Source organism: Bos javanicus, chromosome 14, assembly GCF_032452875.1.
Source record: "Bos javanicus breed banteng chromosome 14, ARS-OSU_banteng_1.0, whole genome shotgun sequence".
Taxonomy (NCBI): domain Eukaryota; kingdom Metazoa; phylum Chordata; class Mammalia; order Artiodactyla; family Bovidae; genus Bos; species Bos javanicus.
The window spans coordinates 57,693,911-57,818,032 of record NC_083881.1 but is presented as its reverse complement, the minus strand read 5'-3'; the positions used below and the strand labels follow the sequence as shown (position 1 = coordinate 57,818,032).

At 38.8% G+C, this 124,122-nt stretch overlaps 1 long non-coding RNA gene across 1 annotated transcript; it reads left to right on the top strand.

The window, feature by feature from the left end:
• Window positions 1-5,172: 5,172 nt before the first annotated feature.
• On the top strand, window positions 5,173-66,045 carry LOC133260232 (uncharacterized). Its single transcript, XR_009740696.1, has 3 exons — window positions 5,173-5,245; window positions 61,372-61,427; window positions 65,872-66,045. It is a non-coding gene; the product is annotated as an uncharacterized LOC133260232 (long non-coding RNA).
• Window positions 66,046-124,122: the final 58,077 nt, after the last annotated feature.

Here is a 124,122-nt window from a genome sequence, read left to right as displayed (position 1 = left end):
TTCCTTGACAGGGAGGCATTTCTGTTAGTGCAGGCTGGCTTAAGTAGAGATTTGTGATGTGGGCTGGACCGCTGGGTCTGCCTCCATTTTGCAGGTCCTGTTATACAAGTTAACATTGTGAGTGAAAGTTGCTCAGTCATGTCCAACTCTTTGTGACCCCATGGACTATACAGTCCATGGAATTCTCCAGGTCAGAATACTAAAGTGGGTAGCCTTTCCCTTCTCCAGCGGATCTTCCCAACCTAGGGATCGAACCCAGGTCTCCTACATTGCAGGCTGATTCTCTACTAGCTGAGCCACAAGGGAAGTCCACGTTAACATTATCGATAGAAAATATAAGGTTGATTTTTGTTAACGCAGTTAGTCACCACCATGAAAAAATTGTACTCTTGGTTGGTTAGTGTCAAAATAGCTGAAGGTCCTACTTTCAGGATGTGAGGCATAATCACATAAATCCACTAAAAGAGAACAGTAGCTTAAAAGATAACCTAACATAATAAAACATGAGCATTGAGCAATGACGAATAAATTTATCAGAAACAAAGCGAAGCAAAACCCAGTTTTATTAGTCATTGGAAAAGCACAAATTAACTCCATAATGGTAACCCATTGCCAACAGAATGACTAAAATTTCAAAGATTAATGAGTGAATAACGAATAATGAATTAATTAATCAGTCATTAATTAATGACTGACAGTACCAATTATTATCGCTGATGATGTGGAGCAACTAGAACTCTCAATATCTATTACATCTGAATGTATTCATCATTAAATAAATAAACAAATATTTGGTCTTTGTCCCTAGCTCCTGGCACAAAACTTCTAAAGCCTTTAGAATTTCCAGAGTAATGAGTGTCTTTAGAATGTTAAAGAGGCATCCAGTGGCTGGGTCTCCTAGATAGCTTCAGAATGGGTGCTAGTCACCAGAAAGACCAAAGTATGATTAGAGGGTGGAAGCTTCATCCCCCATCCCCTGACCTCTATCTTTCCTTTAACCTATTATTCTTTTCCTCATCTATCTATGGACATTGATTGAGTTTTCATTTTTAACATGTACAGTTTCAATTATATATTTTTCATTCCTGTTAATTACAACCTCTTCAGTTCCATCTGCTTACTTCTCATTTGTTGTTTCAGTCGCTAAATAGTGTCTGACTCTTTTGCGACCCCATGGACTGTAGCCCATGAGGCTCTTCTGTCCATGGGATCCTCCAGGTAAGAATATTGGAATGGGTTGCCATTTCCTTCTCCAGGGGATCTTCTGACCCAGGGATCAAACTCATATCTCCTGCACTGGCAGGTGAATTCTTCACCGCTGCTCTATCGTGTGTGTTAGTCACTCGGTCATGTCCGATTCTTTGTGACCCTATGGACTGTAGCCCACCAGACTTCTCTGTCCATGGGGTTCTCCAGGAAAGAATACCGGAGTGGGTTGCCATTTCTTCTCCAGGGGATCTTTGCTACCCAGGGATTGAACCCAGGTCTCCCACGTTGCAGGCAGAATCTTTACCGACTGAGCCACCAGGGAAGGCTATCAGGGAAGCCCTTATTTCTCCTAAGTTTACTATATACATATCTTTGTAATTGTATTTTTCTTTTATAAATTTTATATGTTTCATTCATAGCTGTTTTCTATTATGTCAAAGCCATTCCAACACCTGCAGTTCTTTCTATTTAAACCTTTATTCCTTGTCTGCCGATTCTCACACACTGTGGCTGGTTTTTCTGTGTTTGGTGATCTTTATTTGTAAGTTCATCCTTGCTTTCAGTCTGTGCTATCCTCGTGGGTCTGTTTTAGGGCAACTTTCTCCAAAGAGTTTACTTTTACCTCTACTGTTGCCTGGGTAGGTGGGAGGGTGGGACATTCCTGATACTTGAGACCTCTAATCCCTGTTATGGGCTTCCCTTGTGGCTCAGATGGTAAAGAATCCACCTGCAATGTGGGAGACCTGGGTTCGATCCCTGGGTTGGGAAGATCCCCTGGAGGAGGGCATGGCAACCCGTTCCAGTATTCTTGCCTGGAGAATCCCCATGGACAGAGGAGCCTGGTGGGCTACAGTCTGTGGGGTTGCAAAGAGTCGGACACAACTGAGTGACTAGGCACATAATCCCTGTTATGGTTCAGAAGTGAAGTCTCAGACTCCACTTTCCCTCTTGGTGCCTTGGGGCTATGCCTCTTAGTGGTGCCTATTGATTAAGCCTCTTTCCCTCTGGCTACTCAGCTCTCTGCTTCTTTAGCCTAGACTCTCTTCCTGTGTGGCCTGGCTCTAGGATGTTTCATCAGATCCTTCAGGGTTTCTGCTTTGTCTTCTGCCTCACCTAGTCGCTGCCAGTGGAAGTCCTGTGGTCATATCTCCTTAGCTGACCTGTCTGTTTCCTTTCTGGGGGAGGGGAATGTGACTCCAGAAACCGTCTCCTACCTTTCATGATCCCATGGGTATCTCTAAGAATGTGCAGTATATGGTCTGGTTGAATGATTGCTCATACCTCTTAGATACTAGGGATCTTGGAAGTAAAATCAAGTCAATGGCTTCTTGGCACTTGGTAGTACAAGTGAGAATTCCAGAAGATAGCTATATGTTTGTATACAAAACAGTGAAAAAGCTATCTTTGGGGAGTTTTATTTTGAGAAGCAAATGCTGGCAATGACTGTGTCACTTGTATATGTGACCAGCTAACAAGAAGCAGCAGCCAGAACCTGGACAGCATTGCAAAGATTAAAAACACAAGCAAAAGATCCATTTTATCTCCCTGTACTTTCTTTTTTTTTTTTTTTTAATTTTTTAATTTCAGATATACACATGCTCCCCATCCTGAACCCTCCTCCCTCCCAACCTCCCCATACCATCCCCCTGGGCCTTCCCAGCACACCAGCCCCAAGCATCCAGCATCGTGCACTGAACCTGGACTGGCATCTCGTTTCATACATGACATTTCACATGTTTCAATGCCATTCTCCCAAATCTTCCCACCCTCTCCCACAGAGTCCATAAGACTGTTCTAAAAATTAAAAAAAAAAAAAAAAAGAAAGTACAGGGAGATAAAATGGATCTTTTGGAACACACACACATTGACTATGAACACGATTTCTTTAATCAAATGATAAAATATTAAATAAATCCTAAAAAAAGAGAAAAAAAAAATAAAATAAAGAAAAAAAAAGTTATATCCAAATAAATATATCAATCTGTAATATAAATATGTATCAAATTATATCAAATTTAAAAATGTTTTTGTAAAAAAATTATTTTTTAACTGAAGAATAATAAAAGTTCATAAACCTCTAACCCCGAGAATGGAAAACGTTGTCATAAAAAATGTCATTTCCAGTTTCCACTAGGAAATAAACAAGTATGCAAAGAATTCAAAGAAATTTTAATGCAATAAACATAAAATCAAATAAATGTTGTATTGCCCTGTGGAAATTGAATTTTTGATCACTATATCATAAACCTAAATATTAGATCATGAACAAATGAACCCAAATTCAAATGAGAGTCATGGGCATTATAGTTTATAATAACATGGTTTTCTCTTTACAGATACCATATAATTTTGTTTTTTTGGATAAAAAAATATTTAAAGCACTTTTTTAAAACAATTTTTGATTCAAAACTTTCTAACCTAGACTAATTAAATAAAGAAAGTTCATTTAAAATGGTTCAAAAAAAAATAAAAATAAAAACACAAGCAAACAAAAAACAGTCAAATCTATGTGTATTCTCTGTAGAAAGAGATGAGAGTTTCAATGCTGTTAAGGACATTCTAGTTATTTAAATATCAAATAGCTTTAAATATGGACTATTTTCTGTTCTTCCTAGGAAGCATCAAATTCTGGGTAATGTATGAATGATCTAGATGAGGAGAATTCATTTTCTATACAAGTCTGTATGTAGATGGATAACTTCAGGGGAGTTAATGTCACATTGTCCAACATATGTAGATACCATGAAAATCTTCTAAGAATTACAGAATTTTATAGAGAATCTGCCTGCAATGCAGGAGATACAGGAGCTGTGGGTTTGATTCCTGAAGATCCTCTGGAGGAGGAAATGGCAACCTACTCCAGTATTCTTGCTGGGAGAATCCCATGAACAGAGGAGTCTGGCGGGCTATAGTCCACAGGGTCACAGAGAGTCGGATATGACCGAGCGCATGGTACTTCATAATAATAAAGGACCATCTCCATTCAGCTCCTGTAGGAGACTAAGTTCAAATTAGGCAGAATGCTTTGTTTAAATATAAAGAACCAGCAAGTGACACAGACAGTTCAGGATAAGTTTTTGATTTCCAGACCAGTGCTCTTTTCATTGTAACCTGCTGCCAACCTAAGGATGGGTGAACAGGGCCTGTAGACAAGCTGAATAGACAGCGAGAGTCTTTGAATCAAAGCACATCTAAAATTGGAGTTGGCTTTATTTAGGCCTTTAACAAAAAACACTAATTTGTGAAGAGATGTTAGCAAAAACAAATCTTTCTTGAATTATCACTGATTGAAATGTCATGGTGTCTGCTGATTAAAACTGTGTGTGCAAGGGAAGGAAAACTTGTAGCTTCATTTCTTCCTAATGAGGTAGAATTTGGCATTCATCTAAAAAATTAAAAATATGTTTCCATTTTCATGGTGCTCATTTCTATCATTTTATGTCATTGAATATTTAATGAGGAAAAATATAGGGAACAATAACATTTTGAAAACATTAGAAGTTATTTTTTAAAAGAATAATAATTATAGCAGGCACTTTATTGTCCTCTGTGTGCCAAGCATGGCTCTAATTGGTTTAGGAATTTTAACCCATGTAACTCTCAGAACAGCCCCATGAGATAGGACTTATTATAATCTATATTTTAAAGATGAAGAAATGGAAGCACAAGGAGATGAACTTTCTCTGGGTCAAACAATTAAGCATAGGGACAGCATGTCTCAGTATTAAATTTTGAGATATTAATATTAAATATTAATATTAAATATTATTTAAAATGAAATATTTTACAAATCCTTATGTATTTAGAAATGAATAGCAGAACCAATTATAAATCTAAATGAAGTTTTTTTCGTATCAGATCATTCGATGGCTTCTGAAAACCACTTTTCCAAGTTTGAGTCTGAGATCTCAGAAGTACTCAAATCCGTTCCTTTTGTTAATTGTCCTTTCCCCATTTTTCTAGGCTGCTTTTGTTGATGCTCTTCCACAAGGCCCAACTTTACTCTGAAAATAATTGATGTTGGAAGACAAGCAAGGTGAGAAAATTCTATAGCGAGCAAGGCACTCTATAGAGAAGCGCCAATGGCCATATTATTATATAGTTTCTATATGAACACAAATAAAGGATATCTGTAATGAGTCACAATCATTGGATAGTTTTATGTCATTGTCACCTTAAGTGAGGTACCCAGCCAGTGATGTCAGTTATAGAAGGAAGAAGAAAGGTTTCAGAAAGTCAAAATGAAAAATAACTGTGGAATTGGAGGTGACAATGGAAAAAAAAAAAAAAGTTGATGGCAAGGGATGTAAAGATTGTTGGAATGACTAGGAGAATATGATCTTGAATTGAAAAGATCTGGATCTTGTTTGTTCAAGATTCTTTTGCAGATAAACCAGAATGTTTTCCCAAATTTTGGTCTAAGTACATTGTAGCACACACACCACAAAGTATCTAAAACAATGACCAATGTTTCCATCATTAACTTTGTTTTTGGTTCAGAGATGCCACATGGAATATTATATATAAAGAACTTGACATAGTCTAAATGGCTATATACATTTAGTGTAAATAAATAACTTGGAAGAACATCTTGAATTGGGTATTTCCTTAAGTCATAAGAATGAAATTCGAGTCTTAATGGAATACAGAGTGGGAAATTTCTTACATTTTTGCTGTTTGCTTATAGGGATATTGATAAGGACACTGTTAAGGATGCTATCTCACATTTTCTTTTTGATGTTGACCCACAAAGGAAATGCCTGGCAGATTTCCATGTTGTGAAAAGTTGTACTTCTCTTGAGTCACTGCTTTTTAAGGTTTTTGGATCATTATGTATCTGATAAGGGATTATACTTCTCTCTTTGCTTTGGACACCAGGAATCTCAAAAACTGAATTTGCGGAGCTTTTAAATAAGCACGTAAGCTCCTGTTGGATTCCATTTTATGTACCAAATCCATCTAATAGGCCTGCCTTTATTCTCCTTTGCACTCATTTTTCATTTTTTTGGTTCTGTTGCAGTATCTATATTTTTGTAAGCAACTCCTCCAAATCATTTTGAAAGCATGTAAGGTGTAACTACCTGAACAAATCCTCTCTTTTTTCCCTTATCAAAGCTTGTAAGTATGGTAAACAGTGATAAGAAATGAATGATCAACTATGCCAAAATGACGTATCAGACAACCGTATACCATTGTTTTGAGCATGGGACTCTATAGAGATTAGAAATAGAGAAATCTTAATGTTTTATATTTTCAATAATGGAAAGGGAGAAAGATAAGTATACAATTTAAATATTGACATGTGTATTGGAAAACCTTAAAAAAATTTTAAGAGGTAAGAACTTTGTAATGTGTTTTGCTTAATGTAAGCCAATTGTAATTTATCCTACTTGTTTTTCCATATGAATCAGTGAGAGTATTCAAGGGACCAAATTTAATTTGTTATACGTTCACTTTGGCTTATTCAAAGGTTAGATTGTTGAAACTGAATTTCAATAGCGTAAATAATAGTGATGGGATTGTGACTGGAGGCTAGGCGGTTTGCTGATCTCATCCCCTTAATCACTGTGTTACATTGTTTGTATCTGTAGGGGTAACAATGCTAATGTGTAGTAACAAAAGACCTCCCAAATGTAGGGGATTTAAACCATGAAAGTAGATTTCCCGTTCACATGTATGTGTTCACCATGGCTGGCTGGGGCTTTGCCATCTGTTGTCTTCAATCTTGAACTGAGGCTGATAGAGAAGTTCCTATCAGGGATGTTGCTGGGCTTATAACAGAGGGGGAAATAGAAATAGAAACATGATTCATGGGCTGGATCTGAAAGCTTCTGCTGAGAAGTGGTATGTGTCACCTTCTGTTCACATTTCATTGTGCGAAGAAAGTCACATTGTCTAAACCTATTGTCAACAGGATGGGGTTGTGTAATCCTCCCACAGAGGAGCAGTTGTGAATGGTAATACAATATATAACATTGCTGTGAACAAGAGTCTTATCTCTTGTATGTTTTGTTTAGCTAGACTGAGCTTGGTATGGTGTATGGAACCTAAATTGTATGGCTGTCAAGTACACACACTACCAGACTATCTGATCTTGACCCTGGCTCAACCAGATAGATAGCATTTCCTTCTTCCTGTATTGTCTAAGATGACTGTTCTTTGAGGTGGGGAAATGTGAAGCAATAGCCTCTTAATAAAGTCTCCTCTCTTACATTCTTTTCTGAAAGCCTTTACAATGGATAAATAGAAAGTATATATGTGACCTTGGCAAAGGTATGAGGTATGGCTTATATTTACCTCACAGAGTTGTTTTGAGGATCAAATGAGATGATTTGGGGATGATCTTTAGCAGGGTGTTTGGCATATGGAAAGCGTTCAATACATTTTATTAGTAGTAGAATTAATTCTAGTATAATATCATTTTCTCTTCTTATGGATCACCTAGGGTTCCGTCATAGCTCAGTTGGTAAAGAATCCGCCTGCAATGAAGGAGACCCCAGTTGGATTCCTGGGTTGGGAAGATCCACTGGAGAAGGGATAGGTGACCCACTCCAGTATTCTTGGGCTTTCCTTGTGGCTCAGTGGGTAAAGAATCCGCCTGCAATGCAGGAGACCTGGGTTCGATCCCTGGGTTAGGAAGACCCCCTGGAGAAGGGAAAGGCTACCCACCCCAGTATTCTGGCCTGGAGAATTCCGTGGATTGTATAGACCATGAGGTCACGGAGTCAAGACTGAGCAACTGAGTGACTTTCACTTCACTGGATCACCTAATACTTGCTGCTGCTACTGCTAAGTCACTTCAGTCGTGTCCGACTCTGTGCGACCCCATAGATGGCAACCCACCAGGCTCCCCCGTCCCTGGGATTCTCCAGGCAAGAACACTGGAGTGGGTTGCCATTTCCTTCTCCAGTGCATGAAAGTGAAAAGTGAAAGTGAAGTCTCTCAGTCGTGTCCGACCCTCAGGACTACCCAGGCTCCTCCATCCATGGGATTTTCCAGGCAAGAGTACTGGAGTAGGGTGCCATTGCCTTCTCCAAGAAAAGATCTATGTGAAAGACATTATTTATTTAGCCACTAAAAAAGCAAGATGGCTGTCTGAATTATTTGAAGACTCTGCAATAAACCTGTACCCTCTCATCTACTCTGATCCTTCAAAGTTTCATGATTAGCTTCTTGATACATGTAGACAACTGCTCCCACTCCTGCAACAAAACACTAATTCTAACATTGGCCTCTCATTCATTGCCAATCATCAAACTCAATATTATAGTGTAGGTTTAACTGACTTTACTGGTCAACATCAAGAAATTCACTTAAATCTTAATGATTTTAAAAGGAATCAAACACTTCTGAATTAAAATTTTCCATAAAATACACATGGTTTTAAAATTGGATGGCCAAAATACTCCATAAAATATGTTCTGGATTTAATGAACCCAAGGCTGTTGGCAATAATTTCATCCTCAATGAAATCAACATGTATGGCAAAGATTTGTCTACTCTGGTGACCAACATGGCATTTGCGCACCAATTTCAACTTTAAATCTTACAGGACTGTACCAAAAGCGAATGTGGTTGTTTACTTCAGCTCAGTTGTTTAAATCATTTTCTGAATAAAATGGAGAAAAATTTGCAAGAAAATAAATGAATGACATCATTCAATACCATACATACATTTGCATTGACTTTTCCCCAGAGAAATTATATATTATCATGTTAGTACCATGGCTTGCATTTTCTTTGTTTCTTTCTCTAGAGAAATATTTTCCTTATGGTGGAAATTCAATGATTCCTTTCCTTATAATTGAAATTCCCTGTTTGCATGAGGCCAAAGCAGAGTAAATAAAGATATAAGTGAAGGACGCTGATGAAGAAATGTTATATGGGTGCTCTTTCCTTGTGTGTAGGGGGCACAGACATAAATGCTCATGATGTAGTTTTACATCACTAGAAACAAGCCTTGAAGCCCTATATGAATAAATATTTTGGAAAGTGAGATAATTTATTCCCATTTTGTAACTCTAGAGATACTTGGTTTTTATTTCTAATTGATTTTAAACCATGTAACCCCTTCTCTCACTTTGAAAGTATCCTCTATATGTATATAGGAATTGGAAGGTAGAAAAATACTTACTATACAGCTTACAGAACCTTGGAATGAGTGAGTGTTTTTGTAAAATGAAATATACTGTTTTAATGGTGGTGATACCTTCAGGTGCTCTCTTTTGTAAGTCTTTTAATCCTGTGTCATATGCCATGGCTTTTGAATGTGAGTGTTCAATGAAGAATCTAATCTGAATGATGATCCAGTAATTTGTCTCCTTTGGAGGTGCGGACTAATTGCATGTTAAATTTCAAGGGAGGAAGGATGGATCCACACATCTCTGGGATTGGGAATGGGCTGGGTCTGAGGTATTTTGCCAAAATGACATGGTCCCTGGTGTTGGTGGGGCACAGGTATCCACAGAAGTCCCACCCATCTTGTGTCAGGGAGGGCTTTTACCTTTTCATGCCCTGGTTCCCATGGTAACTTGGTATATTATTTGCCTTTGGCATTAATCATGGCATATCGTGTTAAATTAGAGCCAGGGACTCAGTTACAAATGCTTTGGCTTCCTGATTTATGAGAGATAGCATGATTGGGAGAAAAGAATTTGTAAGTAGCAATTAGAAGAGCAGAGGTAAAGAATTGCCCTGAGATTTATTTTTCCGGTGAAGTGCAGTTAATGGAGCATGTAAATGGAAAGGACTTGCCATTCTTTGGCGGGTTGGTACATTCCCTGATTTAATCACATGAGACTGAAGTGTGCCTTTACTTTCTATACAGCCTGACAAAGGTAATTTAGGATGGAGCTTTCGGATGAGTGCTGGCTGCCGCCGCCAGGGCTTATGTCTTATGAAGGAACCCCAATTGCAGATGTCTTCTTCAGCTGATTGATAGGCAATAAGAAAGTGAAACAAGAGCTCCATCTTCAAGAAATGAGAAAAAAAGTTGTGTTTGTTAAATGGGGCAGAAAGATATCTACTCTCCTCTTGTGATTTTTGTGTCTCAGTTAGTCCTTATGCGGATCTGAACTCCAGCCTGTGAAACCAGATACACATTTCCAATGTAACATGCTTCATTTGAGTCATAACATTTTCACTGAACTGCATATCCCATAATGCTCCACAGTCTGCCTAAAAGTTTTTGGCTGATTAGAATTATCCACATTTGCAAATTATTGATGTTGGACATGGAGAGAAAAGTTCTTATTACAAAAGACTCTAGTTCTTATTGTAATTAGTAGAAGAATGTAGATTCAGATCCTTGTTTTCATCCTCAAATGATTTCCTTCTGTTCATATAAAATCTATCTACTAAAAAGTGAAAACAATTCTCTAAGTCCACTATATAGATGATTGTTTATTACCCCAGCACATTCCCACTGCCCTCTCTCTTTCCATTCTTACACACATTTTTCACATCTTTACATACCTAGCAAAGGCATGGCTATCTGCTGTGGAGATAGATATAAAGCTGAATAATTATGATACAGTGATACAATGTGTCTTGACAATAGTAGACTGTCTATACTAGACGATTAAGTCTGTGTAAGGGATTTGGAAAGATAGAGCCAGTAACTCTGTCAGAGGTTTCAGGGTGAGCTCAAGAATATGTCATGCCGGAGCCCAAGGAAGAAAGAAAATTCCAGCCAAGGGGAACAGGCAGTGCTACAGAGACATGAAAAAACAAGGTATTTTCATTCCTTAGTTCTGGTCAAGATTCCAAGGAAAGTCTAAGAACAAAAGGTAATGACAGGAACCTTCCCATGTGACTAAGCTGGATTACTGCACTTCCCTGGTGGCTCAGTGTTAAAGAATCCACCTGCCAATGCAGGAGAGGTGGGTTCGAACCTTGGGTCGGGAAGATCCCCTGGAGAAGGAAATGGCAACCCACTCTGGTATTCTTGCCTGGGACATCCCATGGACAAGGAGCCTGGCAAGTTACAGCCCATGGGGTTGCAAGAGAGTTGGGCACAACTAAGTGACTAAACAGGCTGGTTTACCACATTGACTTGATGTTGTAAAAGTGCACAGAGCTTTATGATAAAGCATGTAGTCAGCAGCAAAGTTTAAATGTTGATCTTCTCCTCGACAAAACTCTCAGGTGTGTTAAGTGACTGTAATATTCACCTAAACAAGGTCCACATTGGTAAAGAAGGTCCAGATATTTGGTGCAAGAAGCTCCCTGATATTGGAGAAAGTATTAATAAGAAAAAGTGATGATTGTCAAAGATTATTGTCAGATTTCTCTTTTGGATTACTAGGATGTCTGTGCAAGTATTGGACAGGTTAAGTTTGAAATACTAATGAGCCAAGACAGTTGGCTTGTAGCTGGAAATACAAATTAGATTCCAGGAAAGAAGCTGAGATTTCAGACATAAATTTGAGAGTGCCTATCATAGAGTTGGTAGTTAAAGTCATGAAGTAGATGAAAATACCCCAAATTGCTGTAGATGAAATTCTAGAAAGCCACAAAGTTTAATTGATGGTCTAGGGGGAAACTGATTGGCATTTGTCTATGGTCAACTGAGCAATAGTTCCCCCGCTTTTCCCTTCCTCACAGTACCCAGATTTTTGCTTGGGTATCCACACATCTTTCCATTATGCTGCTGATGTGTGTCCTCAAAAGCTGACTCAGACTCAGCCCTAGGGGTGAGCCCTGGTTTATACAGCTATTCAGAGTAATCCTATACCACTGCCACAATGATAGGTTCAAATAACCCAATCCTAAGACAATCAGAACATTTCTAGGGTGAGAATAATTAGTTTAGGAAAGGGGAAGAGACCCAGTTAAATTTAATTAGACATGATGCGATGTTTGCTGGAGGTTTTTTTTTTGGAAATGAAAAAGCTCCTAAAAGGCAAGCTCCTCCTTCTGATTAATAGGTATGGGCTATTAATGTGAAAATTGGAACTGTTATGACCTAGAATAAAACTGACATTGGAGAACCAGAATCCAAGGAAAGAAACCAAGTTCTTGGTGAGCTGCCTAATCAAATCAGCCCTGACACCTTCCATAACTGAAAATTCCAATAATAATACCTTGTACATTACTGTTTAGGCCAATTTTAGTTGAATTCTTTATTTGTAATGACTGTTATTCTAATAGATACAATCTCATTATCACAGTCAAGAAGACGTTGAGAAAAGTGTCAAATGTTGTAGATCACTGAGGTTTGGGAGTTCATTCCTGATCTTTGCTAGAGCAGCCTTGGACAGGGCAGGGACAGAGGGGATGCGAGGGGTTGATTTCAGTGGGTAGAAGAAAGAATGAAAAATGAAAACAAGTTCAGTAACAGCAAGCATTTTTGTCTTTTTAAAATGTATTATTGCATCCCCAACATCTAAAAATGCCCATGACACAGAATGCACCAAGCATGTATTGGAGAGTGAATGAGTGTGTAAAAATTCATTGCCTCCCTGCCTGTGCATGTAACTCAGTTGTGTCTGACTCTTTATGACCCCATGGACTCTAGTCTGCCAGGCTCCTCTGTTCATGAGATTTTCCAGGCAAGAATACTGGAGTGAGTTGCCATTTCCTTCTCCAGGGATCTTCCCAACCCAGAGATCAACCCCTGGTCAGTTGCATCTCCTTCATTGGGAGGCAGATTCTTTATCACTGAGCCACCTGGTCTCATTTAAAAAGTGTAGGAAGAAGAAAATAGAATGTGGTAACATGCTGAAAGAGGGTGGGGTTAAGTAAAACATAATTTTAAATGGAAACTTTTTTAGTTTAGCAAGGTCTTAAAAGAAATTCAGGAAAATGTATAAGACAATCGAAAAAGGCTGAAAATATGAAGAATAGACTTAGAAAATTTTTGACAATGTATTCCATGCCCTCCTCTAGGGGATCTTCCCAACCCAGGAATTGAACTCAGATCTCCCACATTGTGGGCAGATTCTTTACCATCCGAGCCACTAGGGAAGCCCAAGAATACTGGAGCAGGTAGCCTATCCTTTCTCCAGGGGATATTCCTGACTCAGGAATTGAACTGGGGTCTCCTGCATTGCAGGTGGATTCTTTACTAGCTGAGCTACCAGGGAAAGGCCTTGATAAGGTGGAAGATGCAAACAGAAAATCTTGCAGGTTACTAGATTGGAAAAAAACAGAGTTTTTACAAAGGAAGAAATATAATATTGGAATTCTAAGGCAAGATGGTGGACTAATTGCTATAGACTACTGGGAGGAAGTATTGGGTCACAAAGAGCCAGACACATTTGAGTGACTGAACTGAACTGGGAGGAAAGTTCTGCAAGCTGAGGCTGTTGATATAATTCATTTGCTAAGGTATAGGAAATATTTGTAGATCTGTGAGGATTCTGAGAAACTATCAGGTATACACTCTAAATGGGGCAGATACTGTAAAAAAGAAAGAAAGAAGAAAGAGAGAAAGAAAGAAACCTTAATGTAGGTGAAGAAAAGGAATGGCAAGCATGCATATATAAACAGATGTAAATATATGCAAATAGTATTAAACATGTGTGAGAGCAGATGTAAATTTATGCAAATCACATTAAGTACATGCAAATGGCTAATGATACTGTAACAAGAAATGTACAATTTAAGTGCTGAATATAAATTGTCAAAGCAAAAGGGACATATGGAAAGGGAGGCGGCAGGTTACTAAATGTTTACCTAAAAAAGGATTTAGGTGTTGAAGTTGGGGGAATAAAGAATAGTGAAGCATTCTACAGAACTCAGCACCAAGCAGTGGAGAAAGAAAAGCCTTTTAGTGGTCTCCTTGGGGAAGGGAAAGAAAACAATGGGAAATAGCTCATCTCAGTTGGGAGAAATAGTTGTTATTTTGGTTTCATACAAAAAGAGGTAAATAAGAGCTTGATTATGAGTGCTGGAAAAAAGAAGGTAAACACTGACAGAGTGGAAAAGTACCGAATTTCAAATTAAATACAGGGGGAAAAAGGGAATAACTAGCAAAACAGCCAAAGCAAGAAGAAAGAATGAGTAAGCAAAAACAAAGTAAAAATGAACAAACCAAGTGAGATGTAAGGAGTAAAATAAAGTATGTAAATTGTTGCATTCAGTATGACTTGGCAAATTCTCTTATTGAAAGATAGATGTTGAGAGACTGGATTCTTAAAAAAGGAAAGCAGATGCATTCAGTTTGATGAAACACACTTGAAATGATGAAAAGTGAAAGTGAAGTTGCTCAGTTGTGTCCAACTCTTTGCAACCCCATGGACTATAGCCTACCATGCTCCTCGGTCCATGGGATTTTCCAAGAGTGGGTTGCCATTTCCTTCTCCAGAGGATCTTCCCAACCCAGGGATCAAACCTGGGTCCCCTGCATTGTAGGCAGATGCTTTACCTTCTGAGCCACCAGGGAAGTCCCTTGAAATGATAGTTTGGAAATAGAAGGATGGATAAGAGAGACCAAAGGCCAAAAAGAATGAGGGAGTGGTGATAGTGGATGAGGTTGAACTTAGCATTAAAGTATCAAATATGTATGTATGACTAAAGAATGAGTAAATCTATGTCAACTTTCTTGGTGAGATTTACATGTGTAAGTGTGAAATGGTAGATGTAGAGACTAAGGTGAAAATCTGTTGTGTCAGATAGTCCCTCAAACCTAGGTACTTGTGTTTGTGAGTGTGTGTGTAATTTTATGATTATGGGGAAAGGTGTGGAAGGATGTATACTAGTGTTTAACATCAACTACCTAGAAAGGGTCAGGGCAGGTTGTACAGGATCAGATCAAGGTGAGGTTAAGTGTAAAGTGTAAGTCGCGTCACTCGTGTCTGACTCTGTGCGACCCCATAGATGGCAGCCCACCAGGCTCCGCCATCCCTGGGATTCTCCAGGCAAGAACACTGGAGTGGGTTGCCATTTCCTTCTCCAATGCATGAAAGTGAAAAGTGAAAGTGAAGACGCTCAGTCATGTCTGACTCTTCGCGACCCCATGAACTGCAGCCCACCAGGCTGCTCCGTCCATGGGATCCTCCAGGCAAGAAAGGAAAATAAGGAATAACATCTGACCTTGAGCAAATGTATTGCTAATGGCACTGGTAGTAAAAGAACCTGCCTGCCAATGTAGAAGACGTAAGAGGTGCGGGTTGGATCCCTGGGTCAGGAAGATCCCTGGAGGGCATGACAACCCACTCTAGTATTCTTGCCTGGAGAATTCCACAGACAGAGGAGCCTGGTGACTTAGCAGACGTGCATTGATAAACATCACCACCACCAGATCTCTTCTAAAATCTGCCGAGTACAGGGCTTGGATTGAGAGGAAGACCTTGGAAAATGGGATCAATAAGCACAGAGTGGGATCTTACAGAAAAGGTTCTAGAACTGACCCATAACTACTTGCTGAGCCATACTATGTATACTATGTGGACAATAAATTCATTTAAAAAAATATTTGGTGGACATATAAATTTACAAAGAAAGCTGCATAGAATTTGCATTTTAAAACAAGAAGCATAAAAATGATGTTTGATTGCAATAAAATTTGTTTGCTTTGTTGTGCCTGTGTCAGAGGCAAATGTACTTTACTGTGTTCCTGTATTATTGTCTTCGGTGAGTGCGTGTGAAGGAGTGCTACTAAGTCAATTTCCCATAGTCCTGTTATCACAGATCTTACATATGTCAGCAGAGTTAAGCATAAGGAAAACAGGGGGCCCTGAACATTTCAGATCTGTACCCCATCCTTTCATTGACATTGCCTATAGGCAGATTAGTTTTGAAGAGACACATACATACATACATACATACATACATATTTTCTTATTTCCCTAATTTCAGGTAATTGCTTTGAGTATCCTGCAGAGGTCCAGGGTCACTTTTTGGGGGGTGATTATAAGTAAAAGACAATTTATTATATAAAATCCTGATAATTCAGAATTTTCCTCTATGTTTGAAGGTCTAAGAAGTTTAACCATGACTTAAGTAAATATCAAAGAACAGAGAAGTTCTCCAAACAGGAGGTAACAGATTTATGTTATTTAAAAAAAAGCAAAGTAACTTTGTGATATATTTAGATGAATATGTAAGGAATGAGATTACTTTTCTTTCTACAGCTATAAAAGGAAGGTAGCCAAAATGCTCCCTGCTTAAAAGAAAATCCATATGATGCATTTCATGAACACAAGAAGGATGAGTTCATTTACAGGTGGCTGGATGGATTATAAGGTTGATGTTGGTGAACACATCCATAACTTAAGTGTATAAATTTATCTTCTGATGACAAACATTTTTTATTTAAGTGAATGAATATGATTTCCTGTAACAAATGTTGCATAAAGTTTGTGGTCACCGAAAGCTTTACTGTTAAGAGTTACATTCCTTTGTGATTAAACCAAAAGGTTAGTTAAGCAGCTGGATATTAAAGAGAAGAGCTTTAATCATGCTAATAAGAAACAGAGTTTGTGTAGATTTAAACTTAGCTAAGACAATTGCTCCTTCTGGCTAATTTCTGCATCATAGGCTACCCTTGTTCCGTCTCCCTTTTAGGGTTCTACCAGAAAGAGACAGAGGCAGGCTACCGGAGGAGGGGAGAGGAGGAGTTTGGGATAGTTATTCCCTTCTCTGCCTCCCTGTCCTGTTGCTACAGGTTGATGGTGTTTGTCTCTGAAAGTCAAGGCTGTGCAGCAGCCTCTTTATACACAACTCTTTGGATTCCAATATCCCTGTTTCCCATTGTCCCTTCTGATCCACATGTGATCCTGATTTCCTCTATTGCTCTAGGCTGCCGTCCTCAGCTCAAAGATTTGCATAGGATCCATTTCTGAATCCTCCTGTATAATTAGTATGACCGTGCAGTCTAACCTTCTCTTCTGCATCTTATTAACCAAGAACTAACCTCTTTTCACTTCTGTTATTCAGAAATGCAGTTCACAGCACAGGTTTTTTTTTGTTTTTGTTTTTTTTAATACTTATATCAACAAGTTCTCAAGATCGTAGTCCTCAAATACAAGTATACCTTACATTTTCTTCAAAGTCAGCCAAAGAATTTCAAATTTACTAATCCCAACATTCATAGTTAGATCCTGTTTTATAAGTTGCTAATCAAAGGCCAGCCAGTTATGTTGAGGATATTAAGATCCATGTGTTTCATTATTTTGATGTCCCAGGTTTACTTCTGTATTTCTTTGGACTGTGGGGATTGACATGTTGATATTTTCTGGCAAGGATGTGTCCTTAAGAGAATCCTGAGCAGGTATGAGTGGCAGTGATTTATCATTTTGTCATTGATTGTGAGACCCACAGTCTCAGTGGGGCCTGCCCAGGTCCATAAGAGGATGTGTGTATATCTGAATCTCTCCAGGAGAGGGATGTGTGCCATGGATGGCAGTGGAAAGTGACCCTGTCTGTCCCTTCACTCATTCAGAATTCTTTTTTTTGTGTGTGGGCATGAGCCAGGGTGCCCACTGAGCCGGCCCTGCCCAAGGTTATGGGCAGTGACCCGCCTGACTATGGCTTCCCTTGTTGTACCTGAGAACTAGACCCCTTTCACTTCTGTTTTTTGTTTATTTATTCAGTCATTCATTTATGGCTGCGCTGGGTCTCCATTGCTGCACATGGGCTTTCTCTAGATGAGGTGGGAGGGCTGTTCTCTAGCTGCAGTGGGCAGGCTTCTCATTGCAGTGGCTTCTCTCGTTGCAGAGCACAGGCTCTCAGGTGTGCAAGCTCAGTTGCTGCAGCACTTGAGCTTAGTTGCCCTGGGGGATGTGAGATCTTCCCGGACCGTGGATTGAACCCGTGTCCCTTGCATCGGCAGGTGGATTCTTAATCACTGGACCACCAGGGGAGTCCAATTAGGAATTCTTGAACATGTGGACATTTGAATCTCTAGAGATTTTTGTCCTGCTCCAGACCCGTCAGCCTAACTGATGACAAAGAAGTATTTCTCAACCTGAGAAAATCCTAGAGCTGGATGGAAAATGACCAAGTACTAAGGGTGAGCAACCTGACAGCCCAACATGCAAATTGTTGAAAAACTTTTGTGATTTGTAATCCTTAAGTTTGGCTTTCGTTTGGGGAGGAACTGCTGCCAATAAAATTACACTGACTAAACTGTGATTGGGGTGCAGTCTCCTCCTGACATGAAACAGATGTGAGAAGGATTCTGGATAGGGTCTTTTAAAAAAAAATTTTATTTTTGGCTGTGTCGGGTCTTCCTTGCGGTGTACAAGCTCAGTAGTTGCAATATGCGGGCTTAGGTGCCCCGAGGCATGTGGGAACTAAGTTCCCTGACCAGGGATCAAATCTACACCCCCAGCACTGGAAGGTGGATTCTCAACTGCTGGACCACCAGGGATGTCCATGGATAGGACTTTTGACACCTGGTAAGTGTATACTGCTCAGTGCCAGAATCTTTTTCCAGGAGCCCTGCCCGGAGATCTGAGAAGTAAGAAAGGAGACCCAGTTTTCTCAGCCCCAGGGCTGCCTCTATCCAGAGGCATCTTATGAAGATGATGGTGCCATGAACATGAGAAATTTGGAGCCCCAAGACAATTTCTTCTGGGTTTAAAAAAAAAAAAAAATAAGGGCCACTTTGGAAGACAGTTTGGTGGTTTCTTACAAAGCATACTCTTACCATGTGATCTAGCAATTGTATTCTTTTGTATTTATCCAAATGAGTTGAAAACTTATGTCACAGGGAAACCTGCACATAAATGTTTATAGTAGAATTCTACATAATTTCCGAAACTTGGAAGCAACCACGATTCCCTGAGTAAGTGAATGGATAAATAAACTGTGGTACATCCAGATAATGAAATGTTACTCCATATGAAAGAGATTTGCTATCAAGTCATGGAAAGATTTAGAAGAACCTCAAATGCATATTACCAAACAAGAGAAGCCAATCTGAAAAAAGCTTCCATATAGAATGGTTCCAACTATATGATGTGTTTCAAAAGGCAACACTGTGCAGACAGTAAAAAGATCAATGATCATCAGGGTTGAGGGTAGGGGTGGGTTTGAGGAGGGATGGCTAGATGGAACATAGAAGATTTTTAGGGAAGTGAAACCATTCTGTGTGCTGCTATAAATGGTAGATGTATATGATTATGCCTCTGTCAAAACCCGTAGATGAAACAATAGCAAGATTGAACTGTAATAAATCTATAGACCTCGGATTGTAATGATGTGTCAGTGCAGCTTTATTGCTTGTAACACACGTACCACTTTGTTGCTGAATGTAGACAGAGGGGCTAAGCATGTGCAAGGGCAAGAGGTATAGGAGAAATCCCCATACCTTCTGCTCAATTTTCCTATAAACCTAAAACTAGTTTTAAAATAGCCTGTCTTAAAGAAAGAAACAAGGTCCAGATTTAAACATGAGTTGAGTGAGGACATGTGTCTCACGGAGTCTCCAGCTCTGGGGTCACATGTAGAGAGTGTTCAAACGGCCTCTGTTTAAATGCCAGGACCCTTCCACATTGTGTGTCTTGCCAACAGAGCAGAGCATCGGAGCCGTAAAGCAGGGGAGGTCATCCAGTGGTCATGGGACATACCCCTGTCTTCAACTTATTCTTCAGAGGCGTTTTATGCCCGTGGGAATCTAATGAGAGGTTTAATAAACACCCTCAATCTATTAAAAAGTTTCTTTGCCATGGTGGCTTTGGCCTTTTTGTGTGTTTCTAAAAACACTTCCTAAATTACTGCTTGTGGCTTAGGAGTGTTTGGGGGTGTCCTATTTTTAAAGACAAAGGATTCACCCTGCATAGGATTTTTCTAAGAGGATAAGGGAGAGAATTTATATTCACACCAAAGACCAAATGAAATATTCTGTGCCATGATTGCACATTTTTGGAATACTGAGGCTTTGGAGCAGTGTTTTCTGATGCCCTTAGTCTTTCAGTAACTGCCAATTGGCCAAAAAAAGAAAACGGTAGGAGGGCACATTTCTGTCCACTACTATTCATAAAGGTTCTGGATATTTTCCCTAGAGAAACTGATGATCCTTTGGCAGGTAGTAGATTATGAATCCATCATCCTGTCTTTATAGAGAAGAATTTTCTGATTTACCAGATGAAGAAAATGTGATCACTCATGGAAGAGAGACTGACAGAGGTCAGGTGTTTCATGGTCAAGCTGAACAGCTTGGACTACGGTGCACTTATGGTGCTCTGGCGGCTGATGCAGTTTCCAAGAAAGATTGGCTTGTTTGTCTTGACATACTCATTTCAGAAGCAGATGAATAGACAGTTAGGGGCGGCATAAATTTGGGGCAGGAGTGTTCAGATGTTTCTCCTGCTGTGCATTCTTTCGTCTCTCCTGGAAATTCAGCGTATGCATTTATCCCATTAGTGGTAGGAGGAAAAAGTCCTGATCACCTTCCAATTCATATGATATCCGTCAGTGGGTTGGAGTGGTGCTGGGCGTGCATTCTTCTCTGCTTAGGCTGTTCCATGTATTTAAGGGTCCTTGAAATCTGAAAATGGCCACTCTAAAAGCAGCTGAGCCCCGTTTCTTAGTGACTGCTTAGATACAGACTTCTAATTTAAGCAAACAAATAATCCTAATCCAAGCTGCAGAACTCTGAAGGAGATCCTACAAAATTCTACCTTCAATTTCATTTCTTTGTGGTGGTTTGTCATGGTTTTACAAATGTAAGTTTAGGCTGAAAAAGAAAAGACACATATCTTTATCACGCCTAACATAGATATACAGGCGTAGTAGCAACAACATCCACAAACCTTAGTTAGAGCTTTAGAACCTTTTGTCCCAGTGTTTTGTGTGAACTCTGTTAGAATGGCATGAGTGTGGAGAAATGTTAGCAACCTACCAGGAGGGGAGCTCTGGGGTAATTTTTCATGTAGCACCCATTTCCCGACTGCAGAATGACATAGGGGATGAGTTGCAGAGATAATGTCCTTTGTCTCCTGTCTTGGTAGGTCTCTGCCAACTACGTTCGGAGTTGAGCTAAGCCCTATGCTGAATTGTTCAACTTTAATGCCCTGCCTAGGGATTGAATTTTGTGTCTTCTCCCACTGCCCAAAATATTTTGAAATCTAATTCCTCATAAGACTGCATTTGGAAGTAGAACCTTTGGAAGGTGGTTAGGTCAGGGGTCCTCAACCTCCCAGGCCTCAATCTCAGCAGGAGATTGAGCTCAGGGCTCCCACTGATTCTGCATTATGATAAGTTATTTCATTTTATATATATATATATATATATATATATATATATATATATATAATTATTTCATTATATATCACAGTGTAAACAATAACCCTGTGTACAAGACAGCAAAAGAGACACTGATGTATAGAACAGTCTTATGGACTCTGTGGGAGAGGGAGAGGGTGGGAAGATTTGGGAGAATGGCATTGAAACATGTATAATATCATGTATGAAATGAGTTGCCAGTCCAGGTTCAATGCACGATACTGGATGCTTGGGGCTGGTGCACTGGGATGACCCAGAGGGATGGTATGGGGAGGCAGGAGGGAGGAGGGTTCAGGATGGGGAACACATGTATACCTGTGGTGGTTTCATTTCGATATTTGGCAAAACTAATACAATATTGTAAAGTTTAAAAAAAAAAATAGAGATAAAGTGCACAGTAAATGTAATATTCTTGAATCATCCTGAAGCCACGCCCCCATCCCAGTCCATGGAAAAATTGTCTTCCATGAAACTGGTCCCTGGTGCCAAAAGGTTGGTCATGAAGGTGGAGCCCTCATGATGGGATTAGTGCTCCTATAAAAGAGACCTTAGAGAGCTCCCACGTCCTTCCCCTATATGAGGACACAGCAAGAAGACTGCTGTCTGTGAACCAGAGGGTGTGTTCTCACCAGACAGTGAATCTGCCATCACCTTGAAGTCTAGGCTTCCCAGACTCCAGAACTGTGGGAAATAAATTTGTGGTTTTTTAATAAGTCCCTCAGTTTATGGTACTCTGTTATAATAGCCTGAACCAAGACAAATCAGAAAAAGTAGATTGTATTTATGGCAACAGCAGCAAGAGGCAGGCACACTGAAAAGTAATATGGAATTTGGAGACCCAAGACTTGAATCCCAACTTAACCTTTAGTTGTTGCACAGTCTTGGGCAGGCTTCCATTTTTCCTGTATATAAAATGGTTTCAGTAAGCATAAATGCAGGTAAAACATGTATTTATTTAACAGTTCCTGGTCTTATTGAGCATACAATGTACAGTGCAATGACAATTATAATACTGAGAATAGATTAACTCTGTTTTTGAATCAGAATCCAGTAACCTTTTCTAGCGTCTTTTACAGAGTTACAGAATCTGAAGGGTTGACATGAGGGCCTAGACATCTGTATTCTAGACTGTAGAGATTGGACAGAAAATCGCCCTTTTGGGGTTGGGACTTTCTCTGGCCTCTCTCAGCTTGCTCTCTGATTACACAGCTCAGGTAGCTTTAGTCATTACTGTGTGCAACTAAATGTCTGGTCCTGGACTCAGCCTTTCCCTGTTACTATGCAATTCCCACTTAACGCCAGAATTGTTGTAGGAAAGGGGACCCCTTCCAGGGCCCGAACCTGGGCTCTTGTCTAACACTCGGAAATGAATTGTCTGAGGAGACACATCTGCTGACAAAGCAAGAGATTTTATTGGGAAAGGGCACCAGGTGGAGAACAGTAGGGTAAGGGAACCCAGGAGAACAGCTCTGACACATGGCTTGCAGTCTCGGGTTTTATGGTGATGGGATTAGTTTCCGGGTTGTCCTTAGCCAGTCATTCTGACTCAAGAGTCCTTCCTGGTGGTGCATGCCTTGTTCAGCCAAGATGGATGCCAGAGAGAGGGATTCTGGGAGGTGGTCGGACTTGTGGTGTCTCCTTTTGACCTTTCCTGAATTCTTCCAGTTGGTGGTGGCTTATTAGTTCCGTGTTCCATAGCAGGACCTCCAGTCATAAACAACTCATGCAAATGGTTACTATGGTGCCTGGTCAGGGTGGGCAGTTTCAATCAGTATGCTTCCCCTAACAGAACCATTTCTCTGCTCTCCCACCCGGCCCCAGGACACCACACTTAAGGGAGTAGTCAGAGGGCTCAGAGGAAGATGGGATAATAAAGAGAATGATAGTTATACCAAAGTAGGACAAGTTTTTTGTGGAGTAGTATAATCATTTAAAACATTACCTGGTTTTTTCATGCTTTGCAGACACTGTATTTTTGTTTTTTAACCAACTGAAAGTTTGTGGTAACTCTGCATTGTCAGATGAAGGTTAGCATTTTCTAACAATAAAGTATTTTTAATTAATGTATGTACATTTAATCACTGTATGCTTTTCTGAGTCATAATGCTACTGGATTAATAGGCCACAGTATAGTGCAAACATAACTTGTATTGCACCAAGAAGCCAGAAAACTCAAATAGAACGTCTTACTGTGGTATTTGTTTTATTGTGGTGGTCTGGAACTGAACTCGCCATATCTCTGAGATATGCTGATAATTCACGATAAAGTTGCATTGACAAAACTGAAAAACAACTTCTGATTCATCTGCATTTTACTGGAATAATTTTATCTAAACTCCCAGCTTATATCAGATGGTGCGCAAGACAGTAAAAATGAAAATTCAGCCTGGCATTTGCTGTGTTAATTGTTAGCTGTTTAGGCAATGGTGGGTATTTAAATATGCTGTTCACCTGTGAGGTCAAGGAGCAATGGACATTCCTGTTCACTTGTGGGCAGTTCCAGCATCATGGAGAGAGCAGGACTAGGATTGAGCACAGATGAGTGAAATACAACTTTCCACAGAGCATTCAAAAGAGAAGCAAACCTTCAGAGTCAGTGAATGTTGTGAAGACAATCTCAGAGATTGGGAGTGTGGCCAAGGAACTGGAATCCTCTATGAGATATTTTTCAGATGTGGAGCTTGAAAACAGAAGGCTGATTATATGAATCTGGGAAGATTTTGGGGATGTTTACTCAGGAACTGGGAATTAAATAGACACCAAAGAATAGTGAGGAAGCCCTGGTGGTTCAGTGGTAAAGAATCTGCCTGCCAGTGCAGGAGTTGCAGGAGTTGCAGGAGATGTGGGCTCAATCCTTGGGTCAGGAAGATCCCCTGGGGAAGGAAATGGCAAGCACTCCAGTATCCCTGCCTGGGAAATCCCATGGACAGAAGAGCCTGGCAGACTATAGACCATGGGATCAGAGTCAGACACAACTTAGTGAATAAATTACAACAAAGAATAGTGAACAGGAATCAGCCTGGGCTTGCCACTTCTTCAAATTAGAGAATAACTTAATGCTATCAGCCCCATATGAAAAGATTCCATGTTTCAGGGAATCTTCAGTCAAAGGATATTTATAGTTATAACTGTGAGGAAGGCAGGAAAAAAACGAGGCCAAAGGCAATGAAGAGAGGCCCTACCAGAGTGTTTCCAACTCTGAATTTCCCTAAATGCGATTTGCAAAGTATTATAGGTGAGAATCACCACGACCTAGGACTTTATTAAGCACTACTATGTGCCAGGATCTGTGCTAAATATTTTACAGGTATCATCTTTTTCTCTTCCTAGCAACCTTGTAGGTAGATTTCTTTTATGGTTGATAAAATTTTCAGAGAAATAATATGTTAAGTGGAAGGGTGAGAATTCAAATCTAGAGGTGTTAACTACTCTATACTTTCTGAACCTGGCTAAAATATGTTCATCTGTGCTAAATCAAAATAGTCCTTTTTGAAGGAGTTTTTTTTTAAATTTTATTTGGCTGCACAGACTCTCACCAATGGCATGTGGGAACCTCAGCTGCAGCATGCAGGATTTAGTTCCCTGACCGGGAACTGAACCCAGTCCCCTTGCACTGGGAGCACAGAGTCTTAGCCAATGGACCTCCAGAGAAGTCCCTCTGAAGTAGTTTTCTTTATTCTCTTCCACTGGTAACTCTAACTTACTCAGAGGGAAGAGGAGGAGGCATATAAAGACACAAGAATATATTCACACTCTCTTTCTCTGCCTTCCATCTCCCTATTATTTATAAATTTATGTCTTGTGTTGCTGCTGCTGTTCATTCGCTAAGTCTATATAGTGCTAATGCAGCATCAGTTGTTAAATATTATAAGTACTGAGCTCCTGTTCTGTCTTAAACATTTACTAAGACAGGTGTGAAAGATTCGAACATTTAGGAAACATTTTCCCTGGGCTCCAAGGAATCTATAATTCAGTTGGGGCCCATACGACAAATGCCATAATAATGTGACAAAGGTCAATTGCTATGCGGTCACATGCTATGCAGTCAGGCAAACACAATGATATAGAAGTCCAAAAGTGGGAAATTATCTCCTTTGATAATGGAGGAAGACTTCATGGGCAAGGGAGCTATTCAGATGGGCCTTCATAGAATCCTATAAAAATAAACTGACTCGAGGTTCAGGCTTTATCTCTATACCAGGAGTATCTAGCCCATTGGCTAAGACACAGTAGGAATCAATAAATGTTTTGTGTTAAGAGGATGAGCCAATGAATAATGTTTGTTGACCACTTAGCTCTTTTACTTTTGTGACAGATTTATGGCTACACATAAATCATTCCCTTTATACGATCGTTATGTATTATTTAGAAGATAATTTGATTTACTACCAGATGTGCAGATGACACCACCCTTATGGCAGAAGGTGAAGAGGAACTAAAAAGCCTCTTGATGAAAGTGAAAGAGAAGAGTGAAAAAGTTGGCTTAAAGCTCAACATTCAGAAAATGAAGATCATGGCATCTGGTCCCATCACTTCATGGGAAATAGATGGGGAAACAGTGTCAGACTTTGTTTTTTGGGGCTCCAAAATCACTGCAGATAGTGACTGCAGCCATGAAACTAAAAGACTCCTTGGAAGGAAAGTTATGACCAACCTAGACAGCATATTCAAAAGCAGAGATATTACTTTGCCAACAAAGGTCTGTCTAGTCAAGGCTATGGTTTTTCCAGTGGTCATGTATGGATGTGAGAGTTGGACTGTGAAGAAAGCTGAGTGCCGAAGAATTGATGCTTTTGAACTGTGGTGTTGGAGAAGACTCTTGAGAGTCCCTTGGACTGCAAGGAGATCCAACCAGTCCATTTTACAGGAGATCAGTCCTGGGTGTTCTTTGGAAGGAATGATGCTAAAGCTGAAACTCCAGTACTTTGGCCACTTCATGCAAAGAGTTGACTCATTGGAAAAGACTGATGCTGGGAGGGATTGGGGGCAGGAGGAGAAGGGGACAACAGAGGATGAGATGGCTGGATGGCATCACCGACTCAATGGACGTGAGTTTGAGTGAACTCTGGGAGTTGGTGATGGACAGGGAGGCCTGGCGTGCTGCGATTCATGGGATTGCAAAGAGTCGGACACGACTGAGCAACTGAACTGACTGACCAAGCTTTTAAATGCAATCATCTTCTTACATTTGTGGTTAATGTAAGAGCCTCTAAAAAAAAAAAGCTGGAAATGGAAAATAAAAAGCCACTTTGACCTGGAAAAGAAACTCAAAGTGTTTTGAATTAGACTCATTCAATTGTGCATATCTGTATTTTTCCACAAGCAGAAGCTTGTAAAATCTTGTACACAAGCAGTTCTTATCCAACTGAAAAAGACTCAAAATAAAAACATTCCTCATCATTGGGAGACTAGTGTATTTCTCTATTAATTACAAATAGCTTCAGTCTTCTAGTCTTTCCCTCCCAATGCAGTTGCAATACTTATCTATTTCTGTATAACAGAATACCCCAGAAATGTTGTTTAAAGAATACCAGCTTTAAACAACAGACATTTATTATCTGAGTTTCTGTGAGTCAGGAAATTTGAGAACAGCTCAGCGGGGTGGTTCTGTATTAGCATCTCTCATAACATTGCAGTCAAGATGGAGTCCTGGGCTGCAGTCATCTGAGAGCTAGTCTGAAGCTGGAGGATTTTATTGCAAGCTCTATCATGTGTTGATAGGAAGCTTCAGTTTATCACCAGTTGTTGGCTGGAGACCTTGGTTTCTTGCCACATGAACCTCTCTGTAGGGAAGCTCAAGACAAGGCAGCTGGCTTCCTTCAGAATGAGTAATACAGGAAAAAGAAAGAACAAGATAAAAGTCTGCCTTTTTATGACCCAGTCCCTGACATCACACACCATTTACAGATGATGCAGCAATTAAAAATATCTATTAGCTGGCAGGCAAATGCATGTGTGTGCTGACACACACGTGTGTGTAGCCCACCAGACTCCTCTGCCCATGGGATTCTCCAGGCAAAGAATGCTGGAGTAGGTTGCCATTTCCTCCTCTAGGGGGATCTTCCCAGCCCAGGATTGAATACAAGACTCCTGTGTCTCCTTCATTGACAGATGGATTCTTTACCATTGTGCCACCTGAGAAGCCCATAATTGGTAGGACTAGGGTTCAAACCCATGTCTGTCTGACTCCACAGTCTCCCTATAACCTAGAGCATGTGTAAATAAATGGCCAAGATGCCTGGTCCTTCAGTTGGACTCTCCCAATGAAGCTTTCTTCACAGTCACCACTGATCAATCCTGCTTCCAGGAAATAGTTGCATCTTTGGGTCATGGACTTGAACTAAAATCTTCCTTTTTGTGGTATGGGGAGTAGGCTTCCCAACTACTTTCTGTTTTGTGCATTCCTCTCCCTAACCAACCCCAATAATATACAGTAAAAGAATGATATAGCACTAGTGGAATACGGACTAAAATTTATATTTTGGGAAAGCGCGGACAGCTTTGTGGACTTAGAATACTGGATGAAATCTTTGAGGGCTCAGTTTGATCGTATAAAATTCCCCCCACATTTATGTGTTTGCACTTTGGGATTGAGATTAGTGTTTCACTTGATATTCAGTCCTACTGCCAAAATGAAATGATGACCTTCTTGTTTTAAAAACAAATCTGTAGAAATTACTGAGCCATGTAGAATTTCTACCTGTGTTAATAAATCAATAACCTAAAATCAGAGAAAGGACCATGGTGTATATTTCATTTGATCTGCTGGCTGGTGAAGGCAGAGAATTAAGTTTATGAGATTCAAATTCACAATTTGCTTTCAATCAACATTTTTTTTTTTTTGAGTCTAGAGAAAATGTTTTCTCCCTCTCAAATTTTCCACATGAGTAGATTTTAGAGGGAAGGCTTGACAGATATCAGCTCTTCTTGTACTCTTCAGTCCCTACAGACATAAAAAAGAATGCTATAAAATAAAAACTATTTGTGTAACAGCTTCAAATATACAGTTACATTCCTAGTTCTAAAGTAATAGTAGAGTACCACCTAAATGAGCAAATGAAGCTGGAGCTACAATCAACTAATGCTCATCCTGCTGCTGCTGCTAAGTCGCTTCCATGGTGTCCGACTCTGTGCGACCCCATAGATGGCAGCCCATCAGGCTCCCCGGCCCCTGGGATTCTCCAGGCAAGAACACTGGAGTGGGTTGCCATTTCCTTCTCCAATGTATGAAAGCAAAAAGTGAAAGTGAAGTCGCTCAGTCATGTCCGACTCTTAGAGACCTCATGGACTGCAGCCTACCAGGCTCCTCCATCCATGGGATTTTCCAGGCAAGAGTACTGGAGTGGGTTGCCATTGCCTTCTCCAAATGCTCATCCAGTGATCTTGAATAAATTGAGTTTTTCCTGGGCTAAATCAATAGATGAACATTACAGATGACATGCAGTTCAGAGAGCTGATAAGAAATTAGCCTCAGGGATTGAAGTAGTATAATTATTAGACTTTCTCTAAAATAAAATAATCACTCCATTTAAGAAAATTGGAGATACCAAGGGAACATTTCGTGAAAAGATATGCATAATAAAGGACAATCAATCCTGAATATTCGTTGGAAGGACTGCTGCTGATAGCTCCAATGCTTTGGCTGCCTGATGCAAAGGACTCACTGGGAAAGATCCTGATGCTGGGAAAGATTGAGGGCAAGAGGAGAAGAGGGCTACAAAGGATGAGATGGTTGGATGGCATCACTGACTCAATGGACATGAGTTTGAGCAAACTCAGGGAGACAGTGAAGGACAGGGAAGCCTGGTATGCTGCAGTTCATGAGGTTACAAAGAGTTGGACATGACTTAGTGACTGAACAACAATAACTCTATTCTCAGATCTATGAAGGTATCAAAGAAATTGTCTTCTCAGGAAATGACTAGAAAACTCTAAAATTTTCTTTGGGAAGATTTAGAAAAGGCATTGATTAAGTATTGTTTTTCCTACAAATTTTCTGGCTCTAGTCCTCTGTTTAAATTTGTAATTTCTGAAGAAATGGACTAAAAGAGATTTTATCTGATATAACCGAATAATTGAAGCCAAACGAGGATCCTTAATTAAATTATTTAAATAGTTCTTTAAATTTCTCGTCACTGAAACTAACATTGAAATAAAAAAACAAAACACTTGACTATACATTGGGAATAGCATAGAGTCTCTGGGATACAAAAAAATACAGTGTCAAAGATTTTGGACATTCAATCATTCATTCATTCATTTATTCATTCAATAATTTTCGGACTATCCACTGTATACCAGGCAGCATTCTAGGTACTGGGGATTCAGCACAGAAAAGAAAGCAAAAACAAAAACAAAGTGAACACAACAAAGACAAAAGGCTCTGTTTTTTTGAACCTGAATGTCTGGGATGCCAAAGGGAATAGGGGACATCTTGGTGAGCCCTTATATTATAACTTCAGTTTGTGTAGAGACATATGTGACCAGGATTTGTATTTTGGGTGTCCGTGAGGCAGAAAATTCCCTGAGCTTTTAATCCCAGTGGGAGCAACCATGAATGAGGAATTGCTGTTGCCATTTATTAGAACCAATAGATCATTGTCAATGGCCAGGAGTGTGTAAAATTGTGCAGAGAGGACTGATTACTGTCTTAGTCATCCTCCAATATTAAGACAGTTGCTCAGGTTGGTCAGTTATGCTGACCTTTGGCGCCATCTTTTCTTTTTTTCCTATAAAAAAGTATTTCTTTTCAGTTGCACTGAGTTCATTGCTGAGTGTGGGCTTTCTCTGGGTGAGGCAAGCGGGGCTACTCTCTAGTTGCAGTGCCGGCTTCTCCTGGCAGTGGCTTCTCGTGTCGTGGAGCACAGTCTCCAGGGTGCATGGACTTCTGTAGTGGCAGCCTGTGGGCTCAGTATTTGCAGCTCCCCAGCGCTAGATTACAGGCTCAATAGTTGTGGTGCATGGTCTTAGTTGTCCCGAGGCATGTGGGATCTTCCCAGACCAGGGATCATACTGGCAGATGGATTCGTAACTACTGGACCACCAGGGAGGTCCCATATTTACTTCTTGAGTTACTAGTTTTGTGTATTTCATTTTTATGTAACAGCAACTCCTCCCTCTTCCCTTAGGGACTTGGTATCTTCTTTCCAAAATGGAAATATTCAAATAAAGCCTAACACTTATCAGCACTAGATTTTTAAAATCCTATGGGATTTCTCCTGCCCCTTAGACAGCCCCACTGCATTCTGTATAGTTGACCACAACACAGCTTCATGTTGACTTGCAGAACACAGCATGTTCTGTAAACATAAGGCCAGGAAACTGATCTATCTATAGGATCCTTGATCAAGGATGTCCAAGTTAGAGGACAGATAGTAGTGGCTCTCTGGGGAGCTCCATCACCCATGCCATCTGTAAGGTGGATGAACTCACCTTCTGTATCTCTCTCAGTTGATTCCTGTGGACTTCCTAAGTGGTTAGTGGCTCTGAAGAAGAGTGACCGCCTCTGGTGCCATTGCATCTGAAAATGGAATGAGGATGGGAGAGCCACTTCCTCTCATAGGTGGAATGTAGCAGAGGGTCCAGGTTTGGCTTTATCTGTAAATACGGTTTCCATTTTAATAAGGAAGCCTCTGTGGGCATACAGAGTCTTCGGCCTTCTACCCCCATGACCCAAGGCATAACAGTCAGTTGGGTGGGGGGAGTCACAGGCTCAGGACTTGTGAGAACCTCCATCTCTAGAAGGGTTCAGTATGTGGACAGGATTTGCTGCTTTAATGGAGTGTAGCATGGGACTGAGGAGGGCCATTTCTTGCACCGGAAGCCCATGGGCAACCGTGGCCATCCTGGATAATAGAGCAACTGTAGGCAGCAAGAGAGGAGTTGGCTGAAGCATCAGTGATGACAGAGTCTCTGGGAGCACCAATAAGAGCACCTGTAGAATAGCAATTTGAATAGATTCTAGAGTCAAATTTTGTTGGAAGACACAATTCAGAGTGAGCCAATTCATAAGTAACAACATGAACAAGCCTATCAGTTACAGATTATGCTAGAATTGAGATTCAATTCTGATTCAATCTGTGTCTAGGCTAAGACATGTAAGCCAGGTCCACCTGAAGGCGAGCCCTGTTCCCATACCATTGCCCCTAAAGTCAGTTTTTGTCACTTAGTAGGTAATGTGTCGGAGAAGGCAATGGCATCCCACTCCAGCACTCTTGCCTGGAAAGTCCCATGGATGGAGGAGCCTGGTGGGCTGCAGTCCATGGGGTCGCACAGAGTTAGATATGACTGAGCTACTTCACTTTCACTTTTCTCTTTCATGCATTGGAGAAGGAAATGGCAACCCATTCCAGTGTTCTTGCCTGGAGAATCCCAGGGACGGGGGAGCCTGGTGGGCTCCCGTCTATGGGTTCACACAGAGTCGGACATGACTGAAGCTACTTAGCAGCAGCAGCAGCAGGTAATATGTATAACAGAGGCTTGGTGAAGTGAAGTGAAGAAGTGAAGTTTGGTAGGACTCTGCAAATGCAGCAGAGTGTAGGACAGCTCAAAATGCATGCTTGCCAGAGGGCAGCAACACAACTCAAAGTTCAGACTCATTGACACATAGCAGCTCAGAGCACGTGCTTGCCAGGGGCAGATGATCTGGTAAGCAAACCAAATGCAAGAGAACGAAGATTCCCCACATGCAGTGGTAATTGCTAGATGGTCCAGTTTACAGCACCGTTTGTATTGTGGTGGCCCTGTGGCAGGTGGGTCAACCCCTCACTCAGATTTGGTTCAGATGTTGAGAAGGATGATGTCACATGTGCACCAAGAGGATAGCGTAGGCTTTATTACTCAGAGTGTGGGATCGTCCAGAATGGCTTAAACCAAAGGGGGCGAGTGGCTTTGGTTTTTACTGTGGTTGAGGGTTGGGGCTGGGATGAAGGGTTTGTGTGGTTTGAACTTCCCCTCTTGTGCCAGAGGATTTTGTATGGGCTTATTCAGGTGTGGGGCCAGAGGGAGAGGAGGAAGGATGGGACTTGAAAGCAGTCAGGGGGTCTACCAGTGAAAATGAAGTCAGACTCTTTATTATGGTAGGTTCCACATAATTCTGTTTCTGTTGAAAGAATTAGAACTAACCTCAATACTCAAGGAGAGCACTGAGTAATAATTCTGTAGATCCATGCATTGGACTATCGTGAGGCTGGAAATATTGTTAGGTGAGGAAATTAAGTTATGCTGTATGATTCTATTTTAGTGTATATCCAAACATATATCTAAACATACATACACACATATGCATGCTGGGCTGTGCTTAGTCTTTCAACCCCACGGACTGTAGCCCAACAGGCTCCTCTGTCCATGGGGATTCTCCAGGCAAGAATACTGGAGTGGGTTGCCATGTGTTCCTCCAGGGGATCTTCCCAACCCAGGGGTTGAACCTTCTCCAGTGTATTTCCTGACCCAGGAATTGAACTGGGGTCTCTTGCATTGCAGGCAGATTCTTTACCAGCTACCAGGGAAGCCCATGCACATAAATACACACGTGCATTTAGAGGGAAATACACCAAAATGTTCATAGTGTTAACTTATATAAGATTACAATGGTTTTTATTCTGATTTTGTTTCTTTGGATTTTCCTTTAATGTATACTACATATTTTTTTAAATAAGATTTTGTGTGTGGAAGCAGTTCTTTGTTGAAAACTGGTTTAATGTCATTTCTAGCCACGGAGCCACAGATAGAGTTGAGGGGAGAGTGGCTGCATGCGAGTTTGATCCTCTTGCCTGTGTGTTTCCTCATTTTGTTTGTCTAGTTTAAAAATGATCCAGATGGCCCCAAATGCTATGTTGTGTAAATAGCTTTGCTACATGGTCTGCTTAATTCTGATTTACCATGGTTCAGAACATCTTGAATTAGTTTTGTATTTATTTTGTAGCTTTGTAACCCCCCCCCCAAGTTCAGAGGTAGATAAGATTATTCAGAATTACTATGGTAAATTACCTTCTCCTCCACTTTTTCAGTGCCTTGGCTAGAAATGATAAGATCTTCATAATAAAATTATTGAATTCTGATGATAGAGGGAGAATTTGGTCCATGATAATGATTACTTAATTGGTAAGGAGCATAATCTGTAGAGGACATGAATACTTCATAACACAAATCAAGGATAATAAATAAGGATAATTAAAAACTATCCTAAAGACTATGTAGACTTTGCATGTTTGAAAATAGCATTGCTGGGACTTCCCTGGCGCTCCAGTGGTTAAGACTTCATGTTCCCCATGCAGGGGGCACGGGTATGATCCTTGATCAGGAAACTAAGATCCCATATGCCATAGGGTGTGACCTAAATTTTTTTTAATTAAAAAAAACTAAAAAGGAAAATAGCATTATTTTCTATTGAAAATGAGTTATTATGTTCAAATATAAAAATGTCAATAAACATTTGTTAATGCTTCCTCATAATTACTGAAAAAAGTATATGTTTAAAGTTGTTTTAGTAGGTCATGTAAAATTATGAAGTCTTTATTGTTTGGCATTTAGTTTCATTATCAGAATATTAATTAAAGATATAACAGACAATGTCCAGTGGGTAATACTGTAGAACCTCACTTATTATCAGAGAAATGCAAATCAAAACCACTATGAGGTACCATTTCACGCCAGTCAGAATGGCTGCGATCCAAAAGTCTACAAGCAATAAAAATGCTGGAGAGGGTGTGGAAAAAAGGTAACCCTCTTCCACTGTTGGTGGGAATGCAAACTAGTACAGCCACTATGGAGAACAGTGTGGAGATTCCTTAAAAAACTGGAAATAGAACTGCCTTATGATCCAGCAATCCCACTGCTGGGCATACACACTGAGGAAACCAGAATTGAGAGACACATGTACCCCAATGTTCATCGCAGCACTGTTTATAATAGCCAGGACGTGGAAGCAACCTAGATGTCCATCAGCAGATGAATGGATAAGAAAGCAGTGGTACATATACACAATGGAGTATTACTCAGCCATTAAAAAGAATACATTTGAATCAGTTCTAATGAGGTGGATGAAACTGGCCTATTATACAGAGTGAAGTAAGCCAGAAAGAAAAACACCAATACAGTATACTAATGCATATATGTGGAATTTAGAAAGATGGTAACAATAACCCTGTATACAAGATAGCAAAAGAGACATTGATGTATAGAACAGTCTTTTGGACTCTGTGGGAGAGGGCGAGGGTGGGATGATTTGGGAGAATGGCATTGAAATATGTATAATATCATATGTGAAACGAGTTGCCAGTCCAGGTTCAATGCACGATACTGGCTGCTTGGGGCTGGTGCACTGGGATGACCCAGAGGGATGGTATGAGGAGGGAGGAGGGCTCAGGATGGGGAACACATGTATACCTGTGGCGGATTCATTTCGATATATGGCAAAACCAATACAATATTGTAAAGTTAAAAAATAAAATAAAAAAAAATAAATCTAAAAAGACGATGGTTCATTGAATTCAAAAAAAGAATTTTGGCGATAACTGCATGTATTACATTCTAATTATTTTCAAATTGATAACTTACATAATGCATATATACCATTTAAGTACTCTAATCCAGAAATCAGAAAACTTCTTCTCCAATTGCCAAATATAAAGAGTTTGTATAATATAGTTTCCAGAGAGGTGAATGTTGTGAGACTGGAAGAAAGTACATTCAATACTTGGCTATTGCTTCACTGTGCCACACAGCCAGAGTCTGTTACCCATAATGTTCATTTATTCCTTGATTTTAAGAATTCATCACAATAACAACTCATATTGAGCACCTCTTTTGTGCCAGCCTTGAATTAGAGTCAAGTTCTCTTCCCTGAGGAAATGTATACCTGTTTATATAATTTCAGCCTTATTACAAGTTTTCAGAAGAAGTTTCTGTAGTTGACTCAAGGGCAGAGGCCACCCTGCACCTCATTTTCTCAGTCTCACAACTGAGATGTGGGTAACTTGGCCCTTTGAATGGGAAGAGTATGTCCTGATGAAGTAAAGACCATGAGAAAAAATCTATGCTTGTGACTGATGGAAGCAGTGGGGATAGAAGCAGAAGTCTATTTTCCAGAGGGAGCATGGCATCCCCGAGGCAAACCAAAACTTCTGCTGGTGGTGGCGGCTGTGGAGGTCAGCTTCTGGTCTTCCCTGAGATCCTGTGGAAGTGAAAGGTGAATGTGTTAGTTGCTAAGCCATGTCCGACTCTTTGCGGCCCTGTGGACTGTAGCTTGCTAGGCACCTCTGTCCATGGAATTCCCCAGGCAAGAATACTGGAATGAGTTGCCATTCCCTTCTCTAGGGGATCTTCCCAACCCAGGGATTGAACCCGGGTCTTCTACATTGCAGGCAGTTTCTTTACCATCTGAGCCACCAGGGAAGCCATGAGATCCTATGCACCACCTTTTATGACAGCCTATTGGTAAGTCTTGTGGTTTTTGTTTTTGGCTAAAATCAGCTAGATGCAAGTGTCTGTTGCTTGCATCTAAGAATCTAAGTCACTTGATATTAATCTTTACCAAGGAGAAAACAAATCAGAAAAATTTAACTGATATCTACTTGTTGAAAGCCCATTTTTTTTTTTTTTTTTTTTATATGTCCTGCTGCAGAGATGTCTTCTCTTGCCAGCAAAGCTGCTTCTGGGTCCAATTTTCCAACCTGTTGGAAAATCACTCAAGGCTTATTGTAGCCTATGTGCCCTTCTGCAGTGGCGCCTCTAATGAGGGCGGGAATAGACTTTATCATGTTAACTTGGGTTTTGTCTATGGTGCTGAAACATAGACTTCAGTTCATTCAGTGTAGTGGGAAAAACAGTCCAAAAAAAAATGGCTGGACAAAAAAAGCACATCATCATGGAAGAGGCTAAGTTGACTTATTGCATACTTTAGTTTTCAAGTCATTGTTTAGCTATTAAGTATAAAATAACAGTTTTTTTTTTAAAGCAAAACCTGGTCATCTTCTGTTAGAGAGGGCAAGGCAGCTTGAAGTGGGCTGGGGTAACACGGCTCATTCCACACACTCTTGCTGTTATGTAGAACATGCTCTTAAGATTTATGTTTGTCTTGAAGTTAATTAGCCCAATGTAAACCTTATGTGCTTTTGATTAATGGGTTTCACACTGGCAGGACCTGATAAACACACATGATCTAATGCTGACAAAGACATGGGACGACCTGGGCTGGCGGAGCTGGGGAGGGCGGATGGGTCTGAAGAAGGAGTAGATGGGAGGTCTTGCCGTAAGATGGCACTCCATTCTCTTTGTTTTCAGTTGTATCCAAACAAAAACCTGAGTACATATTACAGTCTCAGAGGAAAAATTTGTGTTTCACAATCCAAGTTGTGATTTGATGATATATCATGTTTCACATCTGAACTCATTTCCGATAGTTACAATATACTTTTTTTTTTTTTTTTAAAGCTTCTCAGGGTGTGTTTTGTGAAACTCCAATGGTTGTTATGTCTTGTTTTGTGTACCAGTGCCCTTCTTGAGTAAAAGCTCAGTTTTTTCAGATTCCATTCTTAACCCTTCTCCTTCCCAAATTAACTACTTGGCCCTTGGGCTGGTCTGAGATGGTGGGGGTGGTAGTGAAGACTTCAGATTGCTATCCAAGTCCCAGAGTTCTTTTCTGGGTCCTTGTTGAGCTCAGCTTCATGGTGACCGTTGTCTATAAGGGCAATGCTTAGCTGCTGGCTCTACTGCTAAAGGCTGTGCTGGTTTTTCTCTCACCCCTGAGCTTTCTCTCCTTTCTCTGCTCAGCCCTCTCTTTCCCTGTCTTTCCCTCCTAAGTCCTGCTGCCCAGAAAGAACCAGTCAAGGCCTGTCTTCCCCGCACAGTGCACAGAAAAACCTTTGCATACCCTCTGCATCATAGGGCAACTGGCCGAAGCTTAAGAACGCTGAGCGCAGGCTCTGCTGCTCCTCCATTGAGCCATTACATGGTGTCTACTGTTGGGTGGCTGCTCCACATGGGTCTCCTGCCTCGGGGCAAGATGGGAAACCACGCAAACCGCACCCCTCCCACACACACACACTTTCAGTTTTCTCCTCAACCCATCAGCTATGCCTCCAGCCTCAAGCTAAGATTTCAACTTCAAGTGGGGAGGAAGTTATGCCCTAGAATTTTGGCTCCTCACCCCTGAATCTTTTCCTCTGTCCATAAGCTTCTAGGCTTGGAAGAGACTCCTTTCTCTTCCTCAGTGACACCTGTCCTGTCACCTTCTAAGGGCCATCATAGTTGGTCAAACTGCAACAATAGAAGTTGGCTTATTTTAACAACAGTTCCAGAAATTGTACAGAGCTTAAAAGTCCATGTGTATGTGTACATTTAATTCTGTTGTAATCATATATATATATATATATGCGCACAATAGTGTCCTCCACCTTGTGGTTATAACTTAATAACATATCATGCATACTCTTCTTTAGGGGAAGTATGTATATTTACACACTTTAAAGAAGGTGTTTTAAAAGGAGACTACTAAAGCCACAGTTCCTTGCCTTTCTCTTTCCTATCCCAGTCCCGTTCCCCAGAGGGAATTGCTGTTTACCTTTTTCTAACCATTATCTCTGTATCGCTAGACAGTATATCGCTGTGAGGAGGGAAGCTGCCAGCCTACAGGGCACTCCTCCAGTCCACCTGAAGGTGAGTCCAGAAGTTACTGGCTGAGGCATCACTTGCATTTGCTACACACTGTCTCTATGTGGAGTTAGAACCATATACTTCTTTTTGAGAATCCATTACATGCTAAATGCATGGATATGATTAAATTTACTGCAACATTTGAATTAAGCATGCCCAATTATTTGCAGATGTCTTAAAATGTCCAGACCACAATATTTATAATATAGATGACATATCTGTAATCGGTATGTGTTACTGATAAATTGAATGCATCTCTCTTGGGGTGGGATCAAAGCTTTGTCTCCTGAAGCCGCTTTTGACTTTATTCAGTAGAGGGAAGACTTTCCTCAGTTATGCAATAGAGCTATTGAAGACTGTCCTGGAGTCAATTTATGTCACAAAACAGTCACAATTGAAAAAATAAAAAGCATCTTATCCAAGTTATTAACACTTCAGTCTATTCAAAGACATGTCTTCTCACCTTCTCTCAGCTAAGACCCAGTGGGTATAATGATCACCTACAATCTTTCTTCCTTATTTTGTCCTCCATGGGATGTTTTCTACCCTATTAGTGATAAGGCATGAGAAGAGAGGAAGCAGGATACAGATGTTGGCTGGGTGGCTTTGTGCTCTATGAACTTGGCATGGTCAAAGCCTACTTTTTCTCTTGTGGTTCCTTTTTGAGAATCTCAAATGGGGAACCTCTTACTTGCTGTTCTCTTTAACCCAGAAGACTGATTATCTTTCTACCCTGACTAGTGACTTGAGCCTCCTTCTCCAGCCTCTTGGAACTTGCTTCCATCTCTAGCTTCTTGCATCTTCTAGTTTTCTCTCTGAATAGAACATTCTCCAGCTCACTAACAAACATTCCTCTCTCTTCTGTCCCCACCAGCACCTTGGTTAACTATGCTTCCAACCTCAGGGGTCACAGATTAAGTTCTCTGTGGAGCCTGATTAGAGTCCCTCCCCATCAGAGCTTGAGGTAAGAGGTCAGGTTCCACAGTCTCCCAGTGCTTTGGGGCACTCTCCAAAACCCCTCTTCACACAATGGTCTCCTTGTATCATATTTTGTTTCCACTCTGGCCTCCTTGATGTTCCTCATCTGGCCAAGGTATTCAAAGAATCACGGGCAAGGTTTTGACTCTTGTAAGTTCTGTATTTTTGTCTGGCATTTCCTTTTGTAAATTTTTGAAATCTTTGTCATCTGTTTAAAGATGTAAAGATAACACTTTGTCATACTTTTTCCATTCGTGCTATCAATCCTTTCTTAAACAGTGGGTTAATTATAGTTCACTCACTTGTAGTTTTAGACTCATGTCTCCATTCATCTCTTGTCCTATTTTCCTTTATCTGTATTATTTAGGACTCTTTGTTTTCTAACTAAGAGAAACCACCTAAAGTTGGCTTATGCAGCTGTTCATGATGGCAACGCTTTCAAGGAAGTGAAAGGCATGAATACTGTCTGGCCTTAGGGTGGGCTTAGGAAAAAGGTGATAGGGAGCCTATGGAATAGTCTCTTTCCATTTTATTTACATACACACACATCAATTTTTTCTCTTTCTGTAGACAGGCTGGCTAGCTCTGTAATCAGCAACTGTGGTGGGAAGAAATGATGTGCTCAAGTTCCTATGCTATCATGCTAGTTACAAAGAGACACTGCTGCTGCTACTGCTAAGTCAGTTCAGTCATGTCCGACTCTGTGCGACCCCATAGACAGCAGCCCACCAGGCTCCCCCATCCCTGGGATTCTCCAGGCAAGAACACTGGAGTGGGTTGCCATTTCCTTCTCCAACACATGAAAGTGAAAGGTGAAAGTGAAGACGCTCAGTCATGTCCGACTCTTAGCGACCCCATGGACTGCAGCCTACCAGGCTCCTCCGTCCATGGGATTTTCCAGGCAAGAGTACTGGAGTGGGGTGCCATTGCCTTCTCCGTGTCCCTTATTTCTAGGAAAATGATCCTGATTGGCCCATCATGGGTCAAGTGTTCATTTCTTGTTCCCATAAAGACAGATGGTAGTAAAATAATAGAAACATTGTAACCACTGGATGCCTAACACTCTGGATTGGGTTTGTTGGCCCCTATAACACCTATAGTTTACAAGACCTTCCAGTTCAGTTCAGTCACTCAGTCATATTCGAGTCTTTGTGACCCAATGAACCGCAGCAGGCCAGGCCTCCCTGTCCATCACCAACACCCAAACCCATGTCCATTGATTAGGTGATGCCATCCAACCATCTCATCCTCTGTCGTCCCCTTCTCCTCCTGCCCTCAATCTTCCCAGCATCAGGGTCTTTTAAAGTGAGTCAGTTCTTTGCATCAGGTGGCCAAAGTATTGGAATTTCAGCTTCAACGTCAGTCCTTCCAATGAACACCCAGGACTGATTTCCTTTAGGATGGACTGGTTGGATCTCCTTGCAGTCCTAGGGACTTTCAAGAGTCTTCTCCAACACCACAGTTCAAAAGCATCAATTCTTCGGCACTCAGCTTTCTTTATAGTCCAACTCTCACATCCATACATGACCACTGGAAAAACCATAGCTTTGACTAGACAGACCTTTGTTGGTAAAGTAATGTCTCTGCTTTTTAATATGCTGTCCAGGTTGGTCATAACTTTCCTTTCAAGGAGTAAGTGTCCTTTAATTTCATGGCTGCAATCACCATCTGCAGTGATTTTGGAGCCCCAAAAAGAAAGTCTGACACTGTTTCCACTGTTTCACCATCTATTTGCCATGAAGTGATGCCGTGATGCCATGATGGACCAGATGCCATGATATTCATCTTCTGAATGTTGAGTTTTAAGCCAACTTTTTCACTCTCCTCTTTCACTTTCATCAAGAGGCTCTTTAGTTCTTCTCTGCTTTCTGCCATAAGGGTGGTGTCACTGGGTATCTGAGGTTATTGGTATTTCTTCTGGCAATCTTAATTCCAGCTTGTACTTCATCCAGTTCAGCATTTCTCATGATGTACTCTGCATATAAGTTAAATAAGCAGGGTGACAATATACAGCCTTGACGTACTCCTTTTCCTATTTGGAACCAGTCTGTTGTTCCATGTCCAGTTCTAACTGTTGCTTCCTGACCTGCATATAGTTTTCTCAAGAGGCAGGTCAGGTGGTCTGGTGTTCCCATCTCTTTCAGAATTTTCCAGTTTATTGTGATCCACAAAGTCAAAGACCTTCTGGAACTGTCAACAAAAAAATATTTCCTTTTCATCATAGAGGACTGGAATACAAAAGTAGGAAGTCAAGAGATACCTGGAGTAACATGCAAGTTTGGCCTTGGAGTACAAAATGAAACAGGGCAAAGGCTAATAGAGTTTTGCCAAGAGAAAACACTGGTCATAGCAAACACCCTCTTTCAGCAACACAAGAGATGAATCTACACATGGGCATCACCAGCTGGTCAATACTGAAATCAGATTGATTATGTTCTTTGCAGTAGAAAATGGAGAAGCTCTATACAGTCAGCAGAAACAAGACTGGGAGCTGACTATTGCTCAGATCATGAACTCCTTACTGCAGAGTTCAGACTTAAACTGAAGAAAGTAGGGAAAATTATTAGGCCATTCAGGTATGACGTAAATCAAATCTCTTACAATTTTACAGTGGAAGCGACAAATAAATTCAAGGAATTAGATCTGATAGAGTGCCTGCAGAAGTATGGATAGGGTTTGTAAAATTGTACAGGAGACAGTGATCAAAATGATCTTCAAGAAAAAGAAATGCAAAAAAGAAAAATGCTTGTCTGAGGAGGCATTATAAATAGCTGAGAAAAGAAGGGAAGTGAAAGGCAAAGGAGAAAAATAAAGATATACCCATCTGAATGCAGAGTGCCAGAGAAGAGCAAGGAGAGATAAGAAAGCCTTCCTCAGTGATCAGTGCAAAGAAATAGAGGAAAACAATAGAATGGGAAAGACTAGAGATCTCTGCAAGAAAATTAGAGATACCTAAGGAACATTTCATGCAAAGATGGGCTCAATAAAGGACAGAAATGGTATGGACCTAACAGACATAGATAGATATTAAGAGGAAGTGGAAAGAATACACAGAAGAGCTATACAAAAAAGATTTTAATGACCTGGATAACCATGATGGTGTGATCACCCACCTAGAGCCAGACACCTAGGGAGTGTGAAGTCAACAGGACCTTAGGAAGCATCACTACAAATGAAGGGAGTGGAGGTGATGGAATTCCAGCTGAGCTATTTCAAATCCTAAAGCGCTGTGCTGTTAAGTGCTGCACTCAATATGCCATCAAATTTGGAAAACACAGAAGTGGCTGAGTTTTAGCAAGCTCCAGGAGATGGTGAAGGTCAGGGAAGCCTGGCGTGCTACAGTCCATGGGGTTGAAAAGGGTCAGACATGACTGAGCGAATGAACAACACCAAAAGTAACATCTATGCTCATTTTTAATTGTTGAATTAGCTGCCATTACTGTCACTGTAATTATTGAATACCTTTTTAATATTAGTTATATGGCTGATATAACAAATTATTTGTTTGCTTAAAACAATGCAAATTTATTGCCTGGCTTCTGTAGGTCAGAAGTTTGAAATGGGACTTGCAGGCCTAAAATCAAAGTATGTGCATGGCTGCACTCCTTCTGGGAGGCTATAGGGGAGCATCAGTTTCCCTGCCATTTCCTATGTTTAGAGACTGTGCACATTCCTTAGTTATGGCTCCCTTTCATCTTCAAAGACAGAAGTGGCTCGTCAAGTCCCTTTTAGGCTGCATCATGCTGAAATTCACTCCCTCACTTATAAGAACCTTTAAGATTACATTGGGTCCACCTGCATCACACAGGAGACTTGCCCCACTCCAAGATCCTGAACTCATGCACAGCTTCTTTGCATTGTTATATGAGGTAACAGGATCAGGGGTTCAGAGAACTGGAATGCAGATATCTTTGTGGGATTGTTATTTCGCCTACCGCAACTTCCATTGTTTACCTTTCCCCCCTGACTTCTCTGTATTTGTTGTACTTGATCTTACACTTAATGTTTCTTCTTTTCCCTTCCTCTCCTTGTGGCTAAATTTTCTTTAGCTGGTCACCTGAAGCTTACACAGACAACAATGACATTCTAGTGCTTTATTTAGTCTACTCTGCTACTCACTTTATTGATGCTGCTGGAGCTTACTATTTATTAGATGGACTCATAGGTGAAAATTATGTATCAATTATATCTTGAGAATATATACTCTTGCAAGTTGATGAGCTTTCCAAAGGAGCAGAATGACATAAATTGATGATTTGTTGTTGTTCAGTCACTATGTCATGTCTGACTCTTTACAACCCCATGGACTACAACACGTCAGGCTCCCCTGTCCTTCACTGTCTCCCAGTTTGCTCAGATTCTTGTCCATTGAGTTGGTGATGCTAACTAATCATCTCATTCTCTGACACCCTCGTTTCTTTTTGCTTTCAGTCTTTCTCAGCATCAGGGTCTCTTCCAGTGAGTTGGCTCAGTGCACCAACTAGCCAAAATATTGGAGCTTCAGCTTCAGGATCAGTCCTTCCAATGAATATTTAGGGTTGATTCCCTTTAGGATTGACCGGTTTCATCTCCTTGCAGTTGAAGGGACTCTCAAGAGTCTTCTCCAGCACCACATTTTGAAAGCATCAATTCTTCAGCCCTCAGCCTTCTTTATGATCCAACTCTCACATCCATACATAACTACTGGAAAAGCCATAGCTTTGACTAGGTAGGCCTTTGTCAGCAAAGTGATGTCTCTGCTTTTTAATATGCTGTCTAGGTTTGTCGTGGCTTTTCTTCCAAGGAACAAGTGTCTATTAATTTCATGGCTGCACCACTGTCCATGGTGATTTTGGAGCCCAGAAAAAGAAAATCTGTCACTGCTTCCACTTTTCCCCCTTCTATTTGACATGAAGTGATGGGACCAGATGCCATGATCTTAGTTTTTTTAATTTCAAGCCAGATTTTTCACTATCTTATTTCGCCCTTGTCAAGAGGCTCTTTAGTTCCTCACTTTCTGCCATTTTGTGGTATCATCTGTTGATATTTCTCCCAGCAATCTGGATTCCAGCTTGTGACTGATCCAACTCAGTATTTCACATAAGGTACTCCACATATAAGTTAAATTAGCAGGGTGACAATATACAGCCTAGTCATACTCCTTTCCGAATTTTGAACCAGTCCACTGTTCCATGTCTGGTTCTAACTGTTGCTTCTTGACCCACATACAGGTTTCTCAGGAGACAGGTAAGGTGTTCTGGTATTCCCATCTCTAAGAATTTTCCACATTTTGCTGTGATCCACACAGTCAAAAGCTTTTAGCATAGTGAATGAACCAGAAGTAGATGTTTTGTCTGGAATTCCCTTGCTTTTTTCATGAACCAGTGAATGTTGGCAATTTAATCTCTGGTTCCTCTGCCTTTTCTAAACCCAGCTTGTACATCTGGAAGTTCTCGGCTCACATACTGCTGGAGTCTAGCTTGAAGGATTTTGAGCATAACCTTGTTAGCTTGTGCTATGAGTGTAATTGTGCGGTAGTTGGAACATTCCTTGGCATTGGCCTTCTTTGGGAATGGAATGAAACCTGTCCTTTTCCAGTCCTGTGATCACTGCTGAGTTTTCCAAATTTGCTGGCATATTGAGTGCAGCACTTTTAACAACATCGTCTTTTAGAATCTGAAATAGCTCAGCTGGAATTCCATCACCTCCGCTAGTTTTGTTTGTTGTAAATACTTCCTAAGGCCCATTTAACCTCACTCTCCAGGATGCCCATCTCTAGGTGAGTGACCACACCATCATGGTTATCCAGGTCATTAAGACTTTTTTTGTACAGTTCTTCTGTGTATTCTTGCCACCTCTTCTCAATCTCTTATTCTTCTCTTAGGTTCCTGCCTTTTCTGTCTTCTACTGTGCCCATCTTTGCATGAAATGGGGCCTTGATATCCCTAATTTTCTTGAAGAGATTTCTAGTCTTTCCTATTGTATTGTTTCCCTCTATTTCTTTGCACTGTTCATTTAAGAAGGTCGTCTTATCTCTCCTTGCTATTCTCTGGCACTCTGCATTCAGTTGGGTACGTTTTTCCTTCCTCCCTTGTCCTTCACTTAGACACAGTGTCTGAAGAACTATGGACAGAGGTTCATAACATTGTACCGAGGCAGTAGCAAAACCATCCCAAAGAAAAAGAAAAGCAAGGAGGCAAAGTCATTTCTGAGGGGCCTTTCCAAATAGCTGAGGAATGAAAATGGGTAGTAAGAGAAAGCTTATGTTATTTTTAAATTTTTTTATAATTTTATTTATTTTTGGCTGTGCTGGGTCTACATTGCTGCACAGGATTTTCTTTAGTTGCAGAGAGCAGGGGTTATTCTCTAGTTGTGGTGCATGGGCTTCTCATGTGGTGGCTTCTTTTGTTTCAGAACATGAGCTCTATGGAGCTTCAGTTCAGTTCAGTCACTCAGTCATGTCTGACTCTTTGCGACCCTATGGACTGCAGCACGCCAGGCTTCCCTGTCCATCACCAACTCCCGGAGCTTACTCAAACTCATATCCATTGAGTTGGTGATGCCATCCAACCATCTCATCCTCTGTTGTCCCCTTCTCCAACCTTCAATCTTTCTCAGCCTGAGGGTCTTTTCCAGTGAGTCGGTTCTTCACATCAGGTGGCCAAAGTATTGGAGTTTCAGCTTCAACATCAGTCCTTCCAATGAATATTCAGGACTGATTTCCTTTAGGATGGATTGGTTGGATCTCCTTGCAGTCCAAGGGACTCTCAAGAGTCTTCTCCAACACCACAGTTCAAAAGCATCAATTCTTCAGTGCTCTTTATAGTCCAACTCTCACATCCATACATGACTACTGGAAAAACCATAGCTTTGACTAGACAGACCTTTGTTGGTAAAGTAATGTCTCTGCTTTTTAATATGCTGTCTAGTTTGGTCATAACTTTTCTTCCAAGGAGCAAGTGTCTTTTAATTTCATGGCTGCAGTCACCATCTGCAATGATTTTGGAGCCCAAGAAAATAAAGTCTCTCACTGTTTCCATTGTTTCCCCATCTATTTGCCATGAAATGATGGGACCAGATGCCATGATCTTAGTTTTCTGAATGTTGAGTTTTAAGCTAACTTTTTCACTCTCCTCATCAAGAGGCTCTTTGGTTGTTTTTCGCATTCTGCCTTGAGGGTGGTGTCATCTGTGTATCTGAGGTTATTGATATTTCTCCTGGCAATCTCTTTAGTAGTTGCAGCACATGGCCTTTGATCACAGGCTCAGTCATTGTGGTAAACTGGCTCAGTTGCTCTGTGGCATGTGGGATCATTCTGGATCAGGGCTTAAACCTGTGTCTCCTGCATTGGCAGTAGGATTCCTTACCACTGAGCCACCAGGAATGCCCCAGAAAAATCTAGTTTTAAAAGGCACATTCCTATTGGGAAAGGAAGGAGACATGGGTTGTATGGTGACAAGGAAAAGTGATCTCTTAGAAGTGAATGAAAAATGATATTTTGGTTTGCTGTGATTTTTCGCAGAATGTCAATTAAGGAAGCAACAACAATATAATAATTTTAACTATGAATAAAATCAGGATGGTCAGACAGTAATAAAGTAGATAGTAAGAACTTTCCAGGTGGCTCCATGGTAAGGAATACACCTGCCAATGTTGGAAATACAGGTTCAATTCCTAGGTCAGGAAGATCCCCTGGAGAAGGAAATGGCATCCCACTCCACTATTCTTGCCTGGAAAATACCATTGACAGAGCCTGGTAGGCTACAGTCCATGGCATCACAAAAGAGTCAGATAGGACTTAGCGACTAAATAACAGTAGTAAGTAAAAATAAAAATAATACCTATCATTTTTTTGAAACTTAATGTAGGACAGGTATTGCATTAAGTGCCATATGTATACAATAATAATAATAAGCCTGCCAGCTCAGGTGTTACCATTATTCCCCCTTGCAACTGGGAGACTTAGAGCCAGATTATGTAATTTCCAAAGCCACACCAGTTGTAGTAGAGGATCTTGCATTTAAACCCATGTGGTCAATTATACTCTACAGCCTCCCTCTTATACACTTCAAACCCCACTAATTGCCTTCCTCCTCACTTTATCCTCCTCCTAACCATACAGATAAAAATATCACGGTGTGGCAAGATAAAGAGACTTTTCCAAGGTCACTCAATTTCTGGCAGAACTAGAGCTCAGGGTCTATATACTGTGACACTCAGTCCAAGGATGCTAAATGTTGGTCATACACAGGGAAAAAAAGAAAGAAAGATGAAGAGGTGAAACAGGATATGAAGTATGAAAGTGGGAAAAAGATAAGAGGGAAAAGATAAGTAATATTAAGGCTGAATAAAACTAAGAAGTATTCATGCAGTGGTAGATGCTGCTGGTGACTTGCTATCTACCTAGAATACTTGCATCCTATTCAGCTGAACAAAATATTGCTGAGCTCCCACTATTTCTTGTTCTTTCCCAAAGCTAAGCTGTGTTGTTTTTACCTCCTCATGAGCTACTGATGATGACCAAGTTGTATGGTCAGGCAGGGAATCATTTAAGATCAGATTATTAATGAGTGTTCCCCATGGAAACAAACCTTTTCCATATGTGGGCCTTGATTCATGGCAATTAGAGAACCATAAATTTGGATGCTCTTTTCCACTATATGGCACTTGTAGTCATTGACTGCAAGAGCAGCTCCTACCTCATCTTTGCTTTGAAGCTATGCTTCTTGGCTTTGGGTGTCAACTTTGGTGTGAAAAGATGACTCCTCAATTCCTGGGGAGTTACAGGGTATGGAACTGTTTCTCCCGTTGCAGTTTATACATGGATAGATAGCCCCAAACTGCTTCTTAGAAGTATGTTAGGATGTAGCCTGGAGTGAAAACTTGTCCAAATAGTTGACAAAAATATTGTGCATACCTCTGATGAGAGAATCTAAATTTAATAAGTTCTGTACGCAAGGTGTCACCTGAGAGAGAAACCTGTGTGCCTTCCAGATAATCTTTCTCACAAGCTAGCAGGGATTCCTCAACAGGTCTCTCGTAGGCAACCTCTGCAGGCAATTGGCATTAGAGAATAGAATGTTTCTCTTGTCAGCAAGATCAGATAAAACAGTGAGGTGGTGAGAATGGGATAATACAGGCTTAGTCCTATGACTTTTAGATTTTGTAGAGTTTGCCCTCATCCCTTGTGTGGTGATGATGGTCTTGTGATCCTTCAAACTCTCTATAGAGAATGTGAGAAATAGGTCATTTTTAGTTTCTGATCCCACAAGTTTATCTGGGGTTCATTTGAAATTCTCCACATTTATCTCATCTTTATCTAGATCTATCTCCATAAAATCCAGAGAGTCTAGGTGGAGGGCAAGGCAGTGTGAGTCAAGGAAGAGGTGTTTTCACTCAAGACACATCTTCTTAAAGTCCGGACTAGGGGTTCTCAAGTGGAAACATGAGAGCTGTATTACCAGCATATGATGAGTAATTTTTAAGTTAAATTTGCCTTTATTCAAAAAAGGGAATATGTCATATGTAAATTGGAGTGCCTGTTTGTGTTTTTTTCCTTTCAAAAATCCCAAGTGGTTTCCAGCACTTGATGGAACGTGCCCATTCCAGCTCTTTATAGTCCCCACTATTTCTCTTGTCTCTTCAACATGATCCTGGGTGTCAGTTGCTATATACCATCACACACACACCCTGAAAATCTTTTCGTAGTCTAAAAGTATGAGAATCTAAACTTTTGGCTGTAATTTCAATAAAGTTGAATTCTTTATGATTGTGGCCCATGTTCTGTTGAATTTCCATAAGGAATGAAATGATTGGTAAAGAGTTGATCAAGCATGGGCAGAGAATGAACAAGTGATCTTAAGCCTTATTGTATATATTTTAACAGGGCTATGAGATACTCATTGATAAAAAAACAGTGAAGCAGTGGTTTTAACTCTAAACTGCAACAATGAAAATCAATAATTGCTAAAATGTCTTTCGATTTTTTTCTTTGGTGAGACAGAGACTAAGAAGGTGTGAGAAATCTCTGAAACTCTTATTTCCTAGACATTGGTGCAGCTCATTTCTTCATCTCCTGCAGCTCTGCTCCGGTATAATCAGTGAGGCCTTTTCTAACCAGCCTATTTACAATTACAACACTGTTTATTCCTCAGCAATCTCTTTTCCCCTTCTCTGCTTTATTTTTTCTTCAAAACCTATCACCTTTTAAAATAGTAACATAATAAAAAGGGTTTTGGTGTGTGTGTGTATGTTTATTATTCCCCTGTCTTAACTAGAATGTAATTTCTATAAAGGCACAAATTTGTTTGTTTGGTTCACTCTTATGACCTAAAAGAGTGCCTTAATCTGTATATTTTGAATGGATAGTAGCTGAATGAAGAATCATCATTTTGAACAGATAAAGAATGTGTGCCTCCATTTCAACTGATAATCTAAACTAATTTTTTTCAAAGCAGATGTTTCTAAGATTTGAGAGTTGTGAACTATTTAAAAACAAATTAAATCCATTTTTTCCTGAGTTTTTTTTTTTTTTTTTACCATAGTAGCTTTCATTGTTTAAGATGAAATAAAGGTTACTCAAGGGAGATTGCTCAAGATTTTACTTCTCTTCTCACATTTTTTAATGTGGCATTTTTCCAGAGGGCATTTATATAGCCTTTTTAATCAGAAAAAAAATCCATGAATTATGTATTGAGGTGATTATTATTATTGTTTGAAATTTGTAATATCTGGACTAAGGAGAGTTCCTGAAAGCTGTTAACAAAGAAGACATCCACTGTTATTAATTCAGAGTCCTCTGGAATCTCAGTGTTTCCCATAATGGCATGGTTTCCTGCTATGTAAATACCAGGGCCAAAGAGTGAAATGTCTAAATTCAGAAAGCATCTAGGAAAATATATCCTAAAATATTATTATAAGCAAAAGTAAGCTAGTTGGAATGAAAAGGAAATGGCACATTTAAACTTTTATTCCTTCTTACTTAATGCAGAACTTTTGTTATTTTTCTATCTCAGTTAATTTTGGCATGTATTTATTTTATTTTTATGTGTGTAATGTTACTGAGAACATTGGTTAAGATTTGTTCTGATTTTCAGTACTTTTACTATATTTTATTAAACCAAGAGAATATTTAAGATAACATATGATAATTAATATGAAACTTAGAGGGGACACTAAGGTGATTTAAAAATTGACTTAACAGTTTTATGAGATATATGTGGAGCAAATGGCTCACTTCAACTTAATGCACTGAAGTTGAATTTTTATCTCCATTCACCATATGCTATATTTTAGCTTTTTTTGTACGTATTTTCTGTGACCTACGTCCCATTGAAGTAGCTGGGCAAATTTGAGAATGTGATAATTTAGACATAGAATCTTCACAAAGAGATGGCAGGGGGCAGGAAAGAAACGATCTTGGATCTCTCAGCAGTGTTTGTCTTTTTCTGTCCTACTTCACTTGGCATAAAGCCCTGAAGGTCCATCTATGGTGTCACAGATGGCGATTTCCTTCTTTTTTTATTCCTGCGTAATATTCCGTGTGTGTGTGCGTGCACACGCACCTGCACACACACACACACACAACTTCTTTATCTATCTGTCCATTGATGGATACTTGGGTTGCTTCCATGTCTTGGCTATTATAAATAATGCTGTGATGGGAGTATAGATATCTTTTCGAGTTAGTGTTTTCATTTCTTTGAGATAAATACACAGAAATATAATTGCTGGATCAAGGGTAGTTCTAGTCTTAATTTTTTAAGGAATTTCTGTATTGTTTTCCATAATGACTGCACCAATTTGCATTCCCACCAACAGTGAAGAAGGGTTCTATTTTCTCTATATCCTGTCAACACTTATTATTTCATATCATTTTGATAATAGCTATTCTAACAATCATGAGGTGATAGTTTATTGTGCTTTTGATTGCCATGTCTCTGATAATTAGTGACATTGAATACCTTTTCATATACCTGTTAGTCATCTTTATGTCTTCTTATCTATCTACTCAGTTCTGCCTATTTTTAAATTGTATTGTTTTTGCTATTGAATTGTATGAGTTCTTTATATATTTTGAATATTAAACCCTTATCAGATATATGGCTTGCAAATATTTGCTCCATTTTTATAGGCTATCTTTCCATTTTATTGATGGTTCCAATTTGCTGTGCAGAAGCTTTTTAGTTGATGTAGTCCCACTTGTTTATTTTTGCTTTTGATTTGGAGTCTAAAGATACTTTATTGATTTGAGTAAAATCAGTAAATTCTAATCATGAAAGTGGAGCTGTCATATTCACATTATATTTATCCAAATTCAACTACATGTATTAGTATATTTATTTGGTGCTGACCAGAAAACCAGAACCAATTAAATTCTGTATTGGAGAGAGAGAGTGCATAGTGTACTCACAGAGTGTAGTTTATGGTGATTTAATGGGCTATTAAACATAATTTCTACAACATGCAGTATTCTCCTTTGTAGTTATTTTAAAACATAGCCTATGTTAGAGATGATTTTACTATGGTATTAAAATAAGTGTTTTTCTATGAATTATATTAATTTTGCATGAAGTGAAGTCAAATGAAGTCGCTCAGTCGTGTCCGACTCTTTGCGACCCCGTGGACTGTAGCACACCAGGCTCCTCTGTCCATGGGATTCTCCAGGCAAGAATACTGGAGTGGGTTGCCATTTCCTTCTCCAGGGGAATCTTCCCAACCCAGGGATCGAACCCAGGTCTCCTGCATTGCAGACAGACGCTTTAACCTCTGAGCTACCAAAGAAGCCTTAATTTTGTGTAATAAACTCTAATTCATTAGCTTTGTACCTACCCTTAGCATTCTGCAAAAAGCTTTAACTAGTACAGAACTGGATTTTTTTATGGTGATATGCTTATAAGTCTGTTATTTCCTAGATTGTTCATGTTTATATAGTTTAAAATATACTCGTATTTTATTCATGTGCATACACATTGTTATAAATGATAGTTACTACTCCCCCAACTCCAGAAACTGCGAGGAACCTGAAATATGCATTCTACATTTATAATGAAAACAACAACACAATATCAACTTAAAAGTGACTTGCCCTGGATTACTCATAAAGCAGAAAAACTTGCCATAGAAATGCTTTGAAAGCCTTGGAAGAAATGTGCCATCAAAATGCAAATGTGTTTTCACTTAAAAAGAAAAAAAAAGTCTCTCTGGAAACTGGTTTACATAGGATTTGGAGTTAACATTCCAGTTTTTCAACTGATTGAAACCATTGGCTATTTTATTTACCAATGTTCTTTGGACTTAGTACCATCTGCTGTTCATTGTTAGAGCATGCAAAATTCCTGGGATTATATATCCTCCAGCAGATTTCTTTGTTATGGTCCATTTTTGTAGGCTGTTGGTTCAACTTTTCTTGGTAGCTCCAGTATTTTTTGCTAAAATCTATGTTTTGGTGTAGTTCTTCTATGACCTGAATTACAAATTCCTAATTTCCAGAAGAAATAACAAAGCATAGGTAAGTTTAATAGCTTATTCTGACCTTGTTAACCACACATTGTTTTTTTTTTGCTTTTGATAACTACATTCATTTATCATCCTCTCATTTTCACTTCTTCCTTGAACTAAAATCATTTCACTTATGTTATTACCTAAGGTATTGTTAGGCAGTACTTTACTCCATCAGTTACTTAGTGTAAGTCGCTCAGTCGTATCTGACTCTTTTCAACCCATGTACTGTGGTTCACCAGGCTCCTCTGTCCATGGGATTCTCCAGGCTAGAATACTGGAGTGGGTTGCCCTTCCCTTCTCCAGGGGATCTTCCCGACCCAGGGATCGAAACTGGGTCTCCTTCATTACACTAAATATAGTCTTTCCTGATCTGTTGCTTATTGTCATGGGTTGATGGTGTCTCTCCTGTTACTGCTCAAAAAAGACTCATTGGAGTCTCAACTCCCAGTATCTTAGAATGTGACCTCATTTGGAGATAGGTTCTTTACAGAGGTAATCAAATCTCCAGAGGCTAGGAGAAAGTCCTGGAACAGATTTTTCTTTAGTGCCTGGAGAGGGAGCATGGCCCTGCTGACACGTTGATCCCCTATTTCTAGCCTCCAAAACATTAAGAATAAATTTATAAGTCACTCAGTAAGTAGTACTTTGCTATGGCAGCCCTAACAAACTAATATTTACTCACTAATCTTATTGCCCATTGTATTTCTTCATGTCCTCTCCTGTGTGCCCAGACTTTCCTGATTATTTGATTTTTTATTATTTATCATGGGCTGTCCTTCTCACACATCAGTATATTCAAAATTTATTGTTGTTTAGTCATTAAGTTGTGTCTGACTTTTTTGCAAATCCATGGACTGTAGCCCACCAGGCTCCTCTGTCCATGGGATTCTCCAGGCAAAAATACTGGAAAATACTGGTTGCCATTTCATTCCCCACGGGATCTTCCTGATCCAGGGATTGAAACCTCATCTCCTGCTTGACAGGCAGATTCTTTACCACTAAGCCACCTGGGAAGCCGTATTCAAAATTTACCTTTTATTTAAGGTCCTATATTTCAAATGCAAGATTGTTTATGAAAACTTCATAAACAATAAACTTCTCATTAAATTAGGTATGTTTTCTCCTTGATGTCCCATTTTGAGAACCTTTGCTTAATCCCAAATGGCTAGCTAGAGATTGTTTTCATCACCATAGTAGATATCTTGGGCCCATGTATTCTGGAAAGATTTGTTAAATGAGATTTTGGAAGAAGACATGAGATATGCACATGGAAACTGATACATACAGGTGGTAAGAAGTCCACATTTATGGTGCAATGAGTGGGAAAGTTCTCCCTATTTAAACCAAGCTCAGTTTTTGGAAATTTCTCCAGAGGCCTGAGGACAGTTTTTTCTTTATTCTACTTATCCTGGCTCTTCCTAGGTAGCAAAACCACTGCAAAACTGTTCTTTTGTGTTTTATCCTAGTTCACTTTCTTTTAATACTTGGCCTTTAATATGAGATTTATTTGGGGGTGCAGTAACGACTTAGCGATTAAACCACCACCATGATCTAATTTATTTTCTCCAAGTCAGTTTTTCCATCTCCATTCAAATAGAATGATCTATATCTCTTTGATTGTGCAGTGAGTCATCTGTTGATTGATTTTGGGGTTTTGTATTGTAACTCCTGATGGCTGAGGGTACCAGTTTGATCCCTGATGTGGGGGGTAAGGGGCTTCCTGGTTGGCTCAAGTAAGTAAAGAATCTGCCTGTTGATGCAGGAGACACAAGTTCGATCCCTGGGTCAGGAAGATCCCATGGCGGAGGAAATGGCCACCCCCTCCAGTATTCTTGCCTGGAAAATTCCTGTGGACAGAGAAGTGCAGGTGGGTTGTACGTAGGGAGCAAAGATCCCACAAGTCTCATGGCTGAAACACCAAAACGTAATAGAAGCAATATCAATATTGTAACAAATTCAATAAAGACTTTAAGCACACCTGCAAAAAAAAAAAGACTTTAAAAATGACTTTTCTTATTTTTATATTTTCTTGCATCTTTTTTTTTGTTTGTTTTAGTATATGTGCTACTGAAATGGGCACTACATACCAATTTTTAAATAGCCTATTGATTTCTTTATTGTGGTAACATTGGCTTATAACATGTATGTTTCATGTGTAGAACATTATATTTCTACTTCAGTATACACTAAAGTGTGCTACCTGATAAAAGTTTAGTTTTCCTTCATTAACGTGCAATTGACTCCTTTTACCCATTTCACTCTCTTCCCACATTCCTTGCACTGTGATAACCACTACTTTATTCTCTGTACCTAAGTATTTGTTTCAGTCTTGTTTTATTTTTATGTTCCACATATGAGTGAAATTATATGGTATTTGTCTGCCTTCATCTAACTTATTTCACTTAGCATAATATGACCAAGGTCCACACATGTCACAAATGGCAAAATTTTATTTTTCATAGCTGAGTCGTATTGCTGTGTCTGTGTGTACAGTATCTTATCCATTCATTGCATTGCTTTCATATCTTGGCTGTTGTAAGTAATGCTGCAATTCACATAAAGGTGTATGTATCTATTTGAATTAGTTTTTTGGTATTCTTCAGATAAATACCCAGAAGTGGAACAGCTGAATCATATAATAGTTCCATTCTTAATTTTTTGAGGAAACTCCATACTGTTCTAATCAATTACAATAAGAAGCAAATCAGTACAGCTATGTTTTCTGACTTGTTTCTTATTGTAATTGATTAGAACTTACAGAAAAAAAGAAATAAAGATCAGACTAGGAATCCTTACTAATTCCTTTTTGAATGGAAATTTCTATTACCTGTTGCATTAAGCACCAGTAAGTGTGAAAATTTTATTGACTGTCTTTTTCACCAACTCATGAAATGATTATGAAGTAGTTTTCTTTTTATCAATAAGTTCTTTTGGCTTCACATGTGGGTCAATTTTAGTAATTTATATTAGCAAATCAGCTTTTCTATCCTTTACTATAATTTCTAATTTTAGTCATAGAAACTATTGTAATCAAATAATTCTATTTTATAGAAATTATTATAATCAAATAATTTAATTAATCCTTAATTAAATAGAAATTTGTTTCTAGATATATTTCTTCATATCTAAAACTGTACAAATATATATTACTACTTCTGTTGCTTAATAGATTTATGTTTTTTTAAATTTTATTTTAAAATTTGACTCTCTGCCACTCCATGGCCTGTACAGTCCATGGAATTCTCCAGGTCAGAATACTGGAGTGGGTAGCTTATCACTTCTCCAAGGGATGTTCCTAACCCAGGTCTCCTACACTGCAGGAGATTCTTTACCAGCTGAGCTGCTAGGGAAGCCCTTTATGTTTTTATCCTTATACTTATATATATATCCTTATATATTGCTATTTATGTTACTTAATAGATATGTTTTTATTTTTTTAACACTTTTATCCTTATACTTTTTTCTTCCTAAATTCTTTGCATTTTATTATTAAAAACCTTTTTTCATTGAGATAGAATTGACATATAACAATGTATTAATTTCAGATATACAGAAAATGATTTGATATTTGTATATATTGCAAAATGATAACACAGTAAGTGTAGATAACATGCATCATCATCTATTCTCTTAGCAACTTTCAAATATACATTAACTATAGTCATACTGTACATTACATACTCATGACATGTATTCTATAACTGTAACTGTGTACCCTTTGACCATCTTTACTCATTTTGTCCATCCTCCCAACCTCTGGCACCACCGTTTCCTCTGTCCCTATGAACTCCAGTTTTATTTGCTTGTTTTAGATTCCACATAGAAGTGAGATCATATGGTATTTGTATTTTTTTCCTCTTATTTCACTTAACATAAGTCCCTCAAAGTCCATCCATGTTGTCACAAATGGCAAAATTTCCTTCTTTTTATGGCTGAATAATATTCCCTTGCTTATACATACATATAAAATGTCTTTATCCATCCATCTGTCTGCAGCCACTTAGGGTAATTCATGTCTTGGCTATTGTAAATAATGCTGCAGTGAACATGGAGGAATAGATATTTTTTCTAGTAAGTAATTCTGTTCCCTTCCGATAAATACCCAGAAGTGGAATAGCTATATCATATGGTAGTTCTATTTTTAATTTTTTAAAAAAATGCTCTACTGTTATCCATAGTAACTACACCAATTTACATTCCCAGAAACAGGACACAATCATTCCCCTTTCTCTGAATCCTTGGCAACACTTGTTATTTCTTATCTTTTCAATAATATCAATTCTAACAGGTATAAGATGCAGTCTCATTGTGGTTTTGATTTGCATTTTTCTGATGATTCAGATCAGATCAGATCAGTCGCTCAGTCGTGTCTGACTCTTCGAGACCCCATGAATTGCAGCATGCCAGGCCTCCCTGACCATCACCAACTCCTGGAGTTCACTGAGACTCACGTCCATCGAGTCAGTGGTGCCATCCAGCCGTCTCATCCTCTGTCGTCCCCTTCTCCTCCGGCCCCCAATCCCTCCCAGCATCAGAGTCTTTTCCAATGAGTCAACTCTTCGCATGAGGTGGCCAAAGTACTGGAGTTTCAGCTTTAGCATCATTCCTTCCAAAGAAATCCCAGGGCCGATCTCCTTCAGAATGGACTGGTTGGATCTCCTTGCAGTCCAAGGGACTCTCAAGACTCTTCTCCAACACCAGAGTTCAAAAGCATTAGCAATGTTGAATACCGTTTCATGTATCTGTTGACCATAAGTACACTTTCTTTGGAAAAATGTCTTAATCATATCCTCTATCCATTTTTACATCAATATTTTCTGTGGTTCTGTGGTTTTGTTTGTTCTACTATTGAATGAGTTTTTTAAAACACATTTTGGATATCAAGTATATGATTTGCAAATATTTTTATCCCTTTCAATATGTTGCCCTTTCACTTTGTGGGTGGTTTCTTTTGTTGTGTAGAGCTTTTTAATTTGATATAGTCCCACATGTTGTTCATTTTTCTTGCCTTTACTTTTGTTGTCAAATAGAAAAAGTTGAGCTATTTCAAATCCTGAAAGATGATACTGTGAAAGTGCTACACTCAATATGCCAGCAAATTTGGAAAACTCAGCAGTGGCCACAGGACTGGAAAAGGTCAGTTTTCATTCCAATCCGAAAGAAAGGCAATGCCAAAGAATGCTCAAACTACTGCACAATTGCACTCATCTCACATGCTAGTAAAGTAATGCTCAAAATTCTCCAAGCCAGGCTTCAGCAATACGTGAACCGTGAACTTCCTGATGTTCAAGCTGGTTTTAGAAAAGGCAGAGGAACCAGAGATCAAATTGCCAACATCCGCTGGATCATGGAAAAAGCAAGAGAGTTCCAGAAAAACATCTATTTCTGCTTTATTGACTATGCCAAAGCCTTTGACTGTGTGGATCACAATGAACTGTGGGAATTTCTGAAAGAGATGGGAATACCAGACCACCTGATCTGCCTCTTGAGAAATCTGTATGCAGGTCGGGAAGCAACAGTTAGAACTGGACATGGAACAACAGACTGCTTCCAAATGGGAAAAGGAGTACGTCAAGGCTGTGTATTGTCACCCTGCTTATTTAACTTATATGCAGAGTACATCATGAGAAACGCTGTGCTGGATGAAACACAAGCTGGAATCAAGATTGCCGGGAGAAATATCAATCACCTCAGATATGCAGATGACACCACCCTAATGGCAGAAAGTGAAGAGGAACTCAGAAGCCTCTTGATGAAAGTGAAAGTGGAGAGTGAAAAAGTTGGCTTAGAGCTCAACATTCAGAAAATGAAGATCATGGCATCCTGTCCCATCACTTCATGGGAAATAGATGGGGAAACAGTGGAAACAGTTTCAGACTTTATTTTTTTGGGCTCCAAAATCACACCAGATGGTGACTGCAGCCATGAAATTAAAAGACGCTTACTCCTTGGAAGGAAAGTTATGACCAACCTAGATAGCATATTGAAAAGCAGAGACATTACTTTGCCAACAAAGGTCCGTCTAGTCAAGGCTATGGTTTTTCCTGTGGTCATGTATGGATGTGAGAGTTGGACTGTGAAGAAGGCTGAGCACTGAAGAATTGATGCTTTTGAACTGTGGTGTTGGAGAAGACTCTTGAGAGTCCCTTGGACTGCAAGGAGATCCAACCAGTCCATTCTGGGGTTTCTTTGGAGGGAATGATGCTGAAGCTGAAACTCCAGTACTTTGGCCACCTCATGCGAAAAGTTGACTCATTGGAAAAGACTCTGATGCTGAGAGGGATTGAGGGCAGGAGGAGAAGGGGATGACAAAGGATGAGATGGCTGGATGGTATCACTGACTCGATGGACTTGGGTTTGAGTGAACTCCGGTAGTTTGTGATGGACAGGACTGGCGTGCTGTGATTCATGGGGTCGCAAAGAGTCGGACACGACTGAGCGACTGAACTGAACTGAACTGAAAGCCAGTCAGATAGTTTATCACCTTAGTTTTCTTCTAATTTTATGATTTCAGGTCATTGTTCAAGAGTTTAATTCATTTTTAGCTAGTTTTTATTTGTGGTATAAGATAATGTGACTGGTTCTCAGCACCATTTATTGAGACTGTCCATTTAACATTTTATATTCGAAGCTATGTTGTCATAAACTAATTGACTAATTTGTGGATTTATTTCCTGGGCTCTCTATCCTGTTCTATTGATCACTGTCTCTATTTTAAAGCCAATACCATACTGTTTTGATTACTATAGCTTTGTAATATAGTTTGAAATCAGGAAGTGTGATGACCCCAACTTTATTCTTCTTTTCAAGATTGTGTTTGCTAATTAGGGTGTTTTGTGGTTCCATACAACTTTTAGGTTGTTTTGTTCTACTTTTTTGAAAAATGTCATTGAAGTTTTGATGGGAATTACATAAATTGTAGGTTAGTTTGGCCAGTATGAATGCTTTAACAATATTAATTCTTCTAATCCATGAACATAAAATATCTTTTCATTTTTTTTTCTTCAGTTTCTTTCATCAAGGTCTTAAAGTTTTCTGTGTACAAGTCTTTCACCATCTTGGTTACATTTCTTTCTTTTTTTTTTTTTTTGATGCAATTGTAAATAGGATTGTTTTCTTAAATTCTCTTTTTAATAGTTTGTTACTAGTGTGAAGAAGTGCAACAGAGTTTTGTATACTGATGTAGTATGCAGCAAGTTTACTGAATTCTTTTATTATAATATAAATTTTTGGTAGTTTCAGATTTTTTAATATATTTTAATAATTTTTAAATATATTATATCATTGGCAAATAGTGACAATTTTACTTTTTTTGAATTTGGATATCTTTTATTTTGCATATTTATTTAGCCTAATTGCACTGTCTAGGACTTCCAATAGTATGTTGAATAAGTGGCAAGAGTAGGCATCCTTGTCTTGTTCCTAATCTTAGAGATAAAACTTTTAGCTTTTCACCATTGTGTATGATGTTAACTGTGGGTTTATTATGTATGGCTTTAATATGTTGAAGTGCATTATCTCTGTACCCACCTTGTTGAGAGCTGTTATTATAAATGGATGCTGAATTTTGTCAGATGCTTTTTATGCATCTGTTGGACAATCAAATGATTCTTTATTCAATTTGTTAATGTGGTGTATCATAACTGATTTGCTGATGTTGAACCATCCTTGAATCCCTTGAATAAATCCCATTTGATCATGGTGTAGGATGCTTTTAACATATTATTGAATTCAGTTTGTTTTATTTTTTTGAGGAGTTTATGTTCTGATGAGACTACGTTCATCAGGGATATTTGTCTATAATTTTCTTGTGGCATCTTTAACTGGTTTTGGTATCAGAGTAATGTTGGTTTTGTAAACTGAATTCAAGAGTGTTCCTGCCTCTTCTGTTGAGAAAGGTTGGTAATAATTCTTCTTTAAATGTTTGGTAGAATTTACCAGTAAAGTCATCCACTTCTGGACTTTTGTTTGTTGGATGCTTTTATGATTCGATTTCCTTAGCAGGTATTAAATTTGTACATGCTTCAGTCATAGTGGATTGTGTGTTTCTAGGAATTTTCCAATTTCTTCTAGCTCATCCAATTTGTTGGTATATAATTGTTCACAGTAGTCTCTTATGATCCTTGGTTTCTTTGTATCACTTGCAATGTCTTCTCTTTCAATTCTTATTTTGTTTGAGTCCTTTCTCTCTCTCTCATTTCTCCCCACCCTTGAGATTAGCTGAAGTTTTGTCAATGTTATTTATCTTGTCAAAATTCAGCTCTTTATAGCATTGATTCTTTTTTTTACTTTAGTCTCTATTTTATATATTTCCTTTCTGATCTCTGTTTTTTCTTTTCTTCTACAAGCATATCTCAGGAGATTTTGTGAATTTGGTTTTAGACCACTGTGATAAAGAGAATATCACAATAAAGTGAATCACATGAATTTTGGGGTTTCCCAGGGCATATGGCAGTTATGTTTGCACTATATCTTAGTCTATTAAGTGTTCAATAGCATTATGTTTAAAAAAAACAAAGTATATATCTTAAATAAAAATACTCTATTGTTAAAAATGTTTAACGTCATCTGAGCCTTCAGCAGGCTATAGTCTTTTGCTGGTAGGGGTTTAAAATATTGTGAGAATTACTAAAATGTGACAGAGACACAAAGTGAACAAATACTTTTAGGAAAATGGCACCAGATATACCTGCTTAGTGCAAGATTGCCACAAATCTTTAATAAGAATCACAATACCCATGAAGTTCAATAAAGTGAAGCTAAATAAGATGCGCTGTGCCTATACTACCTTTGTGTTTTAATTTTTGTTTTTCTAGTTCCTTGAAGAATAAATTTAAGTTGTTTATTTGAGATTTTTCTTGTTCCTTGATCTAGGCATTATCCCAGGAATTTTCATCTTAGAACGGCTTTGATGCATCTCATAAGTTCTGGTATGTTGCATTTATATTTTCATTTGTTCCAAGGTTTTTTAAATTTCTCTTTTGATTTCTTCTTTGACCTTTTATTTAGTAGCACGTTTAATCTCCATGTATTTATAAATATTCCACTTATTTTCTTGTGATTGAATTTTTGTTTCATACTAATGTGGCCAAAAGGATGCTTAACTAGGATTTCAGTTTTCTTAAATTTATTAAGACTTCTGTTGTGGCCTAATTTATGATCCCTCCTGGAGAAAGCTCTATGTGCCCTTGAGAAGAATGTATATTCTCTTGCTTTTGTATGAAAGGTTCTGAATATGTCTATTAAGTTCTTCTGATCTAACATGTTGTTTAAAGCCAGTGTTTCCTCATTGATTTTCTGACTGGATCATCTACTCATTAGCTAAAGTGTGGTATTAAAGTCTCTTACTATTATTGTACTATTTTCCCTTTAAATCTGTTTATATGTGCTTTATATATTTAGATGCTCCTATATTGGGTGGGCTTCCCAGGTGGCACTTGTGGTAAAGAACCTATCTGCCAATGCAGAAAACATAAGAGATGCAGGTTCAATCCTGGGGTCAGAAATATACCCTGGAGGAGCACATGGCAACCACTCCAATAATCTTGCCTGGAGAATCCCACGGACAGAAGAGCCTGGCAGGCTATAGGCCATAAGGCCGTGAAGAGTCAGCATAATTTATAAATGTTATATCACCTTCTTGAACTGAGCCCTTTATCATCATGTAATGACTTTCTTTGTATCTTATTAAAGTCTTTATCTTAAAATCTATTGTTTCTAATACAAGTATGCTGCCCCAGATTTCTATTGGTTTCTATTTGCATGGAATACCTCGGCCCAGACCTTTATTTTTAGTCTGTGTGTGTCCCTATATCTAAGATCTTCTGTAGGCATCATATAGTTGGTTCCTGATTTTTATCCATTTAGCTACTCTATGTCCTTTGATTTGAAATTTTAGTTCCTTTACAATTAGCAATTATTGATATGTGTGTACTTATTGCCATTTGTTCATTGAGATTTCTGACTGTTTTGTAGCTTCTCTTTCTTCTCTAGCTCTATTCCTTTATATGGTGCTGCTTTATAGTCGTGTGCTTAGCATGCTTTTTTTGTGTATATAGTATAGAGCTTTGCCTTATGGTTATCATGAGGCTCACATAAAACAATTTATAACAGCCTATTTTAAGTTAATAGCAACTTAAGTTGGAATGCATCCCAAAGCTCTATATATTTACCCCCACACGCATTTTGTTTTTAATGTCTTAATTTATGTATTTTTATATTGTGTATCATTAACTAATCACTATAGTTGTATATACTACTTTTGTCTGTTAACCTTCATACTAGCAATATAAGTGATTAATGTACTACTTTACAACATGAGATTATTCTAAATTATTCTGAATTTTACTATATATTTACCATTATCAGTGAGATTTATACTTTCGTGTATTTTGCTTTAGTAAGCACTTTTCATTTCTGCTTAAAAAATTCCCCTTAACATTTCTTGTAAGGCTGGTCCAGTGCTTTAGCTTTTGCTTGTCTGGAAAACTCTCTCAATACTTCATGACAAATTTATTCTTTTATAGGCAGTTATGTGTAAGTCTCTTGTTTTATTTCTTTTTAGTAGTTAATGAAATTTTACTTTTACTATACCTTGGTCAATCTATGCCATTTGATATGTAGTATTTTTATTATTTTATAAATTGTTTTCGGCTGTTTCAGATTTTCTCTGTTTTTCTGGTCAGAACATTAATTTTTAGTTCCCATGGTTGGGATATGCTTTATTTTGTTGTGTTTTACTGTTTACCTTTTTCACATTATGGAGAATTATAGATTTTAAGGTTTTATTTAAGGTTGAAGAGATGATCAATTTTAGCAAATGTCCCTTGACAAAATATGAAAGTCTTTCTTTCCTTTGTAGGGTGGAAAGTTAGTTTTATCTTTTTGTTTACTTTTATTTATCTGAGCAAAAACCTTATACTTTTTTCTCTTCTTGTTTGTATACTTGCTCTGTTAAAGGCGGAAAATTGTTAAGATCTCTCACTATAATATTTTCAGTAATTTGTGCTTTTTATTTGTTTGTGTATGTCTATCTGAACCTCGGAGGCAAAGTATTGAGTGAATCACACACCTCAATACACAGTGCAGGATTACGGATGGTTCTGTAAGGCCTTATGCTCTTTTTCTGATTTATACATTTATTCATTTTAATCCTCATCTTCTATTCGACCTATCCCCCTCTTTCATCCCAAACTCAATTCTGTCTAGTTTTGCAGACGTCCTTTGGATTGTATATATGTTTGTGAAACATGAATTGTTTTATGTACATTGTTATTTTTTAAATTTTTATAAATGGTAATGTAAATTACATCACTTGTTTCTCACTTTTTCATAAAATATTGTGCTTCTATGACAGTTTTGCTGTATATGCGGCTTTTAAAGTAGGCTTGGTTCTCAACAGTCGTTATGTATGTATCTACCATGTTTATTTCACGTATTCTCTCAACGGTGGGCACCCAGGTCACATTCAACTCCATGAAATAAGTTGGCATAAATTTCCTTATATATTTCCCTTTATGGACTTCTTTTAGGTTATAGAGGCAAGAGAAGGGTGCCCAGATGGAAGGATATCAATATACTTAATTTAACAGATTTCTCAGAAGAGTTACACAGTCTGCACTTAATCAACAAAGTATGAAGATCCTCATTCTCTAATCCCGGCCATTTGGCCTTAGCCAGATTTATAACTTTTGATAGTCTGAAGGTATAAAAATGATATCTCATTTTAATTTGTTTCTGATTATTATGTGCTCTGAGCATATATTTAAAAGTTGAGACCTTTTAAATTTCACTTTCTATATTTTGTTTGCTTTTACCTTTGCCTATTTGGTATTGCTATTCTTCTTTTACCTCTTTCATTTGTAAAGCTTCTTTTATAGTCTAGACTAGGGGTCAGCAAATTTTGGTCTCTGGCCCAAATATGACTTGCTGCCTGTTTTCATACAGCCAACATGCTAAGAATGAAGTTTACATTTTTAAATGACAGGGCAAAAATGAAGGGAATAATAATATTTTGTGACACATGAAAATTATATAAAATCAAAAATTTTAGTGTTGGTAAATAAAGTTGTATTGAGCACAGCCACGCTCATTCATTTCTGTATTGTATATTGCTGACTTTATGCTACAATGACAGTGTTTAGAGTTTAGTTCCAACAGAGATTATATGACTCACAAAGCCTAAAATATTTACTAGCTTTTCCCTTTATGGAAAAAGTTTGCCGACCTCTCATCTGAGGGAGTCTCTGATTGATTTCAGACATTTTCAATTTTGCCATCATGTTCTCTAGTCAAGAGCCATTATTTTGCTATAATCAACTTAATCAGTTAAAAGTTTTTTTCTGATATTCCATACTTTTAAGATTATGTTTAAAAAGTTCATTTCCACTCCATTATCACAAATGTATTTTCTCACATTATCTATAATTAATTTTGTGATTTAACTTTTACATGTAGATATTTTATAAACCATGAGTCCATCTTTGCAAATTGTATTAACAAATGAGCTAATTTGAATTTTTCTCTGTATAGGGAACCAACTTTCCCCAAACAATCTAAAAAATTACCTGTTCCTTCTTTTTTATACGTTAATGTATGGTGCCATCTTTATTATGTATTATGTTCCTGTGGGTTCATGGGTCTGTCTCCAAGCTTTCTCTTTTGATCCAGCTGTCCCTTTGTCTATTTACTGGTTATTATAATAACTGGAAAGGTAAGTGTTCACCTTTTTTTTTTTTTTTATGTAGGTCAACTTAGTTATTTCCTCACTTCTATTTGTTCATGTAAGTTTTAGAATATGTTTGACTTTTAAATATTCCAAATGGATTTTTTAAATGCAGTTTATAGATTAAATTGGGGATATCTTTATAATGGTAAGTGGACTTGTCCACAGCACAGAACATACTCCATTTATCCAGGTAATTATTACATACTTTAGTGAAGCTTAACATTTAAAAACATGAAATTTTGTGTGATCTTGATAAAGGTAATTCCCAGTTACCTTAAATTGTTGTTGCTATTGGAAAGATACATTTTCTTATATATTTTTAGTTGATTTTTGCTGTTAGAGAAAATGCCATTGGTTTTTGTATATTGATTTTGTCTCTGGCAACACTGTTGTACTCTCTTATTTTTATTGTTTTTTAATTTAGTTGGTTTGTCTAGGTAGATGATGATGTTATATGCAAACAATAACATTTTTCTATCTTTCCTTCCACCCTGGTTCTTCCTCATTATCACTGTTTTTGCTGCTGCTATTATTAAAACACTTTATAGTATTGGCCAGGAGTTCTGACCCTATATTAAATGACACTGTTGTTGGTGGACATCCACGTTGTTTAAAATGAAGTAACTTTTAACTTTCTTGTGGCTCAGTTGGTAAAGAATCCTCCTGCAATGTGGGAGACCTGGGTTTGAAACCTGAGTTGGGAAGATCCCCTGGAGAAGGGAAGGGCTACCCACTCCAGTATTCTGGCCTGGAGAATTCCATTGACTGTATGGTCCATGGCGTCGCAAAGAGTTGGACACGACTGAGCAACTTCACTCACTTCCAGTAAGTGTACTGTTTATCATAGTTGGGTTTTGAGTGTGTGTGTGGGGTGGAGGGGGCGGGGTGTGAATATAAACTTTAGCAAGTTAAGGTGATCTCCTTCCATCCTAGTTTGTGATTTTGTTCTAATGTGGAAGCTTTTCAGAAATTTGTTGTCTTTGTTGAGGCAATCAGATTTTTTCACTCCTTTTTATGTGGTAAAATATATTGTTTTTTTATGAGATATATTCACACATCATAAAATTTACTTTTAAAGTATATAGTTGGGTGATTTTTAGTATATCTATATATCTGTGAAGGATTCCCAGGTGGTAGTAGTGGTAAAGAATCTGCCTGCCAATGCAGAGACCTGTGTTTGATCCCTGGGCTGGGAAGATCCCTTGGAGGAGGGCACAGGAACCCACTCCAGTATTCTTGCCTGGAGAATCCCATGGACAGAGGAACCTGGCGGTCTACAGTCCATAGTGTTGCACCGAGGTGGACACGTCTGAAGCGACTTAGCACACACTCATATATCTGTGAAGCTACTACTTCAGTCTAATTCTAAAACATTTTAATCACTCCCAAAGGAAACTCTGTGACCTCATTTCCCTGTGCCTCTAGCCCCTGGCAACCATAAAGCTGCTTTCTCCACCTCTATGGATTTGTCCATTCTAAGCATTTCATATAAATGAAATCATACAATATATTGCTTTGCATGTCTGGCTTCTTTCACGTAGCATAGTGTCTTTCAGCTTCTTTCATGTAGCGTGTATCAGTACTTCGTTACTTTTAGAGCTGAATAATATTCCATTGTATGGATATACCATATTCTATTTATTTATCAGCTGAACATTTGGGTTGTTGCTACTTTTTGGCTTTAATGAAGCATTTGGCTACTATAAACATTTAGATACCAGTTTTTATAAAGTTATATGCTTTTATCTTTCTTAGATAAATACCTATGAGTGGACTTGCAGAGTTATAAAGTAATGATATTGAACTTCTTAAAGAATTACCAAATTATTTTTGAAAGCAGCTGCATTTTTTTTCATTCCCATCAGCCGTACATGAGTTTTCACATCTCACCTGTGCTTACTGTTTAGTCTCTTTTTTTTTCTTTATTATAATCATCCTAGTAGGTGGACAGTAGTATCTCATTGTGGTGTGACTTGCTTTTCACTAATAGTTTTTTCCTTTATCTTCTTTTGAGAAATGTTTCTTTGCCCATATTTTTATTGGGTTATTTGTCTTGTTAGTGAATTTCAAGTATTCCTGCCAATCTGGATGCCTTTTATTTTTTCTTCTTGTCTAATTTCTCTTACTATAGCCTCCAGCACAATGTTGAATAAGTGTAGCAAGAGCAGACATTTTTGTCTTGCTCCTAATTTTAGGAGAAAGGCTTTCAGTATCTCTAAGAATGAAGTTAGCTGTGAATCTTTCACAGATATCCTTTACCTGGTTGAGGAAGCTCTCTTCTGTTCTTAGTTTATTGAGTGTTTTTTATAATAAAGGGTATTGGATTTTGTCAAGTACCTTTTCGCATCTGTTGCAATGATAATGTTTTTAATCTTTTATTCTATTAGTATGGTGTATTAATGTTCATATATTGAGCCAACTTTGTATTCTTGGAATGAATTGCAATTGGTCACAGTGTATATTTTATTGTTGCTGGATTTAGTGTGTTAGTATTTATGGAAGATTTTTATGCCTGAAGTCAGAAAATATATTGGTCTATAGTTTTCTTTTCTTATAATATCTGATTTTGGGTTTAGGCTAATATTGATCTCATAGAATGAGTTGGAACATGTTCCTTTTCTATTTTTTGAAAGAGTTTGAGAAAGTTTAGCGTTACATTTTCCTTCAACATTTGGTAGAATTAACGACTGAAGTTATCTCTTGTGGTATTTTCTTTGTGGGAATTTTTTTTTTATTAATTCAATTTCTTGTTGTAAGTGTATTCAAACTATTTTTCTTTTTATCAGTTTGGGTAGTTTGTGTCTTTCTAGGAATTTTTCCATTTCATCCAAGATATATAATTTGCTGGCATAAATTGGTAATTGTATTACCTTATAACCTTATTTAATTCTTTAAGGTCAGTAGTTATTTATCTTCTTTCATTTCTTATTTTAGTAATTTGAGTCTTCTCTCATTTTTTGGTCAGTGCAGATAAATAGGAGGATGGGTGCGATGAACTGGGAGACTGAGATGGACATATATACACTACTATATATAAAATAGATAACTAATGAGAACCTGCTGTATAGCACAGAGGACTCCATTTTGTGCTCTGCAGAGACATAAATGGGAAGGATATCCAAAAAAGAGGAGATATATGTGTACATATGGCTGATTCAGTTTGCTGTATAGCAGAAACTGAAGCAGCAGTATAAAGCAACTATACTTCAACTCCAATAAAAAAATACATTTTCAATAAATAACCAAGATAGAGAATTATTTATATTGTATGATAACATATGTTTAAAGTTTGTGTACATACATATGTCTATAGCTGTCTGTATATGTAGACTTAGGTATGTAAATCTGGGATGAGAAGGATATAGAGCACCTTCAAGATAGCGGTTTCACAGAGGAGAGAGGGAAGGAGATGTGCTTTCATGGCCATCAGTTGGTCTGTAACTATATTTAATGTTTGGTTTTCTAAAAAATAAAATAACCAAAAGAAAATATGCTATAATGTTAATATTTATTATTTCTGAATTTGGGCACATGAGTTTTCATTACATTAGTCTCTCTGATTTTTTTCATATGTTTGAAATATTTTATAAGAAAAATATTTTTAAGAATCTCATCAGAGTGGAACAACATGCTGACAATAACAAGATAAAAATTAGGGAAGATAAGTTACAAAAAGATTCTAACTTTAAATCAAATAGAAACCCCATCAATTGGATATATACCCAGTAGGGGGGCATGTGGGTTAAAAGAAGAATTTATTTCAGTATCTATGACCTGATTTGATTACAGTTTCATGTATCGATCCTACTAAAGCCTGCCAACAAATCTAATTTGTCCTAGAGCGGAACAGTATGAGTGAAATGTCGGAAACAGGAAAACGATAGCACTACTCAACTTTTTTCAGTCAAAGCTTATGTCGCTCAGTTTTCTAGAAACTGGAAGCTGTTTAGAGAGACAGTGACCAGAATGATGAGAGGAACTCTGAGCTGCGTCATGTGCCTGGCTTAGAGACGACAAAGTTCAGGATGGACACGATGACCATCCTTGCTGTCTTGTAGAAGTAGAATTTGCCTAGTTTGCTGCGGCCTGAAGCGTAGAACTGGAGCCAAGAAATTGCAAGTAGATGAGTACAAACGTTACATTTCACCTCAAATGAACAGCTTTCTAGTTGGACTGGCCAAATATGACATTCCTCACCATTAAAATTGCTTAAGCAAAGACCCTGATTATTTGGTTGTGAATTTGTTGGTTGTTGGCTGGACTAGAACAGTCATTCCAGAAACTGGAGTTTCATGGACCAATAAAACTTCAAGTGAATAATTGGCAAGCCAACAGAAAGTTTCCAACCTACTATCTTGCTAAGGAAGATGGTTCAGTTCAGCTCAGTCGCTCATACGTGTCCGACTCTTTGCGACCCCATGAATCGCAGCATGCCAGGCCTCCCTGTCCATCACCAACTCCCGGAGTTCACTCAGACTCACGTCCATCGCGTTGGTGATGCCATCAAGCCATCTCATCCTCTGTCGTCCCCTTCTCCTCCTGCCCACAATCCCTCCCAGCATCAGAGTCTTTTCCAATAAGTCAACAGATGGTTACAGAGACAAAAAATATACACCAACCCTATTTTCACCATTACTTACCAAAGTTAACTCCAGTTCTTTGGCCACCTCATGCAAAGAGTTGACTCACTGGAAAAGACTCTGATGCTGGGAGGGATTAGGGGCAGGAGGAGAAGGGGACGACAGAGGATGAGATGGCTGGATGGCATCACCGACTTGATGGACGTGAGTCTGAGTGAACTCCGGGAGATGGTGATGGACAGGGAGGCCTGGTGTGCTGCGATTCATGGGGTCGCAAAGAGTCCGACACGGCTGAGCAACTGAACTGACTGACCAAAGTTAATGCAGTACATTATTCCAGAACATGTTTTTCTTTTCAAGGAAAAAAAAAAAAATTTACCATTTGTACTGGTATTTTTTTTAAGTGTATATATATATACACTTATGTGTATATATAAACACAGCAAAAGAATGAAGTACTGAAAACAGCAAAAGGAATGAAGTACTATACCAATTAAAGGAGTATTTTCCGGGATTTGTTTAATTATGGAGAGAGTCAATTATGGAGAATGGGCAGTTCTACAGGCTCTTTCCTATTTAGTCAGAGATATTTCTTCTTTTGGACATGGATAAAAATATCTGGGAACAAGTTTCATCTGCATAGTGGTATATATATATATACATACATATATATATATATATATATACATACATATATATATAATGTTTTAAAATAGAAGAAAATATAAACCTATTTTTGTTTTTTGTTATATGCTATGTAAATCATTTCCTTGATTAGCTATATCAATTTGGGAACTCATACATATAATTGTATACTATGAAGTGGAATTTATGTATCCAAACAGTTCTTGAAATTTATTTTTGTTTATAGTCATTGTCAAACATACTACTTGGCCATGAGGTAAAAGGAAATTCCAAATGTCATTTCTTTTCATTTAGAATATACTTTGTGGGCTGGAAAAGCCAAATAACATCAGTGAATATAGTTCTATCTTCCCTTTGTGCCTTTCTGAAAGCCAGGTCTGCTAGAAGGAAGGAGCAAGGCAGTGGTTTCCAAATAACTGCTTACAAAGAGGACCACACAGCTTAAAAATAAGGACAGAAGTCCCACCAGTTGAATGCATCCACACCATGGGGAACATGGCTCCAAATGGCTGCTTACAATGAGGATCTCCAAGGTCAGAAATCGGTAAGATTGTGCTTCCTCACAGATCGGGCTGATCCAGCAGATACTGATCTACAACAGTGTTTCTTATTCTATGCACTTAAGAGTTTGGGCCCTAATTCTTTCTGTCAAGGACTGTCCTGTGTGTTGCAGGATGTTTTACAGCATTCCTGGCCTCTATTTATTAGATGCCACAATTACTTCCCCCACTCCAGCTGTGACCATCAAGAATGTCACTGGACATGCCAAGCGTTCCTTTGGGACCACATTGCTCCCTGTTGAGAACCACCTGTTTAACAGCCCTTAGACTCTTCCCAGACTGGGGATCAGTCTTCTTGAACTGACCTGATGTATCTTAAAGAGGGTTTCTGATAGTAATCCTAGAATCACTCACTCTTTTTTATGATCTTTAAGCATAAATTAAAATAAAAAAGGGCACGAGAGCGGGCAGTTCTATAGGCTCCTATTTAGTCAGAGATATTCCTTCTTTTGGACGTGGATAAAAATATCTGGGAACAAGTTTCATCTGCATTTGAGTGTAGAGAAACTGGTGAACCTTTAAATACCATAGCTGCCCTTTTTGTATTCATCAGTCTTGATGAAGGCTGTGACCCTTTTATCATGCTGTTTCTTCTTTTTAAAAAATTACCTTGGAGTATTTGAGAAAACATTTTTAAGATGTGTAGTCTGACCATTACATTTCCATCATCCTCCAAGAGCCATAAAAAAAGTTAACTTCATTATTTGGGGAAAATCCCTACTTATTTAGGCAACTTTCTCTCAAACACATACATATGGCTTCTCTTATTCTGGGTTTGGCTTGCTGCCTGAATCAAAAGTAGGAACTGATCTGTATTTGCCTTTGAGAAAGGGATCTGTGACCTGACTTTTGTTTTCCAGTGCTGTTACAGCCATACACTACACAGCTGTAAATAGTCTTTCTTACTCATCCTAATGGAAAATTATACTTGGCAAATATAGTGTGAATCGCTCTACACAAGGCACCATTGGAACTTGTGAAAACAGCAAAAGGAATGAAGTACTATTCCAGTTAAAGGAGAATTTTCAGGGATTTATTTAATTTTGGAGAGAATAAAGAATGCAGAGGTTGGAGCAAGGCATTATTTGCAAGAAGATATTTAGTGCCAGAGTAAGGCGTTCATAAAATAAATTTCATACAGGTTGAAATCCATCTCAGTTTCTTCATAGGGCTGTGTATGGTGTTTGGATCCTACACTTTCCAGAACTTTGACTCTTGTTTGTGCTCAGAACCTCATTTATCGCAATAGGAGAAAGAAATTCAAGTTAAGGTAGATGAACTTTCAGTGGTCTGCTCTGTGAAGGTAAATCACAAAGGTAGAGCTAGTAGCCCAATAGTTCTAAGATTTCCTAATCCCATGCATTGGAAATCATTCAGTTCAGTTTGGTTCAGTTTCTCAGTCATGTCCGACTTTTTGTGACCCCATGGACTGCAGCACGCCAGGCTTCCCTGTCCATCACCAACTTCCGGAGTTTACTCAAACTCATGTCCATTGAGTCAGTGATACCATCCAACCATCTCATCCTCTGTCATCCCCTTCTCCTCCTTCCTTTAATCTTTCCCAACATCAGGGTCTTTTCAAATGAGTCAGCTCTTTGCATCAGGTGGCCAAAGTATTGGAGTTTGATCTTCAACATCAGTCCTTCCAGTGAACACTCAGGACTGATTTCCTTTAGAATGGACTGGTTGGATCTCCTTGCAGTCCAAGTGACTCTCAAGAGTCTTCTCCAACACCACAGCTCAAAAGCATCAATTTTTCTGTGCTCAGCTTTCTTTCTAGTCCAACTCTCACATCCATACATGACTATTGGAAAAACCATAGCCTTGACTAGACAGACCTTTTTTGGTAAAGTAATGTCTCTGCTTTTTGATATGCTGTCTAAGTTGGTCATAACTTTCCTTCCAAGGAGTAAGCGTCTGTCAATTTCATGTCTGAAATCACCATCTGCAGTGATTTTGGAGCCCCCCAAAATAAAGTCTGACACTGTTTCCACTGTTTCCCCAAATATTTGAAGCCATGAAGTGATGGGACCAGATGCCATGATCTTAGTTTTCTGATTGATGAACTTTAAGCCAACTTTTTCACTCTCCTCTTTCACTTTCATCAAGAGGCTCTTTAGTTCTTCTTCACTTTCTGCCATAAGAGTGGTGTTATCTGCATATCTGAAGTATCGATATTTCTCCCAGCAATCTTGATTCCAGCTTGTGCTTCTTCCAGTCCAGCGTTTTTCATTATGTACTCTGCATATAAGTTAAATAAGCAGGGTGACGATATATAGCCTTGACGTACTCCTTTTTTCATTTGGAACCAGTCTGTTGTTCCATGTCCAGTTCTAACTATTGCTTCTTGACCTGCATACAGATTTCTCAAGAGGTAGGTCAGGTGGTCTGGTATTCCCATCTCTTTCAGAATTTTCCACAGTTTATTGTGGTCCACACAGTCAAAGGCTTTGGCATAGTCAATAAAGTAGAAGTAGATGCTTTTCTGGAACTCTCTTGGTTTTTCCATGATCCAGTGGATGTTGGCAATTTGATCTCTGGTTCTTCTGCCTTTTCTCAAACCAGCTTGAACATCTGGAAGTTCACAGTTCACGTATTGTTGAAGCCTGGCTTGCAGAATTTTGAGCATTACTTTACTAGCGTGTGAGATGAGTGCAATTGTGTGGTAGTTTGAGCATTCTTTGGCATTGCCTTTCTTTGGGATTGGAATGAAAACTGACCTTTTCCAGTCCTGTGGCCACTGCTGAGTTTTCCAAGTTTGCTGGCATATTGAGTGCAGCACTTTCACAGCATCATCTTTCAGGATTTGAAATAGCTCAACTGGAATTCCATCACCTCCATTAGCTTTGTTTACAGTGATGCTTTCTAAGGCCCACTTGACTTCACATTCCAGGATGTCTGGCTCTAGGTGAGTGATGACAGCTTCATGATTATCTGGGTTGTGAAGATCTTTCTTGTACAGTTCTTCTGTGTATTCTTGTCACCTCTTCTTAATATCTTCTGCTTCTGTTAGGTCCACACCATTTATGTGCTTATTGAGTCCATCTTTGCATGAAATGTTCCCTTGGTATCTATAATTTTCTTGAAGAGATCTCCAGTCTTTCCCATTGTATTTTTTCCCTGTATTCTTTGCAGAATAGATCACTGAGGAAGGCTTTCTTATCTCTCCTTGCTGTTCTTTGGAACTCTGCATTCAAATGGGCATATCTTTCCCTTAGCTTAGAAAAAATGGAAAGAGAGACTCAGTGTGGTGGGAAGTTTTTTTGCTTATGTTCTTTGTTTTGATAGTGAGTGGGGCAAGACTTCTTGTTTTAAATAAAGATATTTCCAGAAGCAAAACAGACACTTGAAAACAACTTTTAATATTTAAAATCTCCCCTGTGGCCTGATTACCTGGTTCATTTTCCTTCGAGGTGTTTGAGAATGAGGAATGTCCTTTCAAGAAGGTTGGTGTTACCACCTGAGTTGTGGATTGACCAAACTCTATAATGTATTCTCTTACGCCCTTTTCTTAAGAAAGTAAATAATTATCTATTACTTTCCAACAATCACTATCTGAATACATATTCAAGCCTCATTTTGTTGCTTTGGTCACAGTTGAAGGAAATTTTCCAATTATGACATGCAAATATCTTCGACTTACTTTTTTTACTCTTTTTCTCCCTACTTTTCAGATGTTGAGAATTTAATGATTATTTTCTTGATGTTTCTTTATCAGTATTTCAGATGAATGCCCTTTTATAAGAATTTACTGTTGGTTTCAGGAGGGTTCTTTGTGTGATACATAAACTGCATTTCTGCTAAATATGAGGATTTTTCTTATTACATTCCAATGAATATCATATATGCAAAATTTATATTTAGAGTAACCACACTGTTATTAGATTTTTCCCTTTATTTTTCTCTTAGGTTCTTACATAAGGATAGAAAGCTTTTCTGCTCTCAAACTGGCTATGTGCCCTGTCGGAGCAAATATTAATTCAAGATGGGTTTCCTGGGTGGCTCAGTGGTAAAGAATTCACCTGCCAATGCAGGAGATGGGTGATCCCTGGGTCAGGAAGATGCTCTGGAGGAGGAAATGACAACCCACTCCAGTATTCTTGCCCGGGAAATCCCATGGACAGAGGAGCCTGATGGGCTACAGTCCGCAGGGTTGCAAAAGAGTTGGATATAATGAGCGACTAAACAACAGCAGCAACAAATTCCTTCAGGATAGATGGTAACTGATAAACCAACATGCTCGTAGCCCCAGGACTGCTTGAGTATCCAAGAGCTCAGTGGGAATGTGGCAATAAGAGAAAGAATGAGACCCACAGAGAACGTGAAGGTAGGCAGGTAGGAGAGGGGAGAGCTCTGACCCTGATGTCTGTAAAAGTAAAATGGGAGAAAGGAATTCTCTCTCTGGTGACACTGGGGAGTGAGGGTAAAAATGGGAAAAGCGTACAAGTAAGGCAGTCAGGGATTATTAGCATATGAGCAAGTTACAGTAAAGACTTCTCTACAGGGTTGGTCCCTTGTACCACAGCTGACCTAACCTCATACCGTGAGGAATTTAATAGACTGACAAAAGAGCAGATTGCCAGCTTCTTAGACAAACTACTTATGATAATGTTAGGATGTAAAATGTCCTGGTCTGTGTTAGATATATTCCCAGGAGTGTTGGAAGAGCACCAATTTAGAAAAAGCCTATGAAATAATTTCCACAGAAATTCACCTAAGAGGGCTCTGACATGGGTCTCACACCAAGTATCTCAGCCTGTAATGGTGAGCCATTCCAGGCTCCTGTGCAATCTCTTCTCCAGATCTTCTGCAGCACCTGGATGTGGCCTCTGTTTTGTTGATCACTATACCTCTAGTGTCCCGAACTGTACTAAGCACATCAGATCAGATCAGATCAGATCAGTTGCTCAGTCATGTCCGACTCTTTGTGACCCCATGAATCGCAGCACGTCAGGCCTCCCTGTCCATCACCAACTCCCAGAGTTCACTCAGACTCATGTCCATCGAGTCAGTGATGCCATCCAGCCATCTCATCCTCTGTTGTCCCCTTCTCCTCTTGCCCCCAATCCCTCCCAGCATCAGAGTCTTTTCCAATGAGTCAACTCTTTGCATGAGGTGGCCAAAGTACTGGAGTCTCAGCTTTAGCATCATTCCTTCCAAAGAACACCCAGGACTGATCTCCTTTAGAATGGACTGGTTGGATCTCCTTGCAGTCTAAGGGACTCTCAAGAGTCTTCTCCAACACCACAGTTCAAAAGCATCAATTCTTCGGCACTCAGAATTCTTCACAGTCCAATTCTCACATCCATACATGACCACAGGAAAAACCATAGCCTTGACTAGACGAACCTTTGTTGGCAAAGCAATGTCTCTGCTTTTGAACATGCTATCTAGGTTGGTCATAACTTTCCTTCCAAGGAGTAAGCGTCTTTTCATTTCATGGCTGCAGTTACCATCTGCAGTGATTTTGGAGCCCAGAAAAATAAAGTCTGACACTGTTTTCACTGTTTCCCCATCTATTTCCCATGAAGTGATGGGACCGGATGCCATGATCTTCGTTTTCTGAATGTTGAGCTTTAAGCCAACTTTTTCACTCTCCACTTTGACCTTCATCAAGAGGCTTTTGAGTTCCTCTTCACTTTCTGCCATAAGGGTGGTGTCATCTGCATATCTGAGGTGATTGATATTTCTCCCGGCAATCTTGATTCCAGCTTGTGTTTCTTCCAGCCCAGCGTTTCTCAAGATGTACTCTGCATATAAGCTAAATGAACAGGGTGACAATATACAGCCTTGACATACTCCTTTTCCTATTAGGAACCAGTCTGTTGTTCCATGTCCAGTTCTAACTGTTGCTTCCTGACCTGCATACAAATTTCTCAAGAGGCAGATCAGGTGGTCTGGTATTCCCATCTCTTTCAGAATTTTCCACAGTTTATTGTGGTCCACACAGTCAAAGGCTTTGGCATAGTCAATAAAGCAGAAATAGATATTTTTCTGGAACTCTCTTGCTTTTTCCATGATCCAGCGGATGTTGGCAACTTGATCTCTGGTTCCTCTGCCTTTTCTAAAACCGGCTTGAACATCAGCACATAGCAGGCGTAATATAAAATATTGTTGAAAGAGACTGATATTCAGAGATCCTAAATGTCTCACTCAAGATTATACATCTTAATCTAGCAATCATCAAAATCAAGGAAAATTCCAGTCTAGCTCTAACTGGCTCCAAATCCATGTTTTTTTGTTTACTCATGCATAATGTAATTTAGCTTATCATTTTTAGCTAAGCCAAATTATGTGGTACATCAAAAGATACACAAAAGCTCTGAATAAAATGTTATGCAATATTTGATACATATAAGTAATTGATGAGACTTTATGAAGCATAATAACATCAACACGGTGAACTCACTGTTTAGATTAAAAACTAGAATGTTATTGACATCCCTGAATTTTGGGTGTATTCCTCCAAAATTCCATCCTTCTACTGCCATTCCAGAAATAACTGATATAGTATTGCCTATGCATTTTTTGGAGACTTCCCATGTGGCCCTAGTGGTAAAAACCTGCCTGCCAATTCAGAATACTTAAGAGATGCCGGTTCGATCTCTGGGTCAAGAAGATCCCCTGAAGGATGCCAAGGCAAACCATTCCAGTATTCTCCCCTGGAGAATCCCATGGACAGATGAGACTGGTGGGCTACGACTATAGGAATGCAGAGTCAGACACAACTGAAGTGATTTGGTGCACATGCATGTATTTTTTTATTTTGTAAATATGATCATTTTATTAGATTTGTGACCTCAAACCAATATAGCGGTAATTATTATTTCAAGTTCTGGTTTTTATTTGTATTAAATTTTTTTATTAAAAAATTTTTGTTTTACGTTGGAATACAGTTGATTTACAATACTGTGTTAGTTTCAGGTCTACAGCAAAGTGATTCAGTTATTCATATACATTTATCTATTCTTTTTCAGATTCTTTTCCCATTTAGGTTATTACAAATATTGAGTAGGGTTCCCTGTGCTACACAGTAAATCTTGTTGATTATCTGTTTTACATGCAGTGGTGTATATATGTTAATCTCACCTTCCTAATTTATCCCAACCCCAATTTATCCATTTGGTAACCATAAGTTTGTTTTTGAAGACTATGTGTCAACTTCTATTTTTGTAAATAAGTTTATTCACATATTGTTTTGACTCCACATATAAGTGATATCATATGATATTTGCCTTTTCCAACTTACTTCATTTAGTATGGTAATCTCTAGGTTCATCGATGTTGCTATAAATGGGATTATTGCATTCTTTTTAATGGCTGAGTTATATTCTATTGAATATACATACCACATCTTCTTTATCCATTCCTCTAATGATGGATAGTTTGCTTCCCTGTCCAGGCTGTTGTAAATAATGCTGCAATGAACACTGGGGTGCATGTGTCTTTTCTAATTATGGTTTTCTCTGGACACATGCCCAGGAGTGGGATTGTGGAATTATATGGTAGCTCTTTTTAGTTTTTTAATGGATCTCCATATTGTTCTTCATAGTGGCTGTACCAATTTACATTCCCACCAAGAGTGTAGGAGGATTCTCTTTTCTCGACACCCTCTCCAGCATTTATTGTTTAAAGAATTTTGATGATGACCATTCTGACCTGTATGAGGTGATACCTCATTATAGTTTTGATTTACATTTCTCTAATATTTAGCAGTGTTGAATATCTTTTCATGTGCTTCTTAGTCATCTGCATGTCTTCTTTGGAGAAATGTCTATTTAGATATTCTGCACATTTTTTGATTGTGTTGTTTGTTTTTTGGTATTGAACTGTCTGTACTCTTTGAAAATTTTGGAGATTAATCCCTCCTTGGTCTCACTGTTTGCAAATACTTTATCCCATTCTTTGGGTTGTTTTTTCATTTTGTTTATGGTTTCCTTTGCTGTGCAAAAGCTTTTAATTAGATTCCATTTGTTTTTGTTTTTATTTCCATTACTCTAGGAGACAGGTTGGAAAAAATATTGCTACAATTTATGTCAAAGAGTGCTATGCCTATGTTTTCCTATAAAAGTTTTATAGTATCTGATCTTAAATTTAGATTCTAGTTTATTTTTGTGTATGGTATTAAAGCATATTCTAATTTCATTTTTTACTTTAGTTTCCAGTTTTCCCAGAACCATTTATTGAAGAGACAATCTTTCTTCCATTGTATTGTCTTACCTCCTTTTTCAAGGATTAAGTGACCGTAAGGGCATAACTACTTCTGAGCTCTTTATCCTGTTCCATTGATCTACAGTTCTATTGTGTGTGTGTACAGTATCATACTGTTTTGATGAGTATAATTATTATCAAAGATTGTAAGTCAACAGTATTGAGAAGTACAGAACAAAATACAGTTAGTGGAGGACAGTTGCTCTACAATATTGTGTTGGCCTACACCACACATACCACGAATCAACCACAGGTATATATATATGTCCCTTCCCTCCTGAAACCCCTCTATACTACAAATGAATATAGCTTTGTAGTATATTCTGAAGTCAGGGAGCTTCATTCCTCCAGCTCCATTTTTCTTTCTCAAGATTGCTTTAGCTATTCAGGGTCTTTTGTGTCTCCATACAAATTTTCAGATTTTTTTTAGTTCTGTGAAAAATGCCACTGGTAATTTGATAGGGATTACATTGAATCTGTAGATTGTCTTGAGTAGTATAGTTATTTTGACAATACTATTCTTTCAATTTAAGAACATGGTATCTTTTTTCAACTGTTTGTATCATCTTCAGTTACTTTCATCAGTTTAAAGTTTTTCAAGTACAGGTATTTTGACCACTTAGTTAGGTTTATTCCTAGGTATATTATTCTTTTTGATATGTGGGTAAATGGGATTTTTAATTTCTCTTTCTGATTTTCCATTGTTAGTATATAGAAATGCAACAGATTTCTGTGTATTAATTTTTGCATCCTGCAACTTTACTGAATTCATTGAAGAGCTCTAGTATTTTTCTGATAGAATCTTTAGTATTTTCTATGTATAGTAAGTCATCTGCAAACAGGGAGAGTTTTACTTCTTTTACAATTTGAATTCCTTTTATTAATTTTTCTACTCTGACTGCTGTGGCTAGGACTTCCAAAATTATGCTGAATAAAAGTGGTGAGAGTGGGCACTCCTGAACTTAGAGAAAAGGCTTTCAGTTTTTCACCATTGAGTATAAAGTTAGCTGTAGGTTTGTCATATTTGGCCTTTATTATGTTGAGGTGTGTTCCCTCTGTCCAATTTCTGGAGAGTTTTTATCGTAAATGGATGTTGAGTTTTGTAAAAAGTTTTTTTTTTTTTTCTGTTGAGATGATCATATGGTTTTTATTCAATATGTTGATGTGCTGTATCACACTAATTGATTTATGGATATAAAAAAAATCCTTGCATCCCCGGGATCATGGTGATCATGGTGTATAATCCATTTAGTGTATTGTTGATTTGGTTTGCTAGTATTTTGTTGAGAATTTTTTCATCTATATTCATCAGTGATATTGACCTGTAAGTTTCCTTTTTTGTGGTATCTTTTTAAAATTTTCTTATTGGGTAATAGTGACCTAATAGAATGAGTTTGGGAGTATTCCTTTCTCAGCAATTTTCGGAATAGTTTCAGAAGGATGAGTGCTAACTCTTTTCTCATGTTTGATAGAATTTGCCTATTAAGCTATCTGGTCCTGAGCTTTTGTTTGTTGGGAGTTTTTACATCGAAATTTCAATTTCAATTTGTGATTGATCTGTTTATATTTTCTGTTTATTTCTGATTCAGTCCTAGTAGACTGTACCCTTATAATAATTTGTCCATGTCTTCTAGGTTATTCATCTTATAGGCAGATATCATATCAGATCAGATCAGTCACTCAGTCGTATCTGACTCTTTGCGACCCCATGAATCGCAGCATGCCAGGCCTCCCTGTCCATCACCAACTCCCAGAGTTCACTCAGACTCACATCCATCGAGTCAGTGATGCCATCCAGCCATCTCATCCTCTGTCGTCCCCTTCTCCTCCTGCCCCCAATCCCTCCCAGCATCAGACTCTGCTTGCATTAACAGTTGTCTCTTATGTTCCTGTGTATTTCTGTGTTATAATTTAGCCTGTTTTCATTTCTGACTTATTGATTTGAACCCCCTCTTTTTTCTTGATGAATCTGGCTGATGCTTTATCAATTTTGTTTATCTTTTCAGGAAGCAGCTTTTAGTTTCATCAATCTTTCCTATTGTTTTCTTCATCTCTATTTATTTCTGTTTTGATATTTATGATTTCTTTCCTTCTATAAACTTTGTGTTTGTTCTTCTTTCTCTAGTTGCTTTACTTGTAAAGGTAGAGGTTGTTTATATGAGATTTGTTTCCAGAGGAAAGGTTGTATTGCCATAAACTTCCCTCTTGGGACTGTTTTTGCTGTGTTTCATAGGTTTTGGATGGTTGTGTTTTTGTTGTCATTGTGTCTGCTGCTGCTGCTAAGTCACTTCAGTCGTGTCCGACTCCGTGCGACCCCAGAGACAGCAGCCCACCAGGCTCCCCCGTCCCTGGGATTCTCCAGGCAAGAACACTGGAGTGGGTTGCCATTTCCTTTTCCAATGCGTGAAAGTGAAAAGTTAAAGTGAAGTCACTCAGTCGTGTCCGACTCCTAGCGACCCCATGGACTGCAGCCCACCAGGCTCCTCCGTCCATGGGATTTTCCAGGCAAGAGTACTGGAGTGGGATGGCATTGCCTTCTCCCATTTGTGTCTAGGTATTTTTTAATTTCTTCTTTGATATCTTTGATATTGTTTAGCCTTTATGTATTTGTGTTTTTTTACAGTTTTTTTCTTTTGGTGATGTTTAATTTCATAGTGTTGTGGTTGGAAAAGATGCTTAATATGATTTCAGATTTCTTAAATTTGCTGGGGCTCACTTTGTGGCCCAGCATGTGATCCATCCTGGAGAATACTCCATCTGCACCAGAAGAATGTGTATTCTGCTGCTTTTGCTTGGAATGCTATATAAATACCAATTAAGTACATATGGTCTCTGTGTCTTTTAAGGCCTAAATTTCCTTCTTGATTTTCTGTCTGTATGATCTGTCCATTGAGGAAAGCGGGGTGTTAGATCCCCTACTATTATTGTGTTCCTGTCGATTGCCCCTTTATGGCTGTTAGCATTCGCGTTATACATTGAGCTGCTCCGATGTTAGGTGCATGTGTATTTTCAATTGTTACATCTTCTTCTTGAATTGATCCCTTGATCATTATGTAGTGTCCTTCTTTGTCTCTTGTAACAGTCTTTATTTTAAAGTTTATTTTGCGTAATATGAGTTACACGTTCAGTATCTCAGTCATGTCCGACTCTCTGCGTCTCCATGAACTGCAGCATGCCAGGCCTCCCTGTCCATCACCAACTCCCATAGTTCACCCAAACTCATGTCCATTAAGTCGGTGATGCCATCCAGCCATCTCATCCTTTGTCGTCCCCTTCTCCTCCTGCCTTCAATCTTTCCCAACATCAGGGTCTTTTCAAATGAGTCAGCTCTTTACTTCAGGTGGCCAAAATTTTGGAGTTTCAGCTTCAACATCAGTCCTTCCAATGAACACCCAGGACTGATCTCCTTCAGAATGGACTGGTTGGCTCTCCTTGCAGTCCAAGGGACTCTCAAGAGTCTTCTCCAACACCACAGTTCAAAAGCATTAATTCTTCTGCACTCAGTTTTCTTTATAGTCCAACTTTCACATCCTTACATGACTAGTGGAAAAACCATAGCCTTGATTAGATGGACCTTTGTTGGCAAAGTAATGTCTCTGCTTTTTAATATGCTGTCTAGGTTGGTCATAACTTTCCTTCCAAGGAGTAAGCGTCTGTCAATTTCATGTCTGAAATCACCATCTGCAGTGATTTTGGAGCCCCCCAAAATAAACTCAGCCACTGTTTCCACTGTTTCCCTATCTATCTGCCATGAAGTGATGAGACAGGATGCCATCATCTTAGTTTTCTGAATGTTGAGCCTTAAGCCAATTGTTACTCTCTAACTTATTTTAAAGTTTATTTTGTGTGATATGAGTATTGCTACTCTAGCCTCTTTTGAACTCCATTTGCACGGAATACTCTTTTCCATCCTCTTACTTTCAATTGTATATGTCCCTAGGTCTGAAGTGGGTCTTTTGTGTGCAGCATATATACAGGGCATGTTTTCGTATCCATTCAACCAGTCTGTGTCTTTAGGTTGAAGCATTTAATCCATTTACCCTTAAGGTAATTATCAATATGTATTTTCTTACTGACATTTAAAGCATTATTTTGGATTTGCTTTGTAAGTCTTTTTTTTCCCCTTCCTCTTCTTCTCTCCTGTGATTTTTTGATCTTCTCTCTTGTGACCTGATGTCTGAATTTAGTATTGTGTTTGGACTCTTTCTTTTATGTATATGTATCTATTCAGTGTGTGGTTACCATAAGGTTTTGATATAGTAATATGATATAAACAAGGTTGTTTGAAGTTGCTGGTCTTTTCATTTCAAATGTATGTCTAGTATCCTGCATTTGTGCTCTCCTCACAACTGATGGTTTTGATATCATATTTTTATGTGTATGATTTTGTACCTTTACTATATGTTTGCCTTTACCAGTGAGTTTTTCCAATTGTAATTTTTTTGTTTTCTAGTTTTGGCCTTTTCTCTTCCGCCTAGAGAAGTTCCTTTACCATTTGTTGTAAACCTGGTCTGGTGGTGCTAAATTCTCTTAGCTTTTTCTTGCCTGTAAATCTTTGGTGTCTCTTTCAAATCTGAGTAAGAGCCTTCCTGGATAGAATATTCTTAGTCTTAGGTTTTTCTCTCTCATCACATTTTACATATCTTGCAACTCCCTTCTTGCCTGCAGTTTCTGCTAAGAAATCAGCTGAATAACCTATGGGAGTTCCCTTGTATGTTATTTGTTGCTTTTAATATTTTTTATTTGTCTTTATTTTATTGATTAGATTACCATGTGTCTCAGCATGTCCCTCTTTGGGTTTATCCTGCCTGGGACTCTCTGCTTCCTGGACTTGGATGACTGTTTCCTTTCCCATGTTAGGGAAGTTTTCAGCTATTATTTCTTCCACTCTGTTCTCGGGCCCTTTCTCTTTCTCTTCTCCTTCTTGGACCCATATAGTGTGACTGTTGCTTGCATTTAATGTTGTCCCAGAGGTCTCATAAATGGTCCTCATTTCTTTTCATTCTTTTTTGTTGTTGTTGTTGTTCTGTGGCAGTGATTTCTACCCTGTCTTCCAGCTCACTTATCGGTTCTTTTGCCTCATTTATTTTGCTCTTGATTTCTTCCAGAGTACTTTCATTTCAGTTCTTGTTCATCTCTGTTTATTTGTTCTTTATTTCTTCTAGGTTATTGGTCAACATTTCTTGTGTCTTCTTGGTCTGTGCCTCTATTCTCTTTCCTAGATCTTGGAGCATCTTCACTATCATTACTCTGAATTCTGTTTTGGGTAGATTGCTTGTCTCAACGTCATTCAGTTGTTCTTCTGGGGTTTTGTCTTGCTCCTCCATTTAGAACAGATTTACTGTCTCATTTTGTCTTTCTGTGATTACAATTTCCATTCCATAGGCTGCAATGGTGTAGTTCTCTTGCCTCTGATATCTGCCCACTGGTGGGTGAGGCTGGTTTGGAGATTTGTGGAGGCCTCATGGTGGGAAAAGACAATGGCACCCCACTCCAGTACTCTTGCCTGGAAAATCACATGGACGGAGGAGCCTGGTAGGCTACAGTCCATGGGATTGCTGAGCGTCAGACACGACTGAGCGACTTCACTTTCAATGTTCACTTTCATGTGTTGGAGAAGGAAATGGCAGCCCACTCCAGTGTTCTTGCGTGGAGAATCCCAGGGACGGGGGAGCCTGGTGGGCTGCTGTCTCTGGGGTTGCACAAAGTCAGACATGACTGAAGTGACTTAGCAGCAGCAGCATGGTAGGAGGGACTGCTGCCTGCCCACTGGTGGCTGGAGCAGGGCCTTTTGCCTCTGGTAGGCATGGCCATGTCAAAGGGTGTGTTTAGGGAGAGGCTATGGGCTCAGGAAGATTTTAGGTAGCCTGTCTGATGACAGGTAGGCTGTGTTCCTGCCCTGTTGGTTGGTTGGCCTAAGGCATCCCAGCACTGGAGCCTACAAGCTGGTGGGTGATTCCACATCTTGGTGCTAAATGTCCCAAACTATTTCCAGACATGTTCACCACCAGATTTTATGTCTAAAGAGAGAGCTATAACTGCTTCCTGTTTCTCAAGTGACATACTAACGCTAGCAGGTAGGTGAGGTCCAGGCGTCTATGAAGTCATTGCTTTTCCCCTGGCATCTGGTTTACATGAGGCCTTGCTTGCACCCTCCAAGAGTGCTGTTTCTATGTTTCAAAGTCCTTGGAGTTCCTCTGATCAAGCTGTGCTGGCTTTCAAAGCCAAATACTCTGGGGGCTTCTCTTCTTGATTGATGTCAGACCTCCAGGCTGGGGAGTCTGACATAGGCCTCAGAAACCACACTCCTGTGGGGGAACCTCTGTGATATAATTATTTTTCAGTTTGTTGGTCATCCATCTGGTGTGTGTAGGATTTTATATTGTCATGAATGCACCCCTCCTCTTGCCTGGAAAATCCCATGGACGGAGGAGCCTGGTGGGCTGCAGTCCATGGGGTTGTGAAGAGTCGGACACGACTGAGCGACTTCACTTTCACTTTTCACTTTCATGCATTGGAGAAGGAAATGGCAACCCGCTCCAGTGTTCTTGCCTGGAGAATCTCAGGGACGGCAGAGTCTAGAGGGCTGCCGTCTATGGGGTTGCACAGAGTTGGACACGACTGAAGCGACTTAGCAGCAGAAACAGCACCCCTCCTATCATGATATTGTGATTTCTCTTTTTGTCTTTGGATGTAGAATATCTTCTCTGGTAGTTTCAGTCTTTTTTCTTGATGGTTGTTCAGCAGTTATTTGTGATTTTGGTATTTTCATGAGAGAAGCTGAGCTCAAGGCTTCCTACTTCACTATCTTGTCTCCAACCTGCCTCTCTTTCCTTCTTAAATAAAATCTTCACATATGTAGCAATATCTAAAAAAAATAAAAAGCTCTTCATAAACTTTATAGTATATAAGTTAGGTAATTACATAATTATATGTGTATATTATGCTTTATATAAGTTCATAATACGTAATTTTCTTCAACTTGCTTTTTTGCACTCAACATTGTTTCTGATTCATCTATCATGTTCTAGTAGCCATAGTTCCCTCTTTTTCACAGCTACTTAATATTGTATTTTTTGTGACTATGTCATAATTTATAGTTTCTTTGTCAGTGCTTCTGTTACCTGATTTTTTGTTATTAATTATTATTGTCATCTACATAATTCTTGTACATAGCTTCTGGGGCTCATGTGCAGGTTTCTCTAAGTTTTGTTTCTAGGAGTAAAATTCCTCAGTAATAGGTAAGTTCAGGCTTAGATTTACAAAATTATTGTTTTTCAAATTAGATATTCCAATTATACAGCCCCTAGAGTTGTATATATGTTTTATCACTCTGCCTCCTGGCCAGCAATTAATATAAGAATTTTAAAATATATATGTAAAATATGTCATTGTGACATTAAATTCTACTTATCTGATTACTAATGAGGTTAAATCATTAGTATCTTTTCTCATTTGAAATACAGGTTTGGTCATTTATTAGATTGTTTTGATTTGATGGGAGAAGGGTAGTTGTTTTTATTGTTGCTTCATAAGCATATTATACTTGGTGGATACTAATTCTTTGGGTCTATCTTCTTCAAATAATTTGTGATTTCCTATTTTCTTTATTATGTCTTTTGATAAGCAGAAGTTTTTTCTATTAATATAATTGAGTTTAATAATATTTTTTCATTTAAGGTTGATATTTACCCTATTCTGAGATCATAAAAGATATCTTCTAAAAGTTTCCCTTTGGAATTTAATATTTAGTCAGCTTGAAATTTATAGGTATTATATTCAAAAAATATTTTTTATATGATTAGTATAGCTCCTTTCTCCAATGATCAGTAGTATCATCTTTGTCATTACTGAGTTCTATTAAGCATACGTCTGTTTCTGAACTCTCTAATCTATTGAGTGTTTTGTACCATGACCAGTTGTGAATTAATATCACACTTTATTCATTAGCATACCTCTATAATAAAGCTTATTATCTGACAGTACAGTTTTCCCCACACTATTCTTCTTCAGTTATGTTTTACCCATTATTGGGCCTTTACTTTTTCAAGTGAGTCTTAGAGTTAACTTATTTCCTAAAAATCCTGTTAAACTTCGATTAAATATATTGTTGCAGAAGTCAGTAATTGAGAAACCAAGCACTACACTCAGAGAGTTGGAGAATTCAGGTTTATTACACTGGCAGGCCCAAAGGAGATAACACTCCAAGCTCTGAGCCCTGAACAAAGGGGTAACAGAGTTTTCATACACAGACTATAGTGGGCAACACTAGCTGCTGATAGGCTGGTTTTACTAAGGGGTTCTGCATACAGGAACAGCAGTCAAGATGGGGAGGGGGATGCCTGACCTTTACAGGGACAGGCATGATTAAGCAGGTTGGCAGGCGCTGGGCAATTGCAAAGAGCAGGACAAGGGTGAGTGAGATAAGCTCCAGTTCCTGGTATTGTAAATAAGTCCCCACTTTCTGAGACTACGTGACCTACATAATCCAGACTTTGCAAGGAGCAAGCTGAGTTACAGAGGCAGAACGAGCAGGAGGTTATGTAAACTTTTAACTTTTCCTCCTCAATATAGTGACATGTAAGGAGAACCGACATTTAATGCTATTGAGCTATCCCACCATGTACTTGGTATATTTATTTTTATATTTTTGTGTTCTATAAACAGCTTTCAATAAAATTTAGTCTTTGTTCCTTGGCTTCTAGCACATCATCTTTTAAAATATATATATTTCACTGTATGTTTCATGTTATTAATAAAATACATTTTAAGTTATGCTTTCTAAATTTGTAGCTTATGTATATTAACACATTAATGTTTAAATAATGTTATAATCAGGCACTTTGGTAAGCAAGATTTCTAATATTTGCTGGTAAATTCTTTAGGTTTCTATATAGACATTCATATCATTTGTTCATTTCAGTACAGTTCAGTCACTCAGTCATGTCTGACTTTTTGTGACCCCATGGACTGTAGTACACCAGGCCTCCCTGTCCATCACCAACTCCCAGAGTTCACCCAGACTCACGTCCATTGAGTCAGTGATGCCATCCAGCCATCTCATCCTCTGTCGTCCCCTTCTCCTCCTGCCCCCAATCCCTCCCAGCATCAGAGTCTTTTCCAATGAGTCAACTCTTCACATGAGGTGGCCAAAGTACTTAAATTTCAGCATCAGCATCATTCCTTCCAAAGAAATCCCAGGGCTGATCTCCTTCAGAATGGACTGGTTGGATCTCCTTGCAGTCCAAGGGACTCTCAAGAGTCTTCTCCAACACCACAGTTCAAAAGCCCCAATTCTTCGGCACTCAGCTTTCTTTACAGTCCAACTCTCACATCCATACATGACCACTGGAAAAACCAAAGCCTGACTAGACAGACTTTGTTGGCAAAGTAATGCCTCTGCTATTTAATAAGCTGTCTAGGTTGGTCATAACTTTTCTTCCAAGGAGCAAGCATCTTTTAATTTCATGGCTGCAGTCACCATCTGCAGTGATTTTGGAGAGAAGAAAAATAAAGTCAGCCACTGTTTCCCATCTATTTGCCATGAAGTGATGGGACCAGATGCCGTGATCTTAGTTTTCTGAATGTTGAGTTATAAGCCAACTTTTTCACTCTCCTTTTTCACTTTCATCAAGAAACTCTTTAGTTCTTTGCTTTCTGCCATAAGGGTGATGTCATCTGCATATCTGAGGTTATTGATATTTCTTCCGACAATCTTGATTCCAGATTGTGCTTCATCCAGCCCAGCGTTTCTCATGATGTACTCTGCATATAAGTTAAATAAGCAAGGTGACAATATACAGCCTTGATGTACTCCTTTCCCTATTTGGAACCGATCTGTTCTTCCATGTCCATTTCTAACTGTTGTTTCTTGACCTGCATACAGATTTCTCAAGAGGCAGGTCAGGTGGTCTGGTATTCCTATCTGTCAATGAATTTTCCGGAGTTTATTGTGGTCCACACAGTCAAAGGCTTTGGCATAGTCAATAAAGCAGAAATAGATGTTTTTCTGGAACTCTCTTGCTTTTTTGATGATCCACTGGATGTTGGCAATTTAATCTCTGGTTCCCCTGCCTTTTCTAAATCCAGCTTGAACATCTGGAAGTTCATGATTCACGTACTGTAGAAGTCTGGCTTGGAGAATTTTGAGCATTACTTTACTTCCCTGGTGGCTCAGACGGTAAAGCGTCTACAATGCGGGAGACTCAGGTTCCATCCCTGGGTCGGGAAGATCCCCTGGAGAAGGAAATGGCAATCCACTCCAGTACTTTTGCCTGGAAAATCCCATGGACAGAGGAGCCTGGTAGGCTATGGTCCATGGGGTTGCAAAGAGTTGGACACGACTGAGCGACTTCACTGACTAGCATGTGAGATGAGTGCAATTATGTGGGATTTTGAATGTTCTTTGGCATTGCCTTTCTTTGGGATTGGAATAAAAACTGACCTTTTCCAGTCCTGTAGCCACTGCTGAGTTTTCCAAATTTGCTGAATGTTCTATGTAAACATTTATATCATTTGTTAATAGTGACATTTTAGTTTTCTTCTTTATTTAACTCTTGTCTTACTGACTACTTAGTACTTGCAGCACATATGGCTATTGAGCATGCAAAATGTAGCTAGTGTGAATAAGCACCTGAATTTTTAACTTAATTTTCTTAAGTTTAAATAATAATTTCTGTCTAACAGTATTAGACTGTGCATATCTAGTACCTTTGTTGTCTCTTTTTAACAGTTATTCATCATAAACAAAATAGTTATCATTTTGTTATTTTTAGTGTATAGATTAATCTGTATGTTTAACATTTGCTTTGATCAACATTGTTTTCTTGTATTTCATAATTTATATCTAGAATCTTTCCTCCTTTTCCTTTAAGTACACCTTTTAGAATGTATGCTAGTAAAGGTCTATTGGTGGTAAACTTGTTTTTTCTTTTTGTGAATGTATTTTAATAATGACCTTGAAAAAGAACTTTCGTAATACAATTCTAGGTTCATATTCTCTCAGTCTTGAAGATTTTGCTCTAAGGCCTTTGACTTACATTGAAGCTGTTCAGAAATATATTGTTAGACTAAATTTTCTTTATTATAGGTGTTCTGTTTTTTTTTTTTTTCCCTGGCTGGCAGAATTTCAGATACTTCCTTTATAGTTGGTGTTCTGGAGTTTTACTATCTTTTACATACAGATTTTCCTCTGATTATTAAGTTTCTGTCTATCATAATTCTTAAAAAGCTCTCATGTTCATGAGACTCAGCAATTCTCAGCCTGATTCTCAATTACTCCATTATTGCTTCTCTGTATTATTTTCTCAAGGATTATAATTAAATGTGTGTTTGACCTTCTGTGTTTCTTTCTTCAGTGATTCTTAACCTTTTATACTTCCATGCCCTTATCTCTCAACTGCAAATTCTTCATTTCTTGTTTCTAGTTCATTATCTCCTTAGCTGTGTCTTATATATTATTTAACATAGCAATTGAGATTTTAATTTCAATAAATGTTTTTTATTCAGAAAACCTCTACTTGATCCTTTTACAATTTGCTTAGCCATTTTTAATAATCTCATGTTTCTAACATATTTTAACTGTGTTTGTCTTTTTCTTCAGTTCAGTCACTCAGTCGTGTCCGACTCTTTGCAACCCCATGAATCACAGCACGCCAGGCCTCCCTGTCCATCACCAACTCCCGGAGTTCACTCAGACTCACATCCATCGAGTCAGTGATGCCATCCAGCCATCTCATCCTCTGTCGTCCCCTTCTCCTCCCGCCTTCAATCTTTCCCAGCAACGGGGTCTTTGCATCAGGTCTTTTTTCTAGGTTTTTATAAAAATCATTGTATATTTTTCATCAGCTAATTCTAATGTCACCAGGTTTTGACAGGTTTATTTTTTGTTACTTCTGATCACGCTCACTCATGCAGCCTATTTTATTAAGTGATTTATTTAAACGGTGAGTTTTACTTTATGCAACTTTTGAGAATTCTGAAAGGCTAATGTAGGGTGACTTTCTGAAGATTTGTTTGCTTCAGGGAGCCAAAGTTACATACGCATAGTCAACCACTTTAGCTCCTGTGGGGCATCTCACATTACTGTGCAGCATCCCTACCTTGAAGACAATGGCCTAGATGTCCCCTGAGCCCAGGGCTGGTATTAGAATTGGGGAACCTTAAATTGTATATTTGTTTCCTGGGATTATTCAGGGTTTAGCTCACTGTTCTTTTTATTCTTCCCCTACATATCTTAATCTTTGGAGATTTTCTATGTTTGCTTTTGTGTTCAACTCTAATTTAAAAAGCAAGTATGTTGTAGTTATGCAGGATCAACTTGCATTACAAGAGGAGGACCATTTGGAACATCTATCCTACCCTTCTCTTAACATCAAAAGTCAGTTCAGGGCTTATTTGATCACAAATGGGCTTCTTCTAGAGCCCTACAGCGTTTTTGGATTAGAGAGTGCTTATTGTAGAACTTCTAGCAGTGGGGTTAAATTGATTGACTTTATTTTTCCTGTATTCTAGGCTTTTTTTGAGCCTCATAAAATCCAATTTTGTCGTCTGATCATTAAATTATTATAATAAATTGTGGACAAAACAAAATACTAGTTTGTATCTGAAAAGCAGATATAGGTTTCACACTTATGGTCTTCCTTGGGAAAATAACTTCTGAGATAGTTGTAGATATGCTTTATAAAATATTTCCCAGTTTTATCCTCCTGGCCCATATTGTCTAAGATTACAGAGAAAGACAATGCATGGAAAGAGTACTAAATTTGGGGTGAAAGAAATGACTGTAATCCTTAGACACTATGCATATGATTTTCAATGATGTAATTAACTTTACACAAATTTTTATAAGAATTAAATTCAACAACATAGTACATGTTGAGTTACCTGTGAAAATGTCCAGTCAGGAGAGCAGTATATGCTATCCCCCAATACTCCTCTTTGACATAAAAATTATCTTGAGCCAGTTATTCTTAAGCCACAACAGACTTTTTAAGGAACAGCAGACATAGGAGAAGCTCTGAAAATCTAGTAGAAGTTGTCCATTTTGTAAACAACATGCATAGTTATAAGGGAAAATGTCCATTTATCAGTCTGTCTCCCTTTCTGTACCAGGAAGAGAAAGATCACTAAACCTTTAGACAGGCTCACCAGTGGAGAAAACTACTCTATCCCTGTTTATTTTGCTTTGCCTAATAACTGTCCATAACTGGCTTATCCCTCCCTTTTGCAACATCTTCTGTATATAAGGTATTGTTGTTTAGCTGCTAAGTTGTGTCCAACTCTTTGCAACCCCTTGGACTGTAGCCCACCCAGCTTCTTTGTCCATGGCATTTTCCAGGCAAGAATACTAGAGTGGGTTGCCATTTCCTCCTCCAGGAGATCTTCCGGATCCAGGGACTGAATCTGCATCTCCTGCATTGGCAGGTGGATTCTTTACCAGTGAACCACCAGGGAAGACCCATGTAGTGTGTGGCTTGGGCCATTTGGGGAGTTCGTTTTCCATGGGTATCACCAAGGTATACATGTTATTAAACTTGTTTTTCTCCCCTGTTAATCTGCCCTTTAGCACAGTTGTCTCCACTAAGAACCTAGAAGTAGAGAGGGAAAATTATTTTTCCTCCCCAGTAGTTTTGAAAGACCCATGATGGGAGTTTCAGAGACAACTCACTCACTCTGGAGCCTGCAGATGGGATCCTGGAAATCTGGTAGAAGCCGGCAAAAAGTAAAAAGTTCTACTAAAGTCAGTTCTTCCAAGTCCCTATCTGTATACCCAGTTTAGACAAGAGGGTAAAAATTTGTCCCTCCTGTCAACTAAAACCTGTTGAGTTACAACCTGAAAATAGGGCTTCCCTCATAGCTCAGTTGGTAAAAAATCCACCTGCAATGCAAGAGACCCTGGTTCGATTCCTGGGTTAGCAAGATCCCCTGGAGAAGGGATAGGCTACCCACTCCAGTATTCTGAAAAGTAGAAAGCTTCTTTATTTGGTGGGAATGTTTAGGACTCTGAACCTGGGATGCAGCATCTCAGTAGCTCTGAGAAAACTGCTCCAAGGAGGCAAGAGGGACCATCAGGTATCAAGTTAAGGAATTGAGCGTTCTGTGTATGTAAGATGCAAGTCTCTGGGCTCACTGAATTCATTCCTTTCAAATGCACCTCAGCTACCTGGGGCTCATCCTGTTTCCTTGATCACAGTGCTGCTTGCATTCCCCCAGCTCCTCAGCAATCACCTGGGGGTGGCAGCATCCTCTGGATTACAGTTTTGGGAGCCTGCATTCATTTTTGAAGGCCAGAAATCGCTGATGGCTGTGACACTTCTTGTTTATTAATATGGCAGGAGATATTTTCATTTCACACTTGCATTCCAAATTTAGATTAGATGAAGAAATATTTGTGTGAACTAGTTTCTTGGGTATAGCAACTAGTGAAGAGGCCCTGGAAGAGGACATGGCAACTCATTCTAGTGTTTTTCCTGGAAAAATCTGATGGACAGAGCAGCCTTGGTGGAATATATAGTCCATAGGGTCATAAAGAGTCGGACATGACTGAATCAACTTAGCACACGCAAGCCAATGAGGCTTATTGGTTTGAGTCACTATTGAGATAAATATACCATTGAGTATTCTCCTTGTCAATGGGCAGATGATGCATCTTTTGAACTGGAAAGACTTCCGTATATGAAAAAAGATTTTTAACAACTGTCTTATTGGTACCTATGGAAAGATAACATTGAAAAGACGACACAAAAATGGTAGTATGGTATTTAGCTTTAGGGTTTTCCTTAACAGGATGAAATTATGTAAAACATCCTTTTTCTTACTTCAGTTTCAAAAGATCCTACCACATTTATGAGAGTTGAAAACACCAGTGGACAGTCACATTTCCATTTACAGGGACCTTGCCTGGCTGCTAAGGTGTGTTCTTTCGTTATAATACTGTAGTTAACAGAAAAGTCAGAGGGTCCCCTGGGGAAAACACTTCTCATAGAGGTAACAGATGAGCAGAATTCCTCCTAGGTCTGTTTACAAATGATCAGGGCATGACGCAGGGGGAGGTTGATGTTAAGATGCTGGTAGGAGCAATGGCAGAGCTTTGCATCCTAAGGTAAACTGGTTGAGGTTGAACTGTACACTCAGAAAAAAAGGGAAGCATTTTTACAGACTTTACAAAGGCATACCACATTCAACCCTGAAGTTCCAAAACACAGGATTCTTTTGATTCCCATCTTGGTTGAAAATCTTGATAGAAAAGAAGGAAATGGGAGATAATGTATTTGGATGGGCAGGTCAGCCCCTTGATATGATTCAGGCTACAGTCTAATTCACTGAGGAATTCAAAACAATTCTCTTTGTCTTTAAAATCTTTACAAAGCCAGAAATGTAGCTGTAGAAGCAATTCAAAAATCCAGCTATCCTTACCAACCCCCCAATCTCCCTATTGATCTCAAAATGCTTGCAGATATTGTAGATTAGGACATTGGAGACAATTGTTCTGCACTTGAGAAAAAGACAAAATTTTTAATTTTCCTAGACTTTAATAGTATCCCCCAAACTTCATCTTAGAGGAAACTTGTACACTTTCTCTGTGCCTACCTTGTCTACTCTAGGAACTAATAGCCGCTTCTTTGAAATGCAAACTTTAAGGAAATCATTCTCATCTACAGGGAACAAAAAGGAGCTATGTAGAAATTGAGCAAATAAAAAAAATTTTAAGTGTCTTCTCCACAGATATTAGTAAAAAAAAGCTTCCCTCTGAGCAGGTAAACTTATTCCATCTTCCAGAAACACAGTTTGGATCCAACTATTTTTAAAAATAAGTTTTATATTGAGTTTAGTTTTAGATGAGTTTTATATTGGACCTGACATATGGCCAAAATTTTAGAATCAAAGCTATACTGTTTCTCTTTGTATTTCTCTATATGATTACGTGTATCTCTATATGTATGTTATAGATGTGGTATTTTTCTATCTCTATATGATACTGTCAAACATAATTTGTCAAAACTCTATTTGGTCAGCTTGAAGGAAAACACTGTATGGCTTGGATAGTCCAAAACTCACAGAAATACAGAAACTAACCCTACAATGTTTTTTTCAAGTACATGTGATCTGGAATGCATGCGTACATGCTAAGTCGCTTCAGTCATGTCCGACTCTGTATGACCCTATAGACTGCAGCCTCCAAGGCTCCTCTGTTCATGGGATTCTTCATACAAGAATACTGGAATGGGTTGCCATGCCATCCTCCAGGGGATCTAGAATAATCTTTGGTAAATGAAAGCTAGTTGAAGTTTGTTGGTTTAATTAAAATGACATGTTTTCAGTGTTATTAGCACTAAATATAATGCATACATACAACTTATATTCTACCTGAGTTTACTACTTAGCTAAGCTCATGTCTTACCTGTTACAAAAACTGTCAGCAAGAGAAAAATAATATGATGGTTAATTTTGCCTAATATTTATGAAAGTTTCATAAATAATTAAAATATGATTAATAATGAATTATATAGTCTGTAAGTAGACTTTTCAATAATGATGAAGTTTTTTATGTCTCCTTTAAAATCTTTTAAAGCTTCCAAAACCTTTTTAGTAACTTAAAATTCTGCTAAATTAAAGGATATAGATTCATTGAAATCTATATCATTTCTAAATAAGATAGCATTTTGAACATTAGTTTTTCTGTAATAAGAAATAGATGCGCCAAAAATGTTTGGGTCTCATGCCACATCCAAAACCTGTACTATTAAAAAGGAACACTATTATAACAGACCATTCGCAATTGTTTACTTCTGAGGTTTGAGTAGAAATTCAGGTTTCTATAGGTTAAGGATTCTAATATATGTAATTAAAACTAGTAGCAATAGTTAAGAGAAACTATTCCATCTCTGAATACGAGGTAAGTAGGGTATGTTATTGGGTAGCAAAGTGTGAGACATGGAGATGTGTTTTTGTTAAGGGAAATGAAAATTTTGTCTTTAAGAACAACTGGCTATTTCAAAATGGAAAAGATGAGGATAAAGAACAGTCTAAATGGATATGAAAAGTTGTGAAGAGAGAATCTTGTGTGGTTAAGCTAGGTAAAATTGAATTATTATAAGGATTTTTAAATAAGCTTTAATATCAACATTTGTACTTCTATAAAACTATAACTTTTCTTTCATCTACTTAAAGGACAATGTTTTCTTATTGTGTGGGAAAACCTATGGGTGTAGGAACCTCAGGATATCTTTATTAGATACCTAATTGCTCGCATCATATAGGTCTAACTTTGGGAGCCCACCCACAAAGCTGCCTTCTGAGATGAGGCAACTGTTTGACCTATTTCAAGACTAAGGGGCTGGTTCAATGAAATATAGACCTATCTCTTAACTCACATTCTGTACTATGATTCTCCTTGGAGAAATTTCAGTAGCAGGGCGAGGTGAACAAATATGCCACCCCAGAATAAGCCTCATTGGTATATGGATTATCTTGAGGTGGTTATTTTTAAGAAACAGCAGTCACAGGAGAAACCCTGAAAACAAGTACAAGTTACTCGTTTGTAAGAGGCATTCACATTTATAAGGAAAACCTCCTTTTGTAAGGGAAGTCTCCTCTTCTGCTGTAGTAGGTGGAGAAGATGACTAAATCTCTAGAAATTCTTATCAGTAGAGAAGGTAACCCTTCAATTCACATAATAATCGTACCCTTGTTTACTGTGCTTTGGTAACCATGCAACTGCTTCCTTGGCTTACCTCCAACATCTTCTTTTGTCTTTAGTTGGAGATGGTATTTAAGGTGATGGCTTGGGCCATTTGTGGGAGTAACTCAGTTTTCTATCGGTCTCTCTCAGGTATACCTGTTATTAAACATTTATTTTTCTCCTGTTAGTCTTGTAACAGAAGTATCACAGCCAAGAACCTAGAAGGGTAGAGGAAAATTTATTTTTTATCTGCTACACAGGCACATAATTGGACAGTGTTAGTTTTTCTTTCCTTCTCATGGCATTGTTGAACTAATATAGTTACATGTGTGATTTCAAAAACTGTATCTTGAATTTTCATTGATACTCGTTTACTTCTAAGGAAATCTATCAGCTTTATCTCTGTATTTAAGCTGAAAGTTAATTTTTAAAAAACAGAGCAGAGTCGAACTCCTACCTATACAAATTAAGTTACTTTCAAGAAATGGGAACTTAGGTCTGATTGTAGTTAAAAATGTGAACAATGCTTATGTAACTTTAGTTAGGCAACATCTGGAGCTGATTTCCCAACTTTGATTAAGAGAACCAGCCTGATGAATCCCAGATGTTTAAACATGGCTGTGTTTCTTAGACTCACTAAATTATTAGAGCGAGTACATGGGAGGAAGGGAAACATTTATAGGAACTAGGTGTCAAAGTGGCCAAGGGGGTTTTGGGGTGTTGGCTTAGCTGTGTGTGTGGAGGGGGAGTCTAAATGAACATCCCCTTTAAAGTTTTATGCATGTTATTAAGACAAAGGCCCAATCTTTGATAACCTCAAAAGTATGTCTTAACAGCATCATTCATATTTATTTCTGTGGAAATATATTTTTGAGCATCCACTGTATCTAAAGTCCTGTGGTTAGAAAGATAAATAATAAACATTCCCTCCCTTTGAGTCACTTAGTTTAGTGAACGAGTCAGGCATGTGAACAGTAATTATAATCAATTATAACTGCTATATTGAAGGGCTGAGTACAGAAAGTAGCCAGATCTTCCGGGGAAGATAGGATGGTTTCAAAGAGGAGGCAGCCTTGGTCTCAAGATTTCTGTACATTACTTCTATCAGCTGCATTTAGCTGTACTAATACAATTCAGCTTCCATAGAATTGTATGTTCCATTAGATCATGAGGCCATTTACATGTCATAAAAATATATTTAAAACAACAATTTCTGAAATCGTACAATAGGAAGATCCCCTGGAGAAGGAAATGGCAACCCACTCCAGTATTCTTGCCTGGGACATCCTATGGACAGAGGAGCCTGGCCATGGAGTTGCAAAGAGTTGGATGCAAAGGAGCACACACACACACATTCTGATAATTCAGCATCACAGGGGTAAAAACATGATTATTAATGTTGACTTCCCATCATTTGGTAAAGCTTTTAGAAAAAAAAATGAAAACTTAAAAATGTTAGTCGCTCAGTGGTGGTTGACTCTTTGCAACCCTGTGGACTGGACCCTGCCAGATTTCTCTGTCTATGGAATTCTCCAGGCAAGAATACTGGAGTGGGTTGTCATTCCCTTCTCCAGGGGATCTTCCTGACCCAGGGATCAAACCCAGATCTCCTGCTTTGCAGGCAGATTCTTTACCGTCTGAGCCACCAATAAATATTAATAGTTTAGTCTGTCTTTTCACACATTGTGCTTTTAAGTGAAGGAATGCCTTTACCTTGTGCAATCTTTTCCTCAATAGTCTCCTGCGCTTTCTTCAGCTCTTCACCCAGCAATGCTTGCTTAGCTTTCACAACCTGGTTTTAAATGTCAGTTCCCCAGAAAGGACTTCCCCAGTCCTTCTAGGCTTGCTAAAATCCATTCACCACATATGCCCACATAACACTAGCACACGATCTTTAGCACACTTGTAATTGCATGCTGAGCGTCTGTCTTTCTCACCTGATTACAAAGTTCCGGGAGAGCAGGAACTTTTCGTGTCTATACTCATCACTGTGTTTTCAGCTCATTGCATTCATGCAGTAGATGCTTGCTGAAAAGAAAACATTCACAATCCTCATCACTGTAATATTTTATGCTCTACTTATATCTTGCCTGATCTATCTAGAAGGCATGTCTTACCTTACAGGCTTCAACACATGTCTATCTGGACAGACTTTCTCATAAATGATTACATCTTGACCTTCAGATTTCAGCTGAAACCTCACCTTTTCATGAAGATCTCTCACCAATCTAAATGAATGGGTTAATTTCTACCTTGTTTGTTTTCTTCATGATGCTCATCAGGATTTATAGTTATATATTAAATTTTTTCTTGTTCAATAGGTAAGTTGAGGGCAGAGCTGTGTTACCCAGTACTTAGCCAGGTGACAAGACAGGAAATCCTATATTTGTGGGCAGGGGAGGGGGGAATGAATAAAAGTTACATATATGAATTTGGTGAATCTCTCTCTAAACATATTTTATGAGTTTCTTAGGCACAGGGGCTATGGCTTTTTATCACTGTTATTCTATATCTAGCTTGCGTCTTTGTATATATTAGGAGTTCATGTATTTTTTATTAAATGTATAAATAATGTTTTAGTCATCCAAACAACTTTTGTGGTGTCTTATTATATAAAGGTTGTCATTTTTACTCTATACCTATTAGAAAAAAATTCAAGATGACTTGTATATCTAAGACAGTAAAACATCAATTACCAAAACCTAACTATAAGTTTTATTCAGTTAACTATTAACACCTAGAGAGCAAGGTGCTATTGGCCGCTCTGAACAAGACTGAAACCATCTCCTCAAGCAGTTATATTAACTGGGGTGGCTCTTGCCTCACCGTTTCAGGGGGGTTACTTTTGGGTTCCAGTCCATGATGGGATAATAGGATTGACACTGCTCTCCTTACCTATTAGAAGTAGCAGCAAATCTGAAATAACCACCTTCCCAGAGGTCCCCAGGAGCTAAACACTCAGAACGAGACTCCCAGAGCTGCCCTTCTGAATGAGTAAGTGCCCCAGGTTGCAGTTCAGATTGCAAAGCCTGGCATCCCCAGGGATGCTAAGCTCCATCTCTCACTGGTGCTCCTGGGCAGGGGCACCAGTGACGTATGAGCCCAGGGGCTATGCGGGGTGCTCTGTTAAGGGCATTGACAGGTGCACTGGGATGATGGCCTCTTTCAAACCATTCTTATACTTCATAGGACAGTGAAGGGGTAAAAAAGTTAATTTTTCTTCTACCCTTCCAGGTTCCTGACTGGGACCCTAACCCCATAATAAAAAGCAAGTTAATAGGAGAAAAACAAACAGAAGCTTAGTAACATTGTTGATGGAAAAATTAATAGTTAATCAAGAAAGAAATGGAAATTTTTATTCGAGCCAACCTGGAGGATTATAACCCAGAAAACAGTCTTTCAGAAAACTCTGAAGACTATTCTGCCCATTAGAGGTCAAAGCACAGTTGTATAAGTTTCTGAGACAAAGGGATATACTTCAAATGATGTACTGACACTTTACACTGTCCAGATCTCCATGTACAAAGAAGCGCACAGTGGGTCATGGGTCATCCTGGCCCCTTACAAGATTAAGAAGGAAGGTTATCTCCTGAGGAGCTGTAACACTTGATCAGATTAAGAAGGAAGGAATGTTATCTGCTAAGCAGGTCTGGTTAAGGCATATGTACAAAGAGGCCCAAACAGGTGAAAAAAAAAATCATGTTTAAAATGTTCTCATCTTGCTATAAAATAGGAATTTTATTTCATCAACATGTATACCACCTGTATATGTGGAAGATACCTAGAAAAACTGAGTAAAACTACCAGAAGTGGCCAAAGCTGCCACCTTAGAATACCATCTCCAGAAAAAGACAAACAAAAGACATTTTGAAGGGGATGCCAGCTATGCTTGCCTGACAAATATAATGGCCAGAGGAGCCTGGCGGGCTACAGTCCAAGGGGTTGCAAAGAGCTGGACACGGCTGCGTGCACTCACACACACAAGCTATGGAAGGTTACCAGGAAAAGCCTGGCAACAAGGTAAGGTTTGCTCTGCAGATTTAAGTGGCTGTGGTAAAGAACTTGCCAATGAAGGAGATATAAGAGATGGGGATTTGATCCCTGGGTCAGGCAGATCCCCTGAAGGAGGGCATGCCAACCCTCTCCAGTGTTCTCCTGGAGAATTTCATGGCAGAGGAGCATGTGAACCATTTAGTCCGTAGGGTCTCATAGAGCCAAACATGACTGAACCAACTTAGCACACGTGTACACTTCTCCACTGATAAGAAATTTGGGAGATGGAGAATCCTTCTCTTCCTGGGACAGAGAGGAAGATGCCCTTACAAATGGAGATTTCCTGTATAAATGTCCCTTACCAAAGGGCAACTACTATTCTATTTTTATAGATTCTCCTGTGTTTGTTGTTTCTCAAAAATAAGGAGCTAAAAGTAATCCTTATGCCAAAGAGGTGTGTCTGGGATGGCATATTCTTCTGCCCTTCAACAGCTTCTGAGGATGGGTCAGGATTGGGATGAGCATCTGCTTGTATTTTAAGCTAAGAACCATTGGAGGCTTTGTTCTGCTTTCATTCCAAGGCAATGTGGCCACCCAGTCACACCAGTCTTAAGTAAAGCAACTTTTTAGTGATTCCAAGTGCTTTTCTCTCCTGTGGGTAGGAGGGATGAGTCAGTGATTGCAGAAAGCACCCCACCTCAGCCACCCACCCAGACTCTTCTAAAAAAGAGCTGGATCTCATTTTTTATTCTATTCTTCCCCCTTTTAAAGTATCTTTCTTGCTGAGGCAGAAAGGGAAACATTCTCAAGTTTACTCTGTGTTAGGAAAATCCAAATATAGTAATATTAGGTAAGATGAAATGCTTTCAGGTGTAAGGTAATGAATGATGCATTTTGAAGGGTACCAGGATATATACCACTCCAAAATATGCCCCTCTGGCATGTGGATTATTTTGAACTAAAGTAAATTGAGAACAAGCAAAAGCAGGTAAACCTCTAAGAAAAGGTACGAGTTTTCCTTTGATAAAGGAAATTTACATTTATAAAGGAAATTTCTCTTCATAGAGATGTTGCCCTCTCCAAAATCAGGAAAAGACACAACCACTTAGTAAGACTGGCCGACGGGGTACCCAGACAGGCCGATACGCTGTCCCAATCTCTATCACTGTAAAAACGGGAGCCTCGTATCCAGGGAAAAAACAAAACCCTCTTAAGAAAAAGGCCTAGTTTTTAACTAGCTGGTTTTAAACTTCTAAAGTATGGGCTAATTAGACTCCACAGGTCTCCTTGTGTGTGTGCTTAGTTGCTCAGTCGTGTCCAAATCCTGCAACCCCATGGATGGTAGGCCACGGGTCTCCTTATAATACTCCTATTCTGCTGGTCAAGAAAACTCATACCAATGAATACTGATTCATTCAGGATCTGTGAGCCAGAATGAAATCATCCGGGACCTTCACTCTACAGTTCTGAACCCATAAACATTATTCCTTACTCAGGAACCACACCCGGAGATTATTAGATTTGAAAGATGCCTTTTTCTGTATTCCAGTAGAAAAGTAATCACAATTGCTCTGCCTTTGAATGGCAAGACTCAAATTCCAAAACAGGAAGTCAGTACTGCTAGATGGTGTTGCCCCAAGTATTAAAAAACTCCCCTATCCTCTTTAACAAGATTTTGGCAGAAGATTTATGAGTATTACACCTGGAAGAAGGTTGAGTAGAGGCCTTCCCAGAGAGAATGGAAAAAGCACTGGAAGTGACAGAAGCCCTTCTTAAGGATGTTATTCCTAGGTACAGCCTTCCCTCTACTCTTTGGAGTGAAAATGGATCTTTTTCGTCCTAGAAATAACAAATAGTAAGTAAAGCTTTAGGTATAAAATGGAAACTTCATTCATCATGCAGACCCCAATCTATGGGAAAGGCTGAGAGATGAACCACACCCTGAAGAAAACCAAATTATGCCAGAAAACTCATCTAAAGTGGGCTTGCTTATTGCTCTCCTCTATATATGGTTGGCCCCTAGAAGTGGGCTAGGATTGAGCCCTGATGAAATCCTATATGGGAGACAATTCTTAGCTCCTAAGAGTAAAGAAAGAGAAACATTTCTATTGCAGGAGGTAAAAATTAAACAGCAGGTATAACAGATGGATGAACCATTAAACACTGTGCATGAGTTTGGGTCCCATAGGTCTCTCCCCCACCTGGAAGCTCCTTTGCATCCCTTCAAAGTGGAATAGTGGGTGCTGCCAAAAATGTGGAAAAAGCAAGAAGCTGAGCAGCGACTTGAAGAGCAAAGAAAGGGAGCCTATGATGTTCTCACTACTCACGCCTCTAAAATGGAGTGGAGCAAAACTGTCGGTACATCACATTAGAGTGAGAAGAGACTGACCAGCCAAGCCTGTGTACAGCCAGTGAGTGGATCCCGAGAAGCAGGCGTCTTACACTTTGGGAAACCTTAGGTATTTGGCAAGCGAAATGGAAGTTCTGTTTTGTTTGTTTTATACCTTTTCCCACAAATAGATTCACATACTGATTCTTTCAGTAATTCTAACTGCTGGATATGAAGTCAGCTTCCTCTTTCCAGGTCTGCACGATTGCCTTGGTGGGTTTCTCCCCCTTACAGGGAATGATGTGCAAACAACTGGCCGCAAGTCCTCCGCGGTGCCACGTCCAGACTGGGCTTCAGGCTTAGGCTCCTGAATTCCCGAGGGAAGGAGATCCGGCCTGTCTACCGAAGTTTCTGTTGTTAGTCCTCCTACCTCTCACTGGGTCTGTTGTGCCAAAATGGCAGACGAAGGGACTGAAATCTTAATTATGCAAAACTCAAATCCAAGATTTGGAACTCAAATATTTCTAATCTGATACCTATTCCCAATTTAGGAAGGACTACCCGCCAGTCCATTCTGAAGATCAGCCCTGGATTTCTTTGGAGGGAATGATGCTAAAGCTGAAACTCCAGTACTTTGGCCACCTCATGCGAAGAGTTGACTCATTGGAAAAGACTCTGATGCTGGGAGGGACTGGGGGCAGGAGGAGAAGGGGACGACAGAGGATGAGATGGCTGGATGGCATCACCGACTCGATGGACGTGAGTTTGGGTGAACTCTGGGAGCTGGTGATGGACAGTGAGGCCTGGCATGCTGTGATTCATGGGGTCACAAAGAGTCGGACACGACTGAGCGACTGAACTAAACTGAACTGAACCCACCCCCCACCCTCCCCAACACATACACACACAGGGAAGCCTGGCGTGCTGCAGTCCAGGGGGTCACAAAGAGTCAGACATGACATGGTGACTAAACAATATGCCCCATTTCAACAGGAAGTAGCTAGACTGGTTATTGCTTATTTCCTGAAAGATTTAGGGAAAGATAAAACCTAAGTGGGGATTAAAACCAAGTCCCCCTAAAACTGAGTTCATGATTAATGTCTCTGCCCAAAATGATTATTCCTTTCCTTATATAACTTCTGTTCTCCTCAAGATTGAGGAGTATCAAAGAAAAGGGGAGAGTGAAACCGAGCAGGACCCTGTTGTCTCCTGGGCACGCGAGCTTTCCCGGGTCTCCAATTTCTTGCGTGTAGGCAAAAGACTCTAGCCTCCCTGATCTTCCCTGAGTTCCAAAGGGCAGATTCAAACAGTTGCCCATCAGAGAAGGGAGAGGATACAGAGACAAGAGAGGAGCCTTGAGGCAAGACAATACAGGCTTGGGGGCAGGGTCTTGGTTCTACCTCAAGGAATAAACATAACAATATCCTGGCATCTTTACAGAACTAAAAGCCTCCTGACAAATGGAAAATGTCAGAATTCTTCATTCCAGAGAAGACCACCTAAGGCCAGATTAAAGAAACCAAAGATGCTCACCACGTGATTAGCCTCACACATACCACAATCTTATCAGTGATCCTGCCCTTGAACCATTGCTATAAAACACTACACCAGATCCTCCCAGGCTGGGACACAGTTTCCAGGAGCATGAGCCTGTTGTGTCCCTTGGTCTGGAATAAATATAGCAATACAATTAGCAATGAATGAGTGAAGTCGCTCAGTCATCTCCAACTCTTTGCGACCCCATGGACTGTAGCCTAACCAGGTTCCTCTGTCCTTGGGATTTTCCAGGCAAGAATACTGGAGTGGGTTGCCATTTCCTTCTCCAAGAGATCTTCCTGAGCCAGGGATTGAAACCAGGTCTCCTGCATTGTAGGCAGATGCTTTACTAGCAATAAATAATCAAAATAGCAATAACACTATTCTTTGCTACTTCACCCTGCACTCTGTCTCTGAGACTTGATTCAGCCCTGGGTGCACAGAGGCCAAGTTTTTTGGCCTCATTATCAATGGAGAAAGCACTTCTTACAAATGCATGACAAACTTTACTTAAACAATTCGTGTTTACTACACCTACCTTGGTCACATTCTTTTAACTACATCCCTTGCTCAGTGGCCCCAAACTCCTTTACCTCCACGTAGCTTGAGATAAGCCCAAATTCTAATTACTCTTCTGAGTTACTTGTTAGGCGCACCCATGTGTACATTCATAATGCAAATATCAATAAACTTCTGTTTTTCTCTTATCCTGTCTCTGGCCAGTCTAATTTACCAGGTCCTACACTAGAGGATCGAAGATGTGTAGAGGAAAATTTTTCCTTCCCCACAATGCCACGATTTGTAGTAATGTATAAGTAACATGTGACATGGGTTCATGGGTTGGCAAAAGCGCATTTACTGTAGGAATCAGGACAATTAGAGAGGAAACTGTCCGAGAAGTCCATGTTGAAAGCAGGGCAGAGCTTGAACATGTGTAAAAGTGGCAGAGAAGATCAACTGAATGTAGTAATACAATCAAAGACACAGTGAGGGGGGACACATGACTGGGGGATACAAGATGTGAAAAATTAGTGCTAGAGACAGAGTATGGATATACTTGACTGGCAAACTAAGGAGACTTGACTTTGGCTAGAAAAAAATATTTTAAGCCGAGCTGTGGTCTACATATAGAAATGATGGGATCAGGAGCATATTTAAATATTCTGGAAAAGAAGTAAATGAGACTGTGAGTAGCAGCAATGGAAAAGGACAGAAGGAAGATGGGCTGGATACGAGAGGCACACTAATGATTGATGGTGCTGGATATGAGGAGAGTGGAGCCAAAGAAGCTGCCAGTTCCTGGTGGAAAGATCGGTTGGTATCACAGCTGATTTACCCCAATGACACAGCTGCTGCTTCTGCCTCAAGGAACCAAGCTTGTGTGTGTGTGTCATAACATTTTGCCTAAAAAATTTCTGAAGTTTCTTTCAGAGTTAGAATATAAGTCACACAAAGCAAGAATTTCCTTTGAAGCATCTATCCTTAAGAATCATTTATACTTTCTTTTATCAACTAGGGGAAAAATAGCTCTTGATACTCAACTGTTACAAGTGGATTTCATATACTTCTCATTTTATCCTGATTATAGCACCATGAAAAAGGCTTTTGGGGCATCTTTATTGGTGGCAAACAATGTACTTTTAGTTGTCATCAAAGTTTTCTGTAAAATTGGAAATAACAAAAAGCCACCTACAAGCAGCTGCAGCAGACCCATGAGTGTGAATCCCCAGGAGCGTACCTGGGACATCTTAGTTTTAAAGAACATGAGGCAAGAACCACCAGTGTGCTGTGTCAGAGACCAGGTTCTGCAGTCAGCTCGGGAAAGAAGTACCTTTTCAGGCAATTAGCAGCTGCATGATCTTGAGCAAATTACCTAGCTTCTATGGACTTTAGTTTCCCTCATCTCTATGATGGGGTGATAGTGATCAGTCTCATTAAATGAAAAAAAAAATTGCTAGTATCAGAAACAGCTAATATGCCACACTTCTTTGCTAATTATCAAACATTCACTAAGAGTTTTACATTCAATATCTCTCTCAGTTATTCTCAAAATAGTCCTGGGATAAGTCCTAGCAGTATTTCCATTCTACAGATGAGAAAATTGAGGCCTTTGAAACATTTATTTGCCTAGATTACAATGTTAGTATAGTGTTAATGAGGATTTAAATCTGTGTGGACTTATATTGGTGCTTTTAAAGTATTCTATACTATCATTGCACATGTAAATTATTTAACAGAGCATCCAGAATGCAATAAGTCCCAGATATGTAATATTAGAGATCTCTTTATAGTCTCAGATCAAATTACGACTTAAATTGTATAAGTACTCTGCAAACTAGTTAAAGAGAAGCAACATTTAATTAAAAATGTCAATTTTTTTTACAATAGCTAGGACATGAAAGCAACCTAGATGTCCACCGACAAGATAAATGATACAGAAGTTGTGGTACATATATACAATGTAATATTACCCAGCTATATTAAAAATATATATATATTTGAGTCAGTTCTAATGAGGTAGCTCAGCCTATTATATAGAGTAAAGTAAGTCAGAGAAAGATTAAATACCATACATTGAAGCATGCGTATGGAATCTAGAAAGCTGGTACTGAAGAACCTATTTGCAGGGCAGCAGTGACGATGCAGACACAGAGATCAGATTGTGGACAGTGTGGGAAGGAGAGGGAGGGACAAACTGAGAGAATGGCATGAAACACATACATTACCATACATAAAACAGATCGCAAGTGGGAATTTGCTATGTGGCACAGAGAGCTCAACCCAGCGCTGTGTGATAACCTAGAGGGGTAAGATGGGGTGGGAGATGAGAGGGGGGGTTCAGGAGAGAGAGGACATATGTATATCCATGGCTGATTCATGTTGAGGTATGGCAGAGGCCAACACACTATTGTAAAGCAATTATCCTCCAAAAAAAACACCACAATTAAAAAAAAATATCAGTCAAGGTAGAATCAGATGAAAGCAACTGATCATGACCTTGTCATATAGCAAAGGGGGTTGCATAACTCAATGAAGCTACGAGCATGCCATGCAGGGCCACCAAAGACTGATGGGACACAGTGAAGAGTTCTGACAAAACATGGTCCACTGGAGGAAGGAATAGTAAACCATCCCAGTATTCTTGTCTGGAGAACCACGTGGACAGTATGGAAAGGCAAAAAGATATGACACCAGAAGGTGAGTTCCCCAGGTTGGAAGGTGTCCAATATGCTACTGGCGAAGAGCAGAGGGCAATTACTAATACCTCCAGTAAGAATCAAGCAGCTAGGCCAAAGCAGAAATGACACTCAGTTGTGGATTTTGTGAAAGTAAAGTCAGATGCTGTGAAGAACAATACTGCATAGGAACCTGGAATGTTAGGTCCATGAAACAAGGCAAACTGGATGTGGTCAAGCAGGGGATGGCAAGACTGGACATCAACATTTTAGCAATAAATGAACAAAAATGGATGAGAATGGGTAAATTTAATTCAGATGACATTATATCTGCTATTGTGGGTAAGAATCCCCTAGAAAAAAGGGAGTATCCCTCATAATCAACAAGATTCCAAAATGTAGTGCCTGGGTGCAGTCTCAAAAACAAGAGAATAATCTCGGTTCATTTCCAAGGCAAACTATTTAACATCACAGTAATCCAAGTCTATGCCCCAACCACTGAAACCGAAGAAACTGAAGCTGACCAGTTCTTTGAAGACCAACACCACCTTCTAGAACTAACAGCAAAAAAAGGAAAAGAAAAGAAAAAGATGTCCTTTTCATCATAGGGGATTGGAATGCAAAAGTAGGAAGTCAGGAGATACATGGAATAAACACATGGCCAAACACAGAAGTTTGGCCACAGAGTACAAAATGAAGCAGGACAAAGGCTAACAGAGTGTTTTCAAGAGAACACACTGGTCATAGCAAACACATGTTTCAACAATCCAAGAGATGACTCTACACATGCCCATCACCACATGGTCAATACTGAAATCAGATTGATTATGTTCTTTGCAACCAAAGATTGAGAAGCTCTATACAGTCAGTAAAAACAAGACCTGGAGCTGACTGTGACTCAGATCATGAGCTCCTTACTGCACAATTCAGGCTTAAATGGAAGAAAGTAGGGAAAACCACTAGGCCATTCAGGTATTACCTAACTCAGATCATGTAGGATTATACAATTGAGATGGAAAATAGATTCAAAGGATTATATCTGATAGAATGCTTTAAGAACTATGGACAAGGTTCATGACTCTGTACAGGAGGTGGTGACCAAAACCATACCCAAGAAAAAGAAATGCAAGAAGGCAAAGTGGTTGTCTGAGGAGGATTTATAAATAGCTGAGGAAAGAAGGGAAGTGAAAAGCAAAGGAGAAAGGGAAAGATACACCCAACCGAAGGCAGAGCTCCAGAAAACAGCAAGGAGAGATAAGAAGACCTTCTTAAATAAACAATGCAAAGAAGCAGAGGAAAACAATAAAATGGGAAAGACTAGAGATCTCTTCAAGAAAATTGGAGATTTCAGGGGAACAATTTCATGCAAGGATGGGCATGATAAAGGACAGAAATTAGAACCTAAGAGAACCAAAAGAGATTAAGAAGAGGTGGCAAAAATATACAGAAAAACTACAAAAAATGTCTTCATAACCCAGATAACCATGATGGCATGGTCACTCACCTAGAGCCAGACATCCTGGACTATAAAGCCAAGTGGGCTTCAGGAAGCATTACTATGAACAAAGCTAGTGGAGGTGAGGGAATTCTAGCTGAGCTATTTCAAATTCTAAAAGATGAGGCTGTTAAAGTGCTGCACTCAAATGTTAGCAAATTTGGAAAACTCATCAGTGGCCACAGGACTAGAAAAGGTCAGTTTTCATTTGAATCCCAAAGAAGGGCAATTCCAAAGAATGTTCAAACTACCATACGATTGCCATCTCACATGCTAGCCAGGTAATGCTCAAAATCCTTCAAGCTAGGCTTCAGCAGTGTGTGAACCCAGAACTTCCAGATATATAAGCTGGGTTTCAAAGAGGCAGAAGAATCAGAGATCAAATAGCCAACATCTGTTGGATCATGGAAAAAGCAAGGGAGGTCCAGAAAAATATCTACTTTTGCTTCATTGACTATGCTAAAACCTTTGTGTAGTTCAGAACAAACTATATCTTAAAGATACGGGAGTACGAGACCACACTACCTGTCTCCTAAGAAACCTACATGCAGGTCAAGAAACAACAGTTAGAACTGGACGTGGAACAATGGACTGGTTCAAAATTGGGAAAGGAGTATGGCAAGGCTGTATATTGCCACCCTGCTTATATATGCAAAGTACCTCATGAGAAAAGCTGGTCTGGATGAAGCAAAAGCTGGAATCAAGATCGCCAGGAGAAATATCAACAGCTTCAGGTGTACAGATGATATCACTGTAATGGAAGCGAGTGAAGAAAAATTAAAGAGCCTCTTGATGAGGGTGAAAGAGGAGAGTGAAAAAACTGCCTTGAAACTCAACATTCAACAAACTAAGATCATGGTATTTGGTCCCAACACTTCATGGCAATGAAAAGGAGAATAAGTGGAAATTGTAACATTTTAATTTTCTTGGCTCCAGAATCACTGCAGATGCTGACTGCCCCCATGAAATTAAAAGATGCTTTCTCCTTGGAAGAAAAGCTATGAGAATCTTAGCTTATTAAAAAGTAGAGGCATCGCTTTGCTGACAAAGGTCTATATAGTCAAAGCTATGGTTTTTCCTGTAGTCATGTATGGATATGAGAGTTGGACCATAAAGAAGGCTGAATGCTGAAGAATTGATGCTTTCGAAATATGTTGTGGGAGCAGACTCTTGAGAGTCCCTTGGATAGAAAGAAGATCAAACCAGTCAATCCTAAAGGAAATCACTTCCGAATATTCATTGGAAGGACTGTTGCTGAAGCTGAAACTCCAATACTTTGGCCACATGATGAGAAGAACTGACTCATTGGAAAGGACCCTGATGCTGGGAAAAATTGAGGGGGAGGAGGAGGGGGCAGCAGAAGATGAGATGGTTAGATAGTGTCACTGACTCAATGGACATGATTTTGAGCAAACTCAGGGAGATAGTGGAGGATAAAGGAACCTGGCGTGCTGCAGTCCATGGAGTGAGACCTGACTTAGCAACTGAACAACAACTGCAAGTAATATAATATTAAGGTGAAAAATGATTTTAGAGTGGGTTGTAGAGTTAAAAGAGAAAAGTGATAAGGAGACCTGGAAAGAGAATAAATGGAGGGAGGGAAGAACCAGGAAAAGATTATCATCATGCTAGCTTTTTTGCCATCCTTCCCCAATGAATTGGGAAAGCAAATCTGTAGGCATTGAGTCTATACCACAGACAGCATATGACTGTAATATCCTTTGTCTGTAGGCCCACCATCTTATTGTGCACTGATTGAGGGAATAGTGTGAATTACATGCAAGATTTGGTGGCCACAAGTACCCTAGGAAGAGGCTAGGGTAGAAGCCCTGGGAAGAAATTGTAGAGATTCTTGCTTAAAATGGCTAAACTAGGGCAAGGTTCTATGAATCAGGGAGTGGCTAGCAGCAAGCAGTGGACTGGGGCTGCCAGCAAGCTGAAGAGAAGCCTTAGCTTGTGGAAGGGAGAGACTTCATGTTTGCTCCTGGGAAAAGTTGAAATCACTGGTGGGAAGTTCTTCTGAGGACTTGAACTTCCTATCAGTAAGTTACCCAAGGTTTTGCATGTGTTTGAACCCTAGAAGTGGAGATGTACAGACCCTGCTTATTGTCTCAGTGGGATTACTGATCACAGGAGTGCCAGTAACCAGGTACTTAATGTCATTGTGGTTCTATCAGTGCCTTATTCCCAGATTCCTAATCTATTCAAACACCTGCCTGGGGCCACATTCTGAATTAAAGGGGTCCTCTGAGTTGTATCCATATCACCTGGATAGCTTGGTGACATCTTCTGAAGTGTCTGGAGTTCACAAACTCCCCAGGGAACATCATACTTCTGAGCCAAATTCAAGACAGTTGTACTTTTTCTGCTTGCCTCTGATGGACCAAGGTAAACTTTCCTACCGAAAAATAGCAATAGCTGAAACCTGAACTTAAGAAAAATGGCACTGGGCAGAGATGAAACGATATAAAACGTGGTTAATCATTCCTAAGAGCATACACGAATCCACACTTAAAGAGTTTAAAATAATTAGGCATACACTGTGTTATTTCAACATGGTTTTTAACAATGAAAATTAAATTAACTAGAAATTTGTAGATCTGTCTATACACAAACAGATTTGATTTGCATAGTACAACAGTTGTGCTTTTGTTTCACTGAACTGGCAAATAGCTTGATTGATTTAACTGAATGAGCCAGTTACATTCGTGCTGAGTTGGCTGTAGAAAGCATGCATGTAGACAGTAAGCCATGCTGGTACAAATAAACAGAGAATACCGAGTTCACCTTAGATGGGTTTTAGTCAATATTGTCTACATCTTGAGCTCAAAGAGGAGCACAGAATCTCTCATGCTGAATTTCAATTAAAAGTGCAACCTATTTTCCGTGGTTTGTATGAACAATCTAACATGGTTAACTTTACACAATTATAAGGTTATATTTTATAATTTTGAGTTTCTTCTCCCACCTCTTTGTATTCTAATCACAAGTGTCTTTACTTTCTTTCAATGCTACTTCAAATAATCAATTTGAGCTGTAGAAAATACTGGAGAGTTTCACCTCAAAAGAAAAATTTTGGCAAGTTTTGAGTGAAAACAGAGCATTATAATAGAATCCACTGTGCATACCTCTACCGCTGAGAGCAGACCTCATGTTTTTATAGTCACCCAGTGCTAATGCAGCAGGAGGGCTCTGTCCTAGATTCTTCGTGGCTCCAGACTACTTTATTTCCTTTCTTCTCACTGTAGGAGAATGTTTCCCTTTTCCCCGTGTCTCAGGGCCTATGAGACATCATTAGCCCTTCTGGCTCTATATCTTGCTATTTATCTTTTTTGCTTTCTTCTGTCTCCATTTTCATATTTTACTATATTTTGCTTCTCTGTGAAAAAGGCTAGTTGTTGTTCAGTCACCCAGTCATGTCTGACTCTTTGCGACCCCATGGAGTGCAGCAAGCCAGGCCTCCCTGTCCCTCATCATCTCCCGAAGTTTGCCATGGCATCAGTGATGCCATGGACATGAACAAGATTAGACTCATTGTTCAATTCAAAGCTGAGGCAATAATAGTTCATTACCACTTTTGAATACCTGTTGCATGCCAGGTGCTATACGTGCCTTGCAAACCTTATTTCTAATTAAATAGTTTAATATTCCTATTTCACAGTTGTGGAAACTAAAGCTTAGAGACTAAGGGAAGTCTTGGTCATACAGCTGGTAAATAACACAATTAATGGAAGACCTCAGGACTGTTGCCTTCCAAAGGCTGTACTCCCTCTTTCCTTTCTGATCATCTGAGTCTATTCACCTGGTCGAGTTTAGAATGGATTACCTTCCCAGGCATGATACACTAAACTTTCATTGACGATCATGGGACTTTTATCTTTATCTGAGGATTAAGTTTATTCTTTAGTTTTGCAACATTCCTTTTGCCCGTCTGTCTAGAAACTATGGCTCTAACTGAAAACCCACTAGACTGTGCACTCCTGTCTGACTTCAAAGGCTCTGCTCTTTGCATCTTGTTATACTTCCTATCAAGCATGATTAATCAGTTATTACCCATCCACCAAGTTCTGGAAGCTACAACAAAATTTAAATTTCAATGGCTGAGTTTCTTGGAAATGCTTTCAAACATATAATTGGAATTTTCTTATTTAACTACACCTCAGCTACACTTTTCTAAACTTTTCTTTCTGGAACAGTGCCAGTCACAATATAGTTATAAGAAACAAAAATAGAGCTATTTGAATCAGAAAAGGATTCAAAACAAGGAAGGAGTAGCCTCTTGGCAGGTCATCCAGGAATGACTTTCAGAGTAATAATGAGGAACTTGCCATTCAGGGGAGCTGCTCCTTCTGCCCTAATCAAGGGGGAAGAATCACAAGGCCACCAAAGCATCTTTACAGCTGCTGCTGGGCATCTCTATGGCAACTGGGCACTAGAGTACCAACTTAGACCCAATGTCTCTGGCTGTGGCTTTCCACAGAAAACAGCACTGAAGCAAATCACTGGCCTCTGCCCCTCTTCCATCTTCTGAATCTTGCATGAGTGAATCTCATTTGTGAACCCTGTCTGGTATCTAGAACCCTTGCTGCAAGGGAGTTTGAAAAGCAACTTTTAGTTTTTCAATCTCTGCCACACAGAAACCTTTTAGAAAGCAGGTGGAATAGAGCACCAATAAACTAATTATTCTTTGACAGAGGGGTTTTTGGTAAACATTGATTTTCTTTGTTTTGTATTGAATGAGATGGAACATTTTTAGAAAACAGCTATAATACTGCAAACAACAACAAGAAAGCATGCTGTGTGTGTTATCTCACTTATTTGGATGATTGGTGTCTTGCCTTACTGAATGTGTATTTATACTTCATTAATGATAATATTTGACAAAAGGTTTAGCTTTCTCAAATGCATGCGTGATCTTGTAAGTGGAGGGAATCTTTCTTAAAGACTGACTCCAGGTAGAGGGACTCAAAATGTAGAATGTAAGTGCTATAGTCTTTATGGTACATAAAGACTGGAAGAGAATGGAAGGATATCTTCTTGGCAAAAGCTTGATCTCTTATATTTCATATTAAGCTTAAAAAGATCAGTATTACAGGGAACATTTAACCAATTCAAAGCAAGCTAACCAATTATAGAGAAGTCAATTAATACTAGATCACCAAGAAACAACAAAAATCTAAGGTTCTTTATATAAAAGAGAAAATCTTTCTAGAGATTTCAGATATAGCAGTGATGTTAATGATCAAATTCATATTGATGTCAGAATGAAAAATTAACATATAAATTTTCATGTTCTTAATGAAGCTTTAAACTAAGTGTTCTTTGACCAACTTATTGCTGAAAATAGCTATTTTAGGAATAACAAGACACATTTATCCCATAAGAGTATTTTTTCTTTGAATTATTTTAAATTGGGATGTAAACTAATCATCTGAAACAACTTTATCAAAAAAGATGTTTATGTATAAAATACGGTGAAAGAAACATATCATTAATAATCTTTGATGAAAAGTTAGCTTTTGGGAGGAGACAAGATGGCAGAGGAGTAGGACGGGGAGAACACTTTCTCCCCCACAAATTCATCAAAAGAGCATTTAAACGTCGAGTAAATTCCACAAAACAACTTCTGAATGCCGGCAGAGGACATCAGGCACCCAGAAAAGCAACCCAACTCTTCGAAAGGAGAGAGAAGAAATACAGCTCCACCCACCAGAACACCGACACAAGCTTCCCTAACCAGGAAACCTTGACAAGCCACCTGTACAAACCCACACACAGTGAGGAAACGCCACAATAAAGAGAACTCCACAAACTGCCAGAATACAGAAAGGACACCCCAAACTCAGCAATTTAAACAAGATGAAGAGACAGAGGAATACTCAGCAGATAAAGGAACAGGATAAATGCCCATCAAACCAAACAAAAGAGGAAGAGATAGGGAATCTACCTGATAAAGAATTTCGAATAATGATAGTGAAATTGATCCAAAATCTTGAAACTAAAATGGAATCACAGATAAATAGCCTGGAGACAAGGATTGAGAAGATGCAAGAAAGGTTTAACAAGGACCTAGAAGAAATAAAAAAGAGTCAATATATAATGAATAATGCAATAAGTGAAATTAAAAACACTCTGGAGGCAACAAATAGTAGAATAACAGAGGCAGAAGACAGGATTAGTGAATTAGAAGATAGAATGGTAGAAATAAATGAATCAGAGAGGATAAAAGAAAAACGAATTAAAAGAAATGAGGACAATCTCAGAGACCTCCAGGACAATATTAAAGGGGTTCCAGAAGAAGAAGACAAAAAGAAAGACCATGAGAAAATACTTGAGGAGATAATAGTGGAAAACTTCCCTAAAATGGGGAAGGAAATAATCACCCAAGTACAAGAAACCCAGAGAGTCCCAAACAGGATAAACCCAAGGAGAAACACCCCAAGACACATATTAATCAAATTAACAAAGATCAAACACAAAGAACAAATATTAAAAGCAGCAAGGGAAAAACAACAAATAACACACAAGGGAATTCCCATAAGGATAACAGCTGATCTTTCAATAGAAACTCTTCAAGCCAGGAGGGAATGGCAAGACATACTTAAAATGATGAAAGAAAATAACCTACAGCCCAGATTATTGTACCCAGCAAGGATCTCATTCAAGTATGAAGGAGAAATCAAAAGCTTTTCAGACAAGCAAAAGCTGAGAGAATTCTGCACCACCAAACCAGCTCTCCAACAAATACTAAAGGATATTCTCTAGACAGGAAACACAAAAACGGTGTATAAACTCGAACCCAAAACAATAAAGTAAATGGCAACGGGATCATACTTATCAGTAATTACCTTAAACGTAAATGGGTTGAATGCCCCAACCAAAAGACAAAGACTGGCTGAATGGATACAAAAACAAGACCCCTACATATGTTGTCTACAAGAGACCCACCTCAAAACAGGGGACACATACAGACTGAAAGTGAAGGGCTGGAAAAAGATTTTCCATGCAAATAGGGACCAAAAGAAAGCAGGAGTAGCAATACTCATATCAGATAAAATAGACTTTAAAACAAAGGCTGTGAAAAGAGACAAAGAAGGTCACTACATAATGATCAAAGGATCAATCCAAGAAGAAGATATAACAATTATAAATATATATGCACCCAACACAGGAGCACCACAGTACGTAAGACAAATGCTAACAAGTATGAAAGGAGAAATTAACAATAACACAATAATAGTGGGAGACTTTAATACCCCACTCACACCTATGGATAGATCAACTAAACAGAAAATTAACAAGGAAACACAAACTTTAAACGATACAATAGACCAGTTAGACCTAATTGATATCTATAGGACATTTCATCCCAAAACAATGAATTTCACCTTTTTCTCAAGCGCACATGGAACCTTCTCCAGGATAGATCACATCCTGGGCCATAAAGCTAGCCTTGGTAAATTCAAAAAAATAGAAATCATTCCAAGCATTTTTTCTGACCACAATGCAGTAAGATTAGATCTCAATTACAGGAGAAAAACTATTAAAAATTCCAACATATGGAGGCTGAACAACACACTGCTGAATAACCAACAAATCACAGAAGAAATCAAAAAAGGAATCAAAATTTGCATAGAAACGAATGAAAATGAAAACACAACAACCCAAAACCTGTGGGACATGGTAAAAGCAGTCCTAAGGGGAAAGTTCATAGCAATACAGGCACACCTCAAGAAACAAGAAAAAAGTCAAATAAATAACCTAACTCTACACCTAAAGCAACTAGAAAAGGAAGAAATGAAGAACCCCAGGGTTAGTAGAAGGAAAGAAATCTTAAAAATTAGAGCAGAAATAAATGCAAAAGAAACAAAAGAGACCATAGCAAAAATCAACAAAACCAAAAGCTGGTTCTTTGAAAGGATAAATAAAATTGACAAACCATTAGCCAGACTCATCAAGAAACAAAGGGAGAAATATCAAATCAACAAAATTAGAAACGAAAATGGAGAGATCACAACAGACAACACAGAAATACAAAGGATCATAAGAGACTACTATCAACAATTATATGCCAATAAAATGGACAACGTGGAAGAAATGGACAAGTTCTTAGAAAAGTACAACTTTCCAAAACTGGACCAGGAAGAAATAGAAAATCTTAACAGACCCATCACAAGCATGGAAATTGAAACTGTAATCAAAAATCTTTCAGCAAACAAAAGCCCCGGTCCAGACGGCTTCACAGCTGAATTCTACCAAAAATTTAGAGAAGAGCTAACACCTATCCTGCTCAAACTCTTCCAGAAAATTGCAGAGGAAGGTAAACTTCCAAACTCATTCTATGAGGCCACCATCACCCTAATACCAAAACCTGACAAAGATGCCACAAAAAAAGAAAACTACAGGCCAATATCACTGATGAACATAGATGCAAAAATCCTTAACAAAATTCTAGCAATCAGAATCCAACAACACATTAAAAAGATCATACACCATGATCAAGTGGGCTTTATCCCAGGGATGCAAGGATTCTTCAATATCCGCAAATCAATCAATGTAATACACCACATTAACAAATTGAAAAATAAATACCATATGATTATCTCAATAGATGCAGAGAAAGCCTTTGACAAAATTCAGCATCCATTTATGATAAAAACTCTCCAGAAAGCAGGAATAGAAGGAACATACCTCAACATAATAAAATCTATATATGACAAACCCACAGCAAACATTATCCTCAATGGTGAAAAATTGAAAGCATTTCCTCTAAAGTCAGGAACAAGACAAGGGTGCCCACTTTAACCATTACTATTCAACATAGTTTTGGAAGTTTTGGCCACAGCAATCAGAGCAGAAAAAGAAATAAAAGGAATCCAAATTGGAAAAGAAGAAGTAAAACTCTCACTATTTGCAGATGACATGATCCTCTACATAGAAAACCCTAAAGACTCCACCAGAAAATTACTAGAAATAATCAATGACTATAGTAAAGTTGCAGGATATAAAATCAACACACAGAAATCCCTTGCATTCCTATACACTAATAATGAGAAAACAGAAAGAGAAATTAAGGAAACAATTCCATTCACCATTGCAATGGAAAGAATAAAATACTTAGGAATTTATCTACCTAAAGAAACTAAAGACCTATATATAGAAAACTATAAAACACTGGTGAAAGAAATCAAAGAGGACACTAATAGATGGAGAAATATACCATGTTCATGGATTGGAAGAATCAATATAGTGAAAATGAGTATACTACCCAAAGCAATTTATAGATTCAACGCAATCCCTATCAAGCTACCAACAGTATTCTTCACAGAGCTAGAACAAATAATTTCACAATTTGTATGGAAATACAAAAAACCTCGAATAGCCAAAGCAATCTTGAGAAAGAAGAATGGAACTGGAGGAATCAACCTACCTGACTTCAGGCTCTACTACAAAGCCACAGTTATCAAGACAGTATGGTACTGGCACAAAGACAGAAATATAGATCAATGGAATAAAATAGAAAGCCCAGAGATAAATCCACGCACATATGGACACCTTATCTTTGACAAAGGAGGCAAGAATATACAATGGATTAAAGACAATCTCTTTAACAAGTGGTGCTGGGAAATCTGGTCAACCACTAGTAAAAGAATGAAACTGGACCACTTTCTAACACCATACACAAAAATAAACTCAAAATGGATTAAAGATCTAAACGTAAGACCAGAAACTATAAAACTCCTAGAGGAGAACATAGGCAAAACACTCTCTGACATACATCACAGCAGGATCCTCTATGACCCACCTCCCAGAATATCAGAAATAAAAGCAAAAATAAACAAATGGGACCTAATTAACCTTAAAAGCTTCTGCACATCAAAGGAAACTATCAGCAAGGTGAAAAGACAGCCTTCAGAATGGGAGAAAATAATAGCAAATGAAGCAACTGACAAACAACTAATCTCAAAAATATACAAGCAACTCCTCCAGCTCAACTCCAGAAAAATAAATGACCCAATCAAAAAATGGGCCAAAGAACTAAATAGACATTTCTCCAAAGAAGACATACAGATGGCTAACAAACACATGAAAAGATGCTCAACATCACTCATTATCAGAGAAATGCAAATCAAGACCACTATGAGGTACCATTTCACACCAGTCAGAATAGCTGCGATCCAAAAGTCTACAAATAATAAATGTTGGAGAGGGTGTGGAGGAAAGGGAACCCTCTTACACTGTTGGTGGGAATGCAAACTAGTACAGCCACTATGGAGAACAGTGTGGAGATTCCTTAAAAAACTGGAATTAGAACTGCCTTATGATCCAGCAATCCCACTGCTGGGCATACACACTGAGGAAACCAGAAGGGAAAGAGACACGTGTACCCCAATGTTCATCGCAGCACTGTTTATAATAGCCAGGACATGGAAGCAACCTAGATGTCCATCAGCAGATGAATGGATAAGAAAGCTGTGGTACATATACACAATGGAGTATTACTCAGCCATTAAAAAGAATACATTTGAATCAGTTCTAATGAGGTGGATGAAACTGGAGCCTATTATACAGAGTGAAGTAAGCCAGAAGGAAAAACATAAATACAGTATACTAACGCATATATATGGAATTTAGAAAGAGGGTAACAATAACCCGGTGTACGAGACAGCAAAAGAGACACTGATGCATAGAACAGTCTTATGGACTCTGTGGGAGAGGGAGAGGGTGGGAAGATTTGGGAGAATGGCAATGAAACATGTAAAATATCATGTAGGAAACGAGTTGCCAGTCCAGGTTCGATGCACGATGCTGGATGCTTGGGGCTGGTGCACTAGGACGGCCCAGAGGGATGGTATGGGGAGGGAGGAGGGAGGAGGGTTCGGGATGGGGAACACATGTATACCTGTGGTGGATTCATTTTGATATTTGGCAAAACTAATACAAATATGTAAAGTTTAAAAATAAAAAAAAAAAAAAAAAGAAAAGTTAGCTTTTAAGAAGTAAAGTTGAAATGTAATACTAACTTTTAAAATCTGGATAATGTAAAATTCTATTTTGGTTACTTTAAATCAACTTTTCTTCCTTCTTTACTGTTTCTGACTGGGGGATGGGATAGGTTCCTAAGGTTAACTATTCTGCTCTATTTTTCAAAAATCCTTTCAAATACATTTTCATTTTTTTAGTTATCCTTAAATAACTAAAAATGTTTCAATTTTATTTTCTACTAGGCTAGTCAGTTCAATAATTTGAGTCTTGAGAGTTCTGGTTCAAGACAGCAACACAGAAGGACCCTGAACTCACCTCCTTCCATGAAATCTATAGTTACATTTGAAATCTATAACACACCAAATCTGTAGTTATATTTGGAAATTTTTTCTCTGGGAAAAAAACCTCATTTATCATTGCATCAAAAAGAATAAAATGCCTAGGGATAAACCTACCTAAGGAGGCAAAAGATCTGTACTCCAAAAACCATAGATGCTGATGACACAGACAGATGGAGAGATATACCATGTTCTTGGATTGAAAGAATCAATATTGTCAAAATGAATATAGAACCCAAGGCAATCTACAGATTCAATGCAATCCCTAGCAAATCACCAATGGCATTTTTCACAGAACTAGAACTAAAAATTTTAAAGTATTTATGGAGACACAGATCAGATCAGATCAGATCAGTCGCTCAGTCATGTCTGACTCTTTGCGACCCCAGGAATCACAGCACGCCAGGCCTCCCTGTCCATCACAAACTCCCGGAGTTCACCCAGACTCACGTCCATCAAGTCAGTGATGCCATCCAGCCATCTCATCCTCTGTCGTCCCCTTCTCCTCCTGCCCCAGTCCTTCCCAGCATCACAGTCTTTTCCAATGAGTCAACTCTTCGCATGAGGTGGCCAAAGTACTGGAGTTTCAGCTTAGGCATCATTCCTTCCAAAGAAATTCCAGGGCTGATCTCCTTCAGAATGGACTGGCTGGATCTCCTTGCAGTCAAAGGGACTCTCAAGAGTCTTCTCCAACACCACAGTTCAAAAGCATCAATTCTTTGGCGCTCAGCCTTCTTCACAGTCCAACTCTCACATCCATACATGACCACAGGAAAAACCATAGCCTTGACTAGACGAACCTTTGTTGGCAAAGTAATGTCTCTGCTTTTGAATATGCTATCTCGGTTGGTCATAACTTTCCTTCCAAGGAGTAAGTGTCTTTTAATTTCATGGCTGCAGTCACCATCTGCAGTGATTTTGGAGCCTAAAAAAATAAAGTCTGACACTGTTTCCACTGTTTCCCCATCTATTTCCCATGAAGTGGTGGGACCAGATGCCATGATCTTCGTTTTCTGAATGTTGAGCTTTAAGCCAACTTTTTCACTCTCCACTTTCACTTTCATCAAGAGGCTTTTGAGTTCCTCTTCACTTTCTGCCATAAGGGTGGTGTCATCTGCATATCTGAAGTTATTGATATTTCTCCTGGCAATCTTGATTCCAGTTTGTGTTTCTTCCAGTCCAGCGTTTCTCATGATGTACTCTGCATAGAAGTTAAATAAACAGGGTGACAATATACAGCCTTGACGTACTCCTTTTCCTATTTGGAACCAGTCTGTTGTTCCATATCCAGTTCTAACTGTTGCTTCCTGACCTGCATACAAATTTCTCAAGAGGCAGATCAGGTGGTCTGGTATTCCCATCTCTTTCAGAATTTTCCACAGTTTATTGGGATCCACACAGTCAAAGGCTTTGGCATAGTCAATAAAGCAGAAATAGATGTTTTTCTGGAACTCTCTTGCTTTTTCTATGATCCAGTTGATGTTGGCAATTTGATCTCTGGTTCCTCTGCCTTTTCTAAAACCAGCTTGAACAGCAGGAAGTTCACGGTTCACATATTGCTGAAGCCTGGCTTGGAGAATTTTGAGCATTACTTTATTAGCATGTGACATGAGTGCAATTGTGTGGTAGTTTGAGCATTCTTTGGCATTGCCTTTCTTTGGGATTGGAATGAAAACTGACCTTTTCCAGTCCTGTGGCCACTGCTGATTTTTCCAAATTTGCTGGCATATTGAGTGCAGCACTTTCACAGCATCATCTTTCAGGATTTGAAATAGCTCAACTGGAATTCCATCACCTCCACTAGCTTTGTTTGTAGTGATGCTTTCTAAGGCCCACTTGACTTTACATTCCAGGATGTCTGGCTCTAGGTCAGTGATCACACCATCGTGATTATCTGGGTCGTGAAGATCTTTTTTGTACAGTTTTTCTGTGTATTCTTGCCATCTCTTCTCAATATCTTCTGCTTCTGTTAGGTCCATACCATTTCTGTCCTTTATCAAACCTATCTTTGCATGAAATGTTCCTTTGGTATCTCTGATTTTCTTAAAGAGATACACAAAAGAACTCAAATAGCCAAAAGAATCTTGAGAAAAAAAGTTGGAGCTGGAGGAATCAGCTTCCCTGACTTCAGATCATACTGCAAAGTTGTCGTCATTAAAACAGTATGGTACTAACATAGAAGCAGAAATATAGATCAGTGGAAGAGTATAGAAAACCCAGAAATAAGCCCATGCACCTGTGGTCAATCTATGACAAAGGAGGCAAGACTATAAAATGGAGAAAGGACAACCTCTTCAGTAAGTCGTGCTGGGAAAACTAGATAGATACATAAAAAAGAATGACATTAGAACATTCTTTAACACCATACACAAACTCAAACTGGATTAAAGACATAAATATAAGATGGGATACTATAAAATTTCTAGAAGAAAACATAGTACACTTGTTGACATAAATAACAATATCTTTTTCAGCTGTGTCCTAGAGTAATGGAAATAAAAACAAAAACAGACAAATGGGACCTAATTAAACTCAAGAGTTTTTGCCCAGCAAAGGAAACCATAAACAAAACAAAAAGACAACTTACAGAATGGGAGAAAATATTTGCAAACAATGTGACTAACAAAGGATTAATCTCCAAAGTTTAGATACAGCTCATAAAGCTCAATAAAAATTTTTTTTAAATCAAAAAATGGGCAGAAGACCTAAATAGACATTTCTCCAAAGAAGACATACATATAGCCAGGAGGCACGTGAAAATATGCTCAACATTACCAATTAAAGAAGTTCAAATCAAAACTATAATAATGTATCACCTCATACCAGTCAGAATGGCCATTATCAAAAAATCTACAAACAGTAAATCCTGGAGAGAGTGTGAAGAAAAGAGACCTGTCCTACACTGTTGGTGGGAATGTAAGTTGGAGAACAGTATGGGTTCCTTAAAGAACTAAAAATAGAGCTAACATTTGATCCAACAATCCCACTACTGGGCATATATCCAGATAAAAACATAGTTTGAAAGGATACATGCACTACGATGCTTACTGCAGCACAGTTTACAATAGCCAACACATGGGAGCAACCTAAAGGTCCTTTGACAGATGAATGGATAAAGACATGGTACATATATACAACAGAATGTTACTCAACCATAAAAAAGAATGCAGTAAGGCCATTTGCAGCAATATGGCTGGACCTGGAGACTATCATACTAAGTGATGTTAAGTCACACAGAGAAAGACAAATGTTATATGGTATCATTTATATGCAGAATCTTAAAAAAATGATACAAGTGAACTTATTTACAAGACAGAAGCAGACCCATAGACTTACAAAACAAACTTACGGCTACCGGGGGGAAGG